This window comes from Barbus barbus (assembly GCF_936440315.1).
Source record: "Barbus barbus genome assembly, chromosome: 7".
NCBI lineage: Eukaryota > Metazoa > Chordata > Actinopteri > Cypriniformes > Cyprinidae > Barbus > Barbus barbus.
Genome location: NC_136735.1, coordinates 19,920,999 through 20,048,215, shown reverse-complemented (window position 1 = coordinate 20,048,215; position 127,217 = coordinate 19,920,999). Strand labels below are relative to the sequence as shown.

Below are 127,217 nucleotides of genomic sequence, written 5' to 3'. Positions count from 1 at the left end.
TGGCTGTCTAAACATAAAGGGGCAGACTAAATCAAGCTCGTCATAAATCATAAGATAACCACATGTGTCATTCATGTGTGATGTGAGTGATGATGCAGATGTCTTGGATTTGTATTGTGACACTATGCCATTGAATTTAGCTTATTTGTTTGAATCTCGGCTCCATAAATTGGTCTCTGTTCAAAAACATACAACGCATGGTCATTATTTACTGTGTCCAGCTGTCCATGTAATTATAGTCTCTCCATGTGTTGGATGGCCTCGGTGGACTGTATGATGTATTGTCTAATGTTTCCCTGCAGTTTGTTGTCCCCATCAGCCCACAGACAGCTTACTCACTCAGACTGTTATTCTAACTCTAGAGGATGTCTCCCTCAAGATTCACTGTTCAGAGGTTGTTACCACAGCACAAAGGCATTCGCAATGAACATCAGACTGGACATCCAGTTTGTGTGAGTCACAGTGACTCAGACAGCAACATCAGCACCCCTGCTATAGAATAACAGATTCACACGAATGCTGTATTGAGGTCCAAATGTTCCTCAATAAAGGGATGCCCAGCCTAGCAGGAGTGTTTTTTAGAATATACACTGTGAAGATATGAAACAGTTACCACAGCGACCTGATATTGCCAAAACCCTGCTAAAGGGGAATTGGTGCAGATACTGGAGAGAAAATGAATGTATGAAATGGAGAAATGAGATGCTGATGAAAAGTTAAAAGAAGAGAAATCCAAATGCTGGAGGCTGGGGGTTGCACTGTTATCTTGGCTGACTCAATGCTATCACAGGGCATCTTAGTTCCAGTTTGATGATTGTTTCATCATTATTCATACACACTAGATGCCATTTTTAGATTCACAGAATGGGGTTTACATCTAATAAGGACAGAATTGAGGAATCATTTTAAAAGAGAATTCACATTGTACCAATGAAAAGATGCATTTGTTTTGGCTCACATTTACCAGCAGCCATGTAGTCAAAACTGGTTTTAGCTTCTTGAGAAGCCAAACAAGATTTACTGCTAATATTAAATTAATGACTAAAGATAAGCCATGTTTAGGCTAAGGGACAGCGTCAAGCGACAATCTAGGAAAAGTATTCCTACAGTAAAAGCACATCCCCACTTCTGTATTTCACTTATTTAACTAATTTATTTGGAGTATTTGTGTTGATCAGATGAGTAACCTTAAAATGTAAACTGCCCCTTAGGTCAGCAATGATTTCGGTTCTCATGTTGAAAAACTGTAATATATTTTTGCACATGGTTAGATCAAGGTATAAATGTTTTGGTGTTCATCAAAGAGTAATCCTAAATGCAATTTTTCTGAGAAACAAAGGAAGGTCAATGCGAAGATTAAGTCAGAAATAGGGATTCACCCATAAAGAAACTCAGGGTCACATGCTATATATGTATTTATATATAAACCAATATAGTGCCTTTAAGAAGTATTCATTTATACCCCTTTTTCACAATTTGTTATGTTGCAGCTTTATACTAAACTGCTTAAAAGTGCTATTTTCCACATCAATCTACTCTTTATATACCATAATAACAAACCAAATTAGTAGACTTGTGATAACTTTAATTGTAAGCAAATGTATTAAAAAGTAAAAACTGAAATAATTACATTGTATAAGTATCATACCCTCAATGCAGTACTTAGTTGAAACACAGTAAATACAGTCTTTTGGGTATGATGCGACAAGCTTTGCACATCTGCATTTGGGGATTTTCTGATTCTTCTCTCCAGATCCTCTCAAGCTCTGTCAGATTGGATGGGGACCGTTTCAGGTTTCTCCAGAGAAGTTTGATTGGATTCAAGTAGAAGCTCTGGCTGGGCCACTCAAGGGCATTTACAGAGTTGTCCATTAGCCACTCTTGCATTGTCTTAGCTATGTGCTTAGGATCATTGAGCCCAGTCTGAACCAGGTTTTCATTAAGGATATCTGTATTTTGCTGCATAGAGCTTTCCTTGTACCCTGACAAGTCCCCAGGTCCTGTTGCTGAAAAACACCCCCACAGCATGATGCTACCACAACCATGCTTCACCACTGGGAGGGGTATTGTGCAGGTGATGAGCAGTGCAGGGTTTTCTCTAGACATGATGCTTGGAAATGATGTTCATCAGAGAATCTTGTTTCTCACAGTCTGAGTGTTCTTTAGGTTCTTTTTTCCCAAAAGTGGGTTTTCATGTGTTTTCATCTTCACTGAAAAGAGGATTGAATCTGGCCACTCTGCCATAAAGCCCAGATTGGTGAGTGTTGCAGTGATGTTTGTCCTTCTGTAAGTTTCTCTCATCTCCTTATATGATCATGGAGCTCAACTAGAGTGACCATCAGCTTCTTGGTCACCACTCTAACCAAAGTCCTTCTCCTTCGATTGCTAATTAGCTCTAGGAAGAGTCCTGGTTGTTCCAGACTTCTTACATTAAGGATAATGGAGGCTATGCCTCTGTGAACATTCAATGCAGCAGAATTTTTTTTTTTTTTTTTACTTTTACCCAGATCTGTCTTGACACAATCCTTTCTCTGAGCTCTACAGGCAGTTATTTTGGCAGGGCTTGGTTTTTGCTCTAATATGCATTTTTAGCTGTTCATACCCATTCAAATTAATTTGCCACAGGTTAACTCTATACCCGAAGTGTAGAAACATATACAAGCTATATTGGAATTCTCCTGAGCTAAATTTTAAGTATCCCAGAAAAGGGCATGAATACTTATGCGATGTAGCCTACTTTCTTTTCTTTTTATAATTAAAAAACAAATTTGCACTCAGGATTACATTTTTGCCTATCACTCAGTGGCGAGCGGTGACCGGGTGCTGAGTGCTAAGATTAAGACACACTTAAGACACACCCTCCCTCCCTCTCTCTCATCTCCTCTCCTCTCCTCATCGTTTTTAAAACACTCTCAAAGAGGAAAACAACGTGGCAGGTGTCGATTTAAAAGTATGCACATTCCTACCTTATTTGTAAATGAAATTCATCTCCAATCCTTCCTCTATCGTTTCAGGTTTATCCATACATCCATTCTTATTTTTTCCCGATGTTTGTTATTATTTAAAATTGCATATACATTTTTATAAACCTTTTTTTTAATCAATCACTTGTTTAAAGTGTTCAACCACTTGTTGACAATAACGTCTTCAACATTGTCTATGACCAGCTATTTTTTTTAGTGGACTTTGAAAAATGTGCTTTGCATGAAAATATACAGTTATGATGTTTTTTTGCATATGATTTAGTCGAGTTAGTTTTACATCAAACACTGCAATTTTCGGCAGTGGAGATCTGGCAGCAACAGCGCATTTTTCCGCTTGGGCGAGCGCTTCCCGGACAGTTTACCTCGCGCATGAAAGCAGGCGCAGGCCAGCATATCACTGAATGCGCAACAATCCTGGCGAGTCATAGCACCAGAGCGGAGGCGAGAAAGCTGCAGAGAATCCGTTCCTCTTCAGGAACTCCAGCTGCGTCAACGACGCTTTGCGGAACGCCAACAGCGTAACCAGCTCTGAATACCAATCAAATCTGTCCAGAAATGGGAAGGGGCGTCACGGGCGAGGTGACGTAATGACCAGCTGGTACAAAAGCACGTGCGGTGAAACCGGCATCAGCTTTTTGTCATTCAGCGAAGCGCTCTGTGACTGGTGAGTCCTATTTACCGTTGTCTGTCTGTTTGTAAAACATGTCAAAGCGAAGTGGGGAGAGGAGTGAGGCGCAATACGGGCTGTGTGTTCCTCCGTGCAAAACGCTATATACACACAGTCTGTGTGTGCTTTGCTTGGGAGCGAGGCATGCGGAGGCAGCCCTCGAGGGGCCTGACTGTCTGCACTGCAAAGGTTTTCCTCTGCGTGTGCTTCGCTCCCGAAAGGCTCTTTTTCTCCGGAGAGGGCTCTTTCACTAGCGTTCCCCGCGGCACTGACCCGCTTCCGCTGAGGCGGAGCGGAGACGGCGTTCGTGGGGTTCGCAACGGGATCTGGCAGAGGGATCGGAGATGAGCGAGCTCTTTCTCCATCCGCACCTGCCGGATCCTGCGGATCCTCATTCTGTTACTTCGGTAGTGTCATGTGGACGAGTGAGCGCGGTTACAGAGCGATGCCGCGGGTGGAACAGACGCTTGCGAGCTATCTGTCCACTGACGCTGCGTCGTCTCTGAAGGCAAGGGGTACGCGTCAGCAGGTCGGGCTGGCTTATGTCTGCACATCATGGTGGCATGCCAGGCTGACCTGCTCAAGGAGTTGGATGAGGGCGGGGGATTAGTGCGGAGCACATCTGTGTGCTCCGCAAAACCGCTGATTTGTCTCTCCGCGCCGCCAGGGAGACCGTCAAGGCGATCTATGTCAGCCCTGGTGGCGGCGGAGAGGCATCTTTGGTGGACCCTGTCGGATTTATGGAAAGCCGTGACAGGGCCTTCCTTCTGGACGCCCCACTTTGCCGTCTGGCCTTTTTTGGTTCAGGAGGCAGGTGGCAGCGTTCCAGCGGTTTCTCCCTCGCCGCTCTCTAGCTCATGGGGCTGCTGGGCGAGAGCAGCCCCTGCCGCGTGCTGGCTCCTCGCATAGGCAAGCGTGCCCCCGTGGGACAAGAGGTAGATACTCTCTTAAGGAAAGATGCCATCGAGGTGGGTCTTCCTTCCGAAGAGAGTCCGGGTACTACAGCCGGTACTTCATAGTTCCAAGGAGGATGGAGGTTTGCGTCCCTTTTTTAGATCTGCATCAATTGAACCGCTCAGTCTGCAAGACTGAAGTTCAAGATGCTCAGGTAAGTACTCAGATCAAGTCCGAGGACTGGTCTGATAGCAGGTAAGTATCTCAGATCAAGTCCGAGGACTGGTTTGACACGTAGATCTAAAAGACGCATACTTCCATGTCTCCGTCCTTCCCACTCACAGGAAGTTCCTGAGGTTTGCTTTTGGGGGCAAAAGCTTACCAATATCGGGTACTTCCCTTCGGCCTAGCACTCTCACCCCACACTTTTACGAGTGTGTGGGCACCGCGTTAGCTACGGGGCGCCCGCATACTCAATTACATCGACCTTTGGTTGATTCTCGCTCTATCAGAGCGGAGGGCGGCTCAACATTGAGGTGTTGTTCTCGCTCACTTAAAAGTGTTGGGGTTAAGACTGAACCCCAAGGAAAGTGTGCTTTCTCCATTACAGAGAACCACTTATCTGGGGGTGGTGGAGATTTGACCACGGTGCAGGCACGTATGTCTCCTGCTCGGATCGAGTCAATCCTCACGAAAGTCAGGAGGGTGAAAGAAGGCCAGTCACTCACTGTCAAGCAGTTTAGATACTGCTGGGTCTGGTGGCAGCTGCGTCCAACGGGATACCTACGTGCCTTGGACATGTGGAGACAACCTTGGTTCTTGTCCCAGGGCCTGGTGTTGGGAGCTCCTTGTCGCCGCGTACGCTAGCGACGGACGCATCCCTCACCGGTTGGGGAGCGGTCATGAGTGGCCACCCTGCCCACGGTCGGTGGAGGGGTCATCATCTCGCCTGGCACATCAACAGGTGCCGCTCCCTTCTGAGCATCTGAGTTAGTACCTCATGGGGAGCAGACACCCTGTCGAGGCAGGGGCTGTTATCCGGGGAATGAAGGCTTCACACCGAGGTGGGGAAGCAGATCTAGAGAGTGTTTGGCCAGGCTCAGGTGGACCTCTTCGCTACTCAGGCAGCGCAATGTCCCCTCTGGTACTCTCTACGTCATCCAGCTCCGAGGGGCTGGATGCCGTGGTACAGACGTGGCCGAGGCTTCGTCTTTATGCCTTTCCCCCGATTGCTCTGCTTCCCGGAGTTCTGGAGAGAGTGCGCCGGGACGGACACCGGCTGCTATTGGTAGCCCCGTTCTGGCCGGGCCGAGTATGGTTCTCGGACCTGATTTTCCTCCTCAACGGCTCTCCATGGGAGATCCCTCCTCTCACAGGCAGGAGGCACCCTTGTGCACCCCTGCCTGGAGTTGTAGAAGCTGTGGGTGTGGCCCCTGAGGGGGCACAGCTGATAGCTTCTGGTCTCTCAACCGAGGTTGTTGAGACCATTCTCCAGTCCAGAGCTCCCTCTATGAGGAAACTGTATGCCCTGTAGTGGAGACTCTTCACTTCATGGTGAGGAGATCGCCAGCTCGACCCAGTTAACTGCCCAGTAGGTACAGTGCTGGAGTTCCTGCAGGCTCGACTCTCCGCAAGGTTAGCCCACTCCATCTTGAAGGTCTATGTGGCGGCAATTCTGCTTACCACACCCCTCTTCGTGGATTGACAGTGGGCGCACAACCCCTAGTTACATGTTTCCTCCGTAGTGCACTGAGGCTTAGTCCTCCTTCCTTTCGGGAGCCTGACCAGCTGAAGCTAAACCGTATGTGTCCAGTGCGAGCACTGGACGCGTACGTCCACAGAGCTGCCATGTGGAGAAGGACGGACCAGTTGCTAGTGTGCTATGGTCCTCTTAAGAGAGGTCTGCCTAGCTTCCAAGCAGGCCCTCGGTCGGTGGATTGTGGATGCCATTCACATGGCTTATGAGTCTTCTGACCTCCCCTCGCCGATGGGAGTCAGGGCTCATTCCACTAGGAGTGTGGCGGCCTCCAAGGCCTTTCTCGCAGTTGTCCCTATTCAGGACATCTGCAACGCTGCGGGTTGGTCCACGCCTCTGACCTTCGTCAGATTCTTGGCCTGGACATGCGAGCCACTCCAGGTTCTTCCGTTCTCTTGCCCTAGCTGTGCGCCTCTTTTGGACACACAGGGCAGGGGTGCGGAAGTCTGGAGCCGTTGGTATCTCGTTCCCCAAAGCGTCGTTGACGCAGCTCGAGTTCCTGAAGAGGAACGTCTTGGGTTACTTGTGTAACCCCAGTTCCTCGAGGGAACGAGACGCTGCGTCACGGGGCCACACTTCACCGCACGTGCTTTTGTACCAGCTGGTCATTACGTCACCTCGCCCGTGACGTCCCTTCCCATTTCTGGACAGATTTGATTGGTATTCAGAGCCGGTTACGCTGTTGGCGTTCCCCAAAGCGTCGTTGACGCAGCGTCTCGTTCCCTCGAGGAACGTCTCGGTTACGTACGTAACTCTCGTTCCCTGATGGAGGGAACGGAGACGTTATGTCGTGACGACATAGGGGATTTACTTGGAAGCCCCAATCATCTCTGACTTAAGAGAAAACGCCAATGAAATTGGCTAGTGGATTTTGCATACCTGAGCCACAAGGGCGACAGGTGCATCCACTCATCCGGTTTTACCCGCTGAGGAGCCGAGAACGTGTCCCTGGCAACCAGCGATGGTTCAAGATTGTGGCATGGGGACATAACGTCTCCGTTCCCTCCATCAGGGAACGAGGGTTACGTACGTAACCGAGACGTTCCCTATCTGTCGGTCACTACGAGTTATGTCGTGACGACATAGGGGTCATATGGAAAGCGCCACAACCTGAACCCCGTTACAACCTTGTGCATGCAGATGTTGACAAGCTGGTGCGTGACAGACAAATGCCATGCGAAGGTCGCAACCTTCCCATCGCCCCAGCGCAAATTCGCTAACCTTGGTGCCCGCAGGGACCACTGAGTACATTGCTGCTGGAGATAGCCAAGCCCCTGTTCCTTTCCCCAAGAAATCGGAAGGGATTTCAACCTTCTATGACAGACTGCTTCATGTCTTTCCTATTTGTTGTTACAGCCTGGCAGTAACGACAGGGAAGCGAGCCTTCCGGGGAAGGGCGCTACGGAGGCCACATCCTGCCCGAAGGGAGGTAACATGTGGAGACACTGATATGGACTGACCCAGGCCTGGGGCAGTACTACATACGGCTGGACCCTGGGGCAGATCCTACCTAGGAGTAGGGAGGAGGGCTGCCAGCAGGGCCTGACAGAGCTCTGCCAAAGGGAAGACACGGGTTTACCGTGAGGGAAACCGTACCGTGGACGAATACACGTGTGGGATTACCCGAAGGGAATCAGGCCATACGGACACCTAGCCGAGTACAGGGGCTGACCGGAGACCTGGGCGAGCTAGCACCAGTACTGGGCCTGGCGTCAGACTGCTCCGCCCAGTCTGACTGCCGGGGGTGCTGGAGGTCTCCACCAGGGTTCGCCGTCCGGGGAACTGAACTGGAGGAGGAAAACAGGCGCTCGTATCCCCGGGTGAGGGGGAATGGCGCAGCAAGCGTGACACCGGCCAACTCTTCCCGCCACTTACCTATTACCCAACACACGGGAAGAGACTGGCTCCACGCGGAGACTGTAAAATCTCGCGAAGGTGTTCGGTGTCGCCCAGCCCGCAGCTCTACAGCTGTCTGCCAAAGAGGCGCCGTACGCCAACGCATAGGAGGAGGCAACACTCCGTGTGGAGTGAGCCCTCACCCCAAGGGGGCACGGCTCGCCTTGGGATTGGTACGCCAAGGCGATGGCATCCACTATCCAGTGGGCCAACCTCTGCTTGGAGACAGCCTTCCCTTTCTGCTGACCTCCGTGGCAGACAAAGAGCTGCTCAGAGCTTCTGAAGCTCCGGGTGCGGTCCACGTATATGCGCAAAGCTCTTACGGGACACAGCAACGCCAAGGCTGGATCTGCCTCCTCTGAAGGCAGTGCTTGCAGGTTCACCATCTGATCACGGAAGGGCGTGGTGGGAACCTTGGGCACGTATCCAGGCCGGGGTCTCAGGACAACGTGAGAGTAGTCCGGCCCGAACACAAGGCACTCTTCGCTCACCGAAAATGCTTGGAGGTCCCCGACCCTCTTGATGGAAGTGAGCGCGGTCAGGAGCGCTGTCTTAGCCGACAGGAATTTCAGCTCGACTGAGTCCAGCGGCTCAAAGGGACCCCTCTGAAGTCCCGCCAGAACGATAGAGAGGTCCCAGGAGGGCATCAGGGGTGACCTAGGCGGATTCAACCTCCTGGCACCCCTCAGGAACCTCACGATGAGATCATGCTTTCCCACGGACCGGCCGTCCACTGCATCGTGATGGGCCGCTATAGCAGCCACATACACCTTCAAGGTGGAGGGTGACAGCCTACGCTCCAACCTTTCTTGCAGGAAAGAAAGCACTACTCCCATCGTGCATCTTCGGGGGTCTTCCCGGCGAGAAGAACACCAGTTCGCAAACAGACTCCACTTCAGAGCATAGGCTTGCCTTGTTGAAGGAGCTCTTGCCTGAGTGATGGTGTCTACCACGGCCTGTGGTAGACCACTTAAGTCTGCCGCGTCCCGTCCAGGAGCTACACATGGAGGTTCCACAGATCTGGACACGGGTGCCATATGGTGCCGAGCCCCTGAGAAAGGAGTTCCTTCCTCAGAGGGATACGCCAGGGAGGGGCTGTCGCGAGGAGAATGAGTTCCGGAAACCAGGTCCGGGTGGGCCAATACGGCGCGACCAACAGGACCTGCTCCTCGTCCTCCCTGACCTTGCACAGTGTCTGTGCGAGCAGGCTCACTGGGGGAAATGCATACTTGCGTGAAGCCCGAGGCCAGCTGTGTGCCAGTGCGTCCGTGCCGAGGGGCCCCTCGGTCAGGGAGAAATATAGCTGGCAGTGGGAGGACTCACGGGAAGCAAACAGGTCTACCTGAGCTTCCCCGAATTGACTCCAGATCAGCCGGATCGTCTCGGGATGGAGTCGCCACTCTCCGGGAAAAGTGAGCTGTCGTGAGAGTGCGTCGGCCGCACTATTGAGCCCCCCCGGAATGTGGACAGCGCGCAGCGACCTGAGCTGCGTGTGACTCCAGAGGAGGAGATGGCGGGCGAGCTGTGACATGCGGCGTGATCGTACACCTCCCGGCCGGTTGATGTACGACACAGCCGCAGTGTTGTCTGTGCGGACCAACACATGCTTGCCTAGCAGCAGTGGCCAAAACTGCCGCAATGCCAGATGCACTGCCAACAGCTCCAGGCAATTGATATGCCAAAGCAGTCGAGGCCCTGTCCAGAGCCCCGAGGCTGCCTGCCCGTTGCATGTAGCGCCCTAGCCCGTACTGGAGGCATCTGTTGTGACAACAACATGCCAGGACACTTGTTCTAAGGGCACCCTGGCCCGTAGAAAAGCACGGTCCATCCAGGGGCTGAAGGAGCGGCGACACTCGCGTGTGATACTCACCCGAAGTGAACCGCGGCGCCATGCCCACCTCAGGACTCGGGAGTGCAACCAGTGCTGAAGTGATCTCATATGAAGCAATTTCGAGCGGCGTGACCGCAGCTGCGGATGCCATATGCCCCAGGAGCCTCTGAAACTGTTTCAGTGGCACCACAGTCCTGCCTCTGAAGGAACTCAGGCAGTTCAGCACTGATTGGGCGCGCTCGTCCATGAAGCGTGCCGTCATACTCACCGAGTCTAACTCCACACCGAGAAAAGAGATTCTCTGCACAGGGGAGAGCTTGCTCCTTTCCCAGTTGACCCGAATCCCCAACTGGCTGAGGTGCCGTAATACCAGCTCCCTGTGATCGCACAACTGCTCTCGGGACTGGGCCAGAATGAGCCAGTCGTCGAGGTAGTTGAGGACCCTGACGCCCACTTCCCGTAGCGGGGCAAGGGCGCCTTCAACGACCTTCGTGAAGACACGGGGAGACAGGGAGAGCCCGAAGGGGAGGACCTTGTACTGCCATGCCCGACCTTCGGACGCAAACCGTAGGAACGGTCTGTGTCGCGGAAGGATCGAAACATTAAAGTAAGCATCCTTCAGGTCAATCGCTGCAAACCAATCCTGGGGCTGGATGCACCCCAGGATTGGTCGAAGACCACCGCCTTTCTTGGGTACGATGAAATAAGGGCTGTAAAACCCCTGCCTCATCTCGGCTGGAGGGACCGACTCGATTGCATCCTTTGCCAGGAGGACAGCAATCTCCTCGCGCAAGACAGGAACGTTCCGAGCTACCACTGAGGTCTCGAGAACGCAGCTGAACTTGGGAGGTCGCCTGGCGAACTGAATCGCATAGCCGAGTCGAATTGTGCGCGTGAGCCACCGAGATGGGCTGGGCAGCGTAAGCCACGCTTCCAGATGCCGTGCAAGGGGCTCCAACGGCACAATCGACGTACCTGCGGTGGTGCAGCGCAGAGGAGTAGGGCTGGATGGTACAGAAGGCAGCGCGTTCTGAAGCATCCTTACCGAACTCCCTAGGTCCCAAAGGGGACTGGCTAGAGGTGCGTGGGGAGGCACTGCGTCCCCGAACCGCACTCTCTTGGCCGCTGGCAAGATGGGTCGCGGGCGAGAGTGAGGAGGCAGTGCGTCGCGCACTGTCAACCCGCGAACCTGATAACTTTGCTCAAGCCAGCGGTACCCACTTTTTTCAAAAGAAGAGTAATTTCCTTTTTCCCCGGGTTATCAGGAACAGAATGAATGATTCTCCCCCCAACCCTCCTTCGGGGGAAGGAGCGGCGCTGATCTCGCCATATCCTGAGATAGAGCAGCTTCCCACACCTCCGGGTTGCCCGTGTCAGGGCCGTTTTATCGCCTCTTTGGACGATATCGGGGCCAGCTGGAACACGGGGGGGGGGGGGGGGCCACGCTCCTGCAAGGGGCTCGACGCCCCAGCACAAGTCCGTGGGGACTGGCCCGGCGGAAGGCTCTCACTGTAACCCTCAGATCGCCCAGAGCACTAGCCGATGGTTCTCTGCTCGTGGCAGAGAAGCCAGCGCGGGTAGTGACAGAGGGAGCCCCTCCCATCCCCGTGAGGAGAGAGAGGCGCGATCGCAGCGCTGCTATGGTTACACGCTCAATGAACGCATAAACCATCCACGAACGCAGCTTCAGCGTGCTGGAGCCCCAGACACTGAAGACAACGATCGTGGCTGTTGACGGAGGACAGGAAACGACGGCAACCAAGAGGACACGGCCGGAACAGCGTCTTTAAAAAGACGTGAACAGACCATGATTTGCTCTTTTAGGAAATCTGCTCTTTCAGTTGAAGTGCCCAGGGGAATCGCTGCAGACAGGACACCGCTGTTCGCACCGTGACGCCAACTAGAACAGCTTCCAGACAGATGATGAATGGCTTTGTGGAGATCAACACGTTCATCCACTCGGCTCCGAAGCAAAAATCGGATGAGTGGATGCACCTGTCGCCCTTTTATACCCGTATGCACGGGGAGTGGCTCAGGTATGCAAAATCCACTAGCCAATTTCATTGGCGTTTTCTCTTAAGTCAGAGATGATTGGGGCTTCCAAGTAAATCCCCTATGTCGTCACGACATAACTCGTAGTGACCGACAGATAGGGAACTGGGGTTACACAAGTAACCCAAGACGTTTACCCAGAAGCTTCAGTAGATTTACAGAAAATTTCCGTTGTTTGTCAAATAAATAATTTTACATACTTATTCCCAACACTTTATTAAGATGTAAGTCACACCTCAAATGACAAGGGATCTTATAATCATGTTTATATTAATTAGCCTGTGAACTCATTCTCTCAGATGGCCTGTATATGCGGCGCATTTGCAGCTTATATGGACGCAACGCCACTGCTATCACTATCAATCACTTAGATAAATATATAAATCTTGATACAGGTGGAAACAATGAAATTCCCAATATCTTTTCAGAAATAATGGTACATTTAAACGCTTTATAGCACTCAAAGTGAGCACACTATCCCTCAAACTACACACTGTGGTACATTGAAAGAATAAATTTACAAACATCTCTAGGGTTCCTTGTTAAGAGACCCATAGGCCTATAGTTAAAATTCAAAACCAATTGATTACTTATCCTGCTGTTCAGTGTGTGAACACCTAATGACAGTGCAGCAGAAGCTGGGGGGAGACACAAAACCTTTCTCTGCATTGTTTGCAATTTCACTATGTATTTCTTTAATGAGATAAAAGCAAACAGAGACCTCGTTAGTGGAACAATAGGTGACAGACTGGCAATTCATCTTAAGCTGCATGAGGAATATAGTGATTGACAGTGTTGACTCCTGTATTCATTATCGGTCATAAGTCACTGAGCAGTGTGCATAATTTAACATCAATCATTAAGTATTGTAGTAATTATTATTCAAAGACCACTGGTTGATGTACGTGCAATTATATCTCAGCATGACAGTCATGTTACATTGAAGACAATGAATTCCCCTCTAGATATTGATAACTGAAGTTCAAAAAAGTGTAAAGAATGTCTTTCTAAAGAATAACATTTTTCTACCCATCGTTATTTTCCATAACGTTCAAGCCTAAACATGATATCATGACTGACAACCTGTGACCATGAATAGGCTACTTCAAAAAGATAGGGGAACTTTGAATTGCTCTGAAGGTCAGGACAGAAATAGTACAGTGAGTCACAATGTTTGAGCAGAGGACCTTACTTGAAAGCTGATTGAAAACGGTCAAAACGGCCTTTTAGCGAGATGAACCCCACTACACATTAATATTGCCACTCGGGCCACTGACACTTATGTCACTTTAATCTCTTTAATGTGTGAAATAAAACAATGCATCTGCATTAAGGCATAGCGGTGGCCAAAATGATTAAACACTAGTATTTTCACCAGCTTTTAAGTCAGTTATTTCTATCTTTTGCAGTAGTGTGTCAGTAGGGAATATCAGTTTACATTTCCAAACATTCATTTTGCCATTAATTGTAATAATCCAGTGAGATTTTTGTTTGCACAAGGGGTCTGACAATAGGCAGTGATCCACACAGAGATCTGATCTCATCATCATCCAGTCTGTCTGCAAAGACATGAAGAAACAGAACAAACTGAGACAGACTAAATCCAGAAGAACTGTGGCAACGTCTCCAAGATGCTTCAAGAGACCTACCTGCAAAATGGTGCTAGGGTGACGTGGCGGAAACAAATTGTTGAATAAAGTCATTATTTTTTTCTTTTGCACACAAAAAGTAATCTTGTAGCTTCGTAAAATTGCGGTTTAACCCCTGATGTCACATGGTTAATTTTACCGATCTCCTTGCTGTGTTTCTGGACCTTAATCATGTAAGGATCCTTGCTGTCTATGGGAGGGTCAGAGAGCTCTCAGATTACATCAAAAATATCTTAATTTGTGTTCCGAAGACGAACGAAGGCATTACGGGTTTGGAACAACATGAGGGTGAGCAATTAATTACATAATTTTCATTTTTTTGGGCGAACTATCCCTTTAAGTTTGTGGGGGGGTGAATGTACAGTGCTCTCTTCCACCCTCAATACCACAACTGAGGTGAGACACCAAACCCCCAACGACTCCCTGGGAGCTGCAGCAAAAAATGGCTGCACACTCCTCTGGGTGTGTATTCACAGTGCGTGCGTGCGTGTGTGTGTGTGTGTTTGGCCACACGTCATGTCACTTAACTTCACTTCACTTCACTTAAGTTTGAGATGTACAATATGAGTGTTAATAGGCTATTATGAGGAGAATAAATAAACTGAATGTAATAAATTGAATGTAGCTCTTGATAAACTGCTTACAGAAAGTTATTTAATGCTTTACTACAGTTTATACCATGTCCACACTGCGAGAGACAATTTTTTATTTTAAAATAAATTGCAATGTTTTGTGACCGATTCTCCCAACACTTGTTGTATTGCTGTATTAGTGAGGGACAGAGATTTTTTTGTTTTTTAACACAATACATACTATGTGCCACACAAGGGTGTCTTATTGAAAAGGAAAATAACTGAGCTAAACTTGGGTGGCACCAAATAATAAAAAAATAATACCTGTCCCCGAACTCTGAATCCTGAGACACTGTGAATAATGTATATACTGCTAACCACACTGACAATGACTGATTAATTAATTTAACAAGCAAAACTGATTAGGGGGTGACTTGCTGATAGGATCTGTTAATAGGATGCTGTGATACAACTGGTTGTATAGAAGGAAATGAGGGCTGCGTGTGGTAAATTCACTTTTATTAAAAATTGTAAGAAAAGGCACTCTTTTCTGTATACACAAAGTGTTTGTCAATATCAGCTCCATAGAAGGCCTCTCTCTTTGAATCTGGTCACAGGTCTCACCTCTCTGCAGTTCATATTAACGGATCATCAAATTTACATGCTCCCATCTCTGTTCATATATCTCTTGCGCTACATTCAGAAGTCTTCTACACCCGTGTTTGCACATGTGTGGAACATAACTTTTTATTCTCTGACATTCACAGTGTAATGGAATTAAAATCTTTGGTAGGGCTTGTATCTCTCAAACCTCAATAAACCCTATAGAACAAAAAGCTGTTTATTTCATTATTTCCTTATAATTTTATATTTGTACAGTAATAAAAGAAGAAATAAAAAAAATTTAAATCTTTTTAAAGAGAAATAAAAAAATCTAAACTTCTTAATGAGCAATTTTCAATAAAATATACTCTGTCATAAGTGTTCCGAATCTCTTATCATACTGAATATGAAGTTGTAGTCAAAGTGTTTCATGGGGACTTGTGATGCTTTTCTTTTCTACACTGAACAAAATTATAAACGCAACACTTTTGTTTTTGCCCCCATTTTTCATGAGCTGAACTCAAAGATCTAAGACTTTTTCTATGTACACAAAAGGCCTATTTCTCTCAAATATTGTTCACAAATCTGTCTAAATCTGTGTTAGTGAGCACTTCTCCTTTGCCGAGATAATCCATCCACCTCACAGGTGTGGCATATCAAGATGCTTATTAGACAGCATGATTATTGCACAGGTGTGCCTTAGGCTGGCCACAATAAAAGGCCACTCTAAAATGTGCAGTTTTATCACACAGCACAATGCCACAGATGTCGCAAGTTTTGAGGAAGTGTGCAATTGGCATGCTGACTGCAGAAATGTCCACCAGAGCTGTTGCCCGTGAATTGAATGTTCATTTCTCTACCATAAACCGTCTCCAAAGGCATTTCAGAGAATTTGGGCATTACATCCAACCGGCCTCACAACCGCAGACCACGTGTAACCACACCAGCCCAGGACCTCCACATCCAGCATCTTCACCTCCAAGATCATCTGAGAAAAGCCACCCGGACAGCTGATGCAACAATCGGTTTGCATAACCAAAGAATTTCTGCACAAACTGTCAGAAACCGTCTCAGGGAAGCTCATCTGTATGCTCGTCGTCTTCATCAGGGTCTCGACCTGACTGCAGTTCATCGTCGTAACCGACTTGAGTGGGCAACTGCTCACATTCGATGGCATCTTGCACTTTGGAGAGGTGTTTTCTTCACGGTTGAATCCCGGTTTTATGGCATCGTGTGGGTGAGCGGTTTGCTGATGTCAACGTTGTGGATCGAGTGGCCCATGGTAGCGGTGGGGTTATGGTATGAGCAGGCATATGTTATGGACAACGAACACAGGTGCATTTTATTGATGGCATTTTAAATGCACAGAGATACCGTGACGAGATCCTGAGGCCCATTGTTGTGCCATTCATCCACGACCATCACCTCATGTTGAAGCATGATAATGCACAGCCCCATGTTGCAAGGATCTGTACACAATTCTTGGAAGCTGAAATCATTGAAGAGGAGTGGGCAACCTGATCAACTCAATGCGAAGGAGATGTGTTCCACTGTGTGAGGAAAATGGTGGTCACACTGACTGGTTTTTGGACCCCCCCCCCAATACAGTAAAACTGCACATTTTAAAGTGGCCTTTTATTGTGGCCAGCCTAAGGCACACCTGTGTAATAATCATGCTGTCTAATCAGCATCTTGATATGCCACACCTGTGAGGTGGATGGATTATCTCAACAAAGGAGAAGTGCTCACTAACACAGATTTAGCCAGATTTGTGAACAATATTTGAGAGAAACAGGCCTTTTGTGTACATAGAAAAAGTCTTAGATCTTTGAGTTCAGCTCATGAAAAATGGGGGCAAAAACAAAAGTGTTGCGTTTATAATTTTGTTCAGTGTATTTTCATGATTGGGCGTTCCTAGGCCATTCATGATTTCTTCTTTTTATTATAAATGCAGGCCTTGTACCTTGTGTTGTGTTTTATGCTTTTCTCTGCCTCTCCCTCACTAGCTCTCTCAGGTTAATTACCCTCAGCTGTTGCTCGTTGTGAGCATGCCTGAGACAGAGTGGAGCATTATAAATGTAGCCTTCAGACGCTAAAAGGAGGATCACACTCTTGACTGAAACTTCTTGTGTCTGCTCATGTTAATAGTCTGTTTTGTTTAGGAATATATTCTCATTTGTGAGGACTGCCTAATAGTTCAATCCTTGTGAGGGTAACTAAAAGGTACTGTGATTATTCCTATCTGCTGACTGTGTGTTGTTAACCAGCTTACCTAGCCTGTGTCGGTACCTAAAAGGGACTGTGGGCTGGCTGTATGTTAAGTAGCCTAACTACAGTGAATAACTAGACGCTTTCCTTTTTGTTATTGAAACCTGAAAACTTGCACATATAGTTATTTAAGTAACTATCTTGAACAGAGTGAGTGCCTTGTTTATTTTTGAACATCTTTTCCCCTGGTTATTTATAGGAGAGGGAGCTGAGGGAAGTGTATGTTGTTGGTTTTATCTTTGTTTTGTGTGTATGTTAGTCAGCTCCTCTAATCCTTAGTTGTGTTTTTATTTTTGGTTACACTCACTGTAATTGAAACCCCGATTTCTGTTTCAACTTATGTTCCATACTTGATAAATTACCGCCTTTTCAGCATACTAGCAGTATGCTGAATCTGTTTCACTGAAATTAGTCTATATGAATATGTTCTCTGTTCTGTCAATAAATATGTTCTTACCCAGCTCGGTGACGTGAGCAGCCTGTTCTCTTTTATACTAAACTTTTCACCTTCCCTTGCTCTTTCCATTGCCATAATGAAACTGGTGTTGAAACCTCTGAATTGCAAGATGAGGATCGAATCTCAGGTCTCACTCTATGCAACACACCCTAACAAAGAAAGTTCACTCCGGTGACTTTTCCTGCAATAGCAAACACAAAGCTACGCAATGTGAGAAAAAGGTCAAAATGTTTCACCGCCAAATTCTCCAATGCATCCAAAATATGTGGGTCATTCCTGGGATTCGGTAATGTTTCAATCCAGTTTGCAAGTGGTGGTTAACCCAAAGGAATTGTTAAAGCTTTTCACAGTACTTTTGTATGACCATTATAATGAACAAAAATAATTATTGAATTTTAATCATTTAATAAGCATAAAATAATGTCTTATATCCATCTTAAACCAAGCATTTTGTCATGTCCCTGCGGCACTTCACTGAGTTTGTACTTAGAAAATTATTTACAAAATGTGCATATAGCTTCTATGATTTTTAAACTTTGTGATAAGATATTTAAACTTTGACAAGCATCATAAATATGAAATTGTACCCACATTTGCAGCAGAGAGACGGTGTTTGCCATGCAGATATGGTTACCCAGAAAAAAGGGTACAATATGAGAGAGAAACAAAAATGAAAATTGGGGCAATGTATACCTTCAAATATGTTACAGTCTTCAACCCCGTCACGCGTCACACCTTGTCACAATATGAGCAGTACATCTACTTGTGAGCAGTCATCATTGTAAGTACAAGGTAAAAATGTGATGAGCTCTATTTCAGATCTCTGTATGTTTTAATGATTTAATCTGCTCTTCATTTGTGTTGGTCAGTGTATATGTTTGTTTACCTACTCATCAGAGGTAATTTTGGACTGCTGCTGCACTGCTGTTTGGATTTTTATTATTAAGCTTTCCAGTAAATGTTGCGAGTCTGGCTCAGGTAGACTGCTGTGGTTAGTGGATGGCAAGGGCCTTATGCAGTAATAGTTTGTATCTGATTATTGATTAAATAATTTGTAGGGTCATCCTCTTGTGTGGGCATGGGGCAATTTGGGTCACATACCATATGGTCTGCTTATCAGCCCTGACTTACCTGTTTCCACAAATTTATTACAGCACTAATGGTGAACATGATTTTACCAAGTGGAACATGTTCCTGAATAAACATTCTTATTGGTTCTGGTACAACATTCCTCTCAACCAATCAGATTTTTTAGGGTTAGGAATTGAGCTTTTGTTACGGTGAAGCTTGAGGCTATAGTTAGGGGCCTTTCTTAACATATCATCTGATTTTTTGGGTAGGTTTGGGTTTGGTGTAGGGTTCAATTTGTGTTCTTTTACACAAATGCAACAAATGTTGATCCAGGAACATGTTTTACTGGCAGCAGACAATAATTACACTCGGTAGATGATTTAATGAAAGCGTCTTACATTACATTCAAAGTATACATCTTATCTGTTCATGGATTCCCTGGAAATCATATCCTTGACTTTGAGCCACATTAATGTGCCCTTGCACTTTGTCTGTCTTTAGGAAAAGGGATTGGACAGCTTGTCTCCCACAATTTTTTTTGTAACAACACTGTATCAATTCACCCGTTATTCTTCCAGCTTAATGTTCAGCCAAGAAACTAAACTAACAATCACTTTCTTGATAGGTGTGACAAAAGGGCCAGCTGTTGGCAACTTCCCATTGTGGGCCCAATGCCCAATCTCCCCTACAAGTCTGTCTTTAGCATCTGTTACATACTGTGAATTAATACCTTAGCTTGTTTTTCCCTGTTTCATTGAAAGTTTATTTCACTTCTCTAAGCCTGCAAAAGCGCAAATCATCCAGTGCTCTTTTGGGTGTCTAGAGTCACTAAGACCAATGTTTTTAATGTAGGATCTTCTCACACTCTATTTTCTTTCAAGAGCATAACTAGACTTTGAAGCGACTTTGGTGTGTGACAACTCCAAAAGAGTGATGAAATCATTCTGATTTCTGTTATGTTGCAATAGCCTGTTCTTCATTTTAGGAGTTTAAATGTCATGAGGCATGTCTGCCTACTCATCAGTGGTAATTTATGGCACTATTTCCCAACTCTAGTCCTGGAGTAAATCCACAGCTCATTTTATCTCCCTAAACAATGAGTGTCCAATTCTGCTTCTGGAGGGCCGCTATCTTTGCAGAGTTTATCTTGAAACTTAATTAAATACACCTGAACCACCTAATTAGGTTCTTCGGGACTACTAGGCTGTGTCCGAAATCACCCCCTATAGGCCTACCCTTAAACATGGCACTATTTGAGGGGACAGACATTTTTAGTGGTGTCCGAAACCATAGTGGATGTTATTGAGTGCACTCATTCAATTCCATAACACTGCAATAACGAGTGTACAGCCGGTGTAGCCTACACTCAACAACTAGAGAATTCCCAAGTGCACTGTGGGTCCTGCAAATGAATTCCTGCGTCTCGTCAGAAGATGCCGCCTGCAAATCGGGTCCATTTTTTAAACCACTGGTCCAATGTGGGTACAGCATTTTTAATTTATTGATTATTAAATAGTATTAAATGCTAGCTTCCAGAACAGTGTTCAAAATAAATCTTTTCATTACTACTGGAAAGTAGTAGTAATGAAAAGTAGTTTGACCAATAGTGTACAGGCATTGGACATTATGGACTAATTGTGCCATGCCTTAGGTTGGATCTACAGAGAACAAAAAGCAATGCAAATACCCAGACATTTTAGACAATTTAGAAATCCCAGCTAGGGCATATAGGGGAAAAAAACTTATGGTCACCAGTATTTTAGTATTCAGTGCTGAGAAGAAGTCTAGTTTAGAAGCTTCAGAAGGACTGGACAATTATTGATGCATCCCCGCTAGGATGCAGCCATCTGACTGAGAAGCACTCATCCAAAATATGTACTGTTAAGGGTACTCCAGAGAGCTGAGGAACAATAATTTTTGTTAAAAAGCTGATACTGTAGATGTACTTGAGCTGCACTGCTGTCTTTATTTATTTTTGTCTGGTCAACATTTATATGATCTTTATTTTGGTCTTTATATTTTATTTCAGCTCTAGTCAAGTCAAGTCACCTTTATTTATATAGCGCTTTTAACAATACAGATTGTGTCAAAGCACTTAACCGTATCAAATTGGAGGACAGAGGGTCAGTAATGTATAATGATAAGATTAAACACTCAATTTTCAGCTAAAGGTATTTCATTATTGAATTCAGAGATGTCGTTGTCTAGCTCAGTTTAGTTTAAATAGTATCTGTGCAATCAAATTGACGATAATCGCTAGAAATTAAGTGTCCCCAACTGAGCGAGCCAGAGGCGACAGCGGCAAGGAACCAAAACTCCCTCAGAATGGAGAAAAAAACCTTGGGAGAAACCAGGCTCAGTCGGGGAGCCAGTTCTCCTCTGGACAGATGAAACCCGCAGTTCAATTCCAACCACAGCCATGTCAGATTGTGTAAAGGGCTTATCTGATTCTCGTGGTCTTGTCCCGATGGGGCATTTTAATTATAATTTAATGTATTTGTGTTTTATTCATTATTTGAAGTTTTTCCTTTATATGATTTATTAATTTGATATAATTGTAATGTATAGTTTAATGCATTTATTGTTTCTCTGTCTATTTTTATAATATTTGTTTGTTTATTGTAATTTAAATTTATAGTTTAATTCATTTAATATATTATAAACTTATAACTTATAAAATTATAAACTTAAAAAAATTTCACAGATCACAACATTAACGAAACATTAAGACTTGACGAAGGCTAGAACAAAACTGAATGCTTATAAAGGAACAGGAACAAAGGAGTAAACGAGATAATTAACACAAGGACAAAACAGAACGGAAAGGAAACCGACACGTGACAGATATATATATATATATATATATATATATATATATATATATATATGTATATATATATATATATATATATGTATATATATGTATATATATATGTATATATATAGTTGGGGCTCCTATATATATATATCCTATATATATACATATACAGGGCTCCAGACAAAAAAATCGAGTAAGGAGCCATTGGCTCCTATAAAAGAAAAATTTAGGCGCCAAATTATTTTTTTAGGTGCCACAGAATAAACGTGGTTTATTTTATTATTATCATTTTATTTTTCCCCCCTATTTTAACATTTCAATCATTTTGTCATGTGTTTATGTCTTATCTTTTCTAGGCTTTATCAGCATTTTAATCCATCTTGTAGATGATCAGGTCGACCGGGGGACTAAGGTTCACTTAAAGTGTGAATTAAATGTCTTTTACAACTTGAAATATACAGTCACAAAGAATTGTTCGTTACACAGAATCTGTACCAATATCATGGGCCATAAGCATCACTTGGCAACTGAGTGCAGTGCATCCTATAAATGTTGTCACGTCTTTCACACATTCAGTCTGTTTTTCTTCATTAGTAAAATGCAATTTTATAGGAGGAGTTGAATCATGTACAACAGAATAAGTAAAAATATTAATATGCAACAGCGCATAAATATAGCAAAACGCTCCTCTTTATAGTTATTTTTCTAGCTGACTGATGAGTTTATGGACACTGAGTGGTTATTCTGAGGTAAATGTATTACAATGCAATGTTTACAAGCTTTATACATTTCCTCAGTTTGAAACACTGAATGAGCTTTTACATAAAACATGTCAGTAAGTTGTACTATATGCTTTCTTATTGCCTACCTTTTGATCATGTTCATTTCATACTATAGTAGTAAATCGAAATATATAATGGGTTCACTTGCTGCTTTAACTGAGGAGCTAAAGAGATCGCGCCTGAGCATTAAGTGCGATACTCTCCGCTCGCGCGATCCGGACACATACACGGACCGTGTGGACGCGGGGTACTGGTGTTTATATTACCGACAGTGTACGCTTGTGGTCCGCATTAAAGAGCACCCAAACCGCATAATTTGAATTTCGTAGCATTTTAAAGCTGGTACTTTGTTTATTAAAAAGTAAGACAGCACAAAGCTTTTTGCGATTACTGGATGGCAAGTGCGCTTCAAATAACAGGAAGTCCATGCATTAACAGAACACAGCATATAGACTAAGATCTCGATAAGAAGAAGCCATAGTAGTAATGATTATAAATGAGAATTGTTGACGATATTGCCAGTATCCACAGAGCTGACAGCTTTACCTGTTGAAGTTTGTTCAAGTTGTGAAATAGACACGGCTTTTCTGCACTTGCACTTTGGGGCTGTTTACACCTGGTCACTTCATGCAATTTTTCCTGATCGGATAGCAATCTGATCCTGAAAAGACCAGGTGTAAATGCCGTCCGAAACGCATTCGAGACGGACATAAATCCAATCGCTCGAACCACTTCAGGAGGTGGTCTGGGGGCGAAACCGGACAAGTGTAAATGCATCTGGTTGTTGAAACCACATATGGTAATTTTACTCCTCCCATAATATTAAAATAATAGACGTGTGAGAGCGTTTTATAGGCTATATGGCATGTTATAGTCAGATATGACAGCGCAATGCAACAAGCATCACCGCGGTTGAGTAGCGGAGTATTTCTTCAGCAAGCGACGCGCAAACTGAATGAACCTGAAAGTAAGTCGCAGACGCTCAACACACAATCTTCTTCATTAAAAGTAGCGAGACTAGCCTATCTTTCCAGTGCTGATGCCGCGCGCTCTCTTGTTGCGGTCTGATATTGAAATTAGCTGATAATTAATAAAATTATCCATTGCTTTCATTGACGTGAACTCCATTATATTTGCATATGAAGCGGGAATTGAAGAACGGATTTATATCCGTTTTGCGAAGACACATTTATGTGGCCAAGTGTAAATGGGGAAACGTTTTAACAAATCATATAGATATCCGATCAGAGAAAATGCATGAAGTGACCAGGTGTAAACAGGCCCTTTCAGGTCTCTCTCACTGCGTTCAGCAGACTGTGTGGGGCAGAGACGAGGACTGTTTGAAACTCTTTTCCAGTAAAACTTTGATGCGCATCGTCTTATGTTTAATACGTGAACATAACAAAAGATGTGAGCGCAAAACAATCGGGAAAAAAGTCCTTTCATGCCTTCATATATATAGTCGCCAGTGGCGACCTCAGCAAAAACTTCACTCGCAAATTAATATTTTTGGTCGCAAATGCGACCATTTTAGTCGCAGTTTGGAGCCCTACATATATATAGTTGGGGCTCCTGTGGCCTGGATTACTGCAGCAATGCGGCATGCCATGGAGTCGATCAGTCTGTGGCACTGCTCAGGTGTTACGAGAGCCCATGTTGCTCTGATAGTGGCCTTCAGCTCTTCTGAATTGTTGGGTCTGGCATATTGCATCTTCCTCTTCACAATACCCCATAGGTTTTCTATGGGGTTAAGGTCAGGCGAGTTTTCTGGCCAATCAAGAACAGGGATACCATGGTCCTTAAACCAGGTACTGGTAGCTTTGGCAGTGTGTGCAGGTGCCAAGTCCTGTTGGAAAATGAAATCTGCATCTCCATAAAGTTGGTCAGCAGCAGGAAGCATGAAGTGCTCTAAAACTTCCTGGTAGACGGCTGCGTTGACCTTGGACCTCAGAAAACACAATGGACCAACACCAGCAGATGACATGGCACCCCAAACCATCAATGATTGTGGAAACTTTACACTGGACCTCAAGCAACGTGGATTATGTGCCTCTCCTCTCTTCCTCCAGACTCTGGGACCTTGATTTCCAAAGGAAATGCAAAATTTACTTTCATCAGAGAACATAACTTTGGACCACTCAGCAGCAGTCCAGTCAAGACGCTTCTGACGCGGTCTCTTGTTCAAGAGTGGCTTGACACAAGGAATGCGACAGCTGAAACCCATGTCTTGCATACGTCTGTGCGTGGTGGTTCTTGAAGCACTGACTCCAGCTGCAGTCCACTCTTTGTGAATCTCCCCCACATTTTTGAATGTTTTTTTTTTCACAATCCTCTCCAGGGTGCAGTTATCCCTATTGCTTGTACACTTTTTTCTACCACATCTTGTCCTTCCCTTCGCCCCTCTATTAATATGTTTGGACACAGAGCTCTGTGAACAGCCAGTCTCTTTAGCAATGACCTTTTGTGTCTTGCCCTCCTTGTGCAAGGTGTCAATTGTCGTCTTTTGGACAACTGTCAAGTCAGCAGTCTTCCCCATGATTGTGTAGCCTACAGAACTAAACTGAGAGACCATTTAAAGGCTTTTGCAGGTGTTTTGAGTTAATTAGCTGATTAGAGTGTGGCACCAGGGGTCTTCAATATTGAACATTTTCACAATATGCTAATTTTCTGAGATACTGAATTTGAGACTTTCATTAGTTGTCAGTTATAATCGTCAAAATTAAAGGAAATAAACATTTGAAATATATCAGTCTGTGTGTAATGAATGAATCTAATATACAAGTTTCACTTTTTGAATGGTATTGCTGAAATAAATCAACTTTTTCATGATATTCTAATTTTATTACCAGCACCTGTATATATATATATATATATATATATTATACTATTTATTATTTTAAATGTATTTATTCATTTTTCATATTTGTATATTATTATGTTTTAATTAAAATTTTAAATGTATAAATGTATTATATTTCTCTTTTTATATTGTTGCAATTTCTAACAATAATAGTATTATGTAGTTAGGTATTTTATTATATTTTTAGTTTTATTGTATTTTTAGTCGAGGTCTTCACTGGGGATATGTCCCTGGGGCTCATCTAGATATCCTGGTCTCCGCTGACGATCAGGGCTGTAGACATCATCTCTTGGTGCTGATCCACCATCTGATCTGGATGCGGACTGAGAAACAGAATAAGAAAAAAACAGACAAATATTAGAATAGATGCTATTCTTCTTACGATGTAACGAGTACATCGTGTGTTATGGGGAGTGTTCTCAGTTCCGGTTGAACTAATTACAGATCTAATTATTATCTAATTGCAGCCTAACAATCCTTTAATGGATTTGAATAATAGAAGTGTATTAGTGTGTTATGTGTAAGACAGGTTAAAGAAATGTGTCTTTAATCTAGATTCAAACTGACAGAGTATGTCTGCCTCCCAAACAGTGTTAGGTAGATTGTTCCAGAGTTTAGGTGCTACATAGGAAAAGGATCTGCCTCCCGCAGTCGATTTTGATATTCTAGGTATTATCAAATGGCCAGAGTTTTGAGAACGCAGCAGACGTGGAGGACTATAATGTGATAAGAGCTCGCTCAAGTACTGAGGAGCTTAGCCATTCAGGGTGTTATAAGTAATTAACAAGATTTTAAAATCTATCTGATGTTTGATAGGGAGCCAGTGCAGTGTTGACAGAACCGGGCTAATATGGTTGTACTTCCTGGTTCTAGTAAGGACTCTAGCTGCTGCATTTTGGACCAACTGTAATTTGTTGATCAAGCGTGCAGAACAACCACCCAATAAAGCATTACAATAGTCTAACCTTGAGGTCATAAACGCGTGAATTAGTATTTCTGCATTCGACGTTGAGAGCATAAGTCGCAATTTAGATATGTTTTTGAGATGGAAAAATACAGTTTTACAGATATTAAATCTATCAAATGAAAGATTGCTATCAAACAGGACACCTAGGAAAAAGAATTGACAGAGCAGCCGTCACGTGTTAGATATTGTTCTAGGTTATTACATGTGGGGTTTTTAGGTCTGAATGAATTTTTACGCCTAATTAACACCTCTGTTTTTTCAGAATTTAGCAGTAAGAAATTACTCGTCATCCAGTTTTTTATATCGACTATGCATTCCGTTAGTTTCTCAATTTGGTGTGTTTCACCAGGCCGTGAAGAAATATAGAGCTGAGTATCATCAGCATAACAGTGAAAGCTAACACCATGTCTCCTGATAATATCAGCCAAAGGTAACATGTAAAGCTTGACAATGGATTTTTGTTTTGCATCTTTATTTATTTCTCAGTTGTGTTTCTTCTGCATTATACATTTATACATACCAAACGTCTGCAATTTTCTCCAAGTCTTATTGGACCATTGGTGTGAAATATTGCCTTTCTTGTTTGGTCCTTTGGCCAGTTTTTATCTTTTCATAACGTGCCTCGAGTCTTCAACGAAGAGGATACTTACTAGGTGTCAATATGCCTTTTTGGGTATACATGTCTTTCTCCCTGCTGGTCAGCCACAGTCTTACTTCTTCTTCTTGTTATTCTTTATGTTTTAGATTTATTATCTTGTTTTTTTAATTATCTTTTGAAGTTTTTAAAATTGACTGTGGGTTTTGTTTTATTAGCTTGATTTTTCACTCAGTGACAGGCTGTTTTACCCCTGAAGGTACAATTTTTGCACATTTATTTTTATTTTTGAGACCGTAGTCACTTCCCTTTATTTCTATTATTTCATTTATTTGTAAAAAACTAAAAAAAACAACAGCAATTTACATATTTCTGTTTATGCTCTTCCAGAATGATGGATTTCATCAGTAGCCCCAAATCAATCAATGTGACGTGATATTGTGCAAAGCAAACTGACATAAGATTTACAGGTAAGCTAGAGACTTCTTTATATTGACTGGCATGTTGACAAGACTCAGTGAAGGAATAAAAATGGCATTTAAAAAAAAAAAAAAAAAAGACCATCTTAAGCCATCTGACTAACACTGATACATTAATGACAATTTGAATGACAACATGTCATCAATTTTCTCTGTATAATCTTATTTTATTATGAAGACAATGTAATATGATTTATTGCCTATGCAACACAGTCCCCATAGTGCAAGCAAGTTTGCATCTTATACCCACACACAGTTTTTAGCACTGGGTTTAACTATCTGAATTAGTAAACCTGCATTTCTGATCTATATTCAGTATGTGTACTTTTGTAACATGATAAGGAAATATGTATTTAAAAAATGGATTTACAAAAACGTACAGCTAGTCTGAGAAAAATATTTTATCTTTGTTTAAAATAAGCACATACACATGAGCTTTTATGCATGACGCACATAAACACATTTCCTTGACGTCTTAGTCTATTGATATTAAAACCCCCCCTAGGAAATGTCAGAAATCCTAAATGGGGACCTCTGAACACAGACACAGCAACGATCAATTCTTGGACTGTTAGACCAATGTTTCATCAAAGTGAAAGTGAAAGATTGGTCCATGTCTTGAAAGCAGGTGTCAGGATGCCTTAAAAATAATATATCGATTAGGCCCTTCAGTGCTTCAAAAGGAGGTTTTGATGTCTTATATAAAATGAATGTTGTCAAGTAATGTGATTCAGACAGCCCACGGGTAGTGCAGGGCCAGAATAATGTAAAAGAAAAAATAATCAGAATTAATAACTGTACTGCATTTTGCACTGAGTATGAGTGTCAAATGGAGTCTGATGTGGATACAGTACATCATGCACACTTTTGCTTTGTAATCTGTTTTCTTAGTTACATATGTATAGGAAACTGAGGGAGGATGGTTCTAATACCATTATCTTAACCACTTGGAAAATTATGCACAGAGATTAAATGATTATCAAAATAAGCATCATCCTTCTGAAGTGAAATTAAAAATATCTGTATACAAGCAGGATTTACAAAACACAAAAATGAGGTAGAAAAATCACCATTTTTCTTATTATAATTATATTTGTGATCAGGTAAATCAATGTTAAATGAAAGAAGTGGTATATCTTGCTTAAACTGATATATAATATTTCAATTTCAAAACTTTGACCAGTTTTTTTTAAGGATTATTGTAAAGCCTAGAGTTTTGTCTGCTTTAAATACATTTTCTTAACCCTACCCTAAACATAACATTCATAGAAACCTGTACAAATCTCTAGGTTTAAATGTAAACATGACTTGGATGATTTATAGCCATTTTTAAATAGTGAAGTTACGCAGGCTTACTAGTCGTTCAATAGGTTTCACTATATTATTGAAGACTTTTTTCTTTTTTTTCAAATAGGATATTTTGGACCTCACAAGTATAGTCAATTTCAATATACTTTTTATAATCCTTTTCAAAAACATGCGCTGGATAGAATTTCTTTGTCCTTTATCCAAACTAGGCAGCCTGATGTTTGTCTGGGGGAACTGTATGGGGAAGGCATCATCTTTTCAAAAATCCTAACAAAATAAATAAAATAAAAAATTTGTGAAATCGTGCTGTACTGTTGGAATGGAAGGGAGGATGAAAAAATCTGTCTTCACAAGATTTGGTTGCGGGTGATGTCCTTAATTACACTTGGTGAAGTCACAATAAAGTGAGCTGATTTTGAGGTGGAAGAAACCCTGCAGTCTCTGCCGCTCCATACTATTTCACTCAAAATGGTATTGCAGGTGTGTGTCTAATTTTAGAGATAATTATATGATTAGCTACCACAAGCTCACAATTTCCTTCTGAATCTAAACCAAGTAAAATAAAAAGGGCGGTGGTCTGGTTATATCACAATACACTGAATACTTAGAACCTGATTTGCTGAAATGCAGTGGTGGATTTTGGTAGGAGCAATAGGCAACAGGTGCAGCTCATCCTGCTCTGTAGACATCCATCCATCTCCACCTTCTTTCTGAGGTCTGGTGAAATGCAAAACAACATCCAGAGTGCTTTGCCAGTAGACAAAAGGATAACAATGTTCCAGGTATCTTCTCATCCCCATAGGGCTTGTAATGAGGAAATGGAGAACAAAGAGTGAGTCAGAAAGAGATTTTCTCTTTGCCGATGATGTTTGACAAAATTTAGGCCTGCTTGTATTCTTTTTCCACCTCCTGGGTCCAATTTCATGACAGGAGATGAACATGCACCGAGGCAGACAGCACAAATACCATATTTCATATTTGTTGGACTCAACAATGAGCTTTTAAACAAAAATTCTCTCATATTTACGGTAAAAAACTGGATGCTGTTGTTTTTGTTTTAACTTAAATTTACATTCAAATACTGTAATTTCATTAACTGATATAATGTTAATACACCAACTTATGGAAGTACTGAAATCTGTTTTGTACCTTTGTTATATACTGACAACCACCAAAAGCAGGTGGTGATGAGTAAGTCACATGATGAACCAAAACCATCACAAGCAGCTTTTAAATACTAACATACAGTGCCGTGAAAAGGTTTTTGCCCCCTTCCTTTTTTTTTTTTTTTTTTGGGGGGGGGGTTCCATATTTGTCACACTTAAAAGATTCAGATCATCAAACAAATTTTAATATTATGCAAAGATAATGCAAGTTAATACAAAATGCCATTTTTAAATGATGATTTCATTTATTAAGGTGGGAAAAAACTGTCTAAACCTACCTGGCCCTACGAGAAAAAATAATTGGCCCCTGTTAAATCATGAAAGAACTGAATAACCTAATTATTTTAGAAAGCTGGGTTAAATTTCACTAGCCAAACCCAGGCCTGATTACTGCCAGACCTGTTGATTCAAGAAATCACTTAAACAGAACCTGTCTGACAAAGTGAAGCATGCTTAAAGAACAACACATCATGCCGTGATCTAAAGAAATTCAGGAACTGATGAGAAACAAAATAGGTGAGTCTGGAAAGCCATTTCTAAGACTTTGTGACTCCAGCAAACCACTGTCAGAGCCATTATCTGTCTATTATCCATACAACATCTAAAGAACTGCAGGCCTCACTTGCCTCAATTAAGGTCAGTGTTCATGATTCAAAAATGAGAAAGAGACTGGGCAAAAACAGCATCCATGGGAGAGTTCCGAGGCAAAAGCCACTGCTGACCAAAAAAGAACACAAAGGCTCGTCTCATACTTTCCTTATCTCAGTGCATATCCCGTTACATCTGGCGTAAAACCAACACAGCATTTCATAAAAATAACATCATGCCAACAGTCAAACACAGTAGTGGTAGTGTGATGGTCTGGGGCTGCTTTGCAGCTTCAGGACCTGGAAAACTTGCCATAATTGATGGAAGCATGAATTCTGCACTCTATCAGAAAATCCTGAAGAAGAATGTCCAGCCATCAGTTTGTGACCTCAAGCTTAATCGCACTTGGGTTATGCAGCAGGACAATGATCCTAAACACACCAGCAAGTCCACCTCTGAATGGCTCAAGAAAAACAAAATTTAGGCTTTGGAGTGGCCAAGTCAAAGTCCTGGCTTAAATCCAATTGAGATGCTGTGGCATGACCTTTCATGCTTGAAAACCCTGGCTGAATTAAAACAATTCCGCAAAGAAGAGTGAGACAAAATTCCTCCACAGCGATGTGAAAGACTCATTGCCAGTTATAGCAAACACTTGATTGCAGTTGTTGCTGCAAAAGGTGACACAACCAGTTATTAGATTTAGGGGCAATTACTTTTTCACGTAGGGCCAGGCAGGTTTGCACAGATTTTTTCCCTTAATAAATTAAATCATTATTTCAAAACTGTGTTTTGTATTTACTCAGGTTATCTCTGTGTAATATAAAAATGTATTTGATGATCTGAATCAATGAAGTGTGACAAATATGCAACAAAAAAAAACGAAAAAAAAAAACAGAAGGGGCCAAATTAACACCACTGTATATAGAAGGTGTGCTGTGTCACACAAACACTAAACACCATCATGGTAACACAAATTAAATTGAAATAATGCAATAAACATTAATTTAACAACATTAGATGTAACATCTAACCCTAATGTACACAACTGATAAGAAAAAATAATAAGAAGAAACATCAAATGTGAAATGTAAAGCAGGGAATTCTGGGAATGTCAATTTACGGTTATTCACTGTAAATTATATGTTTTCACTTCCAAAAATGGTATACTACCATAAAATTACATGTAATGTCTAACACAGTTTTTTAACCTAGGTTCTCTGCTATTTTCAGTATACATGCCCCTTGGTAATATTATTAGAAAATACAGGAAATATTAATTTTCATTGTTATGCTGATGATACTCAACTATATATCTCAACAAGACCAGATGAAACTTCTAAACTACCTAAGCTAATAGATTGTGTAAAAAATGTAAAAGTTTGGATGACCAATAATTTCCTCCTATTAAATTCAGATAAGACAGAGATATTAATTACTGGACCAAAAAACAGTACACAGAATCTCTTGTATTACAATTTGCAACTAGACGGATGTACTGTTACGTCCTCTAAAGTCAAAAATCTGGGTGTTATATTAGACAGCAACTTGTCCTTTGAAAATATTTCCCATGTTACAAAAACAGCAATCTTCCATCTTAGAAACATTGCCAAGCTTCGAAACATGCTACCTGTTTCTGATGCAGAAAAGCTAGTTCATGCATTCATGACCTCTAGACTGGACTATTGTAATGCACTGCTAGCTGGTTGTCCTGCATCTTCAATAAACAAGTTACAGATAGTCCAAAATGCAGCGGCTAGAGTTCTTACCAGGTCAAGAAAATATGATCATATTACACCAATTTTACAGTCTCTGCACTGGCTACCTATTAAGTTCCGTATCATTTACAAAATATTATTACTTTTCTATAAGGCCCTAAATGGTTTAGCTCCTGCGTACCTAACTCGTCTTCTACCACGCTACAATCCAACCCGCTCTCTAAGGTCACAAAACTCTGGACTTTTGGTAGTACCTAGGATAGCAAAGTCCACTAAAGGAGGTAGAGCTTTTTCACATTTGGCTCCCATTTTGTATTGTAAAAAGTGCTATACAAATAAACTTTGAACAGTTGTTCAACGTATATAGTAGTTATATAGTAGTTAACTTAACATTAACCAATTGATAGGTTTTTACTGTAGCATTTTTAGTCTTTTACAGTCGTTTAGTCTTTTTTTTTAAGATCCCCAAAAAGGAGAGGCAAAAAACAGAACACTACTGGCAGTGCACAAGACACAGTTTCAGTTTGGCCTGATTCACTGCTGCAAATACTCAACCATCTCTACTTCAGTAAACTTGGTTTCATAAATGTATGCATGACATAGTCTAGTCATAGTCTATTCCATGATGGAGCAACTTGCCTGTTGATTTCTGAAATCATACCTCAGGACTCTATTCACCTTATTTTTGTCTGTAAAGCTTATTTGGATTTTTACAAAAAATACAGCATCCCCACTGTTATTTTAGTGCCAAATTGCAGTATATTTTCAGGTTAATCGAATTGAATTAATTCCAATACTTTCACAGTGATTTCACAGTAGAATTTCTTTTGTATCTAACTGTGCTCTCAGAAAATGCATGCAATGCAGCATGAATAGAAAATGCTGTAGACTTTTTAAATTCTTGTTGGTTTTATTTGAGCTTATGAATGTGTTTTTGGCTCACTTTTAGCAGTTTGTTTTGTTTGTTTATTCTGTAAGTTTGGTGTATGTTGCAAGTGTTGTTCCCTTCCGGGAACTCGAGCTGCATCGAAGCACTATGAGAACGCCCCCAGCGTGTCCGTGCTCTGAATCACGTGTGTAAACTGTCCAATGGAAGGGCGAGACGTCACGGGCGGGTGACATAATCGACCAGGAAGCATAAAATCATGTGCAGTGGAACCAGAGTCAGCTTCTAGGAATTAAGCAACTGCTACTCTGTGTGTGTCTGTCGATCTGTGTTGTGAGTCTTATTTAGTGTTGTTTGTCACCTGAAATAAGCTCCATTATGTCTAAAGTGCAGAGAAAATAGCACTTGAAGGGTGAGAGCAGATCGCATTACAGGCTGTGTGTTCTTCACTGCTGGAAAAAAAGGATACACACAGTCCGTGTGTGGTCTGTGTATGCTTGCTCTCAGAGGGCTCTCTTTGAGGAGGGAACTTTCACCTTCGTTCCTTGCAGTGCCAGTCCCCGAGGCGGTGGCTGCACTCGTGGGAATCGCAGATGGGTCAGGTGGAGGGTATGAAGACGGGCGAGCCCCTATTTTCTTCCTTTCCCATCAGATCCAGCACCCACTCTCTGGGATCGGAAGCCCGCCCTGCGGTTTCTTCCCCCCAAAGAGAAGGCTCGACGCTCCGCCTGTCTTCCTCCGAGGAGGTGGATGTGAAGGACATCGATGAGCTTTGTGAAGCAGTGCTTGCACAAGCATATTATGAATGACGATATAATTATAGCAATGTAAATCCTGCATAGAAATGGAGTTCGCACTGTCAGCTCTAGAGAGATCAGGGGCTGATTGTGCTTCTCCCCGCCATATGATCTCGGTGAGATCGGGGGATCGCAACATGGATCTGGCGGACGGGTTCGCCCTGAGATGAGATCTCCACCTGCATTCCCCAGATCTAGCGCTCTCACTCGGGGTTGGAAGCCTGTGGTGCGGTTCTTCCCCCTTTGAGTGAGAGCTCGCTGTTGCAGCGTGCGTTGCGGAGGCGACGCGTGCATTACGTCATTCTCATTCATATTATGAATCCCTTTCATTATCAGACCGTGTTTACTTGTCTGGTTGTTTTCTGCATTTAATTTTGAGGAATTAAATGATGTATTTCATCTAACTAAGAGAAGTTAGATGTGTATATATATATATCGAGATGTTGTTTTCGCTCAAATGAAAGTGTTGGGGTTAAGACTGAACGCCAAGGAGAGTGTGCTTTCTCCATTTCAGAGGACCACTTATCCTGGTGTGGTGGGGATTCGACCACGATGCAGGCACGAATGTCCCCTGCTCGGATCGAGTCAATCCTCACGGCAGTCAGGAGAGTGAAAGAAGGCCAGTCACTCACTATCAAGCAGTTTCAGAGACTGCTGGGTCTGATGGCAGCTGTGTCCAACGTGATACCTATTGGCCTGCTGTTCATGAGACCCCTACAATGGTGGCTTTGCATGATCGAGGTCATGCAGCGGTGCTTAATTGCCTTAGACATGTGGAGACAACATTGGTTCTTGTCTCAGGGCCCGGTGTTGGGAGCTCTGTGTCGCCGCATAGCGCTAGCTACGGATGCGTCCCTCACCGGTTGGGGTGCGGTCATGAGTGGCCACCCTGCCTGCGGTCTGGAGTGGTCGCCATCTCACATAGCACTTCAACTGCCTGGAGATGCTGGCCGTGTTTCGAGCACTGAAACATTTCTCCCAGACCTGAGAGATCACCATGTGTTGGTGCGCAATGGGAGAAGACATCCTGTCGAGGTGGTGAAGCAGACATGGCCAGCCACAGGTGGACCTCTTTGCGACTCAGGAGACATCGCAATGTCCCCTCTGGTTTTCTCTGACTCCTCCAGGTCCTCTGGGACTGGAAGCTATGGTGTAGACTTGGCCGAGGCTTCGTCTGTATGCTTTTTAGGGTCTACGTGGCGGCTATCCGGCCTACCGCGCCCTTCTCGGTGGCCTCTCAGTGGGTAGACACCCCCTAGTTACTTGTTTCCTCCACAACACAAGGAACGTGTACACCCTGAAGTGAAATGTCACTTCATGGTGCGGAGGTTGCCAGCTCGACCCAGCCAAATGCCCGGTTGGTACAGTTTCATGCAGGCCTAATCCTCTGCAGGGTTAACCCACTCCACCCTGAGGGTCTACTTGGTGGCTATACGGCCTACCGCGCCCTTCTCTGTGGCCTTTCAGTGGTTAGACACCCCCTAGTACATTTTTCCTCCAGAGGCTGAGGCCTCCAGCCAGAGAGCCTATGCTATGTGGTGGAACAGGATGCTATTCTATAGCCTCAAGTCCTCTGCTCTCCCTCTTCTTGGGGACCAAGAACGGTGCCTTTAGGACGCAGGCCCCGCCCACTTCAGCCACTCGTGTCCCTTTTTCTCTGGCCCTCATTGTGCTCCTGAGGGATACACACAGGGCAGGGATTTGGAAGTCTGGTTCTCTGAAGGGAACGAGATGCTGCGTCTCGGGGCCATACTTCTGTCATCCCTGCGAGTTGTTGCTTCATTCCTAGAAGCTGACGCCGGTTCCACCACACGTGCTTTTATGCTTCCTGGTCGATTACGTCACCCGACCGTGACGTCTCGTCCCTTCCATTGGACAGTTTACACACGTGATTCAGAGTGCGGTCACGCTTGGGGCGTTCCCAAAGTGCTTCGATGCAACGTCTCATTCCCTGATAATACCGTGGGAAGGTGTGTGGATGTCCAGAGTTTGTACAGTTTTGCTGCTTTGCAAAACTGTACAAAACTGTACAAACATCATCATTTTAGAGTGACATGAATGTGCATAGTGATCCCGTGTATTGGCGGATTACTTTTACTGACCATGTAGGGAAATTTACTCTGCATTTAACCCACCCCAAATCTAGCCTACTATTAAAATAGTTGATCAGCCGTCATTGTTTGTTGAGAGCCTCTGTGCGGGATAATATGTGCATTATATGCATATAGCTGCGTTAGCTGTAACAGAGATGTGTAAGATGTTTACAGCTGAAGTTGAGCTTTATTGTCATTCTGCTACATGTGGGGACATACAGTGGAACGAAATGTCGTGCCTCGCAGGACCAGGGTGCTACATAAATACAGACATACAACAATGAAGTAAAAAAACACTATAAACCTATACACAACTAACCTTGATTACTGAAGGGCCTGACTAAAACCCCACGGTATGCCACTGCTACTAGGTACTTATACTATATTGACTGGGTTAAATAGAATTACTAAAAAGAGACTAAAATGCTATTTTCATTGACTAAAACTAGACGAAAACAGTCATGGATAATTCTGACTAAAATAAGACTAAAATGCTCAGACTTTTAGTTGACTGAAACTTGACTAGACTAAAAAGAGTATGATCGTGACTAAAACTAATAAAAACTAAAATGACAGTTTTACACAAAGACTAGACTAAAACTAAAATTAAAACAGGCCGCCAAAAATAACTGTTACGTTGTAATCCAGGTAGGCAAACAAGACAAGGCAGGTATAAAATAATAAGCTTTTACTTTCGACAAACAACGAATGGTGTAACATATATAATCACAGACACAAACTGAACAGAAAGGATGACTTAAATAGTGCAGCTGACGAGGGATGAACAGGTGATGGGCGTTAACTAATCAAGACTAATGAGCGAATGAATTCTAAACTGGACAGGAACAAAACCAAATAAGGAAACGGCAAAGAAAAAGGCAAATAAAACAGAAAAAGACTAAACTAAAGTCCGATAATCTAACAACAACTACTGAGACGTTTTTATTTGTTGTGTGTGACCATTGTTGTGTTTTGTATTTCGAGTATTGATGTCACATCTTTCAAAGTTGTATCTTAGCAGTTGTTTCACTATTGTGAAAGGTCCATCCACAAACAGTTATGAATATGAAATAAGTTATTGATTAATCTTCGTGCTTAAATAATGTTAAAATAAAATCTTCATTTTCATGCTAAGAATAGTTTGACAAAGTCAGGCAGTTAGCTTATTTCATATTCTAGCTCATCATTTTGTCAAATGTTTTCATTTGTCGCACTTGTGACGTGACTAGATCAGAAATTTGAATATATATATATATATATATATATATATATACAAGGTCCAAGATCTCAAACAAATGCTAATCACTATAATGGTGACTTCAAAACAATTATAGTAAAGAACTCAATTTCTCACAGTGGAACAGTTAAAGACAACTTTAATGTATAACTTCAACTTTATAATGTGAATTCACAGTAAAACAAGAGCAGTAAAATACTGTGATGTTAGCATCATTCTCCTGTTCATTCACAGTAATTTGTAAGAAAATGACCCAACATGCATTGATTTCAGTACATTTCTGACTACAGTAATTCATTGTAAAATAATACTCTTTAATCCTATAAATTCCTGGCAATTTTTACAGCGCTGAAAGGGAACTTTTTTTTTGTAGATATTTTCATCTATTAATGAAATATTAAAATGTTGGCATAATCCCCAGAAATTCTCTCCCAGAACATAAACATGTATTTTGACAGAAATTATTGTATCAGGTGATGGAATTCAAGAGTTCAAATTAAACATTGCAACAGGTGGTATTGTGCAAAAGCAAATTGACATAAGATTTGAAGGTAAGCTACTGTTTTATTTATTTTGATGCAACTGTTGACATGGCTCAAATATTTATTTAAATTGCCACAAATTACTAAATCAATTTGAACCAATTTATTTTTATTTTTTAATAAAGTCATGTATGATGGACTCAGAATGACGGGTATTTGCTGCTTATTTGATTATTGCAAATTAAATGTGTCAGTGCAATTTGGTGCTTAATACAGGCTTTCGTCTGAATAGAACCAAATCGGAGGGATGTACAATCATATAAACTTCAGCATGAAAAAATATAAAAGTTATCTAATTTTCATAGATTGATTAAGGTTTATTAAAAATCTACAATTAGTGCTATTTAATCAACAAAGATGTTTAAAACTTTCTATTCAGTGAAAACAGATATACATTTGAAAAAGGACTCTGAATGGTGCAATTTTACAGCTCTAGCTAGGTAATATAAAGAGATGTTTTGTGAATTATCATTGCCCATTAATTATCACTCCCAGGAAATTCAGTGTGATGTGATATTTTTTTGTGTCCCTGTGGAATGTCTAAGGGGGATACTGGTAATCTACCAAATGTCAGCTTTGTAGTGGTTTAAAACAGGCTCTCTGATCAGGATGTAAACACACAGGTTAAGCTCTTTAGGTAAGTACCACCCGTGTAATCTACTGTGGCAGCAAAAGAGTGAGAAGCCTGCATTGTGTTTTTTTACTTTTATTGTAGTACAGTTCCTTGACCTTAAAATACCACCAACAAATCAGCAGCAGCACATTAGACCAGTTCAGTGTGACTTGATTACATTTAATGCAGTTTTGCCTAGATAATGTCTGAAAAATAGTCACAGATTTGTCAAATTGTTTCAAAGTAAGAAGAAGCAAGATACTTATGTTGGCCAACCCAGTTTCATGTAACATAGCCAGGTGAACGTCAGACAGTGTAATGTTTTTTATACACGTATTTTAGCCCACTGGATAAATCAAATAAAAAAAAATAATATTTTGTTCCCTACAAATGTCATGCAATAAGCGTTGTTGTTTCTGCATGGAAACAAACAACTATGCCTGAGGTGTTTCAGACTTTTCTTGCAAATGTTTCTAACATTCACAATTTTCATCAGAGCAAAAATGTCCTTTTCAAGAGGATACATTTCTAATCAACTGGGCAGTGTGCAATCACTTAAATAAGAGGTGTGAGGGATTTTACCTTTGTGGTTGTGTGAACAGGCACACATATATCTGTCATTGTGATTAAACTTTAACGAGGGGCTTGTGTCTAGAGGCACTAGAGAATATAAAACATAGACATGCACAACTATGTCTCATACACCCACTCAAATTTCTGTAACACATGCAAGTAAAAGCTAATCAAAACCTTAGTCACTCCCAGTCACTCTCCATGTTGTGAATAATACAGTTTGAAAAATGGCAATCATTACGAAATTAGACAGTTCTGCTCTGTTACATTGCATCTCATTGACTGCCGGAGGGAAGGATGGTTTCTAGGGGCTGCTGTAGCAGACTTAACTATCTTCCACTGAAAACAAAGCTGCTCGTTCAATCTGCATTTTCAACTAAGGTGTCTGATATGGTGGATACAGATACTGCAGGGAAATATCCAAACGTGGGGATATTAGTAAGTGATAGGCCCCATGATAAAAAAGACCCACAGAGTTACCTACATCTAACAGAATACTAATGTCAGAATCATGTGAAGAGCTTTATTTGGTATTCCTGTTGAACTGCTTCAGATTCAGGGAGGGAACAGTCGATTTCTGACACTCCACTGAAGATCAGGGCCTCTAAAATCTCTACATGAAGGTCTCTTGGGGAACAATTTAAATGGGCTGTACTGTATATGTGAGTCAACAGCAAGGAAAAAGTTTACTAAGCGCTATGGTGGTGAGCATTAGTAGCCGTATAAATGAGTCAGTGACTGGAACACAACCATTGTAAAACATTAGATGTGTATAATCAATACTAAATGTCTTTGTGCCTTATGTGTGTGCTTGTAAAATGTGAAATATGTATAAATGCAAAGCAGTGTATTCATTTTGAAGTTTCATGATCTGGCACTGCTCAGTCTCAAAAATACAGTATGTCCCCAGAGCAAGATAGAAGGATATCAGCTCATCTTTCTGTTGTGGAGTGAAGGGTTGCACAGTGTATTTTATGTAGATGTGTATGCATGATCACTTAATTGCGGTGTTTTCTTGTGTGAGTTGCTGTGTTTTTTTGCAGGCAGTATTCCTATAGCCACACCTCTATTTTTAATAATTCAATGAACTAATCAGTGATGGATTTTGGGGTGGAGCGGCGAATATGTTCCCCTATAAAAACGTAACTGTGATTGAGACCGGGGGTGGCAGTATCGTACATCCGTTACTGAAGTCAACCCAGCGAGAGAAGGAGAAACCACGTTGTGCTTTGCATCCGAGAGTGAGTGTTCACTTGCATTGAGACGGCTTAGGGCTGTTCGAGATTGCAGCATATTGGAGACGAGCGATCATAAAGTCGACGATCGCGGAGCACGGTTGGAGTAGTAGCGCCTGAGACGGGTGGATGATCGTACGCGAGAGACTACCGCGAGTGCTGGGGAGACGAGTGAATGACTGACGCGGTTCTTCTGCCGTGAATACATTGGACTGGATAGCAGGCTTGCTGTCCAGTCATATTGTGAGTACCTTCTGACTTCTACTTGCGGTGTACCTATGTAAATCCAGACTATTGCCTCGTAACGGACGAGGACGAGCCCTTTGCATAATTTTACTTGAGTGACTTTTGGATCGGCCGATATTTTAAGGAAGTTATATTGTCATTTAATAACCTCATAAATTGTATAGGTATGAAGTGATGTGAGTTGGGCGTCGTATGCTGGCAGTTTTTTCCTCTTTTATGTTCCAGCATCGGGCTGATACTGGCCTCTATGAGGGTCTGAGCATAAATGGACGTCAGCTGTAATACAGAGGTCCAGTAAAGACTGAGTTGAACTTTGACGGTCCCCTGGGCTGGAGGTCTGGACTTGGGTTGGAGATCTGGATTTGGACTTACTGCCCTCTTTTGATTTGTTTAACTCCTCTGTCTTGCAGACAATTTTATTGTAATAAAATAGTTTTCTACCGCCAATTTTGGGTGTTGTTTTCCACTGTTCCTTTCTCCGTTAAAGAACCTGTTTTTGCTATTGAGTTCCTGGGGTCTCAGTTTTTAACTCTAGGTGGCGTAGTCGGCTACAAAGTTTAAATATATACATATATTAGCGTTATTTGGCCACTGACATAATTTGGCGTAGTCGGCAGGATCGGATACGGGAACGGTGGAACAGCACTTGATAGAATATTTTCAAAAGTTTAAAAAAATGATGATGCCAGTGTTTCCTGGTGCCCCTTGGGTGCCTAAGTTTATGGGTACTGATTGTGATTTGAAGTATGGAGATTGGAAAGAACAAATGCAAGGGCTTTTAGAAGCCCAAGAAGTACCTGAAGCGAAGAAAGTTAAGATAGTAATGGGTGCCCTGGGTGGTGATGCAAAGCGGGAAATAAGTGTTTTGGCTGATGGAGATAGGGATAAGGCCAATAAGATTTTTGAGCATTTAGACACCTTGTATGCTGGAGAAGGACCCCTTCCTGTCCTTCGGTCACATTTTTTCAGTTGCAGACAGAGGCAAGATGAATCTTTTAAGACATTTGTGTTGCGATTACGAGAGCTTTATTGCAGGTTGCGGCGACGTAGTCCAGAAGGGGCCATCGTGGAAGATCAACTGAAGGAGCAGTTGTTGCTGGGGTTGGCGGATGGACCTTTTCTGAGAGCCTTGAGAACATATGCACGGCGAAACCCAGAAGGAACATTTGCAGATCTGCATCAAGAGGCTTTACTGCTGGAAGCAGAATACAGTTTACCAAGGTATGAACTGGCTTGTGCTGTTGTTAGTGGGCCTGGTAGGATTGATTCTCGCTCTCAAGGGACTGACTGGAAAGCTGAATTAAAGCGGGAAATTCTGGAGGAAGTTAAAGGACAGATGCGAGAACTGACACAGGAGGTGATGAAGGAGCTGAAGTCGTCTGGCCCAGTGGCACAATTAAATCCTGCTCAACCTAATTATGTACATTTTCAGCCACAAAATGTTTCTTCTGGGCGACGAAGGGGGCAGTCTTCCTCGAATATGTGGGATGCAGAGGGAAGGCCGATCTGCCGGCGCTGTCAACAGTCAGGACATATAGCAAGGTATTGCAAGGAAAGTGTGCTGCCTAATGGAGATTTAAACTAATTTGCCCTGCTGCAGAGGTCCAGGCGGTGGGGCCAGTAAGACCATTAAAAAATTCAAGGACCATTTCTTCTTTTATTGGTGACTGTCCAATGGTGAGTGTCCGGATTCAGGACATTGAGTGTACAGGACTGTTGGACACTGGCTCTCAAGTCACTCTGATGCAACGGAGTATGTTTGAGGAGAAGTTCCCTCAGTATAAGTTGGGTCAAGCCCCTGTTTTGACGTTAAGAGCTGCAAATGGCCTCGAAATCCCTTATATTGGATATGCTGTGTTTGATTTTAATGTTGCTGGAGTCCAAGTTCCAGAGCGGGGTGTTGTCATTGTAAAAGATGAATTTTCTATGAACCCTCTAATCATTGGTATGAACGTGATTTCACAATGTTGGAGTGCTCTCTTTCAGAATGAGGGGCATTCTTCATCGTTGTTTCAGAGTACCAGAGAGCGACAAGCATGGCAGCAAGCTACGGCGGTTTGTCAACATGTTGCGGCACGCATTCATGAAGATGGCTCACTGGGAAATGTGTGGCTGGCTAACAGACGAGGTGTACGTGTCCCACCAAGGAGTGAAGTCATCGTCTGGGGACGTGCTCGAATGGGTCTGCGACAGCGTGATTACTGTGGACTTGTGGAGCCTGTGTCTGAACAACCTGTGGCTGCTGCACGAACAATTGCCATGGTAAGAGGTGGTAAAATGCCTGTGAGGCTCTGTAATATACACCCATACAGTGTTTTCGTAGGAAAGTATCAGAAACTTGGACGGCTGTATGAAGTCAATAGTCCTGATATTTATGGATGCAGAGATCTTGGATTAACGTTGGATACTGAAGGCATTGTGGAGGTGAGTCTTACTGAGGCTAGCCCCATTGCAGAAGATGCATTTTCCCCTGGTATATGTCAATTTTCTCAAAGGTCTGATTTGACCACACAGCAGTGCCAAGACCTTGATGCACTCTTGAGAAAATGGTCTAAGGTCTTTTCTGAGAGTGAGGAGGATGTGGGGTACACCGATGTGGTACAGCATAGAATTCACACTGGAAATGTGCCTCCCATTCGGGAGAGGTTTCGACCATTGCCTCCTATGATGTATCAAGAAATGAAGGCCTTGTTGGCGGACATGTTGAATAAGGGGGTCATCTCGGAGAGTGCTAGTCCATGGGCAGCCCCAGTGGTGATGGTGAAGAAAAAGGATGGGAGTTGGCGATTCTGTGTGGACTATAGGAAATTGAACGCCGTCACCCATAAAGATGCTTTTCCTCTTCCCAGAATTGAGGAGACTCTGACCACTTTGAAGAGGGCTGAGTGGTTCAGCACTCTAGATTTGGCAAGTGGGTACTGGCAGGTGGGTGTAGACCCAGAGGATCGTCCCAAGACTGCCTTCGCCACCCCTTTGGGGCTATACGAGTTTCAGCGTATGCCTTTTGGTCTGTGCAATGGACCTGCCACATTTCAGCGGTTAATGCAGCGTTGCCTAAGTGGCTATTTAATAGACTTTTCCCTGGTGTACCTGGATGATATTATTGTGTACTCATTTGATTTTCCTACCCATCTTAGCCACCTTGAACAGATATTTCAGCGGCTGTCCCATTATGGGTTAAAATTAAGACCTGACAAGTGCCGGCTCTTCCAACAGCAGGTGAAGTTTCTTGGCCATGTGGTGGACAAGGCTGGCGTACACCCTGACCCTGAAAAGACCGCAGCAGTTCAAGGTTGGCCAACCCCTACAACAGTCCGGGAGGTAAGGGCCTTTTTGGGCCTTGCAGGCTATTACCGGCGCTTTATTGCTAATTTTTCCAAAATCGCTCAACCTCTAAATGCTCTCTTGGTTGGCATCCCTGTAGATAAAAGGTCTGGGACACGTCAGATTGAGTGGACTACTATATGCCAGGCTGCATTTGAGACCTTGAAGTCTTGCCTAATAAAAGCCCCTGTATTAGCTTATGCAGATTTTGCTTTACCGTTTGTCTTGTATACAGATGCTAGCCATCAAGGGTTGGGTGCTGTCTTGTCACAAGTGCATGATGGAAGGGAGCATGTGATTGCTTATGCTAGCCGAAGTCTTCACCCTGCAGAGAGAAATGATGCAAATTATAGTTCCTTTAAACTAGAGTTATTAGCATTGAAGTGGGCTGTAACAGAAAAATTTAAAGATTATCTGACTGGATCCAAGTTTACAGTGGTTACAGATAACAACCCTGTGGCCCACTTACAAACAGCTAAGCTCGGGGCTGTGGAACAACGCTGGGTGGCCCAACTAGCCAGTTATGATTTTATAGTGAAATATCGGGCGGGGAGGGAAAATGACAATGCAGACAGCTTGTCCCGATTACCTGTGCCCCTAACAGAGCAGAATCAGGTTGCAGAGGTTCAGCAGATTGATGCCAGGGGAGGTGCCACCGCTCTTGGTGCTTTGGGGATGGATGAGTGGCGAGAGGCACAACGAGGGGATGAGGATCTTCAAGTGGTTATGCGGTATGTAAGGTCTGCCAGTGTACCAACCACCCTTGAGAGAAGAGCATTACCCCTGATTGCACAACAGTTGCTTCGCCATGTGTCACGACTTGTAATCCATGATGGAGTCTTGTACAAAAAGATGATTGATCCACAGACCCATGAGTGTCAATTGCAGATCGTTTGTCCAGCTGCCCAACAAGAGGAGGTGTGGAGGCGATATCATGAAGCATTAGCCCATGCAGGTGTGGAACGTACGCTGACCAGAGTGCGGTTCCACTTCTACTGGTCCAAGATGGAGGAGATGATGCGAGGGTTCCATTCTGGGTGCGTCGCCTGCAGCCTGCAGAAGGGTAGGGATAGTCATAAAGCGCCCCTTAATCCCATCTCAGTGTCTTGTCCATTAGAAGTGGTGGCTTTAGACTTTTTGTCTTTAGGACGGCCTAATGATAGCTACCAAAACATATTAGTTATGGTAGATATGTTTACACGCTACGCCTGGGCAGTTCCAACAAAAGATCAGACTGCTCAGACCACAGTGAGGGCCCTTTGGACTCATGTGGTGCAGACCTTTGGTTGCCCCTTGCGTTTCCATTCGGATAGAGGACCAAATTTTGAGTCCGAATTGGTTCGGGAGTTTTGCCTGTTATATGGAGCAGTCAAAAGTCGAACTACTTCCTACCACCCTGCAGGAAATGGTAGGGTAGAACGAGTTAACCAGACTTTGTTAAATATGCTCCGTACATTGGAACAAGAGAAGCAGGATAGGTGGCCTGACTTTCTCCCTGAGCTGATGCAAGCCTACAACAACACTGTACACAGTGCCACAGGTTTTTCTCCATCGTATCTGATGTTTGGGCGTACAGTGAGGATCCCTGTAGATTTGGGGCTGGGTGTAGTGGTTGATCAGCCGAAGTGGGACCATAGAGGGTGGGTCCAAGATCACTACAAAAAGTTAAAGTGGGCCTATGCTGCTGCTAAGAGTAAGATGGATCATGTTGCAGAGAAAATGAAACAGACTTATGATCGTGGGGCTAAGGATGTACCCTTGTTAGATGGTCAGCGAGTCTGGGTTAGGGACCGAAACAGGCAAGGTCGTGGAAAGCTGTGTGGCTGGTGGGGTCCAGTGCCCCATGTTGTAATAGGAACATTGGGAGAGACTGGGTTGGTGTATCGGGTAAGACCTGAAAAAGGAGGGAAGGAAAGGGTTCTGCACCGTAATGCGCTTAAATTGTGTGCTGCCTCTGAAGTGGAAGTTTTAGCACCCCCTAGTACTTCGAATACCGCGCCGAGAGTTACGGCTCGGGACCCTGTACCATATAGTGTTTGGGTTGCTCCGGCTTCTGAACCTGTGAATACGGGAAATGAGACTGTTAGACGATCTACACGTATAAATGTGGGACAGCGACCCATGAGATATAGAGAGTAAATTGAAGAACTTTTGGCAGGGACTGCTTATATTTTACTGTGGGGGGGTGTTGTGGAGTGAAGGGTTGCACAGTGTATTTTATGTAGATGTGTATGCATGATCACTTAATTGCGGTGTTTTCTTGTGTGAGTTGCTGTGTTTTTTTGCAGGCAGTATTCCTATAGCCACACCTCTATTTTTAATAATTCAATGAAATAATCAGTGATGGATTTTGGGGTGGAGCGGCGAATATGTTCCCCTATAAAAACGTAACTGTGATTGAGACCGGGGGTGGCAGTATCGTACATCCGTTACTGAAGTCAACCCAGCGAGAGAAGGAGAAACCACGTTGTGCTTTGCATCCGAGAGTGAGTGTTCACTTGCATTGAGACGGCTTAGGGCTGTTCGAGATTGCAGCATATTGGAGACGAGCGATCATAAAGTCGACGATCGCGGAGCACGGTTGGAGTAGTAGCGCCTGAGACGGGTGGATGATCGTACGCGAGAGACTACCGCGAGTGCTGGGGAGACGAGTGAATGACTGACGCGGTTCTTCTGCCGTGAATACATTGGACTGGATAGCAGGCTTGCTGTCCAGTCATATTGTGAGTACCTTCTGACTTCTACTTGCGGTGTACCTATGTAAATCCAGACTATTGCCTCGTAACGGACGAGGACGAGCCCTTTGCATAATTTTACTTGAGTGACTTTTGGATCGGCCGATATTTTAAGGAAGTTATATTGTCATTTAATAACCTCATAAATTGTATAGGTATGAAGTGATGTGAGTTGGGCGTCGTATGCTGGCAGTTTTTTCCTCTTTTATGTTCCAGCATCGGGCTGATACTGGCCTCTATGAGGGTCTGAGCATAAATGGACGTCAGCTGTAATACAGAGGTCCAGTAAAGACTGAGTTGAACTTTGACGGTCCCCTGGGCTGGAGGTCTGGACTTGGGTTGGAGATCTGGATTTGGACTTACTGCCCTCTTTTGATTTGTTTAACTCCTCTGTCTTGCAGACAATTTTATTGTAATAAAATAGTTTTCTACCGCCAATTTTGGGTGTTGTTTTCCACTGTTCCTTTCTCCGTTAAAGAACCTGTTTTTGCTATTGAGTTCCTGGGGTCTCAGTTTTTAACTCTAGGTGGCGTAGTCGGCTACAAAGTTTAAATATATACATATATTAGCGTTATTTGGCCACTGACATAACCAACTGAAATTTATTATGAAAGATGTGGCTATCAGACACATCATTGCATCTTATATAATATGGTAAATTGGCCATCACTTAAATCGCACAGGATGCGACATTGGTACATTTTTATTTATAAAGCGATTTTAGGTATTTTGCCGTCTTATATTTGTTTAAAATTTGTTCGTACCCAAAGTACATATCGATTAAGATCTAGTGATGTACTACTTTTTAATGTACCAAGAATGAGGACAGAAGCAGGAAAGAGGGGTTTGTCATTCTATGGTCCTTCGTCCTGGAATGAACTCCAGTCTGGACTTAAGATTGGTGCGCTAATTTCACTAGCTGCTTCTAAAAAAAGAATATCGGATATGCGGACGGACATGTGTAATTGTTTTAATTAATGGTGGGTGGACATTGGTTTCTAGCCACTATTTTCGTTTGTTTATATATTTTAAATTCACTGCATCTTCACATGCAAATATTTTGTAAATTTTGTGTAAATCTGCGTTGTATTTTATATTGTAATTTATTGTCTTGTAACCTATGTTTGAACGTGCTATACAAGACTCCCTTGTAAAAGAGACTGTGTCTCAATGGGACTTTTCCTTTTTAAATAAAGGTAAAAAAAAAAAAAAAGAATGACGCAGATGAGACCTCAGCAGATTCCCATCTGACCCCAAGATCACTACTCAGAGCAGAGGAAAGTGAACTCCTTATTAAAACTCTTAAATCATCTGAGATCATTACAGAAGGGTATTTTTGTTTCAGCATGACTTGTAGGTCTATACTATTTTATATTACAATTACACTCTTTTACTATTTATAACAAATATCTTCTGTGATGTCCGTGAAATAAATGTCCATGAGCTGTTAACAGAGTATATCAGGCGAATAAACCATTGATATGAAACGTCAGCGACATAATTTGCGAGATTGTTTGACTTGTTTGACTCAGGCTGAGAACTCAAATTTGTCCCCACAGGTCACTCCTTGACAATCAGCCTACCATCTGCCCCCCATTAAGATGTACTGTCACCTCCGTAAGGACCTGATTCATGCACTCCACTGCACTTTTGGATAATGGAAAAACATGTCCAACTAGAACATACACTTGTCCTTCTGTTCATATCATTCTTTGTGTCAGCTCTTATAGATTATGATGCTGTATGATGTCTATAGCACATTAGTATATTTTTGTTACTAATTGTAAGCCGGTTTAGATAGGTATAAGTGGATTGCAACACAGTTTGGTAACACCTCACAATAGAGTTCAGTTTGTTAAAATTATACTTAAAGGGATAGTTCACTCAAAAATGAAACTTCTGTTATCATCTCAAGTTGTTTGAAATTTCTTTCTTCTACTGAACACAAAAGAGTATATTTTGAAGAATGTTGGTCCCCATTGACTTTAATAGAATTATTATTATTATTATTATTATTATTATCAAACTATGGAAGTCAACTGAAACCAGCAACTGTTTGGTTAACTAACCCATATTCTTCAAAATATGTTCTTTTATTTTCATATTTTCAAAATATATAGAGGTTTGGAATGTTATGAGTGTAAATAATGAACTATCCCATTAATTATATATCAATAACTAACAATCAACAATAATTTTACAGCATTTATTAAACATTTTTCCTGGGCACACTTATTGTACACTTAGAACTGCAGGACTGAATGAAAAACAATTTTCAGCTACTTAGTAATTTAATCAAGAGTCAGGCCTAATCAGAGGTCGTTAACACACTGCATGAAATGATTTCACTCATCTAAACCCCTGTAAAATGTCTCTATTGCAGTTGCCATAGTGAGAAGACTTCTGGTGCAGACAGTACATTGTTGTGTTTTGTTCATTCAAAACAACCATTACCCATCCCTCACACAAAGCTTATTTATTCACAAATATGTGAAAATGTACTGTATACAATGAATGAGCATCAAAGAATGCATAAACAACTATTCACTTTTTAAATCAATAACTGAAGAAGAACACTTCATGATAAGTCACCGGGAGATACATTTGCTCTGTTTGCTCACATCCTTTACAATAAAAGGACAGAAACCCATGATACATTAAAATTACGCTCAGCATTTACTAAAGGAATGATTAAAAACACAAGATTGACACTTTATGCCAATTTAATCTGAGCTCAAAACTATAGCTTAATTTTCATATGTTGCTTCCTTGATATTAATCACAACTTCTACTGCAGACATTGGTTGAGACTTTCTTGCACATACACACACACACACACACACACACACACACATACATATATATATATATATATATATATATTCGCTTAGCTTGTTCTCAGAACTATTTCATGTCCGACATATTTACAGCATACTTTCTGATTGAAGACATAATTAAATACTAAACATTATTCAAGGAGAGGCTGCCTCCAGAATAGCACAGTGACGTCATGAAACCCACCCACATGTGCGAAATCAGAGGGAAGAAAAACTTGAGCCAAGATTCTTTCTATACACTGATGAACTGAAAAAGTGTTTTTCTCTTGCCTGCAAACATACACCAGGCACACAAAGATCTAGCAATCATTGGCAATCTTTACCACAGCATATGGATAAGTCATACAAGCCGAAGAGTCATTAGGACAAACCCTCGTCTGTCTCATCACAAGTTCAGAAACACTGTGTGGGAGCAGCAAATGAAAGTAAAAACTGCAATTCATGTATACATTTTTTATTATTCATTTTTAATATTCATTTTATTATTCAATATTCTTTTTTTACCACAATTTTGCTATTCTTTGCGTAGGCCTATGCTGTCAGAAAAAAACAAAACAAAAAACTGTTTGCCTTGAAAAGACTTTATTCAGGAGGTATTCTGGCCATTAGTACTAAGCCATAATTAGCTAAACAGGCTTCCAGCAATGCCATTTGTAAAGCCTTGGCTGACAATTAGCATAAAACAGTGGTTTTATGGTGGTGTGTGTATAGATAGATAGATAGATAGATAGATAGATAGATAGATAGATAGATAGATAGATAGATAGATAGATAGATAGATAGATAGATAGAGAGTATATTAGTGTGTGTGTGTGTGTGTGTGTGTGTGTGTGTACATATATAAAATTACAAATGTAGATTCCTCTTCAGCCATAGCTTTGATTTGTGGAACTTATGATATAGTGGCCCTTTAAGCTGATTTTGAAGTATGATCACACTTCAAGCTGTGATTAACTCCTGTGGTGCTGCATCATTACCATAATAATTTGCTCATCTACGAAAAAGCTACTGCCAACCAACATAATCAACTACACTTCTGCTATGTTCTGATCCCACTTAACCCTCTGTTTTAGCATGACATTGCAGCATGATTACTGGACAACGGTTCATTGTGTGTCATAAGTTTTAAACTTGCTGACATTGGCCTTTGGTAGTAATCACATGTCAGTTTTGTCATCTTACTGGTATTTTCGAGGTCAGGGTTTGAGGCAGTATAGAAGGAAATCCTCTCAGAATTGGTATTTTAGCTAATTTAGCTAACATCTCACCACTTAACAGAAGTGATTGAGCAGAATAGAGGCCAAATGTGCCATTATGTCAGACTGTCCAGTTCATTTTCACACCCTCCTCCCCCTCCTCTTCTGGTCTCTAATTAGCCACCAGTCATGGTATTTCCTCTTGGGGCATCATAGTCCATCTGTGGATCACATCTCTTACTGTGCTATAATCTCAAGTTTAAATGTGCTGAAAGGAAGCTTTTAATTGTACATAATGATCTAAGTTTATTTTAAAATGGTCAGAAAGAATCTTGTTCCTTTTGGCATAAGATCTGCAATGCAGTTTGGACAATGTCCAGTAATAGTCTATAAAACTGTGTTATTTATTGGATTCGGTGTAGTCCTAGTTGGACAAGTAATGACAGCAGGAAGTTAGATCTCCCACAGGTGTTGATTTAGCCAAAAATCATGCTTGCATTAAAGAAATGGAGCAAACTTTTAGCTGTAAAACATATGCCAGGCAAAATGAGCTTTAGAGGAAATGCATTTGAGATTGTCCCCTGTGGCATACTTTGCCTTTATGAGGTACAGTCTAGCAGTAAGTGCATTTACCTGCGCAGTCTTCAACCTTCTGCACCAAGTTTACATGAAACGATGCGTAAAAGAATATTTGAAGAAAAAAAATATGTCTGGCATCACCTAATTTGAGGGGGAAGCCCCACAAAAGCCAAAGTCTGAAAACAAAAGTCTGAAAACAGACACCAAAGCATTTACATGACATTTTAAAAAGGACAAATTGTTGCTTTAGTTTCACTGAAATCAAACTTTATGTTTCTCCCAGGCAACAATGATGGTTAACTGAAACACGTGTCAGATGTCTGTTCTCACTTCATCCAAAGCGGAAGCTTCACCTTTCATTGACAGTGAATTACGTAACCAACATTTTGTAATTTCATAAAAGGAAATTAAAGATCTGGAAGTTCAGATAAAACAGCACAGTTGGATGCCATAGCGGTGGGCGGAAGAACAAAAACTGTTGCTGGGTTTGAAAGAGGAATAGAAAGAGAGAAAGACATTGGCAAGTTAACAAAATATCCTTCTTTTAACAAAATTAAGAGGTTAATGGTCCTCTGGGGTTATTGAAAGTTTACCTTGATAGACTACTTGATTGTTAAATGATTCTGTACTGACTGTTTAAAGAGCTTTCACATATGAGTCAAGGTAACAGCCTTCAGTGTGGGAAGTGACAACCAAATGAGGCACATTTTGATGAGATACGTGAAAATTCGATCTTGTATATGACAGACTGACTTAATGTTTGATTTGAAGACCTTGTGGCACAGTGGCATGTCATGGACACACAGTGTCCAGATATTTTGAAAATACACAAAAATGCTTCTGGCGTATAGGCTACATACAGTATTTCTATTTTATGGCCCCAGCAATTGCTCACTCGCCAAACCTCAGGAGGTTAATACCTTCTGTGCTTCCATGTAACAGAAAAACACCTGATACAGGCTATTGATATTGACCCTTTTCAGTAAATGCTTTGTGTTACTGTGAAGACTTGCTCTAGCCATTTTTAGCATGTTGCATTCGACTTTCTCACCTCAATAATTAGTGAAAACTTGCGTCAGCTTGTACAAGAAATGACCTTAGTTCCATAACATTCCATAACGTTCTATACTTTGTGAAAGTTTGAGTCATCAGGCTTATTCTAATATTTTTTGGGAGATCCATTTTTGCTCTTATAATATGCAGTGGTGCTGTGAGAGGATGTGAGCTAGTGTTCAGTTGAGTCCTTTCCAGAGATGGGTAGAGTATCCAAAAACTGAACTCAAGTAAAGGTAATAAGCTTTTCACATGTGCTCACACCCATGACCAACGAATGACTGACCTTCTGTCTGTTCTCCAAAACATAATCAAATGTATAGTTCTGTTAGCATGTGTAACTGTGTCTAAGCGACAGGATTTCTTTTTAACATGAATAGGTCACCCACTAATACTCAATACCCAAATAATATGGGTTGGCAGGTTTTTATTTCATACTCTGTGAACAATGGAGCCCAGTCTCATGAAAATGCGTATAAATAGTATGCCAAATATTCATGGTACATAGTACATAGTATTGATACGCAAAAATGGACTTTGGTGATCATATGATACAAAATTTGTTGGCGTGTATATGATACGCAATTTTTTCACGTATATACGCATCTACCCCACAACCCTAATCGTACCCATTACATAGCATATACACGCCAAATTCCATTTGCGTATCAATACCTTGAGTTTTTGTTTTTATTTGACATACTATTTATTCACACTTTCATGAGATCGGGTTAATTAATGTATAAATTAAGGTATCTGTTTAAAAACCTGGTAATGTCATACTTTGCAGTAGTGTTATTGTTTACTTTTTAGAATAATCATCTGTTTGGTTGTAAAATGTATACCTGTATGAAATCAAATGCATGCCTGTGGATTTGTTCACAGACAGCACGCATAGTGTTCAACTAATAAAGATCCTAATCGGTGGCAAACAGGATGCATTTGCAGATTTGGTTTCAACTGACTGTATGTTCATGGTCACTTTATCCAACACTATTTGTGCCTTCTGTGCTCTTACATTTCCTGTTACAGCTTCTAATGAGAAACCACTTCCTATGATTCAGTGCCTGTAGGGAAATCAAACATAGCTTTACTTCTGGCAGGTCACTTCAGTCAAGCTTGCATTAGTAGATCCACGTCTACATATGACGCCTATCACAGCATCCATATATATATACGGTCCATTCAGTATTATTCAGCAGCTTATCACATTGCCCAGGAACCAATTACCCTCCTCCATCCCCAGCTTCTCTTTTCATCCACAGTCAGGACTTGGCTTTCTAATATCCCTCAAAGAATCAGACTCAGACCTCAGAATTATGTTGTTACATTAAATTGTCATTAAGAAACTCAATGATATCTGCTACATACGTATATGTTGGATCTGGTCTGTTTACCCTAAGAAGTTTTTTTTCCCAGAATCAAATCAAAGGAGTGATTAATTTGGGAAATAAGGTGCGCTTCGAATAAACTATGCATTTTTTCAAGTACTCCAGTTAAAGTAGCTAAAAACATTCAAATCTACTCTTAAAAGTAAAAATTTTCAATGTAGCAAGTTACCACCCACCTCTGTTCCCTTCTTTTTCCTTTTTTAGTCTTTGTAATGACGCACTGTAATGAAACAGTGAGTTGCTGTTTAAAATTGCATTTTGTCTCTCCGTACCATGTCAGGAACCTCCATAGTGGAGATCTTTGTTTGATAAAAAAAAACTATCTCCCTTTAGACAAAGGTTTAGGTACTCTGTTCAAAATAACACATTTCAAAATTTACTTTTCATATATAAAACAGCTGCTTTCAAGGTCCAAACATTACAATTATAATCACCACACAGAGCTTTGAAAGAGTTTTTTTTTTAAAACCCTGTAGTAAAACAATTCTATTATACTTCCTTACGATAGAATCTTCATCACACACTTGATACTTCACAACATCATCCAATTCAACAATAATTTTACCTTAAAGTTAATACTTTCACACATGGGTATTTTCTGTGAGGAGACAAGGAAGGCACTTTGGATGAAAAATTTGGATAATGAACAGTACAAAAATAAAATTTATCAAATAAACCTGCATCCTTCTTACCTTCAGAGAGCTCCTGAAGAGTGGCATGAATGTGGCAAGTCGCTCTGATTGTTCAGTGGCATAATACAACATAATTATGTTCATAACAGGCATGTAAAATAGTGAGAATAGATAGAATAACTACAAAGTGAAATGAACTTCTAATGACTTGAAAAAAGGAATGATCTGTGAATAACTAGTTTTTAGTATAGGCTATAAGTTAAAAGTGCACCTCCACACTTGCAGTGTTTTTTCTGACTAATAATTCAGTAAAAAGTCAGCTATTATGTTCCACTAATCTACTACTGTATGAAAGATAAAATATATGTTCTTGTTACAGTATTATTGAAGCTATTATTGTTTCAGAATAATCTAAAATAAATTAATTAAAATAACTAACCATTAATATTCTTGTATTTAGGACCTGAAAGATCTGTTTAAAACAAACATGAAATATTTATTTTAATTATTTGGTGGTGGGAGCTGTATGTTTGAATGTTCTAGAAGCTATGTAAATGTGATACCAATTAATGTATCACAACTGAGCTGTCAACTTGTCAGCTCTTGTCAGCTTATTATTAAAACAAGAATGGTGCTTGATCATTTCATGCAGTCTTGCTCTCAATGCCAATCCAAAAACTACTGCAGCTTATGTAGATACGCACGTTTGCATTCCTCTTACCAAAGTACCAAAAAAGCTGGCCAGACTTTAAAAAATGACTACCTGTGATAAGCACGCCCAGGGGTCACCAGAGGTCAGGGGTCGGTCACTAATGTGTAGTCCATGGACAATTACTGCTTCCCATTTGAAAAACGTTGTTTTTACACTCACGGACCAATAGGTAAAATTGGCCTGTGAGCGACATATGGGGTCATTATGTTTGGCCACATTAAAGGCAAATTACTGGACCGAAGAGTGAATTTTACACAGAGAGAATAAAAGAGAAGGAATGAAGCAAGAAGAGTTACGATACTGGATTAAAGGAAGAATAGGAAGAGAGAAGAACAGAGAAAAATGTGAGGGCCAGTGAAGATGAATAGCTTGGCTCTCTAGGGGTTTTCAAGCCGTTAGTTTCCAGTGGGCGCCATGAATTTTGTGTGTGTGAGTGTGTGTGTAAAGGGTCTATTTGGCCGACAGCAACTCCGCCAACAGCATCTCATTACTGAAGCGAAGAGGAGTGTCCATCCATATGAAATATACTTCTCTGCTTTTACCACTTATGTCTAAGGTGAAAATTCAACATCAATTTATTTATTTATTTTCTTCTTCCACCTTTTAAATGTAGACTATGTGAAAAAAGCTTTGAATCACTGTCAGAAGTGTAATGAGGTCGTGATGACTTGAATCTCAACTCAAAGTTATACAGTCTCTCTGCCAGTATTGGCATGGTACAAATATCCAAGTGTAAATTGAGCTGTAAATTGTGCTGTACTGAACCGAGCTGTTTATACAGTGAACATGCTTTGTGAATGAGCCTTGAATTTTTCTATTATGACTTTTGAGGAAGCAAGTCAAAAGGTTTTCACTTGTTTATTTGAAAGAGGAGGAACGTTATCAGAGAGGATTCTGTAAGTGTATAAATTTGGCTGTATTCGTCATTTGCTGTATTGACATTGAATAATAAGGCAACTAATGGAACTTATGTTCATTTCCGACAAGGCCAGTTTGAGTGATTCACTGCATCCAAAAACAACAAGTATTTTGCAAGAAGACAGTAAAAGTGAGAGGAGGACAATTATTTAGAACATCTACAATAACAGGAAGTTAAAAAGTAAAAGTGAGAGACTATCAAGAATTCAAATATTCTGTTGTTGGGGTACCGTTTTCCTGCATATTGTATGAATTGCTCTTTAAAACAATGTTAGATTGGACAGACCCAAAAAAGGATCTCTAGCTTAATGTCTCCTGAAACTGTAATCTGTCTTGTGGTAAGATAAGGCTCACATAAGGCTCTCACATAAACTGACCACGTATGCATTCACCTATGATATGACAGAGGTTTCAGATATGGCCCCCAGATATGGCTTATAAATGAAATACCACACATACACATATATTCTATCCCTCACAAGACATTACTTTGACCTAATGTCTCTCCGGGATCAATCCTTACACAGTCTAGCCACAGAAATGGGCAGCGTGGAGATAGAATCTCATAACAGCTACAATGACAGTGTGTGTGAACTGGAGAGACTTGTTGACTTAGACTGACCCTCATAAAAACAGACCATCTCCCCTTGCAATCTAGCAATCTTTGCCATCCTTAGCACAATTTTCTCTCTCTCCCACACTGGAGTTTCCTCAATGGGAGATGTTTTTTTTAAGACATGAAACGGAAATAAGCGTTGGATGTTTGAGGACTAAGGGTTCAGGCAGAGTGAATTGCTTTGCTTCCCCTGACAGCTCTATGCGTCCGTCGTGTGCACACAGCGGTAATTACATGTGTTTTTGATTAGTCATATCTCAGTGTGAGATTCATCATTCACTCGGATGAATGTAACATTGAAAAAAAAATCATCTTTTTTTTGGAGCTCCTTCTAGCTCATTACCTGCCTGTGCACACATGCAGCTAATTAATAATCACAAGGAAATTTCTTCGTGACAGGCAGGTGTGAACCGTAAACCTGAGAGATAATAAGGTAATTGAACAGAAAAGGTTGTGAAAGGAGCAAAAAGAAGACACTGACCCCAATTATGGCTGCCACAGGGAAACAAGACAAAAAGAACTATCGGTTAAAGTGAATCTTAACAGGCCTGACTCACAGCTAAACGTACTGAGTGCTCTTCAATATCTAAGGAGACAAGTTTTGCCTTTTCTTGAAATTCAATGTCAGTGCTAGTGATGTTTTTAACTATATTTTGAAAGTATAATTACATAAATTTTGTTAAAAGTATAATTTTACATACAATGACAGGATGTATGGAATATGCCATGTGTTGGGTTTAGAACCTTAATCTTGAATGTTCTAAATTGTCTGTCGATGTCTCTCGATGTCTCTCACCCATTTATCCATGTAAGCAGGCTATGACTTTCATTTATGGATTTAGAAATCAATCAGCACTGATTTCAGTCAAGTCCTAGTAGTTTTCACGAATCCGGTCTGTGCCTTCCGCCCAAGAGGTCGCCTCTCCATCATATTGACTCTTACACCACACAGCACACTGGACTGCATTTCCCATCATCCATTGCACGGACGACACACACACAGGTGATTACACTAATCACACTCACATCTGAGAACTATCACACAATCACACACTCTACTTAAACCATGGACTTCCTCTTCCTCTCGGCCGAGTATTGTTTAGCATATATCCTAGCGATAGCTACTCTACAGAGCGCACTCAGTTGGCCTTGCCTTTATAAATAAAAGCTTGCACATGGATCCGCACGCCTCATGTCTTGTTCGCCCCGTTACAGTATTCAGTGTCATTGAGAATACAAATCTAAGATTTTATGTTGCTTCCCATATGGAAATGTAATATATGACATATTACCCTATATGTGACCCTGAACCACAAAACCAGTCTTAAGTCACACAGGTATATTTGTAGAAATAGCCAACAATACATTGTATGGGTCAAAATTATCGATTATAATTTATGCCAAAAATCATTAGGATATTAAGTAAAGATCATGTTCCATGAAGATATATGGTGAATTTCCTACCATATATCAAAACTTCATTTTTGATTAGTAATATGCATTGCTAAGGACTTCATTAAGGACTTCAATTTTCTCAATATTTCGATTTTTTTTTCACCCTCAGATGTTTCAAACAGTTGTATCTCGGTCAAATATTGTCCCATCCTAACAAACCATACATCAATGGAAAGTTTATTTATTCAACTTTCAGATGATGTATAAATCTCAATTTCCAAAAATGTACCCTTATGACTGTTTTGTGGTCCATTGTCACATATCAAGAGTAATATTGTCATATATGTTACCTATAAGGCCAATTTAATATCTGAAATTGTTACAGTTTCTAATAGGTTTAATATATGTTTTTACTTCATATGACAATATATTTCATATATGTAAATTTAATATATGTACATATATTACATTTGCATGTGGGAATTGGATTGTAGCCAATCCTTATAGAGGAATCATTCTTCGTGAGATCAAAGTATAGAAAGTACAGAAAGCTTTTTTGAGTGACAGTTCATTATAAAAAGTGGCTTTACTGTTATGTATTAGGCTACATACATGACAAGTGTCATGAAACTGAACAGCTCAGTATGTGTCACGGTGCACACACGAGGAGGACACAGGAACACGCAGACGAGGATGTAAACTCAAATATATGTCTTTAATGAAGACATCAAGACATGGCAAGACAAGACAAGGCTGACACAGACAGGAACACCGGGGAGTAATGAGTAGACCAAACGAAAGCTAACTCAACAGACAGGACTATAAATGCAGAGGTAAATCATAGATAACGAGACAAACACAACTGGACAAGAATTAACTAATTACATTTAACAAGGACAGGAAGCAAACCAAATATGGACACAAGAGGCAGGAACACATGACACACACGACAGAGGACTGACAGTATGAGGGATGATTTGAACATTATACATGGATATTATGTTATCCATATAGTGAATATTAAATGTTAAACAATACAATAATTCCCTTTATGCCCTACTGAGAATAGAGAAAGCGAGTTGAAATTGATTTAAGTTTTGAGAATCACTGATATAAAGGAGTTACCAAAGAGGTTAATTGTATGTCCAAATGTCACTTTACTTTGAATTTAATTATTGGTATTTATTGTTGCTGGATGGAAAGGTACCTATAAATAAAATGCATTATTATTATTATTATTATTGCTATAAAGTTGCAATTCCTTTGTGTCATTTACAAAAATCTTTAGCCGTTTTAAACTGACACCATCTCACCATCAAAGTCTACTTTCCTGTCAACCCATAACACACACATACACAGAATCTTGTCCTGTTGCTCGAAGCTGTGCAGACAAAAAAAGACGCAAGCACTTTTGAGTAGCTGTGCTGTCACAACACTGGCTTTCCCTGAGAAACAGATTCTGTGAGACATCACCTGCGAACTAAGTGGCTGAATAAACATTCTGTGATGGAGGAAGAAGTGGGAGTTTCAAAGAAATGATAACAGAAGACAGATTACCATGGCAGCACAGAGAGAAAGCTTTATTTTAGCCTTGGCCTCAAACTACAAACCCAGAAAACAGCAAAGACCTTTACACATTGTGAAACATAAGGTATTATGTATTATAAATATATCAAACACATAATGAGGTCAGCTGGCTTTGAAACAGACAATGATAAGAGTTTCTCAGAGCTTTCGCGACAAGAAGGCATAATCATATTAAACAGAACATACAGGATACAGTTTTTTTTTTCAAGATTTCCAGTCTTCTAAAAAGGTCCAGAGAAGTCATAACTCATACAGTCTCAAAAAAGAAAATGCATGCCAGGCAAAGTGATTAAAATCAAGGAAAAATCCTTCTTGGGTATGAAAAGGAAAAATCATATGCATATGCCACTTTTTCTTTTTTTTTAGAAATGTACTCTCTGTATTCATATTGGTTTTATCACAAAACATTTTATATAATTGTTAAGAGAAGTTAAAGAAGTTACACTGATACAAATCATACTACATTTTTTAAGGTAAGTGGATGCAAACAATTTATTTTAGCTACATTTAAAAAAAAAAAACATGTTGAAAGTTAGTAAATTAAATGTGTTTATTTAAATTTAGCTAAAATAAATCAATTGCAACTGCTTACCTTAAAAAATGTAGTAAATTCAATGAATCATTTTTTTTCAGTGTAAGAAAAGAAAAGTTTGACAAATGTTACGTGATGTAACCATCAAGTAAATGATAAATAATAATATATTTCTTTAACCTTAGTACAACCTTGGTGTCATTTTACAACTTATACTAACCTTGCCTTGTTTTTTAAAAAAAGGTCAAACTCTGATATTTGGAAAGACTTACTGAACTAAAGACTGTCAATTATATTATTTTCTGCATGTTTTTGCCACTCCAGATGATTTTGCAGACAATTTGTTTTCAAATGTTAATAAGCCGTAAATTATTATTATTATTATAGTTTTCCCTAAAAAATAATATAAGAAAGATAATGCCAAACTACCTAATATGGTTTTCATATTACCTTTGAAATCGATTCTTCTTTTAATTAGTCTTTATATAACAAAAAATGAGCATCACATCACTGACTCATTTGTGACACGGGCAACATCTAAAATGGGCTTTGTCATTAAATATACACTGCACACTGACTTAATAGTTTTCTGTTCAAACCCCATATAGTCCAAACAATTCAGAACACTGAATTTTCATTCAATGCACAAAGCATGTACACCCACTTAAAACTCTTCAGAGAAACTTGCCCTTTGAAATCTATTCATCACAACAGCAACTTGCTGGAGATGAAAGGGTGAAACACTGAGAGAAAATATTACTTCAAAGTATTAACCTTTGAGAAACAACCCTATATATTATAGTTATAGAGCTAATCACGAATAATAATAAAAAAAAAAAACAGAATCTTACATCTGTCGATGCTATTTGTCATTCTCAAAGACGTAAGTAATGGGAAAAACAGTAACATAAATCAACAAAAAACATCAAACATTTCAGACACGCGGAGGAAGACAACATCACATAACTTTTACAAAGTACAAAGTAGCACTGGACATAACTGAGTACTGTTAAATGTATAAACCACATTTATATTTAGATAATGGCCACTGGAAAGGACAATTTGCTACAAAAATGGCCTAACAATACAATCAATGGTTATGCACAAGTGCTTACTCATGCAAACACACACACACACGCAGTCTTATTTTTCTCTCCCTCATTTAAGGCTATGGTGGCCATGGTGTATTGTGATGTTTTAGCCAATACACTGCATTTTAACAACCTGTTTCCTTATCATTTAATTGTGTTTTAAATGGAATGAACTGAAAGTCCCACGATCCTCTGCAGAAAACCAGTACCATTTGCTTTCTGTATTGGATATATATTGTTTTATCGTCGTTGTTTTGTCATGTCATATTTCAAAAAAGTACTCATTCATTTTTTTTTCATCTCATAGTGTGCTTTTTAGATTATTTTATATTTATATTTAGAGGTTTTTCATATAATATCAGTACAGAATAGAAGAACCATTGTATTTACAAAGATGTTCACACATAAAATTCAAGGACGGCACGTACATATATTTAATTCAATATCTCACAATGTTTTGCTTAAATTATACAGATCACAAAGTACTCCCAAGAAATACACAACACATTTATGTATCTATATTTCAGAAGGAAACTAGCCGAGAACAATCTAGAGCACACAAACTTTGACACACTGCATAATTATCAGTCTGTTAGTGCTTGTTTACATCTGCCACAGAAGACAGCAGAAGCATGTTAGAAAATTCTGAACAAGGTCAGAAAGTGTGACATGTCAAATTTAACCAACCTGGCAAACATTAAAAGTGGCACTTTCGTTAAACTGCACTATACGTCCAGCTTGATATAAGAGATGAATCTCATCTCTGAATGTAGTTCTTTGTTATTTGCCTGATTATCTAAAGCTATTTCCATGTAATTCTTTGCTTTTCTGTTATTTATTTATTCAGGTAGCTTTCATTTCAATCAGTTTCTATTTGATACTTTGTTGCGTTCTGTCTGAGTCAAACCCCCTTTGAATATATGAATGGTTGTCTTGGAAACAGGTCCATATCCTCTGTTGTAGCCATTTGAAATGAATGGCCAGACTCATGTTATATATCATGTACCCAAGCAAAACAAACCTGCAAAAAGAACCAGCTCGACTTTCTGTGTCGCTTTTGGCAGATGTCACTGACACCAAGAGAAATAGCAGCAACTGCTTAGAAGACAGGTTGTGTGTCTGAGTGAGAAATAACACTTTCTCTTTATCCCCAAGACGCTAGTTTGATATAGGTCTGCCACATACCCAGGTGGTCCTTTAGAGGAAATGGAGAGAGGGAAAACTGATCGATGAAATTAAAAAATTGCAAGAAGGGAGTAATAATCGAGAGAGAAGCAGACAGAAATAAAAGAGGTAAGAAGGGCCGGCATGTGTCTGAGCACTGAAAGATTTGTTCACTGTATATCTTGGGGGGCACATAAACAAATTATGAAGCTATGAATTCTGATGCTGACCCCCAAAGTCATGGAGGAGGTGGGAAGAAAGGCAAAACATAGAGAGAGAGAGATAGATTGCTTCTTTCATTAATAATTTTATGCTATTTTCATTTTTATGTAGGCAGATATAGGTACAAATATAAGTACATTGGTTCTAACCTGCATTCTAATGCTGATGAATCCAGATCTTTTAAATAAAAGGGGCGTTTAGCCACCGTACAGCTCTCTTCTTCTACATAATTCTAGTAAAGTGTAAATTTTTTTGATAAACTGCCATAAACTGCATTATTATTACAGTAATATTTGTAATCTATTTTTTATATTTTTCTGTTCTCATTTTTAATGTAAAGTTTTAGTAATTTTAGGTGTTTTTTGTAGTATTTGGAAGAGTTTTTTTTTACTATGTTTTTACTATGTTTTTATCAGTTTTTACATCAGGCTAAACAAAATTAAAATGAGAAATGTTGCCTTGGAATTTTAAATTTTATTTCAGTTAGCATTCATTTTTTTAAGTGACAAAATGTTAAGTTTTTTACTGTTTTAGTTTGTAGTTAACTGTAATAACCCTGTTCCCAGTACTTGTATAAAATATGGGCATTCAGGCATTTCAACAATCCAGTAGATAACAAGATGAACCAAGTATAAGCACACAAACATCTCATGTGCGCTCCATCCTTTTGAGGATGAATTTTAAAACGCTTGGTTTTGCTGTGCAGATCCAGCTTTCATGTTTAGCATGAACCGCTGAATAAATTAATTTCAGCACAAACAAGAGCTTAGCTCTTCTTTCATATATTCAGAGAGGGTTCGTTGGGGCAAGGAGAGAAGCCGAATATCCCAGGTGTCTCATCAACTTCAGCAATAAGGAAGAAATCGATTAGAGCAACTGCAATTTGAGATTTTGGTAGTGTTTTAGTGAGAATGTCTGTTAGAACATTAGTGCCTCAAGGCAATCACATCAGACTTCCCTCCACAGTTTATTACTTTCCGTTTATATAATAATCTCCAGTGCCAGGGCTTTAAAAATCCAACCTGTTATGCAGCTTGGCAGTTTTGACCATGGCATCACTTCAATTGGGGTGAAGATTTCCAAGAGACCGTTGATTCCGTTGACGACTGAATTGCCTTGCCCACCTGATACATCTTCATGTAGGATAACTTTGTAGGAGATGTGCATCAGAAAAGAAGGAGCACAAATTAAACACTGTCTCTTACAAAATCATCTGATGTTGTTATTAGCAGAATACACAAAAGAAGGACTCTCTGTTGTGCCATTTAAGCAAAGCTCATTAAGACAAAGATACCATCATAGAACAAACAGAGAACAAAATACAGATGATACATCACAACACTCAAAATAGACAAGAACATGTACCATTTTGTAGCCGGAAAGCTGCTATCTACAAGAGTAGTCTTGTGTTTGATCATGCAACATGCAATATTTGGTTCTATAACATCAAAGGTACACGAATATTTCTATGGTATTTCTCTATGAACACTTCCCATGCATGATAAGATCATCCTCTGAAAAGTCTTACACAATAAAAATATAGCTACATCTTTGCACGTCCCGTGCAGCACACCTTGTGATTGTATCACAATGCTTTAAATTGAAGACACAGCCAGACAGTTTACCACTAACACACCAACTTTGGGCAGAGAGAACAGACAAATGGGGGATTCTTTTCCAAATAAAAATGAACACTGACACATTGAACAAAGCATGTTGACCATGAAAAAGAGGAACACATCTGGTGATCTGAACTCAGTACATGTCACAAGCACACAGCTCATGGATCCAACTGGAGATGCCTGCAATGCTAATGCTAACACGGTCCTACCGTGCTAACGGTGGTATAACTGAACTTTGTTATGGAGGCCCCTGTGACTCCAGTGATCTCATCATCACCTTCCCTCCTCTTCCTCCGGTTGTGGCACGGGCGCCTGCAGCACCCAAAGGTGGCCAAGAGAGCCTTCCGGAAGCGGGTGTTCATGAAGCAGTAGATGATGGGGTTGACGCAGGCTGAGGTATAGGACAGCAGCTGAATGAAGGAGATGGGAGCTCCGGAAAGTGTGCGCTGGGCTGACTTTTGGTCGAAAGCCTTCCAGGTGTTGGCAGAGTATAGAGGCATCCAGCATATGAAGAACATGGCAACTATAATGATCAGCATTCGGATCACTCGTTTTTTGGCAACGAGCTTTGCCTCTGAGGTGTTGCTACGTGGACGGTCTGCCTTGACCGTTCCAGAGGTGCTCAGAGCAGCAAGTTCCATAGCGGGGGCCTTCTTTGGGACTTGGATATAACAGCCATCGCTCTCTTCATGGCCAGAAGACAGTGCTCCATTCAACCCATTCTTTACACCTGTACATAAAAGAAATGAAAAATGAAGGTGCATAGGCAATGGATTCCAAAATCGTATTGGTGTTATTGACTTGGCACTCTATTTATACCCATGCAAACACGGGCTACAGCGACAGAAGACTGCACCGGGTGCCACTCCTGTCAGCTAAGAAGCTGAAGTTACAATACCCATGGACTCACCAAAATTGGACAATAGAAAACTGTAGCGATAACAGAGAACAAGGACTCTCTCAACCCCAACAGAGTCAAGAACAACCTCGGAGTTTCAAGAGATTGCAACTTCGGCCATCGAATGGAACCATCCAGACCTTCTTCAGAAGCTTCACAGGACTCTCGTTCTCGTTGCAAGTATCCAAATGCAGCACACAGAGGTTTGTTGTAACCTATCGTATACTGTGCTTTGAATTAGAGACTGATGGTTCTTTCAGATGGTCAGCTCAGCCTCATTTCCCCTGTTTCTGTTCAGTTTCATTCATCCAGTCTCACTTACCCTCCCCATGTACCATGTATGTGTGATGTGTGTGTGTGTGTGTGTGTGTGTGTGTTTAGTCTAGTAATGTGTTTGTGATTTAGTTAATAAAACTTTGTGCACAATACATATGAGTATTTGTTTCTGATTCCCTGCTTGCAACAAAGTCAATTTAACGATTTCGATCTTGTTACATGCTATGAGTAGTACTGTAACTTAAAAAAAGGGTATTTCTTTTACCCTGGAAATTAAGATTTCTTTGAATTAATAAATAATCAATACTGAGCGTTCACTAGACGGCCTGGTCAATTGATTGTACTCTAAATTCTGCTTTATCAAGCTAATTCTATTAACTTATTCAAATATTATAATTAATTATAACAAGTTATGATTCATTATTAATATTCCCCTTTTGAGCTAATTTACTACATCATGTATATTTATAAAAATACAGATTTTATTGTATATATGTTGTTTTAATAAAGTTGTATATATAAATACAGTAAACAAACTTGCCATTTGCAGTGCTGAGGGAAGGTAGAGTATACAATAATTTTTCAAATGTTGACTTTATTACTTATTTACTAAATATGAAAGTCCTAGAGCATGAGATCATAACCTGTTCATGCACTGTCCAAAGAAACTTCAGAAAAGTCCAGTTACACCATGGTTTAATGCAGATGGCATAAAGTGGGTTTGGCAGGGCACATCAACATAAGGAGGATGCGTCAGCTCATTTATATTCTAACACTATGCATGCACATGATACAAGGGAGTTACATAGTAGTGCAAATAACAACCTGTATAACCAGTATCCTGATTAAATATATAAGACCTTATTCATGTCCCTACTTTCAGTTCTCCAAAGCAGTAACTTCTCTATTTACTCTCTTTGTCTTTTTCCAGCCTAATTTATTTGATCACAGCAATGGTACAAGACAAGTTCGAATAGTACTTTTTGAGGTATACTTCTAATAAAAGGTACCTGTAGAGGTCTTTAACTAAAAAATGCCCTCAGAAGTACCTCTTTCCACCTCACTGAAGTTGTCTAAAGCTTCTCCCTGACAGAACTTACATCCAGCACATCGGTGCACAAAGAGCCTTAATGCCCAGGGAGGTACTCAACATGACCTTAGTGCATTCAGTCCTCGCCATGGGAGACATGGGTCAAGCAGTCTCTCTCACAAATGGAGAGAGAAGGGAAAGACTGTTGAGCCTTTGAGAATGGCCAAAAAAAAAACCTGCAACCTCACTCGTAGCACTTACTTCATGTAAAATTTTCTTTTAAATAAACATTTTTTTAAAGGTTTCTAAATATAAATGTCACAAATGATGGCATGACAACTCTGACTAGGGGTGTAACAGTACACGTTTTCTTACTAAAAATTTTCGGTATATGTCTTGTAATGTAAAGTAAATGTATTTCAGTTTGGTACAAATACAGCATTGTTTTAAGCACTGCACGAGTGGAACTTCATTGGAAACTTCCAGTTTTATATACTGTTTATATATTGATACTTTTGATGATAAAGTCTCATCTTTCAAATTCTGTCCGTTTGATCAGGAAATTTAAACAATTAATGCCGTTTTGACACTCTTGGCAAGATCGCTGTATAAATGCCTCAGTTCAAACGGCAGCACAGAGTGCGAGTGAGCAAGATAATTTTTTCTTCTTTAGTACTAGTTTTAACGTGAAATAAACATGAATGAACATCTCAACCCTCACATTATCGCTTAATCAGTGTTTAAACCGAGGAAAGACGTCAATAAAACAGCTTGTAAAGGCAAGTCATCAGTGTCCACAGCTCATTAGTTTGCTAGAGAAATTAAGTCTACAGAAGAGCATTTCGTAAATGATATACTATATACTATAGACTATATACTCATTATATTTTTATTTACCTATTAGTGATGTCTTAAAGGGGTCATATGATGCGATTTCAAGTTTTCCTTTCTCTTTGGAGTGTTACAAGCTGTTTGTGCATAGATAAGATCCCTGAAGTTGCAAAGACTAAAGTCTCAAAACCAAATTAATGCATGGCTCATTTAAACACGTCCCCACATGTCTACGTCACGGTGTGGGGAGATTTGCAAAAACCACCCAAATGTTTACGCAAAGAAAGGGGGCGTGATTTTTATTCTCGCTGCCATGTCGTGGAGACGCTATGTTTCGTTATGAAAGCGAAACTACTTTGTTTGGGCTTCCAAGTTGTTGGCTTCCAACACTGTTCCAGAACATTTCAACCCAAATATTAGAGGGTGTGCGGCACAATTTACAGAGGACTATTTCCTGAACCTGGCAGGAGTGTAGTGAAGTGACATACTGCCAAGTATGGTGACCCATACTCGGAATTCGTGCTCTGCATTTAACCCATCCAGCATGCACACACACAGCAGTGAACACACACACCGTGAACACACACCCGGAGCAGTGGGCAGCCATTTATGCTGCGGCGCCCGGGGAGCAGTTGGGGGTTCAGTGCCTTGCTCAAGGGCACCTCAGTCGTGGTATTGAGGGTGAAGACAGCGCTGGACATTCACTCCCCCCACCTACAATCCCTGCCGGCCCGAGACTCGAACCCGCAACCTTTGGATTACGAGTCCGACTCTCTAACCATTAGGCCATGACTTCCCCAAAGAGTAGCCCAAAGAGTAGCCTTGCTTGCAGGTTTGCACAAAGGCTGTTTCTATAAAGTGGGTCAATTCCAACTTTGCAAGGACAGTCTGATGCTTCCGACTCAGCCTGTAAGTACGTTTCTGCTACTGACGATTCTAACGCGAGTTTTGAGCTGTGTAGAGTAGTTCTTGTTGTTTGTCCTTTCTCCGATCACAAATGCAGACATGGTAATGTTTACTCGGCGCGATGCAACGTGACGCGTAAAAAAGACAGTATAAGACATTATAATCAGTAATTATATCCCCACTGGATGCAACAATTGTCTCATTTGTAATGGGTTTTATTGATTTAGTCTCATCTCGCCGGGAAAGGCCAATCCAATACGGTAAGGGGCATAACATTTCCATCTCACGCTTGAGGTATTCGGCCAATCACAACGCACTGAATAGCTGGCCAATCAGAGCATGCCTCTCTTCTCAGAACGATGAGTTTTGTAAAAATCGCAAGTAGGGCTCGCTGCAGCTCACAAGATCCAGGGGGCGTGGTTGGATCCACATCTAGGGGGTGGAGATTGGTAGGTTTAGGGGTGGAGATGAGTAGGTTTAGGTATATGTAAGGTGGGAGGAGTTGGATCTGGATCCAACCACGCCCCCTGGATCTTGTGGGCTGCAGTGAGATGCTCCTCAAAAATCGACGCGTTTCAAAAAGGCGGGGCATAGAGGAGCAATAATAATGTACAGTATGTGGAAAATAATGTGTTTTTTGAACCATGTAAACACATTGCATTACACCAAATACACAAATAATGTTCTTTTTAGCAACGTCATATGACCCCTTTAATTATTTAATGTATTTCTAAATAAATCTGTTATGAAACAAGTTATGACAGCCACTGTGTAAGTGTGTAAATTACTGTGTAATTTTATAATTTAGAAGTTAATTAAAAAAACTGCATCATGTGCAATTTAGATGTTTGGATATTTTTTTTTAATTTGAACATTGATTATTATATAAAAAATAAATAGTAATTGAATTTAAGTTTGGGCTATGTTGTTAATTGTAACCTCACAGTAATATAAATGGGCTCCTAGTTTAGAGCAGAATCTGAGGTATATTTTTATCCCTAAGAAAATTTTAATTGTAATTAAATTTATTTACAGAAAGAGCAATTTGTTCAGTAAACCACTGTTTAATATAAAAAACTAATTTATGTTTAGTTTTTCAAAACCATGACATCAAAACCAAGGTACGTAGCGAACCATCATTTTTGTGTACCGTTACACCCCTACTTATTTTGAGTGACTGCAGGAAGCACTGAATCAAAAACTATAGCCAGTAAACAATTCAGAATTAGTGCAATCTTTTAGAAGTTTTCCAGATGTTAATCCATTTTAGTCCAGTTTATGAAGGTGAACAGGCACGCTTCAGGCAACTCAGTGTTTCGAGGGCTAACTTAAATTATGGTGTGAAAGGCTTAAAAATGGTTCATACCACTAGAGTCTTTCTTCTGCTCCAGTTCAAACTGAATCCCTCTGTAAAGTTCTCTGGATATGAGACCGTAGGCGATTATCATCACCACACCTGGGATGAAGAACAGAATTAAGAGCAACAAGACGTACCTAACAGAGAGAAAGAGAGCAAAATATCTGTCAATAAATACGGTTAAATAAATAAATAATTAATTGCCAATAGGGTATACAGATAATTAAACCAAAGAATTACATGTCAGTAGTGGACAAATTAGAACAAATGACTGGTGATACTACTGAGCTGCGTTTTCCAAAAGTAGATTGTAGAAAACACTGACAACAATGTGCTCTAAAGGCTTTCGACACTTTTGGAAAACAGCCCTGTTCTGTTTTGGTGTATTGATCGAAGCAGATCAAAGGTTCAATTGAAATTCTGAGGCGCTTGAAATTAATTTTAAAAACTTTTATATCAAGTCCTCTAATCTGGTAGTTCTATCCACTGAGGTTATTGTCACTACAATTGTTAAATGAGATAGAAGATGGTTTCAGTTACCCTGATGAGCAGTATGATTATACAGTTATTACAGTTACTGAAATCTGATTGATTTGATAATCTGCAGCTGTGGTGATATTCAGTGCAACAGTAGTATAGTATTGTATATAGTATTGTTTAACTAGTTTCTGCTATTTAAAGGATCTGCAATAAACAACAGAAGCTTTAGATTCAGTCACAGCATTTAAAATAATGTGGTCAGATGGTCAGCTCTGGCATACAGGACAATGCAATACTTGAATGTCAAACTTTAAATTAAAAACCTTTACCCCATAATATGATGTAATTTTATAATATTCAAATGACAGTGTGGGAGTGTTCCCTGAAAGCATCTCCGGTCCGTTCCTCTGATCTTTTTCATCTATCAGACAGCTTTGTGCTTGGAGCTCCTTTCCATGCTGCACTTATCTGATATCAAAGACACTTTTCTCTCCTCTTGTTTCCCGTGTGGCTTTCAAATTCATTACAAGCGCCAGCACAAAGGCAATAAAAGCAGTACTAATCCAACCAGGAAGTGGGTGTAAGAGATGAGGGTGTGATATTGGGAAGCACCTTTTTATGCAAAACAAATTTATAATGTGTTATCTTTAATACCTGTGTGTTTGTTTTTTTCTCATTTAAACAAAGAAAAACCAACATCATGAGTAGTGAGATGGACACACGCATACAGTATCTCACAGAAGTGAGTACACCCCTCACATTTTTGTAAATATTTTATTATATCTTTTCATGTGACAACACTGAAGAAATGACACTTTGCTACAATGTAAAGTAGTGAGTGTACAGCTTGTATAACAGTGTACATTTGCTGTCCCCTCAAAATAACTCAACACACAGCCATTAATGTCTAAACCACTGGCCACAAAAGTGAGTACACAAAAGTGGTTTCTTGTGCATCATCTTTAGAAGAGGCTTCCTTCTGGGATGACAGCCATGCAGACCAATTTGATGTAGTGTGCAGCGTATGGTCTGAGCACTAACAGGCAAGGATATTATAGTTTTTAATTTTTAAATTAGTTTTTATTTTAATATAGTTTTCAAATTTCCTATAATTTCAGTTTAGTTTTAGTAAGTTTCATTAATGGTTTTGTTAGTTTTTATTTTGTAAACACATTTCTATTTAGTTTTTATATATTTTAGTTTCAGTTTTAGTAATTATAGTTTAACAGAGTTAATGGAACACTTCCAGTGTAGAAAAAACCAAGACATTTAATTTTTGCAAAGTTTAATATTTGCTGTTTAAAGTTAACTCTTGTGCAAACCTCTTAATAATGAAAATTAAATAATTATTTACAATTCAACAAAAAACAAAAATATGCAACATATGTATACAATTCATTAATTCATATTCATGTTCATATTCATATTATGGGGGCAGTCGTGACCTAATGGATAGCGAGTCGGACTTGTAACCCAAAGGTCGTGGGTTCGAGTCTCAGGTCCGGCAGGGATTGTCGGTGGGGTGAGTGAATATCCAGCGCTCTCTCCACCCTCAATACCACGACTGAGGTGAGACCCTTGAACAAAGTTTATGTGTTTCTTTCCACAAAGGACGCGTCTTTTTAGCGGATCAAACACTGTACCTATGCTAATATGATGCTTCCAACACGCTTGGTTCAGAAGTTTCTGATCGATAAATCCAGCACTCTCAGGTGGTCTGTCGGGTTTCATTTGTAGACAGTCCAGATTTATTGCTAAGATTTTACTTTTTAAATAATTGATCTGATTTATGTTTGCTTCACTAGGTTATTTTCAAATTTAACTTCACAAACGCGCGCATTTTACTATTATATCCTTATGTCGTAAACAACATTGTGGGTGGGACTAACAGAAACGGACGAATCATCATTTTGACAAGCATGCACAAATAGGAAGATGGAAAACTAAGAAACGAACTGTAATTGACCATGAAAACAAGCGTTTAATATATATATATATATATATATATATATATATATATATATATATATATATATTTTACCATGACGAGGCCTGTTCTGAGTGGAACCTGTCCTGTTAAACCGCTGTGTGGTCTTGGCCACCGTGCTGCAGCTCAGTTTCAGGGTCTTGGCAATCTTCTTATAGCCTGCGCCATCTTTATGTAGAGCAACAATTCATTTTTTCAGATCCTCAAAGAGTTCCTTGCCATGAGGTGCCATGTTGAACTTCCAGTGACCAGTATGAGAGAGTGAGAGCGATAACACCAAATTTAACACACCTGCTCCCCATTCACACCTGAGACCTTGTAACACTAACGAGTCACATGACACTGGGGAGAGAAAATGTCTAATTGGGCCCAATTTGGCCATTTGCACTTAGGGGTGTACTCACTTTTGTGGCCTGCGGTTTAGACATTAGACAACTGTGTGTTGAATTATTTTGAGGGGACAGCAAATTTACACTGTTGTACAAGCTGTACACTCACTACTTTACATTGTAGCAAAGTGTAATTTCTTCATTGTTGTCACATGAAAAGATATTATAAAATATTTACCAAAATGTGAGGGGTGTACTCACTTCTGTGAGATACTGTATATACAGTAGTCAACATTTGAAGTGGATAAAAAAAAGTTAATCAAAGTTGTCCTAAGACAAGAATGCATCTTGGACAACTTTGATGAAAGGTTTTGATCCACTTAAAATGTTCACTACTGTGTGTATGTACGTGTTTGTGTGTGTGTGTGTGTATATATATATATATATATATATATATATATAATTACCTTATCTATATTAACTATCAATATAGATAAGGTAATCTATATTGATTACCTTACCTTATGGGGTACTTTTTACCCCATACAACACTGAACTCTGACACTGAGACCCCGCCACCCCCACCTACTTACAAACTGTGACCAGCACCTCTCACTTGTGCAGCATTGGACTGATCACTACCTCATCCAGCATTTACTGCAAACTACCTCCTCGGATAGTCTCATAAAAAGACTGTTCTCCTGTCAATTTAACAGACTGACAAGCTCTTTTGTACTACACATATATCTGCACAGTTTTGGTTTATTTAACTGGTTTGCACGCCATCTATTCTGCCATGTGCCTTATGTAACTTTATCTATCTTTTTTATTTTTCTACAATGTCCTCAGACTGACAAGCTCTTTTTGCACTACACATATATCTGCACAGTTTTGGTTTATTTAACTGGTTTGCACGCCATCTATTCTGCCATGTGCCTTATGTAACTTTATCTATCTTTTTTATTTTTCTACAATGTTCTCAGATTGATAAGCTCTTTTTGCACTACAAATATATCTGCACAGTTTTGTTTTTATTTAACTGGTTTGCACTATCTGCCATGCGCCTTATGCCACTTTATCTATTTCTTTATTTTTTTTTCTACAGTGTCCTTACTTGTATAGCTATAGAGTTGTATGTACATATGTTTAAACTGTATTATCTGTATTTGAACGTGTTTAATGTTAACTGTTTACACCAAGGGTCTGAGAGTAACGCAATTTCAATTCTCTGTATGTATGTGCTGTACAAGCGCCAGCACAAAGGCAATAAAAGCAGTACTAATCCAACCAGGAAGTGGGTTGAATGGAAGAATTGACAATAAAGCAGACTTGACTTGACTTGACTTGAATATATTCGTTCCTACGACTTACTATGTCATGGCCATTTCAAAACTGAACATCATATTTTCACACATATTTTACAATATAAACAATAAGGTCAGATAAAAGTTGATAAATATGTGTTCAGCTTCATGTAAACTCATGCAAGAGAAATTAATGGAGTGCTGCAATAAAGCTATCACATGTCAAAAAAAATGTAGTTCATACATAATGTAGTGCATATATACATAATATAAATAATCATACATTGCAGTATACAGAAAAATATAAGTAGGCCTACTAGTTTCCTATATATGGAAATGTGTTATTTATTATATTGCATTATATTTTCCACACAAGGGAAGAATGAGCACAATGTGGAAAAGAAAACAAAGCTAATTTAACTGGTTTGGGTTGTGCCAATATCTTCTCTGATTCTTTATTTCTGGTGGGTAGATCTTTTACACCTAGTGGTTCTCTACCGGTGTAACAGAAGGACCAGGCTCCTCCCAGAGCCAGTTACCCCGATCCACTTCACCTGAGTTTTAATCACCTGCACCTGCACCTCATTATCACCAGCCACATATAAGCTCAGTCACCAAAGTCACCAGTTGTCCGATCTCAGGATTACTCCATGGACCATCTCTGTTTCCTGACAAAGCTGAGTATAACTACCTGCGATTACTTACCTGTCCCTACTTACCTTCTGCCTTGTCCTCTTCCAGTCCTCCTCCTCGTCTGTTCCGGTGGCTTGGTCGGCTCCCCGTATGTCTTTGCCGCTCTGCCGCGGCCAATCCCCAGGATCTGTCAAAACAGAGAGACTGATTGTGATTGACATTCTTATCTCTGTAACCTCACGAAGTGACACTCACCAAGTCCGAAGAATCCACACGATTGCTGTTTGTTGTTCCACCCTGTAAATAAACACCTTGTCATTTCACTTACCATCTGTGTCAGACCCGTTCCATTACAGAAGCTCGGACCAAGACGGCTACACCATGAGTGTAAACGACCCATTCCAGGAACTGGTCGACACCTTGAAACGGGTATTAGCCCGTCTGGCTTCACCATCACCACCGGCCTCTGTTACCACACCCGTCACTTCCGCCTCCACCACTTCTTCGGCAGTCATGTACGCCAGTCCAGAGGAGTGCAATGGCTTCCTTCTCCAATGTACACTAACTATTGACTTACATCCTCAGATGTTCCTGACCGATCAGGCGAAGATAGCGTTTGTGATCACGTCGCTCACAGGACCCGCATTGAGATGGGCGGAGACTATTTTAAATCAAGCTGGACCCGCCACGCACTCTTTTGCCCAGTTTCTCGCCCATTTTAAAGAGGTGTTTAGCAGCTCTCCTGGTGATTCTTCAGTTGGGGAACAGTTATATAAGCTTCGACAGGGTAATATGACTATTCATCAATACGCCCTGAAGTTTCGCACCCTCGCGGCCGCGAGTGGATGGAACGAGCCATCACTGATAACTGCTTTCCGGCAAGGCTTAAATACCCGCCTGAAAATTCATCTGGCAGCCTACGATGACACCTTTGGGCTAGAGAAGTTCATTTAACTTGCCATCCGCTGCTCCAACCGGATGCGGGCCTGTACATCGGAGACCACAACCGTTACCGCCATTGACACTCCTTCGAGCCACCAGCCAGAGGTTAGACCCGTATCTGAACCAATGCAAACTGACACTTTTCATTTATCGCCAACAGAACGACAGAGGCGAATTACCAATGATTTGTGCCTGTATTGTGGAAGTTCTGACCATAGAATTCAATCCTGCACCCTTCGTCCGCCCAGGCTTTGGGTGAGTGGTATGCAACCTCACATCCCCAAGATGAACCCCTTAACTACTTGTGCTAACATTGTCCTTGTAAATCACCTAATGCCAGTCACAGTCCTCTTGGACTCCGGATCAGCGGGGAACTTCATCTCGGGGAAACTCAGCCGGCAACTCCACCTCACACCCATTGCAACCGAAACCACTTACCAGATCCAGGCCATAACAGGTACTCCACTTACCCGTCGCCTTGTGAAATATTGTGTCGGTCCCCTAGTGCTGAGAATGGGGCAGCTCCATCAAGAGCGTATTAATTTACTTATTTTAGAGGAATCCACTGTAGACATTGTTTTGGGTCGACCCTGGCTGGTTAAGCACGATCCAGTGTTATCTTGGACCTCTGGAGATGTTCTGAAGTGGGGTACTAACTGTTTCCCGCAATGTTTCCCCCATATGCCTAAACCTTCTCCACGTCCAGTTGTTGAATTACCTGTACAGGCCACGTTCATAGAGAGCCCCATGGAGAAACAATCTGTGGAGGTTCCACCGGACTACGAGGCTTTCAGGGATGTGTTCTGTCCCAAAAGGGCATCTCGGCTACCACCTCATCGGCCATGGGACTGCGCAATCGACCTCGTTCCGGGTGAACCAGTACCACGGGGAAAGATTTATCCCCTATCACTTCCCGAGCAGAAGGCGATGGAGGAGTATATTGAGGAGGCACTCAAACAGGGTTACATCGTCCCTTCCATCTCCCCTGCTGCTTCGAGTTTCTTCTTCGTGGCCAAGAAGGACGGAGGGCTCCGTCCATGTATAGACTATCGTAAACTAAATCTCATCACGGTTAAATATCGCTATCCCCTTCCTCTTGTCCCTGCAGCATTGGAACAACTTCGCGGTGCCACCATATTCACCAAACTGGACCTCCGCAGCGCGTACAACCTCATCCGCATCAGAGAGGGGGACGAGTGGAAGACCGCCTTTGTAACCCCTACGGGGCACTATGAGTACCGGGTCATGCCCTATGGGCTTGTCAACGCCCCATCTGTCTTCCAGAGTTTCATGCATGAGGTGCTCCGTGAGTTCCTTCATCGTTTTGTAATCGTCTACATTGATGGCATTTTGATCTACTCCCGGAGCCTGGCCGAACATCGCCACCACGTTGCGGAGGTCCTTCAGCAGTTGCGGAAACACCAGCTCTACCTCAAGGCAGAAAAATGTCTATTTCATCAACCATCCGTCCACTTCCTTGGATATATCATCAGTCACGGTGGCATCCGCATGGACAAGGGGAAGGTGGAAGCCATTACATCCTGGCCTCGACCCACCATGATCAAGGAATTGCAGCGCTTCCTGGGTTTCTCAAACTTTTACAGAAGATTCGTTGCCAACTATAGTTCTATCACTAGCCCCCTCACTGACCTCCTACGAGGAGGTAAGAAGTCCCTTGCCTGGGATGTGAATGCCACCAATGCCTTCAACCGTCTCAAAGAAGCCTTCACTACCACACCACTCCTCGTCCACCCCGATCCAGAATTGCCCTTCATCTTAGAGGTGGACGCATCAACAACTGGAGTAGGTGCGGTATTATCTCAGCAGCAGGGGAAGCCTCCCAAGCTCCATCCATGTGCCTTCTTCTCCAAGAAGCTCAGCCCGGCGGAGAAAAACTACGACATCGGCAACAGGGAGCTTCTGGCCATCAAGCTTGCCCTGGAAGAGTGGAGACACTGGTTGGAGGGGGCAGCTCAACCATTTCTCGTGCTCACAGATCACAAGAACCTCGAATATCTACGAGACGCCAAAAGATTAAATCCACGCCAAGCAAGATGGGCATTGTTTTTCACCCGTTTCAATTTCCAAATCTCCTATCGTCCAGGATCCCGTAACGCCAAGGCGGACGCTTTATCTCGTCTTCACACCAAGGAGGACTCTCTCGAGGAGCCCGAAGGTATCTTGCCCTCCAACATCATCGTAAGTCCCATTGCTTGGTCCTCTCCGCCAGTGGTCTCCGACACTCCTCCTGCCAATCCGCCGGGCTGCCCACCGGGTCGTCAGTATGTTCCCAGGACACAACGCACTTCCCTCATCCACTCCTCTCACACGTCACTTGGTACTGGTCACCCAGGGGCCAACGCTACTCTCTCGCTGCTAAGCGATCGCTTCTGGTGGCCGAACATGGCCAGGGATGTGAGAAGGTTCGTTCAGGGCTGCCCAGACTGCGCCATATCCAAAAGTTCCCGTCATCTCCCTTCAGGCAAGCTGGTGCCCTTACCCATTCCCAACCGCCCGTGGTCACACCTGGGAGTGGATTTCATCACTGATCTTCCACCCTCCGACCATAATACCTGCATCCTCGTCATCATCGACAGATTTTCCAAATTCACCCGTCTCGTTCCTCTACCTGGACTCCCCACTGCCATGCAAACAGCAGAACTTTTATTCAATCATGTATTCCGTAACTACGGCCTCCCTGAAGATATAGTCTCGGACAGAGGTCCACAATTCATCTCCCGTGTATGGAAGGCCTTCTTCGCTCTCCTAGGTGTGACCATCAGTTTGACTTCAGGTTATCACCCTCAATCAAATGGGCAGACTGAACGCAAAATCCAGGAAATTGGGCGCTTCCTGAGAACCTTCCGCCATCGCCGCCAGAATTCTTGGAACCAGTTCCTAGGCTGGGCCGAGTACGCCCAGAACTCACTCCGTCAATCTTCTACTGGACTCTCTCCCTTCCAGTGCGTACTCGGTTTCCAGCCTCCATTGTTTCCCTGGTCCGGAGAACCTTCCGATGTGCCTGCGGTCGACCACTGATTCCGAGAAAGCGAGGGAGTCTGGGACTCAGCACATCACCACCTGCAACGGGCAGTACGCAGGCAAAAGATCGCCGCCGATGCTCGTCGTTCAGCAACACCCACCTATCTGCCTGGACAGAAGGTATGGCTCTCCACACGAGACATTCGGCTACGCCTGCCCAGCCGTAAGCTGAGTCCCAGGTTCGTTGGCCCCTTCACCATTCTGGAACAGGTCAACCCGGTCACTTTCAAGCTTCAGCTCCCTGCACAATATAAAATTCACCCTACTTTTCACGTCTCCCTACTCAAACCATATTACCCTTCTGTTTCGCCAGAGCCTGGTCCGACCGAGGAACCCCCTCTCCCACTCATCATTGATGATGGCGCCATCTACAAGGTCCGAGACATCCTAAATTCCCGGCGTCGTGGTGGGAGACTAGAATACCTCGTGGACTGGGAGGGGTACGGTCCTGAGGAGCGCTCCTGGATCCCCAGAGATGATGTTCTCGATCCCAGCCTTCTGGATGATTTCCACGCCTCCTATCCGGATCGTCCTGCACCTCGAGGCCGAGGCAGACCACCACGACACCGAGGTCGGCCCCCAGGAGTGGGCCGTGGAGGGGGGGGTACTGTAACAGAAGGACCAGGCTCCTCCCAGAGCCAGTTACCCCGATCCACTTCACCTGAGTTTTAAGCACCTGCACCTCATTATCACCAGCCACATATAAGCTCAGTCACCAAAGTCACCAGTTGTCCGCTCTCAGGATTACTCCATGGACCATCTCTGCTTCCTGACAAAGCTGAGTATAACTACCTGCGATTACTTACCTATCCCTACTTACCTTCTGCCTTGTCCTCTTCCAGTCCTCCTCCTCGTCTGTTCCGGTGGCTTGGTCGGCTCCCCGTATGTCTCTGCCGCTCTGCCGCGGCCAATCCCCAGGATCTGTCAAAACAGAGAGACTGATTGTGATTGACATTCTTATCTCCTTAACCTCACGAAGTGACACTCACCAAATCCGAAGAATCCACACGATTGCTGTTTGTTGTTCCACCCTGTAAATAAACACCTTGTCATTTCACTTACCATCTGTGTCAGACCCGTTCCATTACAACCGGTGGATTGAGTTTTATTTATTTTTTTTGCACCCCAAATTATGATGCATGCTCCATGCTGCATTAGGTAATGCACTCACTAAAAGCAGAGTGTGTGTAAAACGTAAAAATAAATAAATTAAAAATGAAAAAGTTGTCATTTTGAGATTTCCTAGTGCATCAAGAGCACTTTGCCTGTTTCTATAGTTTCATTATGAAAGTCACAAATCCGAGCCCCCTGGAGTTCAACAGCCCTCTGAGCCAGTCTCTGACCACGACTTGAACCAGCAGGCTGTGATTTGTGTGAAGCTCTTGTTGACCGATATGCATCTGACATAATGTCTGAACAGAGAGAGAGATCATGAATACTATGGAGATTTGGACCTCAGCTTCACAATTAATGAATAAGATTTAATTGCTCTTGATATGCATTTTGAACTTATTTAGAGTTGAGTCCTGACAGCAGGTCCCCTGCTTACGGCCCAGCTTAAACCAGCATGAATTTCCAGGCTCTGGTTTATGCTTGTTAGTTCTATTTTGATCCTGCCCTTTGTCCTTGCTATACAGCGTGGTTGTGGTTGTCTCGCTTTTATTCACTGCCTCAGCAGGGACCGCATGTTGAACATTTTATCTTTCCACTCATACCCTTTCTGTATAGAATTGCACACACACACTCACACACACACACACACATATATATATACAGTATATATACAGTCAGGTCCATAGATATTGGGACATTGACACAATTCTAACATTTTTGGCTCTATACACCACCACAATGGATTTCAAATGAAACGAACATGATGTGCTTTAACTGCAGACTGTCACCTTTAATTTGAGGGTATTTACATCCAAATCAGGTGAACGGTGTAGGAATTACAACAGTTTGCATATGTGCCTCCCACTTGTTAAGGGACCAAAAGTAATGGGACAGAATAATAATCATAAATCAAACTTTCACTTTTTAATACTTGGTTGCAAATCCTTTGCAGTCAATTACAGCCTGAAGTCTGGAACACATAGACATCACCAGACGCTGGGTGTCATCCCTGGTGATGCTCTGCCAGGCCTCTACTGCAACGTCTTCAGTTCCTGCTTGTTCTTGGGGAATTTTCCCTTCAGTTTTGTCTTCAGCAAGTGAAATGCATGCTCAATCGGATTCAGGTCAGGTGATTGACTTGACAGTCCACTTCTTTCCCTTCAAAAACTCTTTGGTTGCTTTTGCAGTATGCTTTGGGTCATTGTCCATCTGCACTGTGAAGCGCCGTACAGTGAGTTCTGAAGCATTTGGCTGAATATGAGCAGATAATATTGCCCAAAACACTTCAGAATTCATCCTGCTGCTTTTGTCAGCAGTCACATCATCAATAAATACAAGAGAACCAGTTCCACTGGCAGCCATATATGCCCACGCCATGACACTACCACCACCATGCTTCACTGATGAGGTGGTATGCTTAGGATCATGAGCAGTTCCTTTCCTTCTCCATACTCTTCACTTCCCATCACTCTGGTACAAGTTGATCTTGGTCTCATCTGTCCATAGGATGTTGTTCCAGAACTGTGAAGGTTTTTTTAGATGTCGTTTGGCAAACTCTAATCTGGCCTTCCTGTTTTTGAGGATCACCAATGGTTTACATCTTGTGGTGAACCCTCTGTATTCACTCTGCTGAAGTCTTCTCTTGATTGTTGACTTTGACACACATACACCTACCTCCTGGAGAGTGTTCTTGATCTGGCCAACTGTTGTGAAGGGTGTTTTCTTCACCAGGAAAAGAATTCTTCGGTCATCCACCACAGTTGTTTTCCGTGGTCTTCCGGGTCTTTTGGTGTTGCTAAGCTCACCGGTGTGTTCCTTCTTTTTAAGAATGTTCCAAACAGTTGTTTTGACCACGCCTAATGTGTTTGCTATCTCTCTGATGGGTTTGTTTTGTTTTTTCAGCCTAATGATGGCTTGCTTAACTGATAGTGACAGCTCTTTGGATCTCATCTTGACAGTTGACAGCAACAGATTCCAAATGAAAATAGCACACTTGACATGAACTCTGGACCTTTTATCTGCTCATTGTAATTGGGATAATGAGGGAATAACTCACACCTGGCCATGGAGCAGCTGAGAAGCCAATTGTCCCATTACTTTTGGTCCCTTAACAAGTGGGAGGCACATATGCAAACTGTTGTAATTCCTACACCGTTCACCTGATTTGGATGTAAATACCCTCAAATTAAAGCTGACAGTGTGCAGTTAAATCACATCTTGTTCATTTCATTTGAAATCCATGGTGGCGGTGTATAGAGCCAAAAATGTTAGAATTGTGTCGATGTCCCAATATTTATGGACCTGAATGTATATAGATAGATAGATAGATAGATAGATAGATAGATAGATAGATAGATAGATAGATAGATAGATAGATAGATAGATAGATAGGCTATATATATATAGATAGGACTGCCAACTTTTGAGTTCATCTTGGAGTGAGAATTCCTACAGCAGTCCGTTAAAAACACTCTTCTCTCACTTCTGCTAACTGTCATACATGCAAGCCATTACAGGCAGATGCGCAACGCCAAAGTCATCTACCCAGAACGGCTTCCGCTTTCAAAAATGAGCTGAAGTGAGAGAAAAGTCTTTATAACGTTTTAAATATGGATATTTTTCTTACAAAAACGCATTGATTCACTACAGGAAGCCTCCATTTACCCCCTCGGAGCCATGTGAGTTAATAAAAGTTTTAACCCTTTTGTGACTAACTAATGCTTTTGTGATGTGTTCCACGCCATTGACAGTCAGTGGGAAAGGTCACTCTAATTGCCTGTTCATCTTAGAAAACCAGTGCAAGAGAAGAAAAGCTAAAGCAAATTACAAAGTCAAGAGATTGAGAATACACACAGAAGCTCTTCTAATTTTATGTCATTTAACCTGAGCATAACCAATACTATATCGAATATTTTCATTAACGACATAGCTGTCTAGAATGAAGAAAGTGATAAACATGATTCATATTCAAAATGCTACACAAGTACTTTGTTCAGTTTGTATATCCGCAGTCCTGGTTTAGTTTTCTCTTTTTGAATGACAAATATAATGCCTGTTGGTATAGTAAGTTATTTCCTCTCATACAGACATATATTGTACATTCTAGCTGGCCTTTGTCGTTCTTTGTCGATGGTTTAGTGTCCCTTGTGAAAAAGAAGTGCACTTAAGTATACTTTTATAAAGTGTACTGATTGCAGAAATAATAATTTAAAAGAACACATAAGTGCAAATTAAATGTTATTTTCGATGCTTAAATACATTGTATTTATAATTAACTTCAAATGTATCACATTTTAAAGTGATATTAAATGCAATAAGTTGAACTTTCCAGTAATTTTTAATTTTTAAACCACTTAAGTGGTACTTTTTAGTACATCTTTATATGTACTTTCATAATTGTGTCTAGTGTCTTTAAAATATGGTTAAAGTGTACTACTAATGTACTGACAAGCAATTAATGTTAACTAAAATATACTTTAATGTCAGTTAACAATACACTTAAGCATGAATTAAATGTAATATTTTCGACCACCTAAATGCATGTTATTTGTAATTGATTGCAAATATATTACAGTTTAAAATTACATTAAATGCAATTAGTTGAACTTTTGAGTGATATTTTTGAACCACTTAAGTGGGACTTTAGTATATTTTATATGTACTTTGAAATATGGTAAATATGTTCTTCTCAATAAGCGATTAATGTGAACTGAAATTACATTTAAGTATATTTTAATGTACTTCAATGTTACATATCTCTGGCAATGAAGTTGAAATTTAGTATAGGCTATTTAATATTTTATTTTAAAAAGTCTCTTAATTACCTAGTTACAATCAACACAAACACAAAATGAAAACCCACTACGTTTATTGACAAAAATCTCTAAAACAAATACATCAAAAGTGCTTTTTGCTTATGCACAAGAAAAACCCAACACTATACACAGCTGCAACACTTTAACTCACTTATTATAAAGAGTCTAGAGAACAATGCAAAATCATATGCAATTACATAAAAAAGTACCTAATCTCGCCATCATAGAAAACATCATTCTGTATGATGTATAAGCATGTTTCCTCATTGGCCACCTAAAAGTGTCCACAAGGTCAAAATTTACTTTATTACTATCCTTGTGGAGTCATTTGATCTCCATAACGTATACGATTACTAACACACAAGCATTTAATACAAAAAAAAAAATTACGAAAATTATCATTCGTACAACAAATGAGACCTTATTGTAAAACATTACCAAACTGTGTTAATGGTACCCTCAGTTTCACAGACAAGGCTTAAGACCAGCCCCAGCCTAAAATGTAAGTCTGAGATGTTTCAACTGAAAGAAACTTGCACTGACTGATCTTTAAAAATATCAGTGACTTTGTTTTGTCTCAAGATGCACACCCGTAATGTTTTTTCTAAGGCATGTTAATGAAAATGACTTAAATGTCCTAATTAAACTATGGCCTAATCTTGGTTTAGTCTAAGCCCTGTGTGTGAAACCAGGCCATAAATTCTCAAACCTTTACTAGCACCAGCATTAAACCGGACTGAAAAGTTTCTTCTAAAATCTTACTCCAGCATTAGTGAATGCAAGTTTGACTAAATAAATAAAGTTCCAAATTAACTTGCTGGGAAGTGGTGTTTGTCAGTGTCCCAGAAGCTCTTCATCGGCAGTAAACTTCAAATGCCATGAAGCCGCACACCATCTCTCCAGTCTCTGTGAACGGGAATGTTCCAAAGAGGCAGGAAAGTCAGAAAACAAATTCCATGAGGAAAGAAAGAAGAACAATTGTTATAAAACATCCAGTCATAATAAATGGTTAAGTTGAGTGAAATCAATACACAGTTGCAGTCCAAAGTTTGTATACACCTTGCAGTATCGGCAAATGTTAATAATTTAAGCAGTAAGAGGGTAGAGGGGTAGAATCATTAAAAAATAGCAATTTCTGCTCTGATGAAGCAGTTTATTCTGCAAGGTGTATGTAAACTTTTGACCACATCTACATCACCTAAGAGGTGAATTACCTCATTGATCAGGGCAACATGCTGAAGAATGCTGGGAGATGTTCCTTCAGAATTCCGGACCACAACATCTTCACTGACACTGGGCTTTAAAAACAGATAACATTTTTACAAACATTTTTATTCCTACTTTAAAGGGAATAAAACATAACTTTGTCAATTACCCAAATATAGATAAATATCCCAAAATCTATGAAAATGAAGAAAAGCACCTTAATTTTTTTTCCCTCATCTTGCCTTGCAAGCTTCTCTCACACATCTTTCATGAAGAATGCTCCTGTATTTACCACGACTGACACAGCGAAGCTGCTGTCCTCTTCCTTTGGTTTGTTACCTATAAAATATATGATGATTAGAGGGGGATCTGTAAATGTACAGGTGGGAATATATCATTTGATTCAAAGCATTTCAATTCCATAATGAGTTAATACAACACTTTTAACTGGTAGTGTGAGATCAGGGTGAGCTGACTTCTAACATCACGTGTTTCCACACTGTATCTCCAGTAGCAAATCTGCACTGATCCTGCAAAATCAGTAATGGAACATCTCACTCTTCAAATGCAAAAGCACAACAACATTATTTCTAGAGGTGGCTGATATATTGAATATTACTGGTGATTATAATATTGATTACATGCATTAAAGATCAGATCTTTGAATTTTGTTTAGTAGCGTTAAAATTTAATTTAAAATCGTTTAGTTAAAAAATACAATACTGTATTTTCAGCAACCCAGGGACGGATTAACGCACGGGCCTACTGGGCACCTGCCCAGGGCCCTGGACCAGAGGGGGGCCCAGCTGAAATACCCCTACTCCCAGAACGCGATTTCAACAGTGCCCCCTCAGATTTTTGAGGCAAGTGGATTTTGAATGCAGCATCCAAAAGACAAAAAAAAAAAAAAAAATTTTTTATATTTAATAAACGATCACACCGGTGTGATTAGATCATTCAGTGCGGCACATCATCAGCTGCTAAACCCTAGCCCGGCCCACGTCCGACAGCTTATCAGAATTACCGGCCCGAGTCCGCCACAAGCCCGTCTTTTTTTCCCCCTTCTCCCAAAACAGTTTATACTAGGCTAATGTTTCGGCTATTAAAATAGTTCAGTTTTCTATGTAATGGCAAAATTATTATATTTCGTTTCGTTTTTTTATAAAGTTAATTTAGTGAAACGTTTGGTGCATTTTTGTTCGTTAAATATAGTAATAAGTCCTAAGTTTATGTTTTTTAAAGTAATGACCAAGCGGCCAGCAGCAGACAGTGAGCTGATCATAGCCTATGTTTAATCAATTTAGCCTTCTCAAATCATGACGACTTGCCTAAAATAAAATCTATTGATATACTAAAACAGTTCAAGCATATAACAATGTTTAAACGTTAAACCTGCGCTATAATAATAATGTGCGCTAGTCTATATCTAAAGGCCCGTACACACCGGGACGAATATCGGCGTGCGTTATTCGCCAGCGTTTTTCAATGCGTTTTTTGTGTTCACACCCAAGCAATTTTCGCTGACGATGAGCCGAGTGAACATGCAAATTCATTCCCTGACATTAGATGGCGCTTAATGTAAAACAGAAATACCCTGGTACACAAGGTGGCGCTGCGCAACTTTACGCTTCCGACACTCGCTTGTCACTCAGAAGAAGAGAGCAAGTATTTGCGCACTTGTCAAAATCAGACAAAGAAAACATGGATATTTCAAGCCCCAGTAGCTCCAGCTCCAGCAGCTCCAGCGATGAAGAAATTATTGTTCTGTTGAATGAGGCAGTTTAGACGCTACTTGGCGTATATATTTGAGCGCCCCCAAGTTGTGTTTTACTGTAATTTCAGCAGCTCCAGACACGTGAGCAAAAGCGCCAATCTCATTGGTCGGATAGTTTTTGACGCGGCGCGTCAAACCAAAGAAACGAACCCGAGGCGGTTTTTTTAAGAAAATGGCGCTTTTACGCGTGGCGTTTTTCGCGTCAGTGTGCACACTCACATTGGCGCCTTTTGTTTAGTTAGTAAATAGCCATATCACCCTGTAGCCCAAGACTGGTTGCCCACTGAAGCTAAGCAGGGATGAGCCTGGTCAGTACCTGGATGGGAGACCTCCTGGGAAAACTAGGATGCTGTTGGAAGAGGTGTTAGTGAGGCCAGCAGGGGGTGCTCACCCTGCGGTCTGTGTGGGTCCTAACGCCCCAGTGTAGTGACGGGGACACTATACTGTCAAAAAGCACCGTCTTTCGGATGAGACGTTAAACCAAGGTCCTGACTCTCTGTGGTCATTAAAAATCCTAGGATGTCTTTCGAAAAGAGTAGGGGTGTAACCCCGGCATCCTGGCCAAAATTTCCCCATTGGTCTCTGACCATCATGGCCTCCTAATCATCCCTTACATCGATTGGCTTCATCACTCTGTCTCCTCTCCACCAGTAAGCTGGTGTGTGGTGGGCGTTCTGGCGCAATATGGCTGCCGTCGCATCATCCAGGTGGATGCTGCACACTGGTGGTGGACAAGGAGACACCACCCCTCACAATGTAGAGCGATTTGAGTGCTTAGAAAAGCAGAAAAGCGCTATATAAATGTAATGAATTATTATTATTATTATTATTATTATTATTACAAGGCGTTAAACGTCGGCGAATATCGCGCGCGAAATTCGTCCCGGTGTGAACAGGCCTTAAGTTTGTGCTGAGAGTGGAAGCTAAAGCGCGCTCTGCAGGACATGGAGGCACCAGCGCAAACACTTTTTTCAGTGGAAACAACCTAAAATAGCCTACGACATAATTTTTTTTTTGATAAAGGTAAGAGTAATACATCATTCGGAACTGTAAAGGGTCTACTTTTATTTGTGGGCACTCACAATATCAACAAAACCTGCTTTTATAAAACAAAGAAAACAAACATGATGCGCTTTCTGCCGTCTTGTCTTGAACAGGAGCGCTTCACAAAAATGAACTGAAGCTGAGCGAATACATGCCTCACAGACATGATAAATATATCTATAGAAAGCTTTAAATTATTACTTAACGAAATAAAACAATCGAAACAAAAACTCTTTTATTATAATCTTAATCATAATCAATAAAGAATCATTTATCTCTAAAGGCGCGTCTAATGAGGAGACTGCGAGTCAGGATCAGCAAGTTCATCCTTGCGACACAGACTCAGAAAACATTAGTTTATTAGTAAATAATTCAAATATCTCCTTACTATTTCGCGCAGACACATTCATGGTTATGTTTGCTGGGGTTTTACAGCAAACTTTAGCCTATTGCTTGCATTTGAATGCAGAAGTATTCAGCTGCGCTGAAGTCACTTGAGCACCTGCTGCTGCGGGACACTAAACACCGTCGAGCTGCTCTCAGTCGCGGCACTGTCTCCTGTTGTTTCTACCAGCGCGGCAATGTTTTTCATCACTAATTGATGGATGTCTACAATATAAAAATAAGGAGAAACCCAAAACAGGCCCAAGGCCCATCCTGGCCTTTTGCCGAACTTTATTTCTCCCTTTTCAAATCTCATATCACATCGTAAAGGCATTTATTTTTAATAAAATATTAAAGAAATAACCAAAAAAGTTGAAAATAAAGTATCGGGTAGGGTTAGGGTAGGTGTAGGGAGGGCTTTATTATCAATAAGGTGGCATCCAATTAATAATCTGAATTAAAATTATAATTTACACTCAATACATTATTAATGCATACTGTTTTATAATGTAATACAATACTGAAGTGCAGATAATTGCCACTATTTTGCAACAAGTAGTATAAATAGCAGAAAATCCTGCTATTTTAACATAGTGTAAATATAATCTATAACTATTTGCACTTAGTGTAAATAACATATTGATAAAAATACTGCTGTTTTCACTTAGTGTAGATAAAATCCATTACTATTTGAGCTTTGAAAATGACCGCGAATTCAACTGAGGGGGTATAATCAGTCCGTGCCCAGGGCACCTCTGCGTCATGATCCGTCCCTGCAGCAGTCAAATTTCTTGGTCCATGCACACGATTCCACTCCCGAGTCCAATAGCAAGAACTGCCGGGTGTGAAAGACGCAGGAGTGGCAAAACTAAATTAAGAATAAAGAAAGCTTATATCAAGATATACTTACTTGATTCATTATCTGCAGTACAGAAAATCTCATCTGTAATCATCCAAACGCGCCGCTCCTCTGTTGTCCTTTGATCAGTGACGCTCCCTCACGCGTCGCGACTACAGAAACATGGCGCGCAGTGCATTTTTCAAACTCTGCTGAAGTAGCGCGCCATCATAACGTAGTATTTTGACGTATATACTTTTGCTTGCAATTACTGCAATTAAATGTGTTTAAGTGAGAACAACATAATGATATTGAAAGTATTCTGTATGCAGATGTACAGTACTATTACATATAAATACAGTACTCTAAAAATAACACTGTATCAAATGTTATGTCGAAAATTAAACTTCATAGAGTTCATAGCGCAAGAGCTGGTGATGAAAATTGCAACAATAAGTTTTATTGCGGTGTACTGTATACGAACGTGTATTTAAGTTTAGAAGAAAAATACATTTCAAGTGCATTGCACATAGAAAAATACATTAACAAATGTAATTTTGAAGAAGACACTTAAGTTAACTTACATGTGCTTTAGTATATTGATAAATATATCAAAATAAGTGTACTTATTTAAAACAATAAAATCATAATTATGTAAAATGTATGTTTAAGTAATACTTAATTAGACATGATATTATAAAGTGCATTTTTAAAACGTGCACTTACAATAAGTATGTTAAGACCTATTGTCATTAAAGTGTACTCTCTATAAGTACACTTAAGTGGCCTTTAATTTAGATTAGATCAGATTATCTGCAAGTGCGCTTTTAAAAAGTATACTTTTAATAATTGAAGTACAAAAAAGTACACTTTTACTGCAACTAAGCACACTTCTTTTTCACAAGGGCGTGTCATGGCCTTAAGTGAAGTGACATACTGCCAAGTATGGTGACCCATACTCGGAATTCGTGCTCTGCATTTAACCCATCCAACGTGCACACACACAGCAGTGAACACACACACACCGTGAACACACACCCGGAGCAGTGGGCAGCCATTTATGCTGCGGCGCCTGGGGAGCAGTTGGGGGTTCGGTGCCTTGCTCAAGGGCACCTCAGTCGTGGTATTGAGGGTGGAGAGAGCGCTGGACATTCACTCCCCCCACCTACAATCCCTGCCGGCCCGAGACTCGAACCCACAACCTTTGGATTACGAGTCCGACTCTCTAAAATGATGCTGTTCAAAAGTTTACATCCCCTTGATTCTTACCTGAATGATCCACAGCTGTGTTTTTTTGTTTAGTGAAAGTTGTTCATGAGTCCCTTGTTTGTTCTGAACAGTTAAACTGCCTGCTGTTCTTCAGAAAAAATACTTAAGGTATTCTTTGGTTTTCCAGCATTTTTGCGTATTTGAACCCTTTCCAACATTGACTGCATGATTTTGAGATCCATCTTTTCACACTGAGGACTAATATGCAACCATTACAGAAGGTTCAAACCCTCACTGATGCTCCAGAAGGAAAACCCATGCATTAATGGAGGGGGGGGGGACTTTTGAACATAATGTGTACTGTTTTCTTATTTTGCCTAAATACCTTTTTTTTTCATTTAGTACTGCCCTTCAGAGGCTACAGACGATAGTTACATGTTTCCCAGAAGACAAAATAAGTTAAATTTACCCTTATCTTCAAATTCAAAAAGTTTTCACCCCCGGCTTGCATGGTTTTCTTTCTGGGGCATTAAAAATGTATGCATCATTAAGATACAAGTAATATAGCCAAAAGACTCACCAACTCTGTTCCACCAGGCTGATGGGCCAGTCAAGCCTGCACATATGAGCTGTGATATTGTTTGGCTTGTTGAATGGCACCAGTATACTAAACACAGGATAGGGCACCATGATACCCACAGATAGTGCCCATGTGGCAGCGATGACCTTGTAGGCATGAGAACGGGTCTGCCATGCCCTGGACTTCAGCGGGTTGCAAATGGCACTGTATCTTTCAATGGCAATGGCAACCAGACTGAAGGTGGAGATGCTGACAGATATACCTGTAAAGAGAATGTAGACAAGGGAAGCAAATTAATATTTAAAAATGAATAATAATCAAATATATATATAATACAATGCTTACAATGTAAAATATTTGTATATACTCTCAGAAAAAAAAATCACTGGGTGGTTCCCTTTCAAAAGGTACTAATAGGCATAATTTGAGTACTAATATGTATCTTTAAGGTACAATACTTACAATATTAAGACACACCTTTTAACTATTGAATTTAGGTGTTTCAGTGAGACCCATTGCCACAGGTGTAAAATCAAGCACCTAGCCATGCAGTCTGCATTTGCAAAATAATTAAATAAATAAGGTAATTATGTAAAGTCAGAAAGCGGGGTTTTATACCAGTCATATAACAGTCTATATAATATATAAATATAGAAGTAAAAAATATATTAACTTTGCATACTGTTACAGAATTCATTACTGGATAAAGTGGAATGGTACAGTATTAACCTTCAGTTCTACACCTACCAGTCCGTATTGTAACATGTACAGGTCCTTTTCAAAAAATTAGCATATTGTGATAAAGTTCATTATTTTCTGTAATGTACTGATAAACATTAGACTTTCATATATTTTAGATTCATTACAACACAACTGAAGTAGTTCAAGCCTTTTATTGTTTTAATATTGATGATTTTGGCATACAGCTCATGAAAACCCAAAATTTCTATCTCAAAAAATTAGCATATCATGAAAAGGTTCTCTAAACGAGCTATTAACCTAATCATCTGAATCAACTAATTAACTCTAAACACCTGCAAAAGATTCCTGAGGCTTTTAAAACTCCCAGCCTGGTTCATTACTCAAAACCGCAATCATGGGTAAGACTGCCGACCTGACTGCTGTCCAGAAGGCCATCATTGACACCCTCAAGCAAGAGGGTAAGACACAGAAAGAAATTTCTGAACGAATAGGCTGTTCCCAGAGTGCTGTATCAAGGCACCTCAGTGGGAAGTCTGTGGGAAGGAAAAAGTGTGGCAGAAAACGCAGCACAACGAGAAGAGGTGACCGGACCCTGAGGAAGATTGTGGAGAAGGACCGATTCCAGACCTTGGGGGACCTGCGGAAGCAGTGGACTGAGTCTGGAGTAGAAACATCCAGAGCCACCGTGTACAGGCGTGTGCAGGAAATGGGCTACAGGTGCCGCATTCCCCAGGTCAAGCCACTTTTGAACCAGAAACAGCGGCAGAAGCGCCTGACCTGGGCTACAGAGAAGCAGCACTGGAAATTTTGCATGTCATTCGGAAATCAAGGTGCCAGAGTCTGGAGGAAGACTGGGGAGAGGGAAATGCCAAAATGCCTGAAGTCCAGTGTCAAGTACCCACAGTCAGTGATGGTCTGGGGTGCCATGTCAGCTGCTGGTGTTGGTCCACTGTGTTTTATCAAGGGCAGGGTCAATGCAGCTAGCTATCAGGAGATTTTGGAGCACTTCATGCTTCCATCTGCTGAAAAGCTTTATGGAGATGAAGATTTCATTTTTCAGCACGACCTGGCACCTGCTCACACTGCCAAAACCACTGGTAAATGGTTTACTGACCATGGTATTACTGTGCTCAATTGGCCTGCCAACTCTCCTGACCTGAACCCCATAGAGAATCTGTGGGATATTGTGAAGAGAAAGTTGAGAGACGCAAGACCCAACACTCTGGATGAGCTTAAGGTCGCTATCGAAGCATCCTGGGCCTCCATAACACCTCAGCAGTGTCACAGGCTGATTGCTTCCATGCCACGCCGCATTGAAGCAGTCATTTCTGCAAAAGGATTCCCGACCAAGTATTGAGTGCATAACTGAACATAATTATTTGAAGGTTGACTTTTTTTTGTATTAAAAACACTTTTCTTTTATTGGTCGGATGAAATATGCTAATTTTTTGAGATAGGAATTTTGGGTTTTCATGAGCTGTATGCCAAAATCATCAATATTAAAACAATAAAAGGCTTGAACTACTTCAGTTGTGTTGTAATGAATCTAAAATATATGAAAGTCTAATGTTTATCAGTACATTACAGAAAATAATGAACTTTATCACAATATGCTAATTTTTTGAAAAGGACCTGTATTTACCATGCATTTTATTGGGATTGTGTATTTTATGATTATAGTCCTTCTTCCAAGCATTCCCGCTTAGGGCAGCATACCTCTGCTAATTTCATCAGATTCAAATACCAAGGCTTATGGAACCTCCTGGATTGAGAGCTGCAGCTAATGGGGTTTGCATACATGAATATGTATATTATGCAGTGTTTGCTACATTCAGCTCTGGCACTCTTTTAATGTATTCCCCTATTTAAACAGACACACAAAACACTCAGATCTCAGATTCACCCCCAAAAATTATTGCAAACTTCCTTGAAGAATGTTTTTATGCCAATGTTTTGCCGCACTTATTTCATCATTTTCTGCTAATGAGAAACCAGGGCTGCTACTGCAGAACCTCAATTATCCAGCGACTTTATGGAAACACTTGGGCAGATGGATTTCAAACTGACTGAGATTACCCAAGTGAATTTCCTAAACTCTCCTTAGATGTTTTTTTCTTCTAGTCCAAAAAGAAGCAAGATGAAATTTGAGAGTACCAAATAGTTTACTGGGTGCAATTGCAAACAAGGTTTTTTTATGGTGTATGTGGTGTCTACAACACGTTCTTATTATTGCAGAGTATTGGCCTCTTGTTCATTGTCTGTGCTCTACCCCGGGTTTTAGATCCGCTCCACTTTGTTTCATATATACAGTGGTTGATAAATCCTCTCTGCCTGTATTTGCCAAGGCCGCACACACAGTGAGCTTTTCAAAGCAGACCTTCAGGGAAATGTTCAGTGCAGCGTGACGTTTAAGAACTTTTCTGAAAAGACAATTCTCTGAAGCTCTTCTGCGGTTAAACGGGCAACAGTTCAACACTATTCAGTCTGAAACTATTACTGTACGTTCTCAAAATAATTCACACTGGCTGAGAATGATGCCTTATTTAAAACTGACTTAAAACTGAGGTGTACACAAATGTTGCAGCCATTGTAACCACATTTACCAATCGCACAGACAGTGATTTGTGTTCTGGGGTAATTTTCTTCCTTGTGGGTAGACATTAGCAGATATGACCTCTGAGGGTAAGAAATCAATGGCGCATAATGGTTTTGTGCATTGATTGCCACTGGCTGACTAAAACCAGGAGCCCAAAGCACTCTCAGATTAATGCAATAAAGTGAGCAAGGTAACACAAGAGAATGCCACAGAATGCCAGTGGAGCTGTAGAATGTGATGGAATGTTCTCACAGAGGCGGCGTGCTCTTCCTCTGACTCAAGGCCAACACTTTGCAGAGTGAGAATGACTTATTGCTGTCCAGCTCAGTGCCAAGTAAATTCAGAGACGAAATGCTGATTTAGGACCAGGCTGTGCAGCATGGATTCTCAAGACTTATAGCTTCTACTGCTATATTATGGAACACTCATAAATATGTATAACACTATGTAAGGGATGATGTACAATGTTCCAATCAGTTTGTTTATTTGGACCTTGTACAATGTGAAGGGGTTCATTTTGTAGTAATGACCTGACTGTACATTTCCCACTTACAGACACCAAATAAATAAATGTAAAATGAAAATTAAGTAATAAATGAACATGAAATATTGATTTGAGTTGAAATGATAATGTTATGTGAGAAGAAAAAGACTGCGGAGTGATGTGAGATTGGTTGCCAGGGACACTGGATTGACTGCAGAGTGCTGCATTTGACCAATCAGATTCAAGTCTTCCAGCCACACGTGTAATAAATGAATTTAATGTAACTGGTAACCAAAATTTCAAGGAAAATAAAACTCTGCTATCGTCAAGAGATTTTATGAATCAGTCAATTTCTAGCAAAGAAAAGCAGAATGAGAATGAGATGAAATGCATTGAAAAATTACACTTCTTGCTACAGGCACAGCATTCTTTGACAAGAATGCTTAATGATCTTACATTTACATTTATTCATTTAGCTGACGCTTTTATACAAAGCGACTAACAATTGCTATATATTTCAGAGGTCGCACGCCTCTGGAGCAACTAGGGGTTAAGTGTCTTGCTCAGGGACACATTGGTGTCTCACAGTGGATTCGAACCCGGGTCTCTCACACCAAAGGCATGTGTCTTATCCACTGCGCCATCGCCACCCCATCTTATGCCTTGTTAGCCCTTTTGAATCATTTCTTTTCAATCTGACGCCCACAGATTTCACAAGAATGTATATCTCATATGGACTGGTGTTAGTATGATGTTAGACATGAAAAGGAGAGAAAGAGACATCACGTGAGAAATAGCACAGTTAATGATTTAATTATTTGTAAAGTGCAACATCTAAACATAGTCAAGTCCGATTTAAACTAGCTGACCATACAACAGATAAATGGCAGCTCAAATATGCTCAAAATGACTGCTTCTGCTATCCACCATTTTGTTCATTTAAAGCTTACTGAACTGTTAGACACATACTATACAAACCTTCTTTCTGAATGTATGGTAAAAAGGTGTTGTTATGACACATTATTCAGATACTAGGTATGCAGTTTAGTTGGTTAGTTAATGGAGTTTTGTTTGTTCCGTTCCTGAAATCAATCAGTCAGTAATCTCGAAAAATGCAAGCATTGACTTGTTCTTTATGACACTGACCTTCATTCATATTAAACTTCTGCTTCCTTTCCGAACTGACTCGCAACATCATTTTGTTTGACAGACATAGATAGAATCTCTATCCGCTGTTGTAAGGTCAAATGGAAAGCAATGACATGGAAAAATAGATGGGCTATGGGATCCCTGAGCGATTAACTAGAGTTGTTGTGTGATGATGTATTGAGGTAAGCAGGATGTGCCTGTTGCTCCGGAAAGTGATTAAGTGCTTTAAGCCTAATGTATAAAGCAGTTTCAGCTTGTCAGATTTATGCTTGCTGTCACAATAAATGATGATATCCTAATAAACTAACTTATTCAATTGTTCAGGCACTTTCACAACCTAAATAACAGCATGGGTGACCAAGATATAGACATGATGGAATCATATCACATTGAAATTGGTTTTGTTTTTACATTTTGATTCTACTTGAAAATTCATTTTAAAGATTAAAATTATATATATATATATATATATATATATATATATATATATATATATATATATATATATATAGGGACGGACTGGGAGAAAAAACGTCCCTGGACTTTCTCCCAAATAGGCCCACCACAACTATAAACAGCAGCTACTATCTCACAATATTACAGCAATCAATGTATTGCATTTATGGCAAATAACATCACAAAACCCATGGTGACCCTGCTGAAAAAAAACTATAGAAACCATCACAGAAATTCTGTGAATTTTCCACTACAAATGCCATTACAAACATTACACAAACCATCAACTATTAATCATTAAAACCATTAAATGGTTTCCTGTAGTGTGTTTTGGGACATGTTCCATTAGGATTTAGTGGTTTTAACAATAATAATATTTAACAACAATAATAGGCAACCAATTACCAGTAGAGACCAATAGGGTCCATTACAATTTCCATTAAAACCAATACAATGTCCATTAAAACCAATACAATTTCCATTATAACCAGTAAAACCATTATAAATTCTATTGATGGTTTCTATTTTTGTTTTTCAGCAAGGGATTGAAATAAATGTATTATTATATGAACTTAAATACTTGAAATCTACATAAAAAGAGCAGAAACCAAAAGTGTATAGCCTATGACATAATAATAAACATCAAATCTAGAAACATGAAACTGCATTCTTCAATTTGAGTATTCATGTGTGTGTGTGTGTTTGTGTGTGTGTGTGTGTGTGTGTGTATGTGTTTGAGTTTTCTAACTCAATATCTCTCAAGTGTAACCCGTTGTAGAATCGCTGCTGTCTCTTTATGAATGAATGGAATACACATATATACTTTTTCGACACATATATAATTTTTTAGTTAAAATTTCTATTTTTTCTACTTTTTTCTAAACTGTTAATCATTTTCAAACATTTAAAGCAGGCAGGGTTAACCTTACAGTAGTACTAGATTCAAGATTCAAGATATTTTTTTTCTGTATAATTGTGTATGTGACAAATAAAAATCTTGAATCTTGAATCTACTCAACACTGTTTACTGTGAGACTTTCAAAATCCTTCAGTATTTGAATTAAGATTATCAAAATCACTTTAGCAACTCTTTTTAATTTGAGATCATTCTTAGGGTAAATACAGATTTAAAATCATAACAAGAAACCTTTTAATAGCTAATACTGTTTTTGAAGTCAAATCTTTGCATTGCTATGACAGGAAACACTGGCATCCAACAATGCCTTGGAAAAAAAACAGTTAATTCAAAAAAGTAAAGCACATACCTAAACCAAAATAGGAAATAAAACAGTTATCGAATAAGCATGTGTCCTATGCTGTCCTTAACTCCTGCAACAATGGTGTCTCATATTTTAAAGAAGTCAATGCAATTTTGGATATATGTAAAATCTGTATGATTAAAGTTACAGTAATTTTGGGTTACACTTTATTTTAAGGTGTTCTTGTTACTCGTTATGTGTACTTACTATTATAACACTTAATTATGCATAATTACATGCAAGTAACCCTAAGCTAACCCTAATCCTAACTCTAACCATACAGTAAGTACATGTAGTTAATTAATATTACTCAGTACTTAAATGTATAATTACTGTAACAAGGACACCTTAAAATAAAGTGTAACCTTATTTTGAAATTAAATGACATAATTCCATCACATGTAACTAGTTACTCCCAGGGGCGTGTCTACGTGGTGGCCAGGGGTGGCACCGGCCCCCCCCTGAAATTTGGCTGGCCACCCCAGGTGCCCCCCCTACCAGATGTCTTGCGATAGGCTTGTTTTTAGTTAATTTCTAACTGCATCTGGCGTATCTTGGCATGTGTAGGCAGCTGCCTAGGGCCGCTTTCTTCTCTTCTTTATTAATTTTAGGCATTTTAGCGTGATCTAAATGATAGATGTCGAGAGCGCATAATGTTACACGATCATGTAATGCGCGAGCACGAATCTCTCCACTCGCAAGCGGATTTCCTTCACTCGCACAAAACTGGACGTGTGCTTTTAAATCTACATTGTTCTTTTATGAATTGGCTCGGGTCTCACTCAGATATTGTGTGTATGCTCAAACGTTATCCTCGCATCACTGAAGACCAGAAAAGCTTTTTTTTCTAATTCAAGTGAAGAGTAGGCTTTTCTCACTAAATGGAAGCAAGCTGAATACAGTTAGCCTTCTCTAGTTATTAATTTTATTAATACTTATTTTAGTTAAGTGCTTAAATTGTAAATATGCATTTATTAAATTATTTTATGTAGTACATTTGTATTTTGTTGTTTTTGTATATAGTTATAGAAGCATATCAACCAGGTTCCAGAAGTAATCACTAAGGCTGCTTCTGAAATAAGTGGGGGTGCTCTCTTAATGCACATTTTCACATATTTTGTCCCTTCTATTGCTATCAATATGCTGCTACTTCAAGAGCGAATCCCGCATAAATATGCAGATGTCATTCCCAAAACTTTGCAACGTGTGTGTGGGCAAAAAACAAAGTTCTACATTTTAAATGGATTGCTTAGAAAGCTCGCAAAGAGTGCTCATAACCAATAAAGCTGTCACTCTTTGTTCATAGCGATCTCACAAAGTTCTGTGAGGACCAATGAATCTCACACTGTGCAATTAATAGCCTATATAATATAGGCCTATTAACATCGTGTATCCACCTCCCCCCACTCCCCCAACCTGACTCAAGGCCAACACTTTGCAGAGTGAGAATGACTTATTGCTGTCCAGCTCAGTGCCAAGTAAATTCAGAGACGAAATGCTGATTTAGGACCAGGCTGTGCAGCATGGATTCTCAAGACTTATAGCTTCTACTGCTATATTATGGAACACTCATAAATATGAATTTACATTTCCAAAGTAACTTTCCCAACACTGCCCCCCACACAATGTTCTCTGATAAGGTACAATGGGACTTAAGAGCCCTTGAATGTTATTTTCTCCCAAAACATCACATGGCAACAAAAATGCTACAGCACTTTGCCAAATACCTAGATTTTGAACAAAATTATTTTGCACAAGTGGGTTGAATTTGTTTTGCCATTGTGTAGAAAGATGGCTGATATGTCAAAGCTCAAACCACAACAATGATTAATTTGTGGAATATGCCTGTTGTTGTTAGCCAATTCTGTAGTAAATAAAAAAATATTAAAATTAAATTAATTGAAAATTAGGTCACACTTTATATTAGGTGGCCTTAACTACTATGTACTTACATCAAAAAATAAGTACAGTGTACTTATTGTGTTTGTATTGTATTGCAAAACACATTTTCTGCTATTGGGGTGGGATACGGGTAAGGTTAGAGACAGGTTTGGGGGTATGGGTAGGTTTAAGGGTGGGTTAAGGTGTAAGGGATGGGTGAACAGTGTAATTATAAATGTAATTACAGAAGTTAATTACAGATGTAACTATATATAGGTATTTTTAAAATGTAAGTACAATGTAAGAACATGTATGTACACAATAAGTGCATTGAATCAAATAATTAATTTAAATGTAAGTACACAGTAGTTAATGTGAACTATGTCCTACTATGCCATATGACCTGCACATTTATATTTTTTTATCTTTTATTTTATTCTTTTTATTTTATTTTATTTTTTTCTTTTCTACTTTTCTTTTTCTTAATATTTGTCTATACAATTGCACTGTCCTTGGAGCGGACCTGACTCACATTTCACTGCTGGTTATACTCTGTATAATTGTGTGTGTGACGAATAAAAATCTTGAATCTTGAATCTTGAATCTTATATACTAATATAAAGTGGGACCGAAAATTACAGGCTTTTTAGTTTATTAAGGTTGGAGCTGTCATAAAAGCTTTAGTCTTTAGCATTATTGAACAATGCTTTGGCAGAAAAAAATAAATTAATTAAACACAAATCTTCCACTTGAGAAAGCTTAATTGAACACTCCTCACCCATGAAATAGGCAACTGTCTTGCACATCGCTGCTCCAAAGATGAAGTCCTCTAGCAGGCTGGGGATGAGATTAAAGGGCATGCAGAAGATGGCCATCATGAGATCACTAACAGCCAGCGAGAGCAGGAAGGAATTGGTGACGGTCCGCATTCTCTTGTTTACTATTAGGACCACAATGATCAGCAGGTTCCCAAAAACACTCAGGAGAAAGACAAATGAGTAAAGAATAATCCTCACTGAGTCCATTTCTGAGGAGAGAGAAAAGGTCATTTTGGTCAAAGGAATCAAAACATTCTCTCACAACACCATTTTTATATATATATTAGGGCCGGGACTTTATCGCGTTAATTTAGATTAATTAATTACACAAAAATAACGCGTTAATTTTTTTTAACGCATTTTAATCGCACTTATTTTTGCACCACGGAACGTTTCTCACTGGATGAGTTTCGGCGGACCGATTATACTGGAGCACCAACTAGCGTTCAGAATTCCAAGAACGCAAAGAACGGACTTGCGTTCTCGTGGAGACCGGTCTTGCCAGGCTTCCTTGGAAGAACGAACTCGGAAGGACGCGAGAACACAGAACGCACACTTATGAGAACTGAGATGTCCTGCTTAACTGACCGCATAGTCTCAGCATAAGAAACGGCCAATGAACAATAAATATTACAAAATGTCATAACTTATTAAAACATTTCATACTATTATAGATATTACTTTCATATAATTGTATTGTTTTATTTTACAGCGTTATATGTTTTACTGTTCAGATTCATTTTAATATGCCAATAAAAATGCAGACTTTCTCCGGGTCTTATAACTTTATTAAAATTAACCAAAACAAAACGATAAATGTTTACTTTCAACTTGAAGAGCCGTTAAGTATTTGTGAGAGCGACTTTAAAGCTTACAGGCTTCCGTACACCGGCCACCCACAGCGTTTTCTGGGATTTCTAACGGCTCGATTCTCTCAAGTCTGCACTCGATGCATCCTCAGTTTCAAGAACATATTCGGGCACTTTCATGCATCCTCTGTACTTGCGTTGTCATTCTATATATATCTATGCTTGCGTTCTTGAGAATTGGAACTGAACTTCGACGGTTAATGATGACGTAGAACGAGAACACAAGGACGCAAGATCGCTGAAGAACGCATACCTCATTTCATAAATGAGCTTAGAATTATTGCTTCTTCTCTACATACACTTGAAAGTAATAAAGCTATTACATTAGCTAATTTTTTCAACCAATTTAGTGACTCATAATATATTGTAACCCCTTCTGTATTTTCTTTTTATTTATTTGTTTTATTTATTTATTTAGTTTATTTCTAAATCATATTTAATTACTGATGTTAATGATGTACAATGTATATAACTTAGTTGTGTCTGCCTTGTATCTGAAATTGTGATTTTTTTCTATGTCTTAAGTTTGTTCAGTTAAAGCCTATTTTGCTTGTACATTTTTTGATTTTCATAATAAAAAAAAATAAAATAAAAAAAAAACCCAGAAAAAAATTCAGCAAGAATCCAAAAAAAAAAAAAAAAAAAAAAAAAAAATCGCTGAAGAACGCATATTGAGAAACAGCCAAAAACAAACCGCAGTGAACATGGACGGGATGGGAAATGTAAAAATCCATATAAAAAAACTTACTTCTCACTGTTCTCAGGTCAAATATTTATATGCGATTAAAATGCGATTAATTTCGATTAATTAATTACAAAGCCTCTAATTAATTAGATTAATTTTTTTAATCGAGTCCCGGCCCTAATATATATGTTTTTTTAATTTTCTGAAGGAAAATGTGTCAACATTTACATGGCATCATCTCCTCGTCAGGACAGTAATGATGCAGACAGTCCTGAAATTTTTTTTTTTTTTTTTATTTCACATGAGGAATCTGTAAAGTAATCACACTCCCAGCCAGGTGGCTGACTGGTTCCTCGATTCCTCGCCTCAGGTTTGAACAATCAATTCACCATCAAGCACACAGTTCAAAGTATTCTCTATGCATTTTTTCACCACCTAGCATGTAGACGTTATTGATAATCATTCTCCTTGTTTCAGTGGTTGATTCTGGCTCATCTCTCACACTCCTGACATAGGCCACATAATCTATAACACTTTACTCAGACCTCGTTAAGTCGAAGCAACCATATATTATGAACACTTTTAAAATCTTCTAAAATCTACATTTGATTTATTGTTTCTACATTCATAATAGTGAGTTGTTATGACTTAACATAAATCACCAAAATACTCAGCCATTGCTGTGGTGTTTAGTCTGTCATATGATAGTTTGTTTTACACAAAGGGAAGAAGTTATTATATTAAACATTTAAATTTGATTCCCCAGAAACAAATTAAGTTACCTTTATAGCTTAGAGTGTTGTATGTAAATCCATTTCTGCCTCAGCTGGGGGAAAAATAATAATAAATAAAAAAAAATAGGTAAATAGGAAAGTTCATATCTTCATATCTTACAATGGAGAATTAATAATAATTTGTTATTCATAATTATGACTTTACATATTGCAATGTGGCTTTATATCTGACAACTGGCACTTTATTTCTCATAACTGCAACTTTATTTTTAGTAATTGATTTATGTTTAATTGTAACTTTTTTATTTTAATGTAACCATATCTTTTCTTCTTTCTCATTTTATTTTGTCTTACAATTACAGTACATCTTTTATTATTTACATTTGAGCAGAAACAAGCTTCCAAAGCTGTCATTATGGAATCTCCATATCATTGCTCCACTGAATTTGTTTTGTCCTTAATCTAATACAGCCGGAAAAAATATTTAACAGCGGCTAACATAAATAGCACAGAATCAAGAACAGTTTAGCAGAGATTGATTTACAGTATGCCATTCTGTCGTTTACTCCCTCTTTTCCTGCTGTTTCATAACAGAATTCATAAACATTGCACTTTGTCCATGGGCATAAACAGATGGTAGTGCAATGGAAACCTCAGGAAAGCATAAAATTGACACTTGTGAAGTTGTGGCCACCTCCAGTCACAGTACAGTCAGTCACAGTCAGTGGTGTCGGACTCGGCATCACTACAGTTAATCCAGTGTCATCCCAATGGTATAGTGCATTGCTCATTCTAGTGTTCAGTGTCAGTCTGTTGTGACAGCTCCTCGCTGTTCATGTTCCCCTGACCTGCCCTGACAGTTCCTCTGTTCATTTGTTTTGCAGCTCTGCTGGGAGCAGAACCTGTTCTCACAGGAACAGTACCTACCAGCTGGCTCCTCCTGCATGTCAGATTTACTTCAGATCAAATTAAATAGGCACTACCAGGTTACTAAATCGCAAAGAATAAAAATTTATATAAATTCAGTTATTTGGGGTAAATTAATTCATCCATGTCACTTTGGTTGATCTTGTTCTTTGTTTGGTTTCTTAGTCAGGATCTGACGTGGTGTATTGTCTTATCTTTGTGTGAGCATGCAGCTTTGAGTTGCTCTCCCATCCATGTGGTGTGCTATGTGTTCAGGGCATGGTGTCTCTATTTTGACACTCCTATCTGGTTGAGTTTCGGTTCAGTGATGGGGTCCAGTTGGGGGTTCTTTGTTTTTCTGTTGATGTTCTCTCTACTGTCCAAATACCTTACAGTTAGGTCCATATATATTGGACACTATTAAATTTTCAGAATTTCAGCTCTGTATGCCACCAGAATACAATTAAAATGAAACAATCAAGATGAAAAGTGCAGATTTCAAGCTTTAATGCTTTAATTAAAGCTTTCATTTCATTTCATTTCATTTCATTTTTTTTTTAAACAAAAATGTAACATAAAAGGCTTAGGAATTACAACCATTTTTATACACAGCCCCCCATTTTCAGGGGCACAAATGTAATTGGACAAACAAATATAATCATAAATAAATCCTTTGCAGGCAATGACTGCCTTAAGTCTGGAACTAATGGACATCACCAGAGACTGGGTTTCCTCTGTGATGCTTTGCCAGGCCTTTACTGCAGCTGACTTCAGTTGTTGTTTGTTTGTGGGACTTTCTGCCTTTAGTTTTGTCTAAAGTGAAATGCATGCTCGATCAAGTTGAAATCAGGAGACTGACTTGGCCATTGCAGAATATTCCACTTTTGTACCTTCAAAAACTCCTGGGTTACTTTTGCTGTATGTTTTGGGTCATTATCCACTTGTACTATGAAGCGCCATCCAATCAACTTTTTCTTTGACTGAATCCGGGCAGAGAGAGTATATCCCTATACACTTCAGAATTTATCCGGCTGCTTCTGTCTTCTGTCAATTCATCAGTAAACACCAGTAACCCAGTGCCACTGGAAGCCATGCATGCTCATGCCATCACGCTCCACCGTGTTCACGGATGATGTTGTATGCTTTGGATCATGAGCTGTTCCAAGCCTTCTCCAGACTTCTTTCTTCCTATCATTCTGGTACAGGTTGTTTTAATTTCAGATGACCATAGAATGCTTTTGCAGAAGTGGTCTGGCTTTTCTTTGGCAAAGTCTAATCTGTTTGCACCTTGTGGTGGGCCCTCTGTATTTGCTCTCTTGAAGTCTTCTCTTGATTGTAGACTTTTGACAGTGACACGTTTTTGAAGCCTAACAATTGTCTGTTTCACTTGTATGGAGAGATCCGCATGATGTGGGTTCACAGCTATACAGCTTCCAAATGTAAAAAAAGACCACACTTAGAATCAACTCCAGAACTTTTACCTGCTTAATTGATGTAGAAATAATGAAGGAATAGCCCACGACTGTCTATGAAACAGCTTTTGAGTCAATTGTCCTATTACTCATGGTCCCTTGAGAAAGGGGGTAGGTGCATATTAAAGAGCTGTAATTCCTTAACCTTTCCTCCCATTTCGATGTGACTATCCTCAAATTAAAGATCAGAGTGTGCACTTTAAGTCCATATTCATTATATAACTTTAACTTTATTTATTTATTTATTAGTTTATTTAACAGGGACAATGCAGTATAACATTGCTACAATTTCATGCAGCCGATGCTCTACATATAGGCTTCTAGCCGGAGGCTAATTTGCAGCCCCAGTCCCTGGTTGGGCTAAAAAAAAAAGAAAAAAAAAACACAAATGAAATAAAATAAAATAAAATAAACAACTAAAACTATGTACCACCATCAATGTTCACATATCTGCTTTTGTTTGAACCACTTTTTCAGTTTTGTTTGAAAAATATTCAACTGTGTTTGCATTTTCAATTCAGCTGACAAGCTGTTCCATAACAACGTACCTTGAACTGAAAATGTAGATTGTGCAAATTTAGTTTTTCTCTGTGGTATTATACAGTTCTGTGTAGTTGCACCTCTTGTAGCGATCCCCTTACTACTCTGTTTTAATATTAATTTGCATATAACTTTTGGCGCAAGATTATTTAAACATTTAAAAAACATTTTAATAAAAGATGAATTTATAAAATTTTCAAAACTAAGCAAACTATATTTTTGTAAAATGCTACAGTGATGCCATCTGGTTGGTTTCTTATCCAAAACTTTTAGTGTTTGTTTATATAGGGATCTGACAGGTTTAATAGTCAGTTGAGAAACCTGACTCCAGACAGTCACACAGTAAGATAAATGTGATAAAATCATTGCATGCATGTATAACTTGGCTGCTTTCAAGGATATATATGGTCTAATCATGTAAAAACAATTCAGATTTGTTTTGATTGTTCTACATAGCTTCTTAACATGCATATCAAATTTCAAATGAGAGTCTAAAATAACACCTAAATATGTAAAATTATTAACTGTTTCAATTTCCTTTTGATTGATCTTAATTATAAAACCACTCATTTCCTTCTTTCTAATTGAAAAACACATTGAGACAGTTTTTGTACAATTCAGGGTCAAACAACTGTTCTGTAACCACTGTGACACACCAATCATTTCATTTGTTAATATTTCTGCAGCTAAACTTGGAGTCTTTGCAGATACATAAATGACTGTGTCATCTGAATATAACTGACATTTTGTTTGCTTGAATATGTTTTGGTCAGCAGCTAAAATAATACAAATTGTGCTTGTGTCCAAATATATATGGACCTAACTGTATGTCCGCATATTTGTATTGCTATGTGTAGCTGAGGGGCTAAGGACTGTAAGGTGCTAGTCGGAGCTAAGGAGGTGGAGTTGGTCTGGGTGTGCCGGTTAGAACACCAGAGCAGAGAAGAGAATGAGTTCAGCTGTTTATTGATATAAACATATGCAATGGGGGGGGGGGGGGGGGGGGGGGGGGGGGGGGGGGCAGGTGATAGCGAGGTGCATTATTCTATGATCTTTGTTTGCATATAGGAGGTGAGCATGAGTACTGGTGCAGAGCAGTATTGTCTTGTTCTTTATGTCCCTAGAAGGGTCAGCATCCACTTAACTGTGTGTGTGTGGTCTGCAACAAACAAAGACATTTTCTAACATGCAATGCTTCTTCTTATCACACTACACAACATCAGTATGCTTACATTTATAACATCAAGTATTAAGAGGCTATTGGCTTCCCCCATACATCAACACAATATAGCATTGAATACAACAAATAAGGCATTATGAAACATAAACAGCGCAGCGTCAAGTAGGTGCAGCGCTGTGACGCACTCCACCGAATGCGCTGCATTCCGCCTAAATAAAAGTCCCCGCGATCGGGAAGAGAGCACTCTTGTGCATCCACATAGTAAGTCATTGTCCATTACTAATGAGCCTTTCTCACACAGCCGCCTGAAATTTGTTCCTGTGAAAGCCTCACAACTCAGTTTCCTCTGTACGCTCAGCGATGGAATCCGTTTCCCCATCTGAATATGGGATAGCTGGGAGGATGATGAGACGGGCAACTGGTCTGGTGTAGACTTTGCCCTTTATCTGGACATCTGCTGACCTCACACGACCGTCAGCGCTCTGATGGACCTTAGTCACCCTGACAACTGACCAAAGAGCTCTAGGAAGTTGCGGGTCCATCAACAGAACAACAGAGTCGACTACAAGATCCACTTTGGTGGTATGCCACTTTTGCCGATGCTGTAAGGTTGGCAGATAGTACCTTTTAAACCTAGACCAGAAGTAGTCTGCCAGAACCTGACAGTGCTTCCATCTTTTTCTGCTCAGGCCTTCACTCTTGTTGTTTACCACCTGGGGTAAAGCACCATCCAGCCGCCCCATCAAGAGGACGTTCGGAGTGATTACATCCAGATCTGCAATATTGGATGAGGTATATCCCAGCGGCTTTGTGTTCAGTATTGCCTCAACTTCCAGCAAGACAGTACGGAGTACTTCGTCGGAGATCGGCTGAGCTCCTATTACTGTATACAACGCAGATTTGACCGATCTTATCTCTCGCTCCCATGCTCCACCAAAATGGGGAGCTGCTGGGGGGTTGAAGTGGAAGGCAATCTTCTGCTTCGCTAGAAGTTGCTGAAGCTCTGAGGATAGACCATCAAATGTCTCACGCAGCTCCTTCTCTGCTCCCTTGAAATTAGTGCCCTGGTCCGAGTAGAGTTCAGCTGGTGTACCTCTACGGGCAATAAATCTCCTGAGGCTCATTAGAAAGGAGTCTGACTCCAAGCTGTGTAGGAGGTCCAGGTGCACCGCTCCTGTGGTGAGGCATTTGTAAATAATGCCCCATCTCTTCTCAAAGCGGCGTCCCAACTTTACCTGGAAAGGCCCAAAACAGTCTACACCTGTGGAGTAGAAGGCCCGTTTATGAAGACGCAGATGGGACACGGGTAAGTCTGACATCTTGGGCACCGATGGCTTAGCTTTCCATCTTCTACACTCCTTACAGAGATGTTGTATGTGACGAATCGCCTCTCTCCCACGCAGGATCCAGAAGGTGCGGCGCATTTCTGCGTATACCCGTTCAGGTCCAGGATGGCAAAGATGAGCGTCATACTCCTGTATAAGGAGCTTGGTGGTTGGATGTCTAGGATCCAGGATGATCGTGTGTTTGAACGCAGGATCGAGAGCTTCAGCCCGCCGCAATCTACCACCAACGCGTATGACCAAGGTAAGTAGGCGACTGCTATTAGGTACTGGCTTACCCTCCTTGAGGTGGTGCAGTTCTTCTGGGAAACAATCGTGCTGCATTCTCTTGTAGATCACCATTTCTGCTTGTTGGTAATCCGAAGCAGTAACAGGTGTGGCAGGGTGGAAGAAACACGCAACAAGGGTGGCTCAAAATAAATACCCCGGAGGGTGGATTTATTAATGCAGAGGGGTGTCGGGTGCAAAAAAAGGTGGCTGAGGTGCTGTGGTGCTCTTCTTGGTGCGCTTTCTTCCCAGGGTGGTGCAGCTGTGCGGTGCTTGTGGCAGGGCAGGATCGCTCACTCGCTGGGGTCTGCAAAAGATGAGAAGAGTACGGCACATTAGTTCTCAGCGTGTAGGGAGATGTCTCTCTCTCTGACTCCTAGCCACGCACGGCTTATCTGGCCGCGGGCTGACGAGCTTCAGGTGTGAGCGATCCAGCCGTGATGAGCAGGAGCAGGTGTTTCTCCTTTGTCTCCAGGGCAACGCTGATGAGTAATCGGGACGCTCGTCACACTCCCCCCCCCTAAGCGTTGTCCTGGTCCTGGTGGAAACATATGGAGCAAACAAGGGGGAAATAGGGGGTGGGTGGGGAGTGACCCCTGACAGACCTGCGTAGGCTGACCAGAACCGAGAGAGCCCATCGGCGTTGGCATTGGAGGTTCCGGCTCGGTGACGGACGTCGAAGCAGAAGTCCTGGAGCGCGAGGAACCACCGAGTCACCCTGGCGTTGGTGTCTTTAGCCCTGGCCATCCACTGGAGGGGCGCGTGGTCTGTGAACAGGGTGAACTTACGGCCCAGCAGGTAGTAGCGCAGCTCCAGGACTGCCCATTTTATCGCCAGAGCCTCCTTCTCGACGGTGGCGTAGTTCCTCTCGGCCTTGGTCAGCTTCCTGCTGATAAACAAGACAGGGTGTTCCTCACCTTCCTGTACTTGGGACAGGACGGCTCCCAACCCTGTCTCAGAGGCATCCGTCTGCAACAGGAAGGGGCAGCCGAAGTCTGGGGCCCGCAAGACCGGCTCCGCCGTTAGGGCATGCTTGATCCTCTGGAACGCCTCCTCCGCCTCTGGACTCCAGGTGATGCGTTCGGGCTGCCCCTTCCTGGTAAGGTCTGTCAGAGGGGCGGCTAAGGAGGAAAAGTCAGGGATGAAGCAGCGATAGTAACCCGCCAACCCTAGGAACGCTCGTACCTGAGACTTCGAGGACGGCGTCGGGGCAGCGCGGACAGCCTCCACCTTCGTTTCCTGCGGCTTGATGAGGCCCCGTCCGACTCGGAAGCCCAGGTACTTGGCCTCAAAGAGCGCTAGATGACACTTGCGAGGGTTGGCGGTGAGTCCAGCCCGTCGGAGCTCCACCAGCACCCTCCGCAGACGGTCTAGGTGGTCCTCCCAACGCTCCGAGTGAACGACGATGTCATCCAGGTACGCGGCCGCGTATTGTTGGTGGGGGCGGAGTATAACATCCATCAGGCGTTGGAACGTGGCCGGTGCCCCGTGAAGGCCAAAGGGAAGGGTCCGGTATTGCCAGTGTCCGCTGGGTGTGGAGAAAGCTGTCTTGGGTTTTGCATTGTCCGATAGAGGTACCTGCCAGTATCCTTTCGTGAGGTCGAGCGTAGAGATGAACCGGGCCCTTCCCAATCGCTCCAGGAGTTCGTCCACTCGGGGCATTGGGTAGCCGTCAAAATCTGAAACTTCGTTGAGGCGTCGAAAGTCATTGCAGAAGCGGAGGGTGCCATCCGGTTTCGGGACCAGGACGATGGGGCTGGACCATGGGCTACGGGATGGTTCAATCACCCCTAACTTCAGCATCTGCTGAATTTCCTCCTCTACAGCCTGCCGACGAGCCTCAGGGATACGGTAGGGCCGTTGCTTTATAACGACCCCTGGCGGCGTTTTGATGTCATGCTGAACAATTTGGGTCTTCCCGGGGACAGGCGAGAACACATCTGAGAACTGACCGATCAGGTGCTGCAGCTCAGCCTTCTGCGCCGCCGACAGTTCAGGATTGATGTCCACCAAGACGGGCTCCGTGGTAGCGAAAGCCGCGGTTTGCTCTCTGGTCCCCACCCACTTCTTCAACAAGTTGACATGATAGAGCTGTTGGGGCCTCCGTCTCCCAGGCTGGCGCACGCGGTAAGTAACCGGTCCCACCTTCTCTACCACCGTGTACGGCCCCTGCCACGTGGCCAGGAATTTGCAGGCAGAGGTGGGGACCAAGACCATGACTTGGTCGCCCGTCTGGAACTCCCGAGGCTGAGCTGCGCGATCGTAGTGGCGTTGTTGGGCTTGCTGGGCTTTGGCCAGGTGTTCCCGGACTAACGGCATGACTCGATCGATCCGCTGCCTCATTTCGGTGACATGCTCGACGAGGGACCGGTGTGGGGTGGGTTGTTGGTGTTCCCAAGCCTCCTTTGCAACGTCGAGTAGCCCCCGAGGCTGTCTTCCGAAAAGGAGCTCAAACGGAGTAAAGCCCGTTGATGCCTGCGGAACCTCCCGTATACCAAAAAGGACATAGGGCAACATTAGGTCCCAATCTCGTCGGTCTTCGGCTGCCACCCTCCGCAGCATCTGCTTGAGAGTTTGATTGAATCTCTCGACGAGTCCGTCGGTCTGAGGATGGTATACGGTGGTCCGCAGGTGCTTTACCCGGAGCAGCCGGCAGAGGTCAGCCATTAGCCGGGACATGAACGGTGTTCCCTGATCGGTCAGGATCTCCATCGGGATGCCGACCCGGCTAAACAGAAGGAACAGCTCGTGGGCGATGTTTTTGGCTGTGGCTTTCCGGAGGGGTATGGCTTCGGGATACCGGGTGGCATAATCAACGACGACTAAGATGTGCTCATGCCCCCGGGCTGATTTTGGCAACGGCCCCACTAAATCCATCCCGATACGCTCGAAGGGCACCTCTATGATGGGTAGCGGGATGAGCGGCGAGGGGGGAGGTGGCCTGGGCGATGTCTTCTGGCACGTTGGGCAGGCCTGACAGAAGCGTTTCACATCAGCCTCCAGGCCAGGCCAGTGGAACCGGTCACGGATGCGCTGAGTAGTATTGGCCGCGCCGAGGTGTCCCGCCAGCGGATGGGCGTGTGCCAAGTGTAGGACGGTCTCCGCCTTCGGTCTTGGAACCACCAGTAGTTTTTTTTCCTCCCCCCTCCGCTGGGCGACACAGTAGAGCAGGCCGTTCTCCACGACAAAGTGGGGGAGAGGATGGGGCTTTGGCCGGACGTCCTTCCCCTCTAAGACGCACACCTGTCTCCAACAATGTTTTAGCCTGTCGTCCTCTCGCTGGGCTCGGCCAAAGGAGCCCCCTCCCACAACCTGTTGGTAGACATCATAGAAAAGGTTAGGATTTTGGGAAGGGGACTCACCATCTCTCCCACTGTCGGAGGCTAGGAGAACGGGGCGGCGGCTGGGCCTCTTCGTTGGCTGCCGTCCAGGGCGGCCCCCGCTTGGGCTGGCAGGCTGTGTGGCGGTGCCCAAGAGGGCATCCAGTCCCGGCCAGTCTCGTCCCAGTAGTACCGGTACGGGTAAATCCTTTACGAGGCCCACCTCTAGGGGCCAGGAGCCAACGGACGTGGCGACAGATACCCGTCGTACTGGGACTTCCCGGGTATCCCCATGCACACAGGTGATAGGAAGTCTTCCTTTTATCTCGTAGCGGGGAGGGAGGACCCCCGCCCTGACGAGACTGACGGCGCTGCCCGTATCGAGCACCGCTGTGAAGGCCCGCCCATTAATTTTTACCTCGGCCGTCGGGGCTCCTTTGGGCGGAGTCTGATGAAGGACACAGCCTGCCATCCAAGTCCGAGTCTTGGGCGAAGGAGGCGCTGATGGCATGGATACATCCTGGGGCTCGGGGACCGCCTTCCTGTCCACGTGTCGCGAGGTGCCCTCCAGCGCGCGTTGCTCCGGAGCCACCCTCCGGGGAAAAGGCGGCACTCGCTCCCCAGCTTCACGCCGTTGGGCCGCCTCAGCCAGCTCGATCGCCTCAACTACCTCGAGGATGGTTGTGGGATCCCTCATGCCAACAGCTTGTCGATACATGCGCGGTAGGGCACGGAGGAGGCGATCGACGGTGATGCGCTCCGTTACCTGGGCTGCCGTGGGAGAACCAACCATCAGCCAGTGCTGTGCGAGCCTGGTGAGCTCTGCTGCCTGGACACGCGCCGGTCGCTGGGGTTGGTAGGTCCAGTCGTTGAACTGCTGGGCCGCGCAGATGGGTGACAGCCCCACTCGGGCCAGGATTTCCCTCTTGACATCCTCGTATTTCTCCGCGGTAGATGTTGGTAGACTAAAGAAAACTCGCTGGGGCTCGCCGGTGAGGAGTGGGGCTAACGCGCGAGTCCAGTCATCCGGAGACCAACCCTCAGCGGTGGCAGTGTTCTCGAACATCTGCAGGTAGGCTTCAACATCATCGTGCGCGGTCATTTTCGGCAGCATCTGCGCGGCCTGTATCCGCGGATCTGGTAACGGAACGCGCTGGCGGGCGGCCGTGCGAAGGGCAGCGATGTTCTCGTCAACCTGGCTCTGGCGGGCAGCAAGATGTTCCACGATTTGCTGCTGACGCAGGCTAACCTCTGTAAGCTGGCGGAGCAGATCTTCCATCCTTGGGGAGGAGTGCCGCTCTTTCTGAAAGTACAAACAGAGAGGGGGGGAAAAAAAAGAATCGTGAGACAATCGGTTGGGATCACTTGTTGGTGTACTTCCTTAATCTGCCCGCATTCTCCACCACTGTGGCAGGGTGGAAGAAACACGCAACAAGGGTGGCTCAAAATAAATACCCCGGAGGGTGGATTTATTAATGCAGAGGGGTGTCGGGTGCAAAAAAAGGTGGCTGAGGTGCTGTGGTGCTCTTCTTGGTGCGCTTTCTTCCCAGGGTGGTGCAGCTGTGCGGTGCTTGTGGCAGGGCAGGATCGCTCACTCGCTGGGGTCTGCAAAAGATGAGAAGAGTACGGCACATTAGTTCTCAGCGTGTAGGGAGATGTCTCTCTCTCTGACTCCTAGCCACGCACGGCTTATCTGGCCGCGGGCTGACGAGCTTCAGGTGTGAGCGATCCAGCCGTGATGAGCAGGAGCAGGTGTTTCTCCTTTGTCTCCAGGGCAACGCTGATGAGTAATCGGGACGCTCGTCACACAGGGTTATCCTGTCCAGCCGCCCTGTGAAGCTCAAGCACCACAGCCTCAACCAGATCCTTCCAAGTGTGTTGGTCACCTTGCAGAGAACATGGCCAGGCCAGGTTAGTTACTATACCGCAGAAGACTGACTTTCTGCACTCTGACGAATCTGGATCAAGCAGCTTAGGGGGTTGCGGTGGCCAGTGGTCGGGTCCCTTAAGGAGGAACGAGGGCCCAAGGAGTGATTAGGCAAGGCAAGGCAAGCTCCGCTAAAGTCTTACCCCGTGTGACATCATCAGTGGGATTCAGTGAGGAATCCACATAATGCCAGGCATCTGGGTTTGTGAGCTCTTGGATTTCGGCTACATGGGTACCCACAAATACTTTAAAAACAGCACGATTCTGACTGTAGCCAGGTGAGCACTGTGGTGGAATCGCTCCAAAGGATAATCTGGTCAATCTTCAAGGTCAGCTCATTCTTCAACACCTTTGCCAACTGGGCTGCCATTAAGGCACCGCAGAGCTCTATACATGGAGACTGAGTGTCGCCGCCAGGGAGCGACTCTTGATCTCGCTGCCAGGAATGACAGGAAGACTTGACCCTGAGCGTCCTCGGTACGCAGGTAAGAAACTGAGCCATAAGCTTTCTCTGAAGCATCACTGAATATGTGAATCTGTCGAGAGACAGCAGTTTGATCCACATGAGCTGGAACATAAGCTCGAGGTAGGGTTATACGAGGCAACCGGTGGAGCTCGCCTTCCCATTCTCCCCAAGCCTGCTGGAGCTCCTGAGGAAGGAGTGGGTCATCCCAGTGACGGTGCTTATCCCACATGCTTTGGACAAGTAACTTGGCTCGGTGGTGTAGGGTAATATGAACCCTAGGGGATCGTACTGACGAGCCAGAACTTTATACACATTGCGCATGGTCAGTGTGCCATAGTCCAGCGGGCGACTCTTGTACCCCAAGATGTCTGATTCCCAATGCCAACTCAGACCAAGAGTTGACTCGGACAGACCAGTGTCATCGTGTGAGAGCCAGCGCGCCATACTGTCCGACCTTGCTTCCTTCGGTAGATGTGCGATGACAGTTGGGATGTTACATGCCCACTGGCGGATCTCAAACCCACCCGATGCCAGAATCTCCCTGAGATTGTCTACCAACCTTGTGGCTTCAGCTGCAGTCGGCAAGCTCTGGAGGCAATTATCGAAGTAGAAGCAGTGTTCAACTGAGTTTCTGACACCATCTTCGGGAACGCTGTGATCTCTGACATGCCGTTGAAGAGCAAAGATGGCACAACAAGGTGAGCAGGTGGTGCCGGAGGGGGAATCTGGGGGAACCTCACGCTTCATCTCTTTCCATATAAACCGGAGAAGTGGCCGGTCTTCTGGCAGAAGCTGGACTTGATGGAACATTCCCCTGATATCTCCGCAGATTGCTACTGCTTGTTGCCTAAAGCACAACAGGACACCAAGAAGAGATGCACCTAAGGTCTGTCCTGGAAGAAGGGCATCATTCAGGTTCAGCCCACGAATTGGTAGGAACAATTAAAGACGAGCCGATTCTTCCCATTATGGCTGACTAGGTGATGAGGTATGTACCACGATTCACCGGTCATTGAGATCTCATCAGGGCCCAGCTTCTTGACCGCTCCTGATTGTACCAGCTGATCGATTGCCTCACAGTAAGCTTTGGTTCGCTGAGGGTCCTTAGCCAATCGCTTCTCTGTACTCCTCAAGCTCGGCAGCACGGCCTCTTTGGATGCCTGGAACAGAGGCCTATCCTGTTTCCACAGCAATGGAGTAGCATACCTGAGAATACCCGCAACGTCCATTCTCCTTGTCTTCGCCTCCAGGAGCTCCACTGCCTCCTTGTCTTGCTTCGATCTTACTACCGACTTGTCACTATGCAATGGCAGCACATCTACCTGCCAAAGCTTCTCAACATTCCTCATCAACTCCGTGGTCTGTGGTGAAACACTGGTAAGGAGACACTGTTGTCTGCATGCCATCCATTGGATGAGGTGAGCAGGCCCCTGAAGTGTCCAGCCTAGTCTTGTATGAATCGCTGCCGGCCCTCCTGGCGGGCCCAATCTCACTAGCTCGATAGGGGTAAGCAGATGTGGGTGATCCGCGCCTATCAAAACAAGTGGCTTAACCTGCTCGAATGGTTTGATAGGGAGGCCTGTGAGATGCTTATACTTCCTCTTTAACATGGAGATGGGATATGAGTGGTCCGCCAGGCTGAGACGCTGTGAGGTGAATGCCTCTGTAATCCGAAAGCTTCTTTTGGGATATGCAAGGGGTGTTATGCAGAAGGAGACAGATGATCCCTTCAACGTTTGGACATCTTGCCGTATGGTGCGAAGGACAAGATCCTCCTGTCTACCTTGCAATCCAAGTTGGTCAACAGCTTCTGGAAGGAGCATAGTGCGATCCGATCCATCGTCCAATGCTGCATAGGTGTCAAGAGTGCGGTCATTATTCCGAAGAAGCACTCTCACAACCTTTAACAGGACACGGGTGGATGATGGCTGGTCCAGGTAAAGAACCTCATTACTAGTGTTCACCAGACAACTCCCTTCTTTGGGTGGCTCTGCAACTGGACAGGTGTTCACGTTATGGAGGACTCTCAAGTGCTTTCCTTGGCACAGGTTACAGAGTCTTTTGAGGTCGCACTGTGCTGCATGGTGGGACCTCCCACATCTCCAGCATCTCTTATTTACCTTGACCCAATCAATGACTTCCTCCCTTGAAAGTTTCTGAATGGCTGGGCACATGTTCAGAAAGTGTTCTGAACTTCCACAATATGGACAGTACGGCTTAATCTTGCCTCTTCTTTTGGACTCTGAGGGGCTCTGACCTTCTTGTTTGACAGCCTTATTCCCAGCAGTGCTCTCTGCTCCATGTAGCACAGTAGCCGCAGATCTACTTTGTCGCTTCTCTGTTTTGTGGCCTAATGACCCTTGTGTTCGGGTGTTGGATGGGATGTCGTAACCTCGACACCACAACTCATACTGTAGCCACTCTGCCAAGTCCAGCAGGGTATGCGTAAAGCCCAGTCGATGGAACATTTGGCGGCGGAAATTCGCCCTCAGCTCAGGTGGAAGTTTGGTGAGCAGCCGTGCAACATGTGAGCCGCATCTTAGGTCGACTTCTCCATCAGTGCCCAAGGTCTTCAACATGCCCACTAGTGACTGAACATGTAAAGCAAACCTCTCAAAGGCTGCTGTATCTCCCCGCTTTATCTCTGGGGCGTCCATGACAACAGCGATCCTCTTTAAGGCGACCTGATGTGGCTGCCCAAAGTTCTCATTCAATGCTGCCATTGTGTCTGAGTATGGCCTAGGCGAATTGATGTATGAGTCAGCTATAAGGCAAGCCTCCTCCAACCTTAGATGGTCTACGAGAACCTGATATTTGAAAAGCTCAGTGGCATCCCTTGGCAGCAGGTTTGTTAGGGCGAGCTTCAGCCGGGAAAATTCCATGGGGTCCCTCTGAACGAAGAGGGGGATTTTTGGCGCTGGCCCACGGTATTCCTTCTCCTCCACAGCAGCTAACGAAGGCTGATACGGTAGGTCTCGGAAGAAGGTACGCTGACTCATGTGCAGCCCTGGTAAGCGTTTGAATGAAGGCCCAGAAGGACAGCCTGTGAATGGTGGGTAATATTGCGACTGCTGAGTTGGAGTATCGTGAATCTTCCTAACGGGTGGTCCCTCCAGGTTTGAGAACAGACGACTTTTAGTTGCTGAGCTTAACACAGCACTATCGCTCATTAGCTGGAGCTGATTCATCATCCTATCTATTATGGTGACCATCTGTCTCCCCTCACCCTCTGGCTGCATTGACACTGGTTCATTAGAGGGCCATGGTGGAGGTGGTAATTCGTCATCATACTCATCTTCGTCATCAAGCATAGGAAGTGAAGTAAAGTGAAGTGAAGTGACATACGGCCAAGTATGGTGACCCATACTCGGAATTCGTGCTCTGCATTTAACCCATCCAACGTGCACACACACAGCAGTGAACACACACACACCGTGAACACACACCCGGAGCAGTGGGCAGCCATTTATGCTGCGGCGCCCGGGGAGCAGTTGGGGGTTCGGTGCCTTGCTCAAGGGCACCTCAGTCGTGGTATTGAGGGTGGAGAGAGCGCTGTAAATTCACTCCCCCACCTACAATCCCTGCCGGCCTGAGACTCGAACCCGCAACCTTTGGATTACGAGTCCAACTCTCTAACCATTAGGCCACGACTTCCCCTCCCCACGACTTAGGAGGGGGTGGTACTGGCCATGGTTCTTGTTGTGCCCTTTCCAGTGTCTTCACTGAGGCTGCAAGAGAACGAATTTCCCTCTCCACACTCCAAAGCTATGAAGGACTGCTCTGCACATTCTCAGTGGATCTGCGAGATGATGTATCCTCTCCATACATCACATACTGCTCATTCCTGCCCTCTGCATAGGGTGTAGGAGTGTCTATACTTATATATAGACTTCACATTAGCATCTACTTCGTATGCATCACTCTTTTAACTTCTCTATTCAGTAAACAGAAATCAACTCAGTTCGAATAATGGTGAAATCTACAAAACTCACTTTCTCTCTGGACGCACACCACTTAAAACACTCAAAGGAACATAAGGATGATCATATAGCTGTCTGCCACGGAATCTCACAAGTTATCGCTGGAGACAGGTAACGGCTAATGCCACACCGAATCAAGTAAGCGCAGCACTGTGACGCACTCCACCGAATGCGCTGCATTAAGCCAAAATAAAAGTCCCCGCGATCGGGAAGAGAGCACTTTTGTGCATCCACATAGTAAGTCATTATTTGAAGATCCCACCTTCTTAGTCTTAGTCAATTTTATTATCCCCGAAGGGCAATTTGTTTCACAGCCAGCAGAAAACAACGACAAACACCACAACACACAAACACACAAACATCACACAAACACACAACACCTTCTAGCACACCATGATTGGTCGATTATGTATAATGCCACGAGCTATTGGTTAAACTATTTTTCAGTCATTATTTTTAGCAAGTATGAAAACAAAATCAAAACCTGAACCTAAAAACACTTTTCATTCAGTGTTTCGTGCAATGCTTGATACAGAGCCTGTGTGTAAGAGAATAAAGTATAAATATAAAATAAATATAAACCTATACTATTTAAATACAAATAAACTGGGGTCTATATTTTCATTAGTTTTATTTTGATAAACATTACATTATATGAGGTTACATGAAAATAATTTTTACTGTTACAAAAACATGGATTTATGAGCTTTGGAGGGACTGAAGGTGTCAGTATAATCACGAAATACACATGATCATTATCATCGGTGAGTTTGGATAACTGAGAAATAGCTTTGCAGCCACTTTGGTGAAACTGCGCTAACTGAACAAGCCGACTGCTCTCAAATTGCTCTAGCGGTTCACTGATGGCATGCGTCACAGTGACGTGGTGTCGGCACTGTCTCAAGTCAGACAAATTACTAACCGCCATACACTCCTTCAAGTCAGATGATTCACATTAAGTCGTGCACACCCTCTGTGTGTCACATACTCTCACACAGAATTTTTCCACCACAGGGTAGTTTGTTGCCTTTTGTTTTAAACCCATCTGCACTCTACAATTGAGTGCTTGCCCTTCCCAAGCACCTAACATATGAGCCATTCTATTTAAAGTGAACAAAGTTTGAATTATGAACTATTCTTCAGCATGCATGACCCGGCAAACACTGATTTTATGTATTTCAATCATTAATTTTTATGATGTTTTATTCATTGGTCAGGTCAGCTGCTTTCTTCATGAAGTCTGCTTGTATGGAAATTATCTACAGGCATTGCTTGTGCCAGTGTTATGAATGGGTCCTTATTAATTTGATGAATAAATTAAAATTAGTCAACGGGAGTCAGTAAGTCGGTGATTTTTAGAATGTCACGTAATTAGACGGGTAAAAGGATTTGCTGTAATTTGAAGCCAATTAAAAATTAAAGCCATTTTATTCAGGCAAAGAAAACACAGCAACACAGTTTAAGCATCCAACCATTACGCTGATGCAGAATTTTTTTTTTTTTTTTTTTTTTTTTTTTTACTTGGTAAAGAATGATCTCATTTTTCGCTATACCACAGTCAACACTATAAAACCTAATAACTGTCCTGTTTGGTTTATTTTTTTGTTCGGCAAATGTATAATATGCTGTTCAGCCAATAAATTATTATCAAGGCAACTACAAATTACAACACGAGACATTTTAATTTGTCAACACTTCAGTCTTGCATATGAAAGGGTTTTTACAGAGTTCCTGTAATTAGCTCTGTTAATGTTGCTTCATACTGTATATGAACCACAGCAGTTAACACAGATAACAGCTGTTAGCATCACCCCACATCATCAACAAATACATACATTTAAAACTAGCAGCAGTCATATCACCACATAATTTATTCATGCTGCAATGACAATTAGACAGGGGTGTTGTAAGGGAGTGAGGACAGGGGATCCAGCAGAAACCCCAACTCTCGTATGATTTGGTTTTAAATTGCTAGTTAGCGCAAGTACCCTAAAATGACTGCTCTTAGATGTAACGATAAACAATATGTGGGCTCCTTCTTAAGACACTGAGTGGTTTATCCCAAAATGCCACGCTTCACACTCCATCAGGTAGTTGGCAAGAGATGCCGCAGCTAATATCAGGATACCAGAAATGGAAAAAGAAACAGGAGACAAGAGAGTAGGATGGAGAAGACAGCTAGTCAGTGGAGTATGAGAGGTGTTGAAAGACTATTAGCAGTCCAAATTAAAGAGAGATAAAATATGATAAGCAAAATATAAATGTTTAATCAGAACCTTTCAATTTGTCATTTTAAAATATATGTACCGAGAAAAGCATTCCTTGCACATGGAAAACATAAAAGGTGGGGTAATATGTCTTTCTCTCCTCATTTCTAGAGCAGTCTATTCAAAAAAACTTCAAAGAATCATACCTCTATACTAATGCATTGTCATTGCCACTGTATAGAAATAGGTAAAACATTCTTATACGGACATTTGTGGTATTAAAATAATTATATTAAGTGATCCACATTAAAATAAACAAGCTATTCATTATCACTCCCTCAAATGCCTCTTCATCGGTTAGTGCAGAAAACCTCAAGGAGTACGCAATTTAAAACCGGTCAGCTTCGCTCATGGCGGCACATGCGGGTTCAATCCTGCTGCCAATTTGAGCCAATCTCATGAGCTAAAAATGCCATGTGACTAATAACTCTATAGCTTCAGGAAAATGACATTGCGTTATAGCAATGCAAATTGCACAACATGCAACTGCTGTGTCCTTTTATTATAAGCAGCTTGAAGTTGCTTATAAATTTGGGAGTCCTGGGTTGCAAATTTTTGGGCTTGCATTCGGGATTGCTAGTGCCCACTAATAGCAGTTATCAAATATACCCACCTACTGTTCAACCCACACTCTACATGATGTCATTATCAATCACCATCGTTTATCTTATTTCCTGGTTCTGCCTTACTTCGCTCCTCCCCTCTCCTAAATGCATGCTGTTTCCTATGAAGGTAAATTGACGTCATAAAGATTTGCATGCGCAGGGTATTTGTGAAAGTGTACATAAGACTGTAAGCGTAAATTAAATTTGCATGCGCAAGAGAAGCTTTGTAAAGGTGTAAATCGCGTTTCAAGCGCAAGAAAAAATGATTGTGATCACTTTCACAAATCTTACCCTGCGCAAGCAAATCTTTATGACGTCAATTTACCTTCATAGTTTCCTTTCCATAAGTGTGTGTGTGTGTGTGTGCACATAGAGAGATGTACTTATTAATTTAGATGGCCAGTTGTAACATATGTGAATCTTTTTTAGTATTATTATTTTGTAAAAATGGGGTCATTTGTTTAGGTCTATTTTGATGAGACAATAAGCTTATTGTAGGGTTTTTGGTAGGACCAGGTTGCTTGTTTCTATAGATGTTAGTAACTATACCAAGCTGTGACAGGAGAAAATATGTTGTTGTTTTTACACTTTTAAGTGTCTTTGGACAAACTCAGGCACTTATATTGCTTACACAAAAATATTATTTCATCAGAATATACTGATATTTCTGAATGAATGTCAATGGAGTAAGATGCTCTTTGTAGCCAGATGGTTAGTTGCGTCATCTACCAAATGGGGCCATGCTAAGCGGCATGGCCCCATTAGTATTTTGTCATTTTTCATTACTATACATACATACAGCATATATAATAATCAAACATGGCAATTATAGAACTGGAACAAACTAATTTACATTCAACTCTATTAGTTGGGACAACATTTGGTAGAATATCGATGGTGTAATATGTATTTATATGTGTTGCCAATTAAAAATAATTCACATTTATGTCGATGAATGCTTTAAGAACTGGCAATCTATGAATTTGTAGAAAATCTACTGTACATTTCACCTACTCCTGCTCCTACATTTATTCTCATGTACGAATCACAGTCTTGCCAAGTGTATGCCAGCTTCTTTCATCATTTACACTGTAAGTTAAGATATCAGAACACTCTCAAATGAGAAAGCTAAAACTAGATCTCGCCACCTTTTTCAAAGAGCAGAACCACCTGATTGAGTGAGTCACCAATGCGTGGATCTATAGAATTTGTGGATTCCTAAAACAGCAAAAGATGACTGAAATCCTTTAGCAGTTTTGTAATTAGGTAAGACACTGCTAGGGTGTTTGTGCACAAAAATGAAATCAAATGGATTTTTTTTTCCCCAGCTGGGAGGTTTTATTCAGTTTATCAATATCAAGTAGGATATCTCAAATTACAGATGTTTGAAATGAACTGATAAAATTGTTGGCCAGAGTTTTGCAGCCTTACAGGCAGTTTAATCTGCACTCCCCCTGACTTGTGTCAGTCTGATTCACAACCTTGCACGAAAACAACAATTTACAACAAATTAAAAAAATTATTGCCCACGAATCATTCAAGAGGCTGTGTTTTTGAATAACCTACCAATTAACTAGTGATCACATTTATCCAGGATTTTTTGTTCCTAATGAAGTTAACACTATTTCCATGTTCAGAGAGTATAATGATGCTGATGAGAGCTGAAAAATGCAAAGAGCATCCTTGGGGTTTAATTACACTAACCATTACCTCTGACATAGTTCTTGAAATAATAAAAAAAAAAGAAGAAGAAAATAGCCTATTGACTTATTTCTTAAATACTGACTTACATAGGCCTATACAATATATTAAATGCACTCCTCTACTATTAAAAGAAAAATAACCACTCATCTTAATGAGTATTTTAAACCCACATACTGAAAGACAAGCTGCTGAAGTTTATCTTTAATGCGTCTATGCGCGGTAGTGGTTGCTGCGGAGCAGTTATTGCTTTGGGAATGTATGATTTCATAGTTAATGTTCAGGCACGCTGTTATAGCTAAAGTATATAAATAATGAATTATTTGTACTGGGGGGGGGGGGCAGTTTTGTACCATCAGCAGAGGTTAAACGTGATTTAAATCATGCTGATTTATTTATTAATGTAAGGAAATAAGGAAAACAAGACAATATAACGTTAACATGGATTGCTTTCCTTACCTTTTGGTCGCGTGGGTTTGAATTTCTGAATTATTGACGCATTGCTACAGGTGGCGTTAACTTCCAACGCTGAGCTGTTCACGCTCGAATTGTCTGGAGTTCTTGAACATTCCCAAAACGGGATCTTAGTTTCATTCATTTTCTGTAAATCCATTGCCCCGCGAGAATTGGTAGGAATATGGTTTCTAAACCAATTTAAAATTGTTTATTCACGATATTGCACTTGGAGTATATTTTAAGAAAGGCTTATACGCATTTAAAGGTTATTAATAATACGCGCTAAAATATTCTGCGCACCCATTGCTCGCATCTGCGCGCGCGTCTGTAAGAGAATGCCGGTGCGCGTGAAACTGATCACTGGAAAGCGCGCTGTAGCTCTGATGAGCGAGCAGCGTGGGTAGACAGTTCTTTAAGAGTGTTAGCACACAGGGTGGGGTGATTACAGAAAGGGAGGGAGAATGAGAATTACAAGAGTAACACACTCACTAACAGTGCCCTTCAGACTGTAGCGGCTCTTGGTTAATGGAATGTAAGTCCTGCGTCTCCCTCCAGTGGATGTTCTGTGTTATTGCAAAAGCGTGAGAAGGTAGAGGAAAGACAGAAAAAGAAACCAAAAGCTACATACCAAGTAAGAGGTTCAGGACTCTTAACCGCAGAGCTTTCATGAGATGAACGTTTCTTATTCACACGGTCATTTTCCAGTGTGTGTGTGTGTGTGTGTGTGTGTGTGTGTGTGTGTGTGTGTGTGTGTGTGTGTGTGTGTGTGTGTGTGTGTGTGACAGAAAGAGAGAGAGAGAGAGAGAGAGAGAGAGAGAGGGTGAGACTTTGGGGGAATAAATAGCTGAAAACAGCAAAACTTCCTTTTGGGGATGTTCTTAAAAAGAAAAGTGGTTCACACACCTGAGCATGTTGAAGTGGATGTAGTAAATCAGTGTGCAGGTTTGGGTTAACATATAATTTGATTTAACAAACTAAATCTATAGTAGGTCACCTTTTAGACAGGCAAATGTGCATACAGCATCAAAAAGGGAAAAGATTGTTGCTTTGTTTATTTCCAAATAAATGTAACAATAAAAAAGGACAAAGAGAGAGAACACACACACACACACATGCTAACAAAGCTAACAACATTTGGCTACATTTAATAGTGGGTTAAATGAAAATATAATACATAAAACTTTGAAAAAATTCAAATGTAGTTAGATTTTTCTCAGAATGCAGTGTGCCCTTTTTAAAACATCATTGTCTGATGTGATGTTTTAGTGGTTGTTCTTGGCAGGGTTTGTTAAATGTTGTCAGATAGTCTCACACTACAGTGTCTGTGTAATAGCCCTGCCAGGTTGGATGTTGAACCCCCTGCCACTTCCGTCTGCATTCTTTGTCGTTGAAGGGAGTATTCGTTTGACTCAACTTGATCTGATGTGCATGGGGAAGACATCAAAAATACAATTATCATACCAAGGCCAACGTATCAATTAGTCAACATTCAAAGATCTGAAAGTTTAAATCAATCCATAAATAAATAAATATTTGTTGGTAAATGTGTAATCGCTATAATCACTGTATGTTATTATTAAAAATATAATATAATATAATAATGACACAGCATTGCTAACCAATATTATAATGGGAGGCCAGGATTACTAATTGGCACATTTAAAAATGATATTAGCCACGGTCTTATATCTGCATGATTTTTCATGAGACGCTAATCGAATGAATAACTTTTCTAATACTCTGTAATAGCTTACACCGATTTAAATTATAGAAATATACTATGTTGAATTGCCCTTTTTCTAAATATAAATGTAAGTATTTACCCGCAGAATGAAAACGATGCAAGTCATTACCAGCCCATATATGGTCATGACTCCTAGCACAGAGAAAACCGGGTAATCAGCATCTTGACAGACGGTACGCTGTTTAACTGGTCTCCCTGTTGAAACACACACATGTTGGGTTTCCATGTTTTATGGCGGCATTCCATAGACATAATGGTTTTTATACTGTACAAACTGTATTTTCTATCCCCTTACCCTAAACCTACCCATCACACACAACTTTCTGCATTTTTAGATTTTCAGAAAACTTTATTCTCTGTGATTTATAAGATTGTTTCCTCAGGGGGACAAAAGAATGTCTCCACAAGGACAAGGATTTTTGTCACGACAATTTGTCTCCATAACACGCACACACACACACACTGGGTTTCCGTGTTTTATGGGGACTTTCCACAGACATAATCTTTTTTTTATTGTACCTTTATATTGTAATATTCCATCCCCTGACATTCTATATATTCTATACATCACATATTCTAATTTGGGTATTACTACACATTTTTACATTTTGACAATTTGTCCCCACAAAGCAGGGAGTACCTGAACCACACACACACACACACAGAAAATGAGTGACGTAAAATGTGACTTACATTAACCAGAGCACAAATAATGAAATTTAATTTTACAAATTACAAATTACATATTACAAATTGCTAATTATATTGCCAGTAGTTTAATGCTGTTGACAATGACAATGTTCCATAACAACCAAAGTGAACGTACCTTCAACAAACACAATAGTTTGTGGTTTGTGCTCCACTTTTTGAAATGGAGGAGGAAAGATTCTATCGGCCTCACAAGTGTACAGGGCTGTAGTATTCATCGTTACACTGTTCAGGATAAAACTGGTACTGTTATTCGTATCATTAACTTTGAAAATGGCAGGGAAAGGTCTCCTCGGGCTGTTGTTATTTTTGCTGTAAAATGTATTATTAATGCTGATATACAAGATATCAGATATCAATTCTGAGCCTTTATATAATCTGAAGGACATTTCTGGTGCACTGAGTGCAGGGCAGGCTACAGTAGCATTGCTGTTCAATGTCACATGTTGAACTGGTGGTAGATTACCTGCAGTGTAGAGGAGACAAAACATCAGTAACATCTTAAAACTGCTGAATACACACTTTTTAAGTTTTAACTTTTAAAATATGATATCTGTCTTTGGTACAATATATACTTATATTACATTATTTACTTTGTCTGTAGTTTTTGCAGAAGAGGTTATGCAACCCACAAATCATCATAGTCACCCACGTTATCAAAAAAGACGGCGTCTGTTCTCAAGATCACTTATAGGCTACTATAGTATATACACTTCTTCTTTTTTTTACTGTTCTGGATCAGAACAGTAAATTATGCTTGTTGTCTTTTTAATCCCTGGTGTTCTGAGCAACTTTATGTAAAATGTATGTGCACAGGCACTTTCCTATATACTTAACTCATAAAAATAAAATTAAAAAAACAAGCTGAAAAAGCTTAAATGCCAGAATAACAAAACTGTTTTGACTGGTTTCTTAGTTTCACAAGTATTAACTTTTGCCTGTAAGAGTGGAGAAATACTGTCATAGAGGCAAAGTTTCTTTGAACAAATTGCTTTGAACTTTGCTTTGGAAAAAAAAAAAGAAAAAAAGGAAAGACTGAATCACCCTTTTGCAGAATGATTTACTCCCTCAACATTTCTACTGTCAGAATATCAGTGCAAAACATGTCAGCTTGTTGTAAAATCTAATATTTGTTGCAAAATGACACTGTTTGTGTACTCTGTTGTATTTTGCAGCCTCGGATATTAGATGTTTGTGGTAAAGTTGGTTTTAAATGAGTCTGACTGCACACTATTTCAGTAAACAAGCCTCATTTAATCGGTTAGACTGTATTTTGATTTTGATTTATGCACTGGCACCAAGATGTAAAATGTCCTGAATCCTTTTTCTACTGTATTTACACATTATAAATATTATCCGTATATGGCCTACTATGAGTTTTTCTTGTATATATATTCTCTTATTTATATTTGACTAGGGCATTTCCCACATTCCTGTCATCCCACACACTTTTTACCAAGATGTAAACAACAACAGGTCCTACAGTGTCTTGTAATTGTGACTTTACATTTCATAATTTCAACATAATATACACATTTTGACATTATTTCTCCTGATTGAGATTTCATATCAGAATTAAGAATTAATACTTTAGTTTGTTGTAATTCTAACCTTGTAAAATGTGATTTTCCGATTGGCTGATAAAACAGACTAACTAAAAGTATCTTGATTCTCATACAAATATAAACACTGTATTTCACTTTTACATTTGCAGTGCCTTGTTTTGGGCTGTCAGGCCACTTCAGGTCTCTCCACTCAAAGCCCCTGCATTTTAAAAATCAGTCCCAGGCCATATTCCATCCCATGCTAAATAAGGCTTTTGTCAAATAAGTCAAGATGTACGTCATATGCTTTCAGCTAATCAGTTAAAAATGATTTAATATGACTAAATCAGCCTTAACACATTAGGTTACACAAACAAAAGTAATAACCCACTGCGTTGAATGTTTAAAGTAAATCACAAAAGAAGATCTTACCTTTGCATATGCTCTGTGTTTCAGATAGGCTGCTATGAAAGAGACAGAGACTTAAGAGGGTCACAGATGTCATAAAAATCTCCATCTGTTGTATTCTAAGTCTTCACACAATAGAAAATCTGTTGAAAACGGCAGGGCCTCTGCCTTTTTGCAAGTACGGCGTGCTTGTATGGCAAATTCAACCTTCGGCGTAACAGAAGAACACATCACGAGCCAAACAGGAAGTTTCCATTCTCTCCTTGCACCCTTTGTGGTTGATGTTATTTGCATGTTTAGGTTTCATATAGTGCATCGGTTACCGTTCTATTGGCTTCATACAGAAGCTATGAAGCTGTTGAGGTGAGGTGTTTCCTCATTGAGGGCAGGTAAAGGAGACCCCTGTGGGGGGTTTCCTAGTAAATAGTCTGTTTGAAGAGTTGTCGAGAGGGGGGTTATTTAGGGTTAAAGTGGGCTTGTACTTGAGAGTAACAGATGCAGAAAATGAAAGAGAGATAGGGAGGATGAAAAAGAAAGAGAACTTTTCAATGTTAAAATGACAGAAACCCTTGATCGGAAAAGACCTACATGCATTTGTTTAATAATAAAGTGCATTAAAGGCATTTTCTGGCAGTCACTGAATCTCTCTAAAACATGTGACGGACAGGAAAATGCCTTTAAGCTGATTTTTAGTAAGTCTTCTTGTTTCCTGTTTATAATCTAAAACTGAAAGCACGTCAGAACCAGTGCACTTTGTGATCTCTATGGCAACCGATTCACAGAATTGATCCCCAACCCCCGTTGCTGACGATGATCTCTGTTCATTCTGCTTTTTCCTTGATGGAAAGAATGATTCTGATTAATTGAGTTTCTTCTTATTTTATTAATGAGATGAGAATGCATGCAAATAATGAGGTTTTGTGGTTGTCTTTATATTTGGACCTAAAATTGGAACTGGTTTCAGAC

General features: G+C 41.3%; 1 protein-coding gene and 1 long non-coding RNA gene across 2 annotated transcripts; both read right to left on the bottom strand.

Annotated features, from left to right (window-relative positions):
* Positions 1 to 64,000: 64,000 nt before the first annotated feature.
* On the bottom strand, positions 64,001 to 122,004 carry LOC306872833 (cholecystokinin receptor-like; the record flags this gene model as incomplete). The annotated part of the gene is made up of 5 exons (XM_079421702.1): positions 64,001 to 64,536; positions 69,114 to 69,241; positions 89,785 to 90,046; positions 99,090 to 99,338; positions 121,851 to 122,004. The coding sequence occupies 5 exons, from the start codon at positions 122,002 to 122,004 to the stop codon at positions 64,001 to 64,003; spliced, it is 1,329 nt and encodes a 442-aa protein (XP_079277828.1).
* An 871-nt stretch (positions 122,005 to 122,875) lies between these two features.
* Positions 122,876 to 126,531, bottom strand: LOC306872541. The gene is made up of 4 exons (XR_013784419.1): positions 126,276 to 126,531; positions 124,418 to 124,765; positions 123,671 to 123,786; positions 122,876 to 123,266 (listed from the first exon to the last, which is right to left on the bottom strand). It is a non-coding gene; the product is annotated as an uncharacterized lncRNA (long non-coding RNA).
* Positions 126,532 to 127,217: the final 686 nt, after the last annotated feature.